The 117028-nt window shown below is 41.6% G+C and overlaps 3 protein-coding genes and 1 pseudogene across 4 annotated transcripts; 1 reads left to right on the top strand and 3 right to left on the bottom strand.

The window, feature by feature from the left end:
• Positions 1-11217: 11217 nt before the first annotated feature.
• Enosf1 (enolase superfamily member 1) lies at positions 11218-49989 on the top strand. Of its 2 annotated transcripts, XM_052749264.1 has the most exons (16): positions 11218-11446; positions 18534-18642; positions 23222-23337; positions 25723-25809; positions 26141-26167; positions 28714-28786; positions 28877-28915; positions 29330-29412; positions 31048-31082; positions 33304-33391; positions 35710-35844; positions 43834-43875; positions 44667-44796; positions 45111-45210; positions 48336-48417; positions 49719-49989. In XM_052749264.1, the coding sequence occupies exons 1-16, from the start codon at positions 11363-11365 to the stop codon at positions 49830-49832; spliced, it is 1344 nt and encodes a 447-aa protein (XP_052605224.1). In that variant the 5' UTR covers positions 11218-11362; the 3' UTR covers positions 49833-49989. The 2 variants fall into 2 exon arrangements, with proteins under 2 accessions (XP_052605224.1, XP_052605225.1); XM_052749265.1 differs by lacking the exons at positions 11218-11446; positions 23222-23337 and having other exon boundaries at positions 18580-18642.
• Positions 21641-22498, bottom strand: LOC128117353 (nucleophosmin-like; annotated as a pseudogene).
• A 1922-nt stretch (positions 49990-51911) lies between the features above and the next one.
• Tyms (thymidylate synthetase) lies at positions 51912-63826 on the bottom strand. Its single transcript, XM_052749263.1, has 7 exons — positions 63596-63826; positions 62048-62121; positions 59562-59736; positions 54871-54972; positions 54011-54186; positions 53493-53564; positions 51912-52472 (listed from the first exon to the last, which is right to left on the bottom strand). Exons 1-7 carry the CDS (start codon positions 63780-63782, stop codon positions 52335-52337), a joined length of 924 nt encoding a protein of 307 aa, XP_052605223.1. The 5' UTR covers positions 63783-63826; the 3' UTR covers positions 51912-52334.
• Positions 63827-76180: 12354 nt separating this feature from the next.
• On the bottom strand, positions 76181-111036 carry Clul1 (clusterin like 1). The gene is made up of 8 exons (XM_052750605.1): positions 110928-111036; positions 109716-109833; positions 108518-108666; positions 103142-103309; positions 99398-99824; positions 90656-90793; positions 80665-80879; positions 76181-76366 (listed from the first exon to the last, which is right to left on the bottom strand). Exons 1-8 carry the CDS (start codon positions 110961-110963, stop codon positions 76181-76183), a joined length of 1437 nt encoding a protein of 478 aa, XP_052606565.1. The 5' UTR covers positions 110964-111036.
• Positions 111037-117028: the final 5992 nt, after the last annotated feature.

Genomic DNA, 117028 nt, shown 5'->3' with positions numbered 1-117028 from the left:
CTACATGGTAATACATAGACTAATAGAAATGAGTTAATTTAAATGTAAGAGCTAGCTAATTATAAGTCTGAGGCATCGACCAAGCATTTATAAATAATATTAAGCCTCTGGTTATTTGGGAACTGGCAGGTGGAAGAGAAACTTCCGATTTCACAGTCCAGCCAGGGCTACACAGTAAGACCTTGTCTCAAAAAAACATTTTTTTTCCTAGTTTGATGTAATGTTACATGTGCTTGATTGACATTTAAGTTTTACATTTGTATTTTGCCAAGTATATTCCTTTTTATGCTTAGAAAGCATTTATATGCCCCAATATTAAAAATTCATGTCACCTCTTTTATAGTTTATGCTTTTTATTTTTGTTTTGATTTCATTTAGAAGCTATTGGAATATAAAACATGACTTTATAGTGTGTTATCTCTTATTTTGCTGTAGGTTTCCAACTGTATGAGTAAGTTTCTGTTCTACTAGCCACTCCCAAATACCCACAGAAGCTTATATTAATTATAAATGCTCAGCCGGTAGCTCAGGCTTATTACTAACTCTCTCACACTTAAATTAACCCATTATTCTTATCTATGTTTTGCCACATGGCTTGGTCCCTTTTCTCAGTATGGCATTCTCATCTTGCTTCCTCTGCTTCTACCTGGCAATTCCTAACTCCACACTTCCTCTTCCCAGTATTCTTAGTTTGGTCACCCTACCTATACTTCCTGCCTTGCTAATAGCCTATCAGCATTGTATTAAACCATTTGAGTAGCAAATCTTTACAGTGCACAAGAGGATTATTCCACAGCATTTCCCCTTTTTTTAATTAAAAAGGAAGATTTTAACTTTAACATAATAAGATTACATACAACAAAACAGTTATCAAATAAGAATTATAGTTATAATATCTAGTCTATTTGTGTTTGACAAAATTCAAGAAAACACTCAATTATCTTATCTTGGTGAGTCTAAAGTTTTATATCTAATTTATCTTTTATCATAACCAAGGAAAACTATAATTATAATTATCTAGTACTCAACTTCATCAAAGACTCCAAAAGGATGTAATGTTACATAATGATAGGGACATCAGGCTGCCTGGACAGTCACCCAAATCTTTCTATAATGTTGGGGCATCCATCTTTGGCCTACAGTCTTAGCATATCTGACAGATCTTTTTCAGAAACAGAAAAGTTTGAAAGGCTGTTTATCTTGTCTTGGCAAAGCTTGGCAGTCACTTTTCTTTGTGTCCTATTTGTCAAGACTGTACAGCATACTTACTGTCAGCAGTTGAGGCAAGGGCAGTTTCTTGCCTAATAGGCCAGTTTTGCCAAAAGGAAAACAAACTCCATATGGAGTGTCTTCAGTGCCCATCATCCTCTTGTGAGTAGATTGGTGCTGCTAGGAGCAGATGTATCTCATGTTCAAAAGAATTCTAAGTTCTTAAAAAATTTTAAATGCTATATTCTGTAGGTCTTTGAAGTGTTTGATGATTATCTAATTGAAATATGTTTTTGTATACCTAGAAAACCTAAATGACTGTAAGTTTGACTATTATAGATGATTATTAAATTGTATTTTTAATTATACATTACATTTTTAATTGAGCTGTATAAACATAATACCTTAAACAAGATTAGAAATATACATATAGTATAACAGAAATAACTTTAAATTTGTATCAATAAACTAAAATCCATACCAATGTAAAATATGTAAGATTAACAGTTGTTTTGGGCGTTAAAATAGATTCAACAATCTACCCTTTTTTCTTGTTATAAGAATCTGCCCTTTTTTCCCATTATTTCTATTTCATATCCCCCTTCCTTCTTTAGAAAGAAATTGACTATAACCAATAACAATTTATAACCACCACCACCCTTAAATGAAAATAAACATAAACAATATTTTGGGAATTTGGGCATAGTTTTCTTGACTACTCCCTGTTGATTGGTGCTGATAATCTTACGGGGACCCTGAGAAAATTTAGAATTATGGTCAAGTCCTGACTGGAGTATTTTGTGCAGTTGGTCCATCTCAGCCTTGAAGCTGTTTTGGGTGCAGAACTCAGGAAACTAACAGAGGTATGCTGAAGCATTGAATCATCTGGGCCATCTGTTTTTATTGGTGTCTGGTCCACTTGTTCTGAAAACAGGCATTTTTAAAGGTAACATATATCTGTATTAATAGAAATATAAACTGTTTTGTACATAAGCCAGCCAAAAATAATTTTTTGTTTTATGGTTTAGTGGGTAAAATATACGTCCCATGTCTTGTAGTTACTTTAGGATTATTTTCCCATGTCTGTGGTCAGGATTTTCAGAGGTCTTCCTCAATCAAACATGATTTATCTTAACCTAAAATGAATCCATAGCCTCTCATTTTCTGTAGAAATAAAAGCAGAATCTCTTTCCCAAAATAATATATCAAAGTAGAAGTAAATTTAGCAGCTTTTATAATCAAATGTCTCTCAGCAATTAGCTTGTTAACAGTCAAAAAATCCAATCAAGAAAACACAATAATATATGTAATCCAGACTATATTTTTCATCTTTATGTGACTTATTTTCTTTCTATTTTATTCCCCTTTTAAAGGATTTTATTATTTTAAATATATTTTTAATCTAAGGCTCTATATATTCTTCCTCTTCTCATTTTTTAAGCATACTGTAACCCATTTAGAGGTCTTTTTGTCTGAACCTGTTTTTACTGTATCTTTCTGACCCCTTTTTGTTTGTATGAGCAGAAACCCTAAATCCACCATGTAGCACATGCTGGTACTGCAGTTCATGTGAGCCTGTGGGAACCCATCATGCTGTAGCTCAAGCCCACATGCCACAGCATGTCTGTACCAAGGCCCGTATGAGAGGCAAAACTAGGAAGCTGTTTTTGGCTCCATTTTTGTGTGTGTAGAATCCTTTTTTTAAAAAAAAACTTTCTCAGGCTTTATGTGGATGTACGTGTGGCGCGTTGGAGTGCCATATGTAAGCAGAAGTTACTGTTCTGCCAGCAACACCCAAATCACCAGCAGCTGCTTTTCAAATTATCATGCATAGACTTATATTAATTATGTTTGGCCAGTAGCTTAGGCTTATTACTAACTAGGTTTTACACTTAAATTAACCCATAATTCTGATCTATGTTTAGCCACATGACTTGATACCTTTTCTCAGTACAACATTTTCATCTTCCTCTACATCTGCCTGGTGACTCCTGACTCTGTCCTTCCTTTTCCCAGCATTCTTAGTTTGGTCACCCTGCCTATATTTCCTGCCTGCCCAATCAGTGTTTTATTAAACCAATTCAAGTGACAAATCTTTATAGTGTACAAGAAGATTATTCCACAGCACCAACACAATAAAAAAAATCAAATCGGTCTTACTGCCTTGTGTGTACAAAACTTAACTTGGATATCATTGGCCTTGCTAAGTATTGGTATTAGAAGATGACCGTCCTCTAACATCTGAGATTCCACTGCTCTCAGGATGCCATTGCAGAACTCCTGAAGGCCATTGTATTAGCGTTCTCTAGAGTAGCAAAACATATAGAATGAATCTATATATGTATAGAAGGGATTTATATAGACTGGTTTACAGGCTGTAGTCCAGCTAATCCAACAATAGCTGGCTATGAATGAAAAGTTCAAGAATCTAGTAGATTGCTCAGTTCATGAGGCTGGAGGTCTCAGCTGATCTTCAGTATACCCTAGAAGCCCAAAGAAGTCAGCTCTAATACCAGTGAGGGAATGGACTTGCTAGCAAGGTGCGAACAAGCAGGCAAAAAGCATGACCCACAGTTTAAAAGCAGGGAATTAAGCCACGTAAGTTGAGTTGTTTTGATTAATTAACCTTCACATTGTTAATAGACAATGGAGTATTTGTGATTAAAACAAGCAGTATGAGGCTGACAGGATGGCCCAGTGGGTACACTGCTTGCCAGGCAAGCCTAACAACCTGAGTTTGATCCCTGGGACCCAAATAAAAGTAGAAGGTAAGAACCAGCTCCTCAGAGTTGTCCTCTGACCGCTACATGCACACGCCCATACACAGTGATAATTTTTTCTGAATGTTTCTAAGTAGCCTGTACCCAATGCTATCATTTGCTGATTGCCTTGCTCCTGCTTGAAGGCTTTTGCATGGGCTCTTCTCTTGCTCTCTGGTTCTTGTTGTATTGGGTCAAGAAGCTTTGATGGAAGAGTCAGAGTGTTTGCTTGGCTTCCTCTCTGTGAGTTTGAGCCGCAGACTCCTTCTAGCCAAAGGTTCCTCTCGGTCAGGCTTCTTGGCCTCTGTTCTGTGGGTCTGACAGTTCTGGTACTACATCTTCCGCCTCTAATGGTGACATTTTGCTGCCCCTCTACTTACTGTAATAGTTTTTGTGATTCCTCAGTTCTGCCCACCCTTTGTAAGTATGGCTTACCTGTATTTTGGTGTGCCATATGTTTTCTGTTAAGATAGTGATTGATAATTTGTCACAGTTCTATCAGTGGCAAAACAACAACAACAACAAAAAACCCTCATGTATCAAAGTGTCTGTGTTTTGGTATATCAGATCACACTGTGTAACTCTGAGACTGTGTTAATAAAATTAACCTTGGATCAGGGGGGCAGAGCCAGTGACTAGTTGACAGGAATTAGCCATAGAGAATATGGAGGAGATAGGGAGGGAGACACACAGGAAATAATAGGGTGGGATTTTGAGAATTGAAGTCTATTTTGGGCTAGGACGTGTGGAGATACGTGCCTGCTGGATCTCCACTAAAAAAGGGAAGGTCAGTTGGTTGCTATTCTGCTGTTTCTTTGATCTATCAGGTTTTCACCCCAATATCTGACTCCCAAGTCATTATTGGTAATAGAACAACTTAGATAAAAACATGTCAGCTTATATAAAAGTAAATTTGTCAGTGGAGTATATATATATATACATACACACACACACACACTATTAAGTCGAAAATTACCCCAAAATTTTATTAACTATAAAGATAACATACTAAATCTTGAGAATATTAAAAACTCCAAAACTACTGGAACATCTCTCTCTCTCTCTCTCTCTCTCTCTCTCTCTCTCTCTCTCTCTCTCTCTCTCTCCATGTATATACATTTGTGTATATACACATTATAAATTTGAGAATATGTAAATTGAGAATATATATACACATATATACATCTATACACACAGTTTGTTTAGTAGGTTTGTTGGTTTGTTTTTAATTGATGTGCCATTTATGGTAAAACACTGAGTATGACTAGCTATCAGCCTCAGGTAAAGAATGAAGTAGTCATAAGTAATAAGTAGGAATTGGGAAATGCTAAGAAGAGAAAATGAAACAAAAATATGTATCTAGAAACAATGTATGAAAACTTCCCAGTAGGAAGGCCCCCGGCCTTCAGGAAGCATCTGCCAAGTTCTTGCACAGTTACTGCAAACCTTCCTTTAAAAAGGTACACATCCATGGTCTGTGGTGGTTACAGGAGTACTGAAATAATGGCCAGGCAGGATAATAACATACAAATCAGGGCGGTGGACTTTGGTCCCTGGTTTTAAATATTAAACAGAAGAATAAGTCAACTAAGTCTTTTCAAGATGCTTGGGGGAACACTGGGCTCTGCATGTGCATGGGGAGAGTCCAGCTCCACTTAGATCTGAAAGGTCTCCAGGCTTGCTCAACAACGCCCTACCCATTGAGCTGTTTTATCTGCCATTTGTCAGTGTTTCTCACAGCTTCCAGACGAGATTGGGCGTGATTGGGGTGGTAGGGCCATAGATTTTTAAAGCTTTCAGTCACAACGCTTGCATCTTTTTTATTAAACCTTTCCTAAGTCATTTTTTTAAGAAAAGATATTTTATCTGTGTATATGTCTGTGTGAGTGAATGCCAGGTGTATGAAGATGCCCTTGGAGACCATAAGGCATCAGATTCCTTGGAACTGCAGTTGCAGGCAGTTGTGAGCTGTGCCTGACATCGTGTTGAGAACTGTACTCTGAAAAAACAGTAAGTGCTCTATCTAAACTACTAAGCCATATCTTTGCCCTATCCAGTATTTTTTTTTACAATTGTTGAAGGTTTGTCTCTTCTTTCCTTCCTTCTTTCCTTCCTTCCTTCCTTCCTTCTTTCCTTCCTTCCTTCCTTCCTTCCTTCCTTCCTTCCTTCCTTCCTTCCTTCCTTCCTTCCATTTTTGAAAGAAAGTCTTGTGACTCCCTACCTGTCCTCAAAATCCTGGGCTCAAGGCGTCCTCTTGGCCTGTCTTTTGAGTAGCTGAAACTGCATGTGTGTCTCACTGCAACTACACCTGGGGTATTGTTTTCTCATTCTGTTCCAATGTTTCATTACTAGCACGTTGAATATAATTGAGGCAGGCCCCAGAGTCTGAGTGTTGTCTTTGGTGGGGCCTGCTTCCATGGTACACATTTGTAGGTCAAAAAAAAGGACAGTTTGTGGGGGTGACAGTTAGGTTTTCTCTTCCCATGATTTGGGTTCCAAGAATCAAATTCAGGTTGTCACATTTGGTAGTAGGTACCTTCTTTATTCGATGAACCATCTCCCTGGCCTAGACCACAGGTTTTACTCTCCCCAAACAGAGTTACCTTGTGTTCTGCAAACTTGTTAGTGTTGGTTCTGATAACTTGGATGAGAAGGGAGTAAATTCCACAGCGTTCTACAAAGATTGTTACTCATAACATTCAAGGAGGAAAAAAAAGAGGGCTACCTCTTCCTTTTCAATCTTATTTCTTACCTTGCGTATTAGTGTTCAGTATAAGTGAGAAAAGCAAACACCATGTCCTTGTCCCCAGTTTTAAGGGAAAATGAATTTTAACCATGAAGTCAGTCGATTGCTATTAACATTTTCTCTAGATACCTATTATTAGGTTGAAGTTATTCTCATTGCTACTTTGCTAAGTATTTTAAATCATGAATTAATACTGAATTTTATCAGATAACTTACTGCTTTCTCTCAACATCAATGTAGTATGTTTTGTCTGCCTTTCTCAGCCTATTTGTGCTGCTGTAAGTAATTTATAAGGACCATAAGTTTACTTCCTAACAATTCCAGAAGTTAAGCACCCAGATCAAGCACTAGATAGGACTCTAGTCCCAAGACCATTCCTTGAATACCATGGTTTCACATAGGATAAGGGAGGAGATGACTGCTCCAGTCCTTTTATAGAATCACTGATTCCATTAATGAGGGTAGAACCCTCATGATTTAATCATCTCAATACTATTACACTGGCAACTAAGTTTCAGTGTAGGAATTTTGGACACATGTTCAGATTCTAGCATCATCCACTGACTTTCAGTCTGTCCATATCTACTCATGGGTTCCCTACATGCAACATAGCTTCTGACAGTGTTGTGGCATTCATATCCACTGAGAGAACTGGAAGGCGTAGGCTCAATTCAAATTTAGATTAATTTATTCTTACTTCTAGCAGAAGGACAGCAGCCTTAGAGCCAAACAGCATGCCCCGTGGAAGCAGGGTGTAAGGAACACATGTAAGGCCTAGGGTGAACAACCCTGGTCAGGAGTGATAAGCAATAGAATTATGTAAGTAAACCACAAATGGAGTAGTGATAAGCTATAAGCTATGTGTGGAAGTAGGGATAAGACTAGAAACCTAGCCAGGAAAGAATATAAAAGATGAAGCCTCAGACCTGACCAACAGAGCTCATCAGGCCCTCGCGCGCGAGAGATGACTCTCCGTGAGATCCTGTCCCCAGTGCAGACGTGGCTGACCTGAGGAAGGCTGACCCAAGATCCAGAGGAACAGACGTGGCGAGTCCGGACCTGTACACCCGGAGACGTACTCCTGCTTCCATTTGGAAGACAGGATGAATATTGCTTGTAATCTTACTGTGTGAATAAATGAGTGTTATACCAAGTCTGAATCAAGAGTGACTATTCCTCCCCCGTAACTGGGGTATGTGCTCACTACACAGGGTTAAGGTGGGGTTTTAAAGTAGACTTTAGAAAGCTTGTATTACAACTATCTATGGAATCAACAACTGGGCAAGAAGACTGTTTTACTTCCCCCAGTTGTTTCTTACTTTCCTGCTCTACAGTAATAAAAAGACCACTTCATCCCTCTCCCATGTGGTGATATTTTAATTATACTGAAATGTGATTTTATTTGTATGTTAATAAATAAATTTTGCCTGGAGATCAGAGGTCATTAGCGAGCCAGGAATAGAAGTCAAGTGGTGGTAGCCCATGCCCTTAATCCAATCACATGGCAGGCAGAGTCTCTGTGTGGTCAAGGACACAGCCACACATTGTGACCTTTGAGTCTTTAATCCCAGTACCAACCATAGAGATCAGGAGGTCTGTATAGACAGGCAGTGACGAGGAAGTCATGTGGCTGGGCTTAGAGCCAATGAGAAGGCAGAACAGCGAGTGTAAGATAAGGTAGTCTTGGTTCTTTGCTAGTGCTCGGATCTCTTGGGTTTTTAACTCTGTATTTGGCTCTGTGTTTCTTCCTTAAGACCATTTGGAATTTCATCCACACTCCCATAGCAATAAGCAAATGTTCCAGAAGCAAAGGTAGCTGTTAAAGCCTCACAGCCCCTTATTCTATTCTTACTTCACCTGCAGGCCACTAGGATCTCCCAACCATTCCAGAGCAAAAGGTCAGCAGCCCTGAATCGACGCCTGGTTCCTTCCATTAAGTTTCTTTAGTCATCTCAGGACCTGTGTAAATCATCACTCAGGTCTGAGCACTCTAATGACTGAGACAGACTAGTTCATCTTCGGGCAGGCAAAAACACAACGCCACCAGGTTAGGGCTGGCTGCCCCACGCTCACAACCACTCCTGATTGATGCCTAAGGATTAATATAGACCATATCCATTTCCCTTGCTCTTTGTTCCTATTTTTGTCTTCCATGTGGTTTTTTTTTTTTTTTTTAGGATTTTATGTAACTGTATTTCACTTCTTTCGTAGCTTTCCAGTTACACTTGTCTTTGCATTTCCAATGGTTGCCCTAGAATTACATTGTACATTAGTTCTAATGCCCTACTAATTGATCTCATCCTTCTAGATCTTCCCTTTATTAGCTTTAATGTGGAATAGGTAATCCCTGCTTACCTCATAAGAGTTTGCTGGGAGTTTTATAAATGATACACAGCCATCCTTTTACACTGTGCTACCCAAATTATTTATTCTCAGACAACCTTTAGGTTCTTCCCTTGGGTCATCAATTAAAATCAGATTTTAGCAATTAACTTCCAAATCCTGAGTCAAATAGGACTGATTAACACTTAAGAGGTTGGTTCTCCAAGAGAAAGACAAAGATCCAGCCACAAGCCCTAAGTCCATGGAACTCTTTTCCTGACCAGCACACACCATTTTAGGAGAAAGAAATGAAGCTAGAGGGTAATGTTTAGACAACAATATTGTTTAAAAAAAAAAAAAAAAAGGTGCCTCCAGCTGTGCCCACAACCACCTGGGACCTCATTCCTTTTCCTTCCTGTTTCTGCCAAGGCTGTTCATTGCCAAAAGGATTCATCTAATATGGATCATGCCCATCTTTGAGCAGCATAAATGACATGAGCACTCTTAAAAATATCCGTGCCCTCCCTACAGGAACACACCGGAAGGACAGAATACCTATAGCATTAATTTCTAGCATTTCATTTACTATCCACTCGAGAGGCAGAGACAGGCGGATCTCTGTGAGTTCGAGGCCAGCCTGGTTTCCAAAGCGAGTTCCAGGAAAGGCGCAAAGCTACACAGAGAAATCCTGTCTCGAAAAACCAAAAAAAAAAAAAAAAAAAAGAAAGAAAGAAAAAGCATTTCCCCAGACGTACGAACTGCACGGCACATCACATGTCAGAAAATCTGTTTTATTTGAGGTGTGTGTGTGTGTATGTGTGTGTTTGTGTGTGTGTATGTGTGTGTATGTGTGTGTTTGTGTGTGTGTGTGTATGTGCGCGCGCGCGCGCGCGCGCCATAGCAGGCACGTGGAAGTCAGAAGACAGTCTCAGGTGTTGCTCCTCACCTTGCACTTTTTTTGACACAGGGTCTCTTGTTTATACATTGCTCAGTGTGCTTGGCCCATGAGCTTCATTCCCATATCTGCCTCCAGTCTCCCTATAGCGGCATAGACCCATGCTACTGCCACTAACTTTACAAGGGCTTTTGGGACTGCAACTCACAACTTCACACTTGTTTGGCAAGAGCTTTAACCACTGAACTATCTTCGCAGCATCAGTGAGCCTCTGATGGGATATGAAAATACATGTTCGTGCAAAGTTTGAGTCGAGGAGTGTGGAACGTGGCAGTAGAGAGGGTCTATATCTCCACCATCTTCTCAGCACTCTGTTCTCAGATGGATCTTTCCTGGAACACACTTTGTAGACCAGGTTGGCCTCGAACTCACAGAGATCCTCCTGCCTCTGCCTCCTGAATGCTGGGATTAAAGGCGCACGCCACCACCTCCTGGCCTCAGATGGATTTTATAGTCCCAAAATAAGCCTCTGCTTTTCATGCTAAGGCATTGCCACTTAATGGACTGTGTGGCCTTGGGTAAGTCACTTAACATCTCTGAATTCACATTCTTGCCGGCTCCCCTCACCCCCACAATAAAATGTAAATGGCTTTCCTCCCTACCTATCTTGCACAGTTGGGCAGATAAGAGATCATTTAAAGCAATTTGCATCATAGAAGGGTGTGCCAATTTATCAGATGATAAAGACTGGGGTCGCCTTTAAATTTTTGTTTATTTGTCGTGTGTGTGTGTGTGTGTGTGTGTGTGTGTGTGTGTGTGTGTGTGTGTGTGTGTGTGTGTGTGTGTGTGTGTGTGTGTGTGTGTGTGTGTGTGTGTGTTACCGGGAGTGGGCAGAGGACAACCTGCAGGAGTCGGTTCTTGCCTTCAACTATGTAGATCTTAGAGATTGAACTCAGGTCACGCTTGGTTGCAGGCGTGCTCGCTGAGCCGTCTGGCCTCGAGGGCAGGTTTGACTTGGCAACGAGACGATGTTTTCGAAGTTTGCGCCCGAGAGAACCAGAGTTACATAAACTTTTTAAGTGAACGAGTTTGTGCTGGGCGGCATCCACAACTCTGAGCGGCCACACGCTTGACCGGCCTGGCTTCCCACTGCGGTCTTCCCTGGAAGAACCTAGCTGGCTCCTAGCTCTCCGCCTCGCCCAAACTCTGGCCTGAAGCAGGGCTGGCTAGAAATCCGGGACAGGTGTGCAGCCACGGCCCCAGAGGACGGACCAATCCTCGCCCGCCGACCGCGCCCTCCCGCGGGGTTGCAGGAACCACCCAGCCTGGCCGGGGGCTCTGCAGATCTGCTTCCTAAACCGGCCTCTCCACCATCTAGGGCTCCAGCGGCGCGGCAACCCGGTGGGCGCGGCAACCCGGTGGGCGAGCGAAATGGTTCGCGGCAGGATCTCCCAGCTCTCGGTGCAGGACGTGCGCTTTCCTACATCGCTAAGTGGCCACGGCTCCGACGCCATGGTAAGCGCGCAGACCCCAGGGTTCGAGAGTGCGAGGTGAAGAAGGGCTTCTAGGACGTGGAGGCAGACAGGCGTGGGCCAGGGCAGAGGCCTTCTGAGGGGCAGGAGTAGCCAGCACTTGCCACTCTCTGGGGAAGGTAGGAGGCGAGGTTCTTTTCTCTTTGTTTCTCTTTGTTGTCTTTTCTTTGCCTTGGTTTTACAACTTAGGTTTTCCTGGAAAGGGTAGAATGCAGAGGACCAAGAGCAAAAGGGTTTGGTTGAGCCCCCACTAGCGAAGCAGAACTCAGCACTGGCTGTGTCCATACGCGGTACATTATGGAGCTTGCAGTGATGGAAACCAGGAACCCCGAGCTGGGAATGTAGGGTGGTGATCCTCCCCCTCTGTCACAACTCACTGAGTGACTTTGAGAAGACCCCGGCCTCTCTGCCACCCTTTGCTCATGAGTGGAATGAAAGTGTCACAGTCGGGCTGTGAAACCAAGAGTCGAGTGACCGTGGGTCGCTTGAGAGGGCACTCCTGTGAAATCTCTGTACCTCCAAAAGTGATTAGAAAAGATTAACATAAAGAGTTCTACCTGTGACCTTCTTAAGAGAGGAAGTAAAGGAAGGGCATAAATTTGGGCTCCCACATCAGTCCTGAAGGACATTTCTTGCTAGCTGAGACTGTTAGACTGTTTAGCTCGTCTTATCCAACTGGTTGATGGCTTAACCTAAATACGTGCGTGGATTCCATCACTGCTCTTCACAGCTCTGAGTGCCTTCTAATTCACCAGGGAGATACCACTCTAGAATACCAAGAGTTGCATCCATGCAGAGTGAATGTATGGAAGCATGCCTGAGATGGAGAAGCATCAGTGTTAGGGATATGGTTACCTGTCCCCAAGGAAGAGAAAATATGGTCAGGAAGTCACCCCCAGGAACTTTAATTTACAGTGTAATGTTTTATTTCCTAAAAACCTGAAATGTTTAATTAAAAACAGGCTTCTTAAAACTATAATGAATATATTAAGTGCAGAAGAATGTTCTCTGTTCTGAGATATTACAAAAAATCCCTGTGTCCTTATATATGATATTATGGTAAATGATACAAAAATCTAGTCACAGTCCTTTGTGGACTTACAAATAAATATTCATAATTTTAGCAACTTGTAAAATCCAGACGCCTCATTGAATGTGACTTTGCCTCTGTGAGGTTTAGCAGCTGAGGATAAATTATATAATCTCTTCAAGCCTAGATCTTCTCATCTGTAAAATAGGTCCAACAGTATTTACTTTGTGCATGTAGATAGATACCTGAAAAGGGCTTTATATAGAGAAAGCTCCCAACAGGAGTTTACTTTAATTATCACTTATTGATGAGGAAACGTGTAGCAGGAATCTTAGAAGATCTTATTAATAAAATCAAACCTGAGGCCAGATATTGGGGTGAATGCTGGAAGATCAGAGAAGCAGAGCAAGCCACAGCCTCACCTCGCCAGTTCCTCAGCTGATCCTGTTTCCTCAGACTGGAAGCCTCTGTGTCCTCATCCAGAATGAATCTCAGCTGAACTGATGCTCAAAAGCCTAAAAGCTTAAAAGGGCCCTAGTTCTCAACTCTCAGCAGTTAGAGATGTGCCGTTGCATCACTCAGTAGATGGAAGACAAAAATACCCGTGGTCCCTTCTCTGTCTCCAAGCTGACCCTCTAATTCTGCTCTTTGTTCTCTGCCGTGTCCTGCTCCAAAACTAAAATAGTCCCCTGTCCGAATTCCTCCCCCTCTAAACTCCTGAGGCTCTCTTTCTATGCCCTCAACCACCTAAGCCTTCCCACTTTCAAGTTTCTCACTAGTTTATTTTTAGAAATATGATTTTTTAAATTTAGACTTATTTATGTATATGAGTGTTTTGCCTGTCCATATGTATATGAACCTCGGGCATGCTTGGTGTCCATGGAGGTCAGAGGAGGACATTGGATTCCTTAGAAATGGAGTTACACATTGATGTGAGCCCAATGTGGGTGCTGAGAATTGAATCTAGGTCCTCTGGAAAAACAGCCAGTGCTCTTAACCTCTGAGACATCTCTCTAGCCTCTTCAACTCTTTTCTTTTCCAATGGTTATCCACTTTTTAGAAGAGTCTGAACTTGACCAAATTCATATTTGGCTCCCTTTGGTTTCTGCCCCTGGACAGTCTTAGGTGTTTTGCCTGTTCCCTTGTTTTATATCTACTTATTTCCTCCCTAATTTGAAATCCATTGTTTCCCCAATATTGGGATTGCCTTTGTTATCTCTGCTTCCAGTCCCCTGTACCCCCGGCCACTTCTCAAGCTATCTGCTGTTTCATCTCCTGAACCTGTCTCCCTACCCATTCCTGTCTCTGACTCTTCCTTCTTTCTGTGCTGGCCCCTCCTTCTTCCTGTGCTGACCCCTTCTTTCCTCTTCAAGGTTTTCTCATCTTACTCCATACTCCTATGACACCACTCCATGTTTTCAACTTCTAAACCTATCTTTATGCCAAAGTCTTCCTGATTCCGTTTCTGGATCTGCCTTCTCACCTCAGGTCCAGTTGCTGTGTAGACATTTTCTGTTCAGCTTCATTTTCTGTTTGCCTTCGTGCTTAATACCATCTAAATGATAAACCATCACCTTCTAGCTCCCAATCCCAGCTCCCTATATATACACTTCTGATCCCCTATGATCTTGCTGTTAGTCACAAAGACTCAGAAGCTTCCAAGTTATATTTGGCTCATCTTGTCCTTTTGATTCTCTCTAAGCCTTTAATGGAGGATTTCTTTTTCTTTTTCTTTTTTTAATTTAAATTTTTTTTTCTTTTTTTGAGACAGGGTTTCTCCGTGTAGTTTTGGTGCCTGTCCTGGATCTCACTCTGTAGACCAGGCTGGCCTCAAACTCACAGAGATCCACCTGGCTCTGCCTCCTGAGTGCTGGGATTAAAGGCGTGCACCACCACAGCCCGGCAGATTTCTTTTTCTTACTACTTGAAAAAGCAATGCAATCCTGTAACCCAAGAAGACTTTAATTCTTGTAATTTCCCTTTTAGCATCATGTCTTTAATTTCCACTTGAGGAATCCAATGGTTGTTCTAAACCAGGATGGATACTGTCTTGGTTACTGTTCCATCACTATGAAGAGACACCATGATCAAGGTAGCTTATAAAGAAAGCATTTAATTGGAGGCTTGCTTACAGTTTCAGATTAGTCCATGACCATTATGGCAAGGAGCATGAAGTCAGGCAGGCATGTCACTAGGATGGTAACTGAGAGCTCACATGTAACACAAAAGTTACAAGCAGAGAGAGAGAGAGAGAGAGAGAGAGAGAGAGAGAGAGAGAGAGAGAGAGAGAGAGAGAGAGAGAGAGAGAGAAGAGACGAGAGATGAGAGACTTGGCTTGCCGTGGGCTTTTGAAACCTTAAAGCTCACCTCCAGTGACCCACTGACACACCTCCTCCAATAATAACACACTTAATCCTAAACAGTTTACCAACTGGTAACCAATCAAATATATGAGCCTATGGGGCTCATTCTTATTCAAACTACCACAGGAACAAACTTGAATACATGCCAGCCTTTGCATTAACTACCCCCTTTATTGCCTTCACCACCACTGTTACAGTCTTACTCTGTTTTATGTTCCTGTAACAAGATCCCGGAGATCTTGTATAATTTATGAAGAAAATAGATCCACGTAATTTACAGGTCTGGAGGTCAAAGAACGTGGTGTCCAGCTCTGCTCAACTTCTGGTGAGGACCTGGTGCAGAATTGTTATCATGATAGAGATGAAGAAAGAGGAAACAGCAGATATGCAAGGAGCATATGTATGAGAGAAGCCAAGAGATAGCTAGTTTTCTGACAACCCAGTCTCATGAAACCAATCAAGGCTTGTTTTGTTTTGTTTTTGAGAGCGTCTCATGTAATCCTTTGCCATATATCTGAGGATTACCTTACACTCCTGATCCTTCTGCCTCTACCTTCCAAATACTGGAATTTCAGGCATTCACTACCATACCCAGCTGCTAATCCAGTCTTAAAAGACCTCATGTAGTCTCTTCAGAGAGACATTAATCCATTCGTCAGTGTACAAATAACTAATTGTTCTCTAAAGTCCAAACCGTCCAGCATTGAGATTTCATGGGTGTAGCTTCCCAGACATTTCTAGGAGATGTAATCTTCTTACAGCAGACATCCTTTTCCTCTGGCTCTTACACTATTTCCATCTCCTTTTGAGATGTTCCCTGAGCTTTAAATGGAGGAGTTGTGTTGTAGATGGATCACTTGTGCTGGGCACCACACTATCGATGGTTTTCTGCATTTTTTAAAAATCAGTTATGGTTTTCTGTAACCGTTTCTATGTATCTCAAAGAGACATTTCTTGTGGAGGTCATAGACTGAATAGATGTGTTTATGTGTTTAGGAGAAACAGAAAAAGAGACCAGAGACACTGAATTTGAGAGAAAACAAGTAGGGTTGAGGTCCATGAAAGAAGCCTGAGGAAGGAAAGGGAACAGAGACAATAATGTGATTATATTTTAATTTCAAGAAATGACAAATAAAAATTTATAAAACGTTCAAACACATCTAAACACCTCTAAATACCTTCCATTCGGGATCCAGCTTCAGTATGAGTTCTAGTGTGGTTAAACTGTATTCAAACCCATAGCGGTTATCTCCCCTACAGTACTCTTCCTTCCCAGGTCCTTCTTCAGTGCTGGAAAGCTTTAGTCCTCTACAAACTGCCTTAGAGTCCAGCCTCTTCCAACCTGTTCCACCTCTGAGTACATCCGTCTGATAATACCCTCTGCCTGTCTTTCATTGTTTGCATCTTTCCCAGGGATTTACTATGTTCTGCCTGATATTATTAGAGTTTTGGTAACTATGTCTTCTTGACTGTAACTCCCTCAAGAACAGACATGTGTGTCCCCTCAGCAACCTCTGATACACAGGCTGCACTGAGCATCACATCACCTTGCACTAGACTTTGATGCCAACTCAGACCTCCCATCTATCATACACACCTCCTACCCTACCTCCCATCCCTGCACTGAATATATGAGAGCTTTCAGTCTGCCTCCATAAGTTACTCATACTATGACCTTGGACAGGTTACTAAACCTCTTTAAAACTCACATTGTTCGTCTCTAAAACAAGAATAATAGCACCTACTTTATACTATCACTGTGAAGATCAAATGGATAACATAAAGCTTTTAGAATGTGCTTGTGGCAATAATATAGCATGAATAGTTATATAGCATGAATAATGATGACAGTAATAAATTGTCTTAGCCTTATGCAAAACTCTTCTTCAATCATTGTTAGGACCTACACTCCTTATTAACATATTCAGACCTTCTACCTGGCTTTTTCAGTATCTGTATCTGACATGTCAGGGAACCCTAATTCACTTCCAAAACAATGCCCTTGTAGATCTTTTTCTTCTCTGTTGAAAATAAAAAAGCCTCTGGGATTTGTATTGCTTTTTTCTGCCCATTTGCACATCCTTGTGGGCTCTGCCCCATTCAAGAAATTCCCTCAAGTTCTAGTTTTTCCTTGCCCGTGAACTAACTGCTGTGCTAGCTATAACTGATCATAGTCATCACTTAAACATCTTCTCATCTGGTCCTAGGTTTTGGCTCCCCCTCCCCACTATATGAAAATTTTCTGATAGACAAGAATAAAAGAAATCTGCTTCTTCCATATCAACAAGCCACACTAAGTTTCATAGTAGTTGAACAGTAAAAATTTAGCAAAATTACTGTTTGAAGACTGGTCCTTTCAGTATTCAGTCATGTATTGGGGGTACTCGTGACTTTCTGGTCCTTCCACAGTTGATGGCTGCTTGGAGGGGGAGTCAATCTCTTCAAGTGGTATAGCCATTGATAAATTACCTATGCTTTAATTGATAGTGGACATGGATAGCTCCATACCAATGCCCACTCATGCATGACTCTAGCTAAACTCAATGGTTCATAAAACAAAAAGAAATGATAGTATAAAAGGGACTTGTTAGAAGAAGTGGGGAGTTGATGGGGGATGGCAGGAAGAAGGGGACAGGAGGGTGAATGTGACTAGAGTATGCTATATACATACATGAAAATTGTCAAAGGTGAGTTAATAAAACATTGTTTAGCAGTAGAAAATTAATGCAACATAGGGCAACATGAATAAATGAGTTAACTTGTCTTAAAGTTTTATTTCTTTATTTTCTCCCAATGGTTTCTGAATGTGAACTATTGCATTGTCAGTCTGCTTAAGATGCTACAATTGAGAGCTGTGCAATTTTTTATATGAGTTTTCTAAAAAAATTTGATTCATTATATTTTAAATTGCTTATGAAGGTACATCTTTTTTAGAGAAATGTGATCCAAGACTCCTGTGTTTAAAAATAAACTCAAAACCAAATTTTGATATCGTTGCAAACTGGTTTAAGAATATATGCATGTGGGGCTAAGTATGGAGCTTAGTAGGAAAGTATGTGCTAAGCATGTACAAGCCTTGGGTTCCACTTCCACTCATCCCCCAAAACTGGGTCCATTGCATTTCTGCACTAGTGTGAATCCTTAAGAGTACTTTTTCTCAGTTTATTCAGATCTCTTGTATGCTCTCTGAAGTACATCAAGTATTCTATCCGATTGGAGCTCTGTATATCTCTCATAGCATTTCTATTCTTTTTTTTTTTTTTTTTTTTTTTGGTTTTTCGAGACAGGGTTTCTCTGTGTAGCTTTGTGCCTTTTCCTGGAACTCACTTGGTAGCCCAGGCTGGCCTCGAACTCACAGAGATCCGCCTGGCTCTGCCTCCCAAGTGCTGGGATTAAAGGCGTGCGCCACCACTGCCCGGCACATTTCTATTCTTTTTCTTCCTTTCTCTGTCTCTCTGTCTCTCTCTCAAGACAGGGTTGCTCTGCATAGCCTTGGCTGTCTTGGAATTTACTCTGTAGACTAGTCTGGCCTTGAATTCACAGAGATCCACCTGCCTCTGCCTCCCAAGTGCTGGGATTAAAGGTGTGCATCATCAGTATCTGGAAGCATTTCTATTTTTATGTCCTTTGTGGGGAAGTTTCTCATGTTTGCATTTTGGGGACCCCTTTTCCTACAGCACACAGACCCTGACTACTCGGCTGCCTATGTTGTCATAGAGACTGATGCAGAAGATGGACTCAAGGGCTATGGCATTACTTTCACTCTGGGGAAGGGCACTGAAGTTGGTGAGTTTGAGGACTCAAGTCTTGAGTTTCCAGAATGCTTCATTTTTCACATAGATTCCATTTTTACTCTATTTTTCTCTGTAATCATGCTGCTCAAATGGAGAGAGGGCTCTGTGGTTAAGAGCACTGGCTGCTCTTCCAGAGGACCAGGGTTTAATTTCCAGCACCCACATGGCAACTCATTGCTGCCTGTGACTTCAGTTTCAGGAGATCCAACACTTTCACACAGACATACATGCAGGCAAGACATGAATGTACATGAAATAAAAATAAATAAAATAAAAAAGAAAGCAGAGTTGTTGGTGAATATTATTTTAAGGTGTGTTACTTTTGTTTATGTTGCATTTGTTTAACTCTGTGAAGCTGTGTTACTGTGCTTGTCTAAAACACCTGATGGTCTAATAAAGAGCTGAATGGCCAATAACAAGGCAGGAGAAAGGATAGGTGGGCTGGCAGGCAGAGAGAATATATAGAAGGAGAAATCTGGGAGGAGAGGAAAAGAGATGGAGAAGAAGAAGTATCAAGGAAGGCAGGGGATCCAGGGGCCAGCCACAGAGTAAGAGCAAGATTCACAGAAGGAAGAGAATGAGAAAAGCCCAGAGGAAAAAGACAGATGGGTTAAATTAAGGAAAGCTGGCAAGCAACGAGCCAAAATTAAGGCCAGGCATTTATAATTAAGAATAAGCCTCTGTGTGTGATTTATTTGGGAGCTGTGTGGTGGGCCTCCCAAAAAGAGCCAAAACAAAACAAAACAAAAAAAACAGAGTCCCATATGAGGAGAATGCATTAACTTACTGAGGAATCAGACATAAAAGGTATATTTATAATATAGCATGAAAAGTACTGTTTTTAAAAAATGTATCTGAACAGCATGGAGAAGAGTTCTTTCCCTCACCCAAAGGCTTGGGGAAGGTTTCAGAATAGAGGCGAGACCCAAGAGTAATAGACTCTATCTTCTGGGTAAAAGAGGGGACCAGACAAAGATTCAGCAACTCATTCCCACATCCCACTTTCCCCATTAGGCTAAGGATCACCTGTAAAAGTTTCCCACAAGGTAGTGACTGCTGACCAAGATAGATTTGTGAGCTGTTTCTGCCTTTCTGCAGCTTTAATTGTTCCTGCCTACATGCTGAGCATTCTATGAAGTTGCTGTCTTTGTCCACACTTCATACCATACAGCACAACCCTGACACATTTCATAATCTACACAGTGGACTTATAAAACCTGGGGCAGACCACTGAAACCACTCTATTAAAAGCTAAATCTTTGAACTTCACTGCTTTTGGAACACAGTGGAGGGACCTTGAGCACTAAGATGAGATACTGTTCTTCAGTTGTATTAAGATGACTTTACCTGCCTCACCCACATTCCTGATGGAGGTCTTGGGGCAGGGGTAAATCAACTCCCATCTCTTTTTTACTTTAATGCATGTTTCTTTTGTGCTAATGTTATTGGCTTCCACATTTTCCAGAGTACGTCCAGATAGAATCCATTTAAATTTTGATCTTCCTCTGTATTTCCTGAGACTCACTGCATCTCAGTGTTACTTAAGCTTGCACCAAAAATGAAATTTTTCATTAGCTCAGTATGATTCTTCCTGCAACCTTTGTCAACTCATTTACCAAGTTATTATTTTAAGTTCACCACCATCACCCAAAATGAGAAAAAAAAATAGCGTGCTTCTCATTATTGAAGAGTATGAGTATGTATGTGTGACCAAGATATAGGGAGAGCAGGTTGTATATTAATGTATAGAATAGAACAAAGGTTTCTTTTTGTTGAGTGGATTTTTCCACCAACTCATCTTGCAGGAGAAAACTTGGGTTTCGTCAGCAAGAAGCTGCCTTTAAGGCTAATTTTTGCCATATGAATCTCCCCATCCTAGAACCAAAACACCACAGCCCAAATTTCTATTGAATACAGAAATTTTTAGTTAACCTTCTGCAGCATCTTCATGTCAAAGCAAGGAAAATCCACATACTATAGATAAATTTTTCACTGTGGCTTGTTCCCCTCTTAGAGTCATAGAAGTTGAGATCATTCACAGCTTTTGTTAGATGCATTTGCTATTGTGGTAGAGACCATAGGCTGCTTTACCCAGTGATTTATAGCAACAATCAAAGCCACGAGGCCAGAGTTTGATGTAGATAATAATATACCTCACTCTAGATTTTTGTTTTAATCCAAGAACATCAACCATCAAGGAATGAGGAGGATATTGTCTTCTTGCAGTTTTGTGGCATAAATATCCCAACTAGAATGATTGTGTATTCCATTAACAAAAGCCCTAGAGAACCCAGAGTGGTTGGTTCAGCCCTAAATGCTGCATCCATCAGCAAGTGTTCGTCACTGGAAAGCTGTTTCACTCAGACATGGTGCTGCTTTAAAAATGTCTTTATCTAGCATACAGTAAAACTGTATCCCTATAACTACCTTATTAAATGACCTAAAAGTTTACTATGGAATCAATACAACACCAAACAAATTTACCAAAATGTTTTGTAATAAATTAATTGCTTTGGGGCACATTAATGACTTGTTTATTTTGGTCTTTGACACATGGACTAAATGTGTCCTAAAAGGAACAAAGTCTGGAAGGACTTTCACTTGCACATATGAGACAAGTGTCCTACCATGGGCTCCCTCCAAGGGCCTCTTCAAATAATACAATGAAGCACTTTTTAAAAAACTTTATTAAAACACTGAGTTTATTTCACATGTCTATTTGTCTCCCTACCATTTCCACATCTGACCACACTCTTACTATGTCCTATCATAACATTCCATATATACTTAAGACCAAGTAAAGGGTGGAGTTCCATCCTTGAAAACTAAACAGGCATTTTAGAGAACACATTCTTGGCTATGGAACCTGGACAACATTTATCAAACACAGTAGGGAGAGTTCTCATTTTGCATTATAAAAAGGACAGCCAGATATCAACTGTTACAGAAATGAAATAAGATGAATATTTCAAACTGTTTAAACCATTTTCTTAAAGAGACTTCCTCTACTGCCAGAGATCTTGAATAGCCTCCTGGTCAGTCATCCAGAAGCAATTCTTCACATAATGAACTTGGCTTCCACTTTTGGAAGAGAACCACCTTTATTTATACTTGCTTGCATTTTTGGCTTAATGTCTTCTATAGAACTAGGTCCTTTAGGTGTTTTAGGAGTTTTTTCCTGTTTTGTTTTGTTTTTTTTAAAGACTCTTGACCTTTTGATCTGGGTGCTGATGGTTTTCAGTCTTTTCCATTTTGGTTCAATTTTTGTACCTTTTTGATTGGGTATTTTGTACAGATTTTTTCACTGGAACTTTTTCTTCAGTTTCCTCATTATCAAAATCATCATCATCATCACCATCATCATCATCTTTGTCGAATTTTTCTTTTTTCTGTGGAACTTTGCTTATTACCACTTCCGGTAGCAGTCTCTATTCAGACATACTTAAGAATTTCACATCCTCCTCATCTTCATCTTCTGACTCTGCGTCTTTCTCTACGGCTACTAGGTGCTGTCCACTAATGTGCACAGGCTCTGAACCACCCTTCAGCCTTAAGGACCACAGGTGGTATAACTTCAAAGGCCCCCAAGGGAAACTGTTAGTTGTACAGACATTTTCAAAGTTTTCAGTGTTTCTTTAATTGGACTGCCTTCATAGTTCACTGCTTCTGCCTCTATGATGTGTGATTCTTCTTTTGCTCTTGCCTGTAAATCATTCTTAGTGATAATTGGTACTCATTCTCATCATTATCCACCTTACAGTGATAATCTTTGTCAGTCTTTATTCACAACCGAAAAGGTCGTTCTGAGGCATAAGAGGGCTCATGTCCATGTCCGTCGAGTCTTCCATGAGTGGAAGCATGCACTTCAGTGTGAGAGAAGTCACGCCAGGCACAATGAACCCTTTTAAAGCACCAAAAATAAATAGTTAATGGTGATGTTAACCCAAATTATGCTTAACTTTAACTGCATACTGAAAATGTAGTATAAGTCACTGGGAAGAAGTTTAATGCTATAATGGTATTTTCATGTACATAAAGTGTTCTTTATGCAAGTATGCTACATGCAAATAAATTCATCTTCGGCAGTATATGATGTTGTGAATCAAGTATCTTTATTTGCCACCATTTAAAAATAAGTTCAAATTAAAAACAAAGTAAAATAAAAATAAAAGTAAGTTCATAGTTCTGTAAGTCAGAGTGTTCTTATCCTTTTAGAGCAATGAATTAGCAAGGTTTGGCTTTGAACCTCCTTGCCTAACACATTACCCAGTGAATAGGAAAACACTTTGGGAATAGTAACAAACTTACAAGTCTATGATTTTGCTTTTCACATGAAAACCAATCAATATATTTGCTCCACTCAGTATGTGGACTTCTAGCTGTTGTAGTTGTGTCTAGCTCTTAGTTACAGTAGGCACAGACACATTTTGGAAGAATATTAAAGTATATGAGGTTTTTTGTATTTTAATTATTTTCATAAATGTCCATATCCATCTGTTTGTGGTATTTAATGTCTTAATTTCCTGACTGCATATTAAAACATGAACAAGAATGCAATCCTATTTTGATAGTTGTCTGTGCTGTGAATGCTCTTGCCCACCACGTGCTTCACAAGGATCTCAGGGACATTGTTGGTGACTTCAGAGGCTTCTACAGACAGCTCACAAGTGATGGGCAGCTCAGATGGGTAAGGAATGTATTTTGTTTTGTTTTAAAAAATTGTGTGTGTGTGTGTGTGTGTGTGTGTACCCATGTAGGCCAGAAGAGGGTATAAGATTCCCTGGAGCTGGGGTTACACAAGTTTGTGAGTCACCTGATGTGGTATTGGGAATCGAACTCCAATTCCCTGAAAGATCAGCAAGTCCCCTTACCCTCTGAACTGTCTCTTCAGCTCCAGGGAGCTGTTTTATAAAAAGCTTTTATAAATAATGTTTCTACAGTCTATGATGGCCTTTGGTTGTAACAAATATAAAAATAGAGAAGGATTTTCAATTTTTTTCATAAACAGTTTCATTCAGTTAAATTAAGGCTTGAACCGTTTAGATCATCAGCATTTTGAGACAGTTCCTTTCTATAAGACTTGAATCTGAATGCATTTGGATCTCAAGAAATCCAACTATTATATACTACACTGCCTACTGTCTGGATCGGACAGAGTCCAGCCAGGCCTGTGATTGTGGTTTATGCCTATAATCCCAGCACTAAGATTGTGATCACCATGGGCTTGAGGCCAACTTGGGCTACAGAGTAAGAACCTGTTTCAAAAGGACAAATAAAGAGGTCTAGAAGATAAAAGTCCAAATGGGCAGCCCTTTGGGTGAGGATGTGAATAGTAATGGCATTGCAGAAGTAGCTAGTAAGGTAGAGAATGTAAGAGGAAAACTACGAACGTAGAGGAGAATTGTGCTTTTGTCCATATAGGTCGGTATCTGAACCATAAAGCCAAAGCATGAAAAAATAGTTCTAAAGAAAGGACTCTAGGCCAGGTTGTGGTGGCGCATTCCTTTAATCCCAGCACTCGGGAGGCAGAGCCAGGCGGATCTCTGAGTTCAAGGCCAGCCTGGACTACAGAGTGAGTTCCAGGACAGGCACTAAAACTACACAGAGAAACCCTGTCTCAAAAAACCAAAAAAAAAAAAAAAAAAAAAAAAAAGAAAGAAAAAGAAAAGAAAGGACTCTAACACAGCAAGATAACTCCAGTAATCTAGACTTTTTCCTGTCTTCTGATACCAAGTTTCTCTTTTCTAAGTCTGTTCAGTTTCCTTTCAATGCAGAGACAGGCACAAGAAACTTTTTCTGTTTCCTTGGCTTGTATTTTTAACTTTATATAAAGTTAGTTAAACATGCCTTGAAAAGTCACACCTTGAAGGAGCTCCCATTAGCCAAATCTTGAATAATTTCAACATGAGAATAGATAGGATAATAATGGCTTATAACCGTTATAATGTAAGAACCCATGAGTCCGTTCAGGCAGTAAATAAAGGAAAGTTCATCATCAATAGAATTCAACCTAATGAGTATGAGGCCAATAGTGACATCATAGTTGTAGTTAATCTGGGGCAGTAATATACTTCCTTAGAAAAGGAAAACGGGCCGGGCGGTGGTGGCGCACGCCTTTAATCCCAGCACTCGGGAGGCAGAGCCAGGCGGATCTCTGTGAGTTCGAGGCCAGCCTGGGCTACCAAGTGAGTTCCAGGAAAGGCGCAAAGCTACACAGAGAAACCCTGTCTCGAAAAACCAAAAAAAAAAAAAAACCAAAAAAACAGAAAAGGAAAACGGTAACTCCATAGTAAAGAAAATAAATGAATACTAACTTACTAAAGCAGTATAATTTAATAATCCCGATAATAAGGCAGGACGTCATCATCAATTATATAATGTTATGTTAATCAGCCCATATTGAGGGATACTAGACAAGTCAAGGCCCACGCTCTAAAAATGGCACTCTCATTCAAAGAAGTATAAATGAATTTTACATAAAAGAGACAGAAGACACATGCCAGCTAAATGCAACATGTGGTCCTGAGTCAGATATGAGTCAGGACAAAATGAAGCACATTATTGGGAAATTGGTAAGATTTGATTATGGGCCATCTTTCAGATAACATTCCATCAACATATTTCTTGAATGTGATAATTGTATTATGAGGACACATGTAGGAGAATGTCCTAGTTTTTAGGAACTGCAAACAGAGGTATTTATGATTACAAAAAAAAAAGGATGATATTTGCAACTTTGCTTTTAGATGGTTGGGAAAATTAAATGTGTTCACAGACAGAGAAGAGAAGGTTTTTTATTTCTACTTTTGCAACTTTTCTGTGAGTCAGAAACTGAATTTCCACTGCTGCCATTTTTTTATTTGTTTGTTTTTGAGCCAGGGTCTTTCTGTGTAAAACAGGCTGGCCTTGAACTCATGATCCTCTCTCCTCAGCTTCCTGAGTTCTGTGAGTGTAGCTGTTTGCTACCACACCTGGTTTGTCTTTAAATCTCCCCCCCCAAAATGTCCCTGGAGAAAGCCCAGGTATCTTTTCTGAACTAAGACAACACTGTTGTGCTTTGTTTCCCAACCAGATTGGTCCAGAGAAAGGTGTAGTGCATCTGGCCACGGCAGCCGTTCTGAATGCTGTGTGGGACCTGTGGGCAAAGCAGGAAGGGAAGGTAATGATTTCAGAGGCACACCTGTGGCTCCCCAACTCAAGGGGGTACATGACTGTAGTCCGAAATTTGTCGGGGCAGGACCAAGGGAAAGGGGGAAGGGACAACAAAGGTAAAGAAGCAGTTAGAGGTAGCAAGACTCATGGGAGCATTGGGGATGGGGCGGGAAATGAACCACATGTCTGGAGGCAGTACCATTGGTGCATTCACATCAGACAAAAAACGATTGTTTTACATGTCCTTTCTTTCTTTCTCTTTCTTTCTTTCTTTCTTTCTTTCTTTCTTTCTTTCTTTCTTTCTTTCTTTCCTTTCTTTTCTTTCTTTTTCATTCAAGCCTTTATGGAAGCTGCTTGTGGACATGGTAAGTAGAGTCTTTAATATTATAGCTATTTCTAAAGGAAATACTTTGTAGATTACATGGTATTTTTGATAATCAGTAAGAATATTCAGGACTAGTCTGTTGATCACTGATTATAAAATGAATCATGGGCATGAACCTAGGGCCTTGCATGCTAGGTAAGCACTCTACCACAAACTCATATTCCCAGCTCATTTCTGACTATTTGAAATAGCAGATAGCTGTGCTCGTGCAGGCAAGCAAGGATGGGAGGCAGTGAGGTCAAGTCCTCCTTTCTTCTGAAGGGTCCTTACAAATGTCATACAAGTTCTGAGCTCCTACTGCTTGAGAAAACCACCTGAACCATTAGGAGCCTCAGAATCAGTTTAAATATCAAATGAAAATACAACTCCATCAATTTTGAAAAGCCACATACTATTACTAAGACATCTTATGGCCACTTTAAAAACATGATGAGGTCATGGCAGTTTCCACCATAAAGTTCCATCAGGGCAACAGTGTAATACTGAATTCCAAAGACATACAGTTGGCTGTTTTCTTTCTCAGATAACTATTTGTAGCACGGATGAGTGCCTTATTGCTAAGGAGGGTAAAAAAATTCTTTGTGCTAGTTAATGAGGAGGGACCTTCAGACCCAAGTAGACCTGACTTCCAGCACAGGCTTCATTAATAAGTAGCAGAACATCCTTGAGCATGTTGCTTATCACTGAATGGTAGGTGACTCAGGTGATTTCTGAGGGCCTACAAATAAAGACCCTGTCTTGGGGTTTCTCTTGCTGTGAAGAGACACCATGACCACAACAACTCATTTAATTGAGGTGGCGGCTTACAGTTCAGAGGTTCAGTCCATTATCATCATGGTGGGGAAGCATGGTGGCGTCCAGGCAGACATGGCGCTGGAGAAGAAGCTAAGAGTCCTTCATCTTGCAGACAACAGGAAGTTAACTGAGACCCTGGACAGTATCCTGAGCATAGGAAACCTCAAAGCCTGCCCCCACAGTGACATACTTCCTCTAACAAGGCCCTACCCACCCAACGAAGCCACATCTCCTAATAGTGCCACTCCCTATTAACTTATGGGGACCAATTACATTCAAACTACCACAGGATACCATTTTTATTTGATAGCAAAGTGAAGGAAAAGCAATGAACATGAGCTTTGGAGATTGTTGGGCTAGAAGACTTTGCTCCTCCTCTAGGGGCAGATGGAGCCTAGATGCTCACACAGCTTCTTTCCGACAGGCTGAGGGTAGCATGGGGCCATCTGAAGGGAAGGGTACAGGAAAGCTCAGCCTTTTACAGGGCTATAACCGACAGTTATGAAAAGAATTTAAAGTCCAGTTAGGCATAGTGGTGCACGTTTTTAATCCAAGCACTCTGGAGGCAGAGACAGGTGGATCTTGAGGCTAGTCTGGTCTATATAGTGAGTTCCAAGATAGCCAAAGCTATATAGTGAGACACACTCTTTAGAAAGCAAGCAAACGAACACAATGAAAAAGAATTTGAAGTTCAGCAGAGTAGTGCCTGAGGTCTCACCTGAAGACTTTCCATCATTTATTTATATTTTATGGAATTGGGTGTTTGCCTGCACGTATGTCTGTACCACATGTATACAGTATCTACAGAGACCAGAAGAGGGTATTAGATTCCCTGAAACGAGTTATAGATGTTTGTGGGCAGCAGTGTGGGTGCTAGGAATTGAATGTGGGTTTTCTAGAAAGCTGCCAGTGCTGTTAACCATGGCACTGAGTCATTTCTCTAGTCTGCTTCCCATTTTTTAGATTTTAGTTGTCCTGGTCATCTTCTAAAAGATGCAGGGTCTCCAGGTTGAAAGAGCTTTTGAGATTTTCTGTTCTAATGACATATTACTAGTCAAATGGATGTTAATGGGAACAGAGTTGTGATTAACTTCCTCATGACTGTTATGTGGGGGTGAGGATATCAGGCCCAGGCATCCTGGGCAAAGTGGTGAGTGAGCATGAAGGAACAGGACTAACACAGGGCCAGCATCCTCCTGGAGGATTAGTGCATCACTCGCCTCCTGTCAGGAAATCAGTCTTTGGAGAGATGGCCACAGTCACACTATGGTCCACACTTGTGGACCCAGGGCTGACACGAGTGGTCGACTCTGAACATAGCCTTCCATCCACTCTGCTGTGCTGCTCCAGGACTACCTTAGTCATCTCATAGTTCAGTGAAATCAGTATGACAGGTAGACCAGACTCAGAGAGGCACTCAAGGCACCAACTGCTCCTTCACTTGGTGCTGAATGTTCACTGGGTACCAGGCCCTCTGGCCAAAAATCCATGTTAATTGGAAAGAACAGGGCAGTGAGAGGAAGTAAAAGTTAAGACAGGAGGGTTGAGGGTCTGAGAGCTCCTTAGGGGCAGCAATGAATCTCTAAAATGTTCAATACTAAAGAATGACAGAACCAGACACACAAATCCAAAGATCCCTTCCTGGAAAGAATAAGCCCATGGGATCAGTTTAAGTATAGATAAATTATCTGCCTATGGATTGATCTGGGCCTTTCTCTTCCTGTGCACCAGGATCCACAGGTGCTGTTGTCCTGCATTGATTTCAGGTACATCACTGACGTCTTGACAGAAGAGGAGGCCTATGGTGAGTTATGTGTAAGGAGTGAACACAGCATATACAGACTTTATCATCTAAATGAATGAGTGATACTATTCTCCTCCTCCTCCTCCCCAGAAATACTGAAGAAAGGTCAGCTTGGTAAAAAAGAAAGAGGTATGTTGTGAGAAATGTCCTTCTCTGTTTGTGCTATCAATGTCTACTTGTGAACATCCATGTCTTCTGGGGTGCACATGATGCTCCCAGATACCCTGTACTAAGCATTAGACATACATGCAAATCTGGGTGAAGAGGCCACTGGTGGTGTGACTTGGCTGCAGGGCTCAGTTCAGCAATAGTTCAAGGAGGTTTAGCTTCCATGTTGCACTGTGGGATAGGGAACTTTGAGGAGCAGGGCATTCAGTGAATATCCTTATTATTTGAGTTGGACACAACCAGAGGTGGGCTAATGGTAGTGAGTGTAAAAAGGACACCCAAGAGAACAATTGGACTCCCTGTGGACAACAACTTAGCTCTCAACAATTCTAATTCTGAAGTTTCCTAGAAAGTGCCAAATGTTGTGTTTTCCAGAAGAACAAATGCTGAGACACGGCTACCCTGCCTACACCACATCATGTGCCTGGTTGGGGTATTCAGACAGTACACTGAAGCAGGTAAACTTTTAAACCTGTTTTTACAGACAGGCCAAAGCAGGAGAAGCAAGCTAGTTCGTATATATCCACACCACTGTCATCATACCTGACTCTGATAACCAGATAAGTGGGAACACACCCACACACCCCAGTCTCCTTGGACACACACACACACACACACACACACACACACACACACACACACACCAGTCTCTTTGGACAACAACTGGGTATCCTGTTGTGTAACTCAATCTCCAAGGACTAATCTGTTTGACTTGCCAATTGTGCAAGTCCAGATTGTCACCTAAGTCGCTGACCTACAGCAGCTAGAACATCGGTTTCTATAGTCTAATACCTTGAGTTTTATTATTCACGAGACTAGCTCAGAGAACCTTTGACTTACGTTTACAAGTGTATTACAAAGGATGTAACTTAGGAAGATCCAGGTAGAGTGGATTCACAGAGCAAAGTGTGTAGGGGAGGCAGTATAGAGCTTCCATGTCCTCTTGGTGTGCTTCCAGATACTACCACATGTTCACTAACCCTGAAATTCCCTGGACTCTGTCCTTCCGGACTTTTACAGAGGGTCCATTAATAAGCATATTGACTACATCATGGGCTTTGGGTAAGAACTTCAACCATCAATCTTTCTTTCTCTGGTGGTTTCAGGGTAGGACAAAAAGTTCTAACCCTTCAGTCCATAGCTTGGTCTAAAGGTAACCAATGATGAAGGGACTGATTTTAGGGTCAATTTATTGATACTGTCACTAAGGAGATTCTGTGTTTTAGGAACTGCATGCTAGGAAATGATATGGGAAGGTAGAGTGCAGAAGGGGACCAATGCCAGATGTATGTTCCTTATGTCACACTGGCTTTCTGAGAGAATTTTACTGTTTCTCATTAGCCTTCTTACATGAGAGAAAGAAAAGCCATTCACTCTGGCTTAGTAAGGCTCGTGTTGGGTTCTGGGAGATGATAGCCTAGTTTTCATTCTATGCATATGTAGCCATGTAACACTGTCAAGTCACTTAGCCACACTGAGCCTCTGTTTTCTTTCTGTGAAGTAGAAAAACAATACCCCATCTCTTATGGGACAGTTTTGAAGATTCAGATAAAGCTCTAAGTATTCCTATCACAGCTAGTACGTGGTCATTTATTATTCTTTCTTACCGTATTATGTATGTTTTTAGACCCAGGGCCTCATATGTGCTAGGCAGGCACTTGAAAACTGATTTGCACCCCCCAGCCCTACTTCCTCACCATGTTGTGTTCACATAGGGCCAAGAAAGAGGAGAGAGGGAGAAGCTGGCTTCTGGTTTTTACTCTTACATGTGATAGTTTTGTGGATGCCACAAAGAATGCTAGCTTTAGAAAGAAGGACATCCATACTGCATCCACCTTTCAGAAATGTTTATGACAAAGAAAGGAATTGTTCCCACAGAGATAAGGAAAGGAAGCCACTTCACAACTAGAGTGATGCTGTTGGCCAAACTGCTTCTACCTCTAATTTAAATAACACATGCTCATTCCTTGAGTTTCTACTACAACCATAATGTCTGTGAAACCAAGATCAGAAACTACTGCAGTACCATCAGGCCAGGGAAACCTGGTGCATTATACCAATATGTAATGAGAGATGTACCCCTTTCCTCACAGCTCTGTGCAGCGGCACTGAAGGACGGCTGGACCAGGTAAGTTATCTATGCAATGGTGGACTTGACATTCCCAGTTAGCAACACTAAGAGGCTGAAGATGTGAAGAGGAGCCAAAGATTAAATGTCACTAATAATGCCTGAAGAAACTAGACTAGTGTGTCAGCACACAGACATTTCAACCTGGGCCAGACACAGTCTCTTTAAAGACTAGGTGTGAATCTACTTAGAATCCTTGAACATCACACATGGAAGAGTGATATTCTTTGGAAAATAACAGCTTCAAGCACCTATCCAGTATACAAATCCATTCTATCTTTTTCTTTTTTGTAGTGCAAGAGATAGAACCCAGAGCCTCATACACATTAGGCAATGACTCCATTGCTGAACTCCAACTCTAACCAGGACCCTCATTTTAACAAGACCCCCTCAGTTATTCCTCATTTGTATACCCAAATTTAAGAGGGACTGGACCCTTGTTAATGCCTTAGCTAAACAGAGTGATAGCATGAAGAAGGCAAGGGAAGGGCTTTAGCATCTGTAGACAGATGTTTGGCATCTAATAGAATTAAAAAACTCTTGCCTTTTCCCACCATCCCTTTTCAAGGACTCAGTGTGTGATCCTAGGCAGATTTCTCAGCCTCTGAAACACAGGTCTTCCCTCTCTCCTGTTCCTTCTAAGAGTTGCCATATTTGGTGAGAATTAGCACAAGGTGAATTTGTACCATGAGGACCAGCCTCTCCCTACCCATGACAGGGCTGAGTCAACTCTAGTCAGGAGGACTCCAGAAAGATTTATGGGCCTCAGCACAAAATGTGTACGGAGGCGATGGCCAGCTGTCTCCAGTATTCTCCAGTATTACAAATCATATAGCTGAAACTTCTATCTCTGGGTGTTCGTTCTGAGTAAGAGAAAACAATACAGTGGACACCTGAATATGTTCAGGTTTTTAAAAAATATATTTCTAATTGAAATAAAATTACATCACTTTCCCTCCCTCCCTTTCCTACCAGCTACCCTCCCCCAAACCCCCACTCTTAAATTGACAGCCTGTTTTTCTTTGATTATCATTGTTACATACGTGTGTGTGAGTGTGAGTGAGTGTGTGTGTGTGTGTGTGTGTGTGTGTGTGTGTGTGTGTGTGTGTGTATATACTATTAGATATAATTACAACCTGCTGAGTCCATTTTTGCTGGTAGTGGTATATATAATTTCAAGGCTGACCACTCTGTATTGGATAAGACTAAGGGGAGAGGCTGATTCTCCTCTTAGTAGTCATCTGTTGCTTGTAGTTCCTTGTCTAGGGGTGGGACCCTGCAAGATTTTCCTCCTTCCATGTTAAAATGTCTATTGATATTGCCATTGTTCTGGTCTTATTTAGGCAGTCATTTCAAGAAGAGACTTTCAGAATAAACTTGCTGGTATTCTGCCTCTTGCAATCTTTGTTCCCTGAGCCATTGATGCAGGAGCTTTGATGTATATTATCCTTTAGGGTTGGGGTCCCGATGATCTGTTGATCTCTGTGTTGTGTCCAGTTGTGATTTTCTGTGATGGCCTCCATTTAATGTAAAGAGAGTCTCCTTTGAAGGGGGTTAGTAGCTACAATTATCCAGGAAAGGTGACTCCTGTACCTATGTGAAGCTTTTATGAGCCTAATGGGCCTCTTAGCAGACAGACATATTGGGTACATTGAAGAGTAGAAGACCTAGGCTCTGTCTGCTGTGGCAGCCTAAAGCCACTGTGGCTCTCAAGCACAGCCTTGGTGCTCACTAAACAGATGGTTGTGAGTGAAAAATATCACCTTGGGGTGATATTCTCTCCTCCACTAACAGTGACCACACTGGACCAACCATATTCCAGCAGAGCCATAAAGAACATACATAGATGCTTTTGTCTCAAGACAAAACTTTCTGTACAAATAGCTAGCACATGTATGGGCCTTGTCCTCCGTTTGGACCAGGGTGTGTTTGTTCTTATCTGTTTGGCATTGAGAATTTTTGAGAAGCTGTATTAGAGATGTAACTTCTCTTTCTGGTTCCTTAACTGTGAGTCAGCAGATAATTGAGAGTCATTGCCCTGAAAGTAAATAACAAGATGCAGTTTGCAGTGTTATTATTAAGTGACTTGTCTAAAGTTTGACTGAAGAGCAGAGGTTACTAGTAAATGTGGTCTGTGAATGATTCACAGAGAGTCACTTCTATAAAAAATCCAGATGTTCTTGCCGAGTTAAAGACCTACCTTAACTAAGTGTATTTGTAGGTTTAAAGTAAAAGTTGGGGCTGATCTCCAGGATGACATACGAAGATGCCGCCTCATCAGGGACATGATCGGACCAGAGAAGACTTTGGTAAATGTCTTCTCATGCTAATAAGACATGGAAGCCTGATGGATTTGTGTGTGTGCGTGTGCGCGTGCGTGTGCGCGTGCGTGTGCGTGTGTGTGTGTGTGTGTGTGAGATATTGGGTGTCTAACTCAGGGATGTGTCCATGTTAGATAAACACTTTACCACTGAGCTATAATACTCACTTCTAGCCTGAAGTCTTTTGTTTCAAGCAAGGATTAGGAACACGGAAGTGTTCAGGCTGGTGGTGGTCTTGTGATAGGTGAACTCTTTTTTAAAGAGCTGTGGGATCTGATCGGTTTAAGTTTTCTAATTCTACAGAGCCAATGAAGTCTGATCAGAGCAAGAACCATCCTTCTTGCTAATTTTGAGTGAGCCTGAACAAGTAGTCTTCCATTGGCACTACGCTAGTGTGTCAACCGTTGACCTCCCTTAAGCAGCTTATCAGGAGATAGGTTCCAAGCAGTCAAAGAAGTGTTGAGATTTTAGCTGAGATAAATATAATTTTTATAAATATATAAAAATAATTTATCAATCTGCTGGGCGGTGGTGGCGCACGCCTTTAATCCCAGCACTCGGGAGGCAGAGCCAGGCGGATCTCTGTGAGTTCGAGGCCAGCCTGGGCTACCAAGAGAGTTCCAGGAGAGGCGCAAAGCTACACAGAGAAACCCTGTCTCGAAAAACCAAAAAAAAAAAAAAAATAAAATAATTTATCAATCCTATGTATTTTATAATTTTTATTATATGTAAAATATTTTTGTAAAAGAAAGTTACAATCAGATTTTTATGAATTTTAACAAATAAGGCTTGTTTTGTGAGTTAAAATTAACTCTGGAGTATTTGATGTAAGATCAGAAGTCTCATTATTTATACATGAAATGGCACTGCTCTTGTTCCATGAAGTCATCCTCATCCAAATAATTTATGACAAAATTGATCTTGAGCCTGCCATACTGTGGTTCTCAGAGTATCCTGTGAGAGAGCTCTTACCACTTAGAGGATTTATAGAATCTCATGTCCTTGTCCGTCTTCTCCGATTGTAATGAGGTTGATGGCAGAGGGGTGGGTCCTGTCTCAAGCTCTGCACAACAATCACCCGGCTTCCAGGTAAGATGATAATGAGGAGAAAGCCAGAGCCTAGAAGGCAAGGCCTGGACTTGAACTTATCACCAATTTAGATTACTAGTCTTGAGAGACTTACTTAACTTCTCTATAGGCCAATAATTTTCTTATTTGTAAAACAGAGTAATATACGCTGCCTTGTGGGGTTATAGTAGAAATTAAATGGAACAAAACTCATTAAGTATCTAGTGGAAGAGGAGCTTCATTAGTGGTTATTTATTAATATGTCAGATGCCTGGTGGGCAATCGTCAATAAAGGACCATTGAACAAACTCAGTGTTGACTGTGCTTATGATTCAAAGGATGACCAAAGGGGAGCTGGTGAGATGGCTCAGCAGCTAAAGGTATCTGCTGTCCAGTTTGAGAACCTCAGTCCAATCTCCAGGATCCACATTGTAGAAGGAAAGAATTGACCCCTCACAAGTTGTCCTCTGATTTCCACACGTGGGTATATCACACACACACACACACACACACACACACACACACACACACACACACACACACACACGCGCACACCCACACACACACACACATCACACACACACACACACACCCACACCCACACCCACACACACACACACGCGCACACACACACACACACACACATACACACACACATCACACACACACACACACACACAGGCACACACACACACACACACACACACACACACACACACACTGCATAAGTAAAATAAGGAGCTAGTTCAGTGATTAAGAGCATTTTTTTCTGCTCTTGCCAAGGACTCAGATTCTGTTCCCAGCACCCAAATGGCAGCTCATAACCAGCTGCAACTCCAGTTTCAGTGGATCTGATGCTCTCTTCTGGCTTCCGCTGGCCCTAGACACATAATGTACATCATGTGCATTATGGCAAAACACTCATACACTTAAAAAAATAAAGCACTCAGTGGATCTAACTCAAAGGTCAGTGAACACATCTCATAACCCAGCCCAGGGCACTTGTAGACATCACAGCAGTTCTGTGAACAATTCACATCTCCTACCTCATATACGGCTCACTCAGATCTGAAGCCAGATCTCTAATCCCACTTTGGATCCCTTTTTGAGGACTCTGGGCTAGACTTTAGCAGAAAAAACACCAGAGGAGTCTTCCTAAGCAGTAGGTTGCATTAAATGATGGCATCTCCTCTCTGGAGCCCCAGCCCTACAGAGAAGTGAGAGGTCTGTCCTTGCAGATGATGGATGCCAACCAGCGTTGGGATGTGCCTGAGGCAGTGGAGTGGATGTCAAAACTGGCTGAGTTCAAGCCATTGTGGATTGAGGAGCCCACATCCCCTGATGACATCCTGGGCCATGCAGCTATTTCCAAGGTAATAAAGCTGCTGCTTCTGCCATCTCAGTCATTTACTGTTTTGTTTAGCATTCTCCAGGGATCATGACATTTCTCATGCCACAGTCTCTCGTGCAAATAAAAGACGATGTTTTCATCAACATAGGATAGGACAATTCATCTTGCAAGTGAGGAGCTATGTTTGCGCTAATCACAGGCCTTCTTCTGGGCCGTAAGGGAAGTGTTCCCTTTTTATCTTTGATAAAAATGGCTTCAGGACCATCTCGTTCATCAAGGTTTATGTCACTTAGACTGTTGCCTTCTAAGGCTGGTGCAGGCTGTATGGAATATATCTTCAGCCATGCTTATAGTGGTCCTATCAAGCTGCTAGTGTGTCTTCAAAATGATTTTCCACAATGCCCAGAATGCTAGCTGTTTAGCTAGCCAGAGTACCAGGGAAGTGTTTAAATGCTGTCAAATAGGGAGTCAGATTGCCTCACCCCCCAACAGCTTAGCCTATTTAAAGGAAAAATAGAGTCAAAGAGACATGTGTCCAATAAAGGTTTATCATTAACATTAGTAGTGATTTAATAGTATTCTAATAATTAACTCCCGTCTCAGTGTTCCAGGAACAGGTGGGTCTCTAATCTGCCTTAATATTTGGTAGACTAGGTAGGTTGAATACATTTTCTGCTGATGATCTTTCCACTTACAATGCATTCATGAGGATCCTATCAAGCTAAGGAGCACCTGTATTTTATTTGCCCAAAGTGAAACAAAAAGTGTAGATTTCCTCCAGAGGACTCAAAAGATCAGGCCTCCAAACAAGAGATTGCCTGACTGTTTTCTACGAGCCCTCAATACAAATTTGCAGTAATTGGGGGCCATGTGCATTGCCTCGAGGATTCAAATAGATCCTGATATGTCAGAACATCTTAGAAACTATGTCAGCGTGGGTGGCTACAGAGGCTCAGGTCCTTAGTGGTGATCTTTAGAACCAGAATACCAGTTGGCTCATTTGTAAACTGAACTTCCATCCTCAGACCCAAGCATGCTCTGTAAGAAACTGTGCTCATCAAAGGCTGTAGGATAAGTGGAAAACTGGGGCAGGACTGGTTATAAAATTTGAATATTCGATGACGTCAGACCTCAGTGACCCATCATGGCCCACTCAAAGCTCTGGCACTAAAACCTGGAACCTTAAGCCTGTCCCTCTCTTGGGCACAGGTTTGGCCAGCATCTGCCTATAGTATCTCACATGCCTGTACATTGTACTATTAGTATATTACTTTGACTCCTAGCTAACTCCTGCCCTTTAAGGAACATTTTCTTCTCTCTGGGATGAGTTTGTGTCTTAGTTACTTTTCTATTTGAAGACAACTTATAGAAGGAAGGGTTTATTTGGGATTATGGTTCTGGAGGGATAAAGAGTCTATCATGGCAGGGAAGCGTGGCAACAAGCAGTTGACATGGCAGCTAGAGCAGACGCTGAGGGCTCATATCTCAAACCATGAAAGGCATGTAGCTTTGAAACCTCAAAACATGCCCCCAGGGACATACTTCCTCCAGCAAGGCCACACCTCGTAAGCCTACCCAAACAATACTACCAACTGGGGACCAAGTATTCAAGCATCTAATTTTATGGGGGACATCGAAACCACCACACTTTGCAGATCTGTATTTTCCTCATTTTGTGCTTTTATCTTTAAAGTGTATCTGGGAGCTAAAGAGATGCCTCAACAGGAGGTGGTTGCCACCAAATCTGAAAACCTGAGTTCAGTTATCAGGCCCCCCGTGGTGGAAGAAGAGAACTGACTCCCAAATTTTTGCTTTGACTTCCACATATACTCTGTGACACACGTGCACACACACGCACACAATTAACTAAATTAATTGAATCCCTCCCTTCTCTTCTCTTCTCTTCTCTTCTCTTCTCTTCTCTTCTCTTCTCTTTTCTCCTCCTCCCCCTCCTCTTCTTCTCTTCTCTTCTCTCTCTCTCTCTCTCTCTCTCTCTCTCTCTCTCTCTCTCTCTCTCTGAGACAGGATTTCTCTACGTAACAGCTCTGGATGTCCTGGAACTCACTCTGTAGACCAGGCTGGCCTCAAATCCACCTGCTTCTGCCTCCCGAGTGCTGGGATTAAAAGCATGCACCACTCCACCTAGCCCTGGGAGGAATCTTGTTTTAAGTTCTGGAAGGGACTGTAATGCTCCAGGCTCCTATTAGGGTGTGAGGTTGGAGACTCAGGGCCATCCTCTATTTCTCTCAGTAAATTACCAATAGTGTCTATTTAGACCAGATAACCTCTAGAAGCCTGTGTTTAGGGAATGCCCCCTTTACTTAAAGGAAAAATAAACACTTGAAGCCTCATCCGAGAGGAAATATTGCGATACATAAAATGAAAGTGCAGAGTGTTGAGTCTGAATTCTGAGTGTCCAATGTGGTAGAAAGAAGCTCATTAAAGAGATAATGGGAGTAGGCTAGGACAGTCAGAGATGAGGGGGTGGCCTCACAGAGAGATCAGAGTTAATGCTAAGGAGTGTCACACTGAGAACCAGTTGAGAGATCCTTGGAGTGATCACAGGCTTCTTTGTGTGCATACACTTGGAGGCCAGAAGCCAGCCTTGAGTATCATTCCTCAAGAGCCATCTACCTAATTTATTTTGAGGCAGAGTCTCTCATTAGGACCCAGAGCTTGCCAGTTAGGTTGGGTGGGTGGCCAATGAGCTCCAGGGATTCACTTGTTACGGCTTTCCTAGTGCTGTGATTATAACTCATGTATTTCCCAGGAATTCCTAAATATATAAATACAACCTGCTCACCTCATATGTTACACACACACACACACACACACACACACACACACACACACACTTGGTATTGGATAAGCAACTCAGAGGCTCTTCCCTTGGGAAGACTGTTTTTCCTACTCTCAGCATTCCTCAGTTGCCCATAGTTCTTTGTCTAGTGTTCAGGCCCCGAAAACTTTCCCTCTTCTATGTTTATTAGTGTCTTTTCTGCCATTTCTAGGAGACACAATCTCACAGAAAATTTTCTGTTCCCTCTGGCTCTTAGACTCTTTCTGCCGCCTCCGTTATCCCCCAAGGAATTGTGTTGTAGGTCTGTCCGTTGGGTCTGGGTACCACGTGATCACTTGTTCTCTGCATTTTGGTTGACTGTGGTGGACTGAAACTATCTGCGAGAATAAGGATAAGTCACAAGGTAGTAAAGAATTGTGCTGGCTTAGGAAAGTGGCGGTTGCGGGTTCTCCTCCAAGGTCCTTGACTTCACTAGTATCAGGCACAGTTTCCTTTTTGTTGGATGGGCCTTAAGTTCAATTAGAGAGATGTCCATGACTACCAAGGTCTACATGCCACTGTTGTACACTTAGGGATGTAGTGCCCTGCTGGCTGTTGTGGTTCACAGTCATCCCAGCTGGGTAGGACTGTTGGGTGCCTTCCTTCCTGGGAAGCTTGCATGGTGCTCTCTGGTCCTGGAAAAGCTAGTTCTCAGGGAGGAGATTTCCATGTCAGACCCAGCTCACGTCCTCCAGGTCCTGTGTATGAAGTGGTTGGTTTGGTATCTTCAGCAAGAGAGGCAACCAAAGGCAATAGCAATAGTCTATAATGTTTTGGGAGTCTTTTTGACAACCTGACCAATAAGGGTTTATCATGTTTGGTGTTTGGGTTGTGTTTTTTGTTTGTTTGTTTGTTTTTTGTTTTTTTGTCTTTTGGATAGTCTACCGCTCTAGGGTGGAGCATTGTCAACCCAGATGGGGAATTTTCATTTGAACCATGTATGTATGTCTATAGAGACTTATATGTATTATATTTCATTTTAGGTAGATAGATACTAATGATTCCCTAAGACTTTTCCAGATACCCTTATTGTTTGCCCTCCTTCTGTTCATCTCCCTCCCCTTTCCTAATTAAAGCCCCCTTTCCCCCTTCAAATAATGTATACATCACTCTTCCCTTCTCTGTTGCTCCTCTCCCCACCTCCACAGTCCCCTTTTACTTTCCTAGTTTCTGTAGTCCCTCCAGGTTATTACTCACATCTGAAAATTTGGAGCTAGGAACCACAGATGAGAGAGTGTGTGACGACATTTGTCTTTCTGGGTCTGAGTTACCTTACGCAATATGTTCCTTTCTAATTCCATCTATTTACCTTCAAATTCAGGATTTTATTTTTCTTTACAGCTGCATTCTATGGTTTGTATGTACCACACTTTTATTATCCATTCATCAGTTGAAGGATGTTTAGGTTGTTCCCATCTCCTAGCTACCATGAACAGAGCAGCAATGAACATGGATGAGCAAGTGTCTGTAGAGGGGAAATTGGGTCTTTGGGGAACATGCTGAGGAGTGCCCTAGCTGGGTCATGTGGTAGATTCATTTTTAGCTTTCTGACAGTTCTCCACACTGATTTCTAGAGCGTCTGGACCAGTTTGCAATTCTACCAACAATGAGTGAGGAGGCCCTATTCCCCCACAGCCTCTCCAGCTCCTGTCAGGTGTTTGGTTGAGTTTTGCCATTCTGACTGGGAAACTATGAAATCTCAACATTATTTTTATTTACATCTCTAATTGGTAGGAACAATGAACATTTTTTTTTGAAAATTTTTTTTTTTTGGCCATTTTTATTTTGAGAACTCTTCTGTTCAGAATCCAAGCCCATTTTTTTTTTTTTTTTTTTTTTTTTTTTGGTTTTTCGAGACAGGGTTTCTCTGTGCAGCTTTGCGCCTTTCCTGGGACTCACTTGGTAGCCCAGGCTGGCCTCGAACTCACAGAGATCCGCCTGGCTCTGCCTCCCGAGTGCTGGGATTACAGGCGGGCGCCACCACCGCCCGGCCCAAGCCCATTTTTTTAAATGGGCTATTTGATTTTATTAACTCTTTGTTTTTGAGTTCTTTATATATTCTGGATATTGATCCTCTGTCAGACTGATTGTTTCTTTAGCTATGCAGTTTTTTAGTTTTGTAAAGTCCACTTGTCAATTGTTGGTCTCAGTTCCCAGGCAAATGGGGTCCTATTCAGAAAGTTCTTGCTTGTACCTGTATCCTGTAGGGTACTGCTGATGTTTGCTTCTAGCAGTTTCAATGTTTTAGCTTTCACATTTAGCCTTTGATCCATTTGGAGGTACTTTTTGTGTAAGATAATAGATATGGGTCTGACTTCATTCTTCTGTGTATGGACATCCACTTCTCCCAGGACCGTTTGCTGTCTTTCCTCCATTGGATGTTTGGACGTCTTTGTTGAATGTTAGGTAGCTATAGCTGTAAGGGCCTATGTTCAGCCCTTCAGTTTCTCCCATTGGTCTGTATGTCTGTTTTTGCACCAGAACAATATTCTTCCTATTATTATGGCTCTGTCGTGTATTGTGACGTATGGAATGGAAATCCCTTCAGCATTGCTCTTTTTACTCAGGACTGTTACAGCTATCTGAGGTATTTTGTGATTCCATATGAATTTTAGGATTTTTTTCTATTTCTGTGAAGAATAAGATGGGGATTTTGATTGGGATTGAAACTCTTACTTTAGAGACAGGCTCTCACTTTGTAGCCAGGCTGATCTCAAACTTTTGGTCCTCCCACTTTAATCTCCATAGTGATGGGATAACAGCTGTTTACCACTATGCCTGGCTTCTTAGGATTCTTTTTGCTGTTGTTACATTTACTCATTCATTTTGTGTGTGTGTGTGTGTGTGTGTGTGTGTGTGTGTGTGTGTGTGTGTGTAAGTCAGAGGGCAGTTTGTGGGAGTTGATTCTCTCTCTCATCTTAGGGATCACTGGGATTGAACTCAGGTTGTCACTGCTGCCACCTAGAGTATTCTTGGATACTTTTCTGAGCTTTGATTCATGTACCAGGCTTCTTCTTTTGGGCCACCAACCAGCTCCCAGATCATGACATGCAGATTTAATATTAGTTATGAATTCTCAGCCTAGCTTAGGCTCGTTTCTGCTAGCTCTTTTAACTTAAGCTAGCCTGTTTCTCTTTATCTACCTTTGGCCTTGTGGCTTTTTACTTTTCTTTCCTTCTGTATAGCTTACTTTCACTGCCCCATGTCTGTCTGGCTGGGGGCGGCCTGGCTTCTTGCCCTGGGCATGTCCCTCTCTTTCTCCCTCCTTCTCTCGTCCTCCTTCTCTCATTTTTCTTCTTTCTTGAGCCTAGATTTCTCCTCCTACTTATTCTCTCTGCCTGCCAGCCCCGCCTATCCTTTCTCTGCCCAGCTATTGGCCATTCTGCTCTTTATTAGACCAATGAGGTGCCTTAGGCAGGCAAGGTGAGACAAGTGCAACACATCTTTCCATAATTAAACAAATACAGCATAAACAAATGTAACACATCTTTACACAGTTAAAATAATATTCTGCAGCATAAATAAATGTAACACATCTTTGCCCAGTTAAAATAATATCCCACAACAGACTCACCAAGATTTTCCTTAAACAGTGGAGGCCTTCCCCTCAGCAGGGAGTAAATGAGCTGAGACAGAGCAGCTATGTGAATGGCAGGTCCACATAGAGACCAGGAGAGATGCCAAGGGAATGCTGCCTGCCAGGAAGTATCAGAGGCCAGTGCTTGGAGCCAGATGATAGACTCCATTGTTTAGAGGGTACAATTGATCAGAAGGCATCACTGTGGGTTCATAAAGGAGAGAATGACACTGTGAAAGACAAGAGAAAAAGGAGTTGACTGGAGGCCACATGTAGAGTGGATTGAGATAGGTATGTGGGCGGTAAGAAATGGGCCGAAGGAGGCAGTCAGGGATGGGAGGTATGGAATTTTGTTATTATCCGGGAAAGATGAAGGGAAAGGGCACCTGGGAGAACAGATTCAGAAGATTATGAGGAGGGAACAAAACTTGGCTCCTAGTTAGTGCTAGGAGCACCCTCTCACAGTGATGACGTGACTAAGTCAAATGGCTTTCATCTCTTTCTCCCTCCCTCTCTTTTTTTGTCCTTTTTCTCTTGAGATAAAGAGCTAAGTATAATTCACTGCGAAATTTCAGGAAGTGGGAATTATGAGCATGAGAAGATACTTTAGAAACGATGTTGAAACCGAGACCTTCTACAATGAGGAAACCTGCTGCGTATGGTTCTTGGTGGTCTTACCCAAGTCAACACATCCAGTTAAACACAGCACAAGAGTAGTGATGTTGGGGATGACTGGTTTCTGAATTAAGGGCTGTTTCTGCTAAGCTGCTTCATCTAATGATTCAGATGTCTCCTCTGATTCCAACTCTAGAATCATCCTAAAGCTCAAATCCTACTCTACACTTTCCATTTGTGATCTGGGTATGAGTTCATACCTGTATGCCTGTTTCTTCATCTGCAAAGCAGGGCTACTGATAGCTCCTCTTTGTCATGGTGGGTTGTAACCAAGAATCATTTATACTAAGATGCCTGGGGAAGGGAACTGTTGGGAAATGTCCTGTAGCCCAGGTGGTAGGTGGGGAAGCTGTTCAGGGCCAGGCAAGAAAAATAGAGAGAATGCAATGCCATATGCAAGAGAAGACTCCAGTACTTTACTAAATGACAGAGGGGTTCACCACTAAGCAGTGGTCTTAGTCTGTAAAGGAAAGCCACCAACAGAGCTGGATGGAAGGGTTTGGGAATTAACAGAGGCAAGAGAGTTTAAACTCATCACTTCTCATGGTTATTAGAGATACAATAAGAAAATAAACGGAACCGTGATCCACAGGAAGCAGAGGCCACAAGAACACATTACCTCGTGGCTCCATCCTCTCCTCAGGCCCTGGAGCATGTAGAGACATGGTTTTGTGGAGGGAAGTCTACAGAGCCACATCCAGGAAGGGAGCAGTGGCTATATATGAGCAGCCCTGTTTTTCCCCTCTGTGGACACACAACTCTCCCACGCACACACATTTCTGTGGACATCCTTCTGCCGGGCTTTAAAGTTCGCATGGCTCAACAGCAGGGATGCTTCCTTCAGCTCTAAAAATATTTTTAAACATTCAGAGTTGCAGTTCAAACATTGGAAAATAACACCAGGCTGCCTTATTTTGCAGGCATTGGCCCCATTAGGAATTGGCGTTGCCACAGGAGAACAGGTGAGTGGTATGTCCTTGGTTTCACCTCACTGACCACCGACAGAGGATACTGTCATGTTGCACTATAAGTTGGGAATTTTTTTTATCATTATAAAAAATGGTGGTTCATTAGAATTCAATGTTTTGTGAATTTTTCCAGAATTCATGGACTCAGGTCACTATTTTTTTTTTCTTGAAGCAATTACTCAGAATTAACGAGAAACAACTTATTACTGTCAGGGCATACAGTGACTTTAAGAAAGTCAGCTTCCAAATAGAGTAAGGGTGACATCATTCTCTTCTTGTGCTTATGTACTAAGCATAGTGCCTGTCTGCACCTGCTGGAGTCGGCCCAAAGGCAGGCAGAGCAGAGTGAGGAACAGATTTTCAGTCTCCCAGCGAAATGAACAATACCACCCCGCCACCGTTCCGTTTTGTCATTGTGCCATCTGCTTGTAGCTGTCGCCGTATTCCATCCTGATGCTTCACTCCGTTTCTCGCTTGCCAGGTGCTAGAACAGTCATCTCTTTATAAATGGAGAGCCGGTGTGATTTGTACCTGACTCAGTTACATCTTCAGATTTGTCCCTCTCTACCGTTAGGGTCACCTCAGGCCAAGTGAGCGGGGGGGGGGGGGGGGGGGGGGGGGGGGGGGGGGGGGGAAAGAAAAGAGAAATATAGTCCAGGCTTCCTGAAGTCTAGTAATGAGTAACAGCTGGTGTGGAATCGTGGTACTGCCAAGCTTAGGGATCATGCAAACGAAGGCCAATTCTTCTGTTGGTGCTATGTTGAAATGTTTAATTCTATTTCCAGTGCCAGAACCGAGTGATATTTAAGCAACTCTTACAAGCGAACGCCCTACAGTTTCTCCAGATTGACAGCTGCAGACTGGGGAGTGTCAATGAAAACCTCTCAGTGTTACTGATGGCCAAAAAGTTTGGAAGTAAGGGTGCTGTGGAGGCTGTGGGCCACACCTCCACTCAGTTCCCACCAAAGGCCATGCATGCATGCTCCCTTTGCTGGCCTTTGCAACTCATGGATCTGTAGTTTGCCTTTTCTCTAAATCTTCTTTATCCCTTATCAGTGAGTCTTGGCTGATTTCCATCCTAGAATTTTGGGCTAAATATTAAAAAATGATCGAATTGCCCGTAGACACCAAAAAAAAAAAAAAAAAAAAAAAAGCACCACCATGGAATCTCCCTCCGTCTTCCTCTCTCTGCATTACTTTTGCGTTAAATTGAAATACCTTTCTTCTAGTCCCTGTTTGCCCCCATGCCGGTGGAGTTGGACTTTGTGAACTGGTACAGCACTTGATTATATTTGACTATATCTCAGTCTCCGCCAGCCTTCAAAACAGGTCAGTAACATGGCATTAGCTTCTCTCACTGTGGTAACATCCCTAATATTCCTTGATACAGAACAGTTCTTTGAAAATTCTTTCAGGGTCAGAGATACTCAGAACCCTGTGCACCATTGCATGCACCTAGAATAGATTTAAAATACCAATTCCAAATTGATATTGTTCACTTTTTGTTTTAATTTTTTCCCTTTACTTTTATGTATATGGGTGCTTTGCCTGTACATGCCTCTGTACGTGTATGCAGTGCCCAAGGAGGTCAGAAGAGGGCGCTGGATCCCTTGGACCTATAATGACAGCTAGTTGTGAGCTGCCCTGTGAGTTCTGGGAATTAAATTTGGGCCCTCTAGAAGAGCAGCCAGTGCTCTTTACAGCCAAACAATTTCTCTAGCCCCAACAGGATTTTAAATCGGAGGAGTCTCCTTCCTGTCATTTGCACATATATGGATTTGCTTATTATACTTCGTCTGCTGAAGCTAAACATATCACAGGAACCTCACTAAAGTGAAATTATGAGAACAAATGTGAGAGTCTACAAGGGAAAGGCAAACACCCAATTCAGGACTGTAGGAAAGAAAAGGATGCCAAGGCACATGGAAGCAGGGTGCGGGGCGTGGGGGGGATGTTCAATTAGAATTGAAATGGTTTTCTTTATTCAGCTGGCTAGTGAGTGAAAAACACTTCCTTTTAAATCTGCCTAAACTAGTTTATGCTGGAAAGAACAATCAGTTTAAAGGGAGGAAACCGGACTTCCTCACCCTAGAGCTGCTCATACCTAACCTCACAGGAATCTTGACAATGAAGGTCTAGGTCCTTAGTCTTTTCTTAGTACTGTCCAAACTGATTCCAGGTTGAAAGTACCCTTCCTACATTGCTCTGTATTTACTTTCTCATTTCAGTTCTTGTCTTCATGAGAGCCCTGCAGGTCCCAGGGGATGAAAGAGTCACCTAAGCACCCTGGTGCAGTGTCCCTGGTGTGAGAGACCCTGCCAGGCAGAGCTGGTGCTTCATATAGGCTTTGCAATTCAGAAATGCTTGTATAAAACTGCCCCCAGATAACCAACAGCAGGGGGTGACATCTTAAGCTCTCAGATTTGTCATTGTCTCTGCGCTTTTTTGAGACCCAACTGTCTCTCTCACGTAGCTGGCTCTCTATCTGCACCCTGTTCCTTACATGGGACACAGGCGCCATGAGCTTCTCTTGACAGCTTATTTGTGCATTCCTGGTTGTTGTGTGACATTATTCCTGGGGAGATGGGAACAAACTTCGATCACCCTATATCCGGAACCGATGGCAGACTCAAGTACAGATACCACCAAAGTCCAACTTGGTGAACTACTGAGTTTTATTGATGTTACTTATAGGAATATGGGTCAGGGGTCACTTACAGGAGCAGAAATGACTCAAAGACGGCTGCCTGACCAAAGCCCATCCAGCATGGGTGACAGCTCACGAAGCTGGAACTGGGAACACACTGCACAGCCTGCAGGCAGCACCACAGATTGAAGAGTCCCTTAGAGGTGACTCAGTTCTGAGACTCTTCCAGGCAGCTCATCTGGGTCTTTGCTTCTTCTAGGCAGTTTGGCTGGGGCTTATCTGTTTCTTCTGGGTGGCTGGGCTTGTCCGAGAGTGACTCTCACTACCCTTTAATGTTTACTCGGGAAAGAGGGGCCTCGTAAATGTGGTCAGTTTCAGGAAATTCCTGAAGCTACTTTGAGTTGTTTACTTCATCTCCTAGTGAGCACATCTCATTCCTGTGGTGATATATTGTGTCCCCCAATATATTGTGCATCCTAATAAACTTATCTGGGGTCAGAGAACAGAACATCCACTAGATACAGAGGCCAGAAAATGGTGGCACACACACCTTTAATCTTAGCATTCCAAAGGCAGAGGTCCATCTGGATCTCTGTGAGTTCAAAGCCACACTGGAAACAGCCAGACATGGTGACTCACGCCTTTAATCGCAGGAAGTGATGGCAGGAAGCAGAAAGGTACATGAGACATGAAAACCAGGAACTGGAGCCTGGTTAAGCTTTTAGACTTTTGAGCAGCAGTTCAGCTGAGATCCATTTGGATGAGGACACAGAAGCTTCCAGTCTGAGGAAACAGGATCAGCTGAGAAGTTGGTGAGGCGGGTTAGCTGTGGCCTGTTGTGCTTCTCTGATCTTTCACCCCAATACCTGGCTCCGGGTTTGTTTTTATTAATAAGACCTTTAAGATTCCTATTACAGCTTCCCTGCAGTGTTTTCCACCCTGTTGGTTCACTTCACTAAAACATTCTGACTTAATAAGTTTCACTCCAAAATGGGAGCCTTTAATCTCCTAAGATCTGCCACACAACAGTGGTACATCCTGGTGCACATCTTATTATGTGTCATCACGTTATCAGGAGACTAAGGAAATACCCACCCTTTAGTGTATGGCACCTGCCCACAGGACCGGACACTGGCATACAGAATTTGAACAGACTGACCCAATTCCAAAACCTGTGCTTTTCACCTAATCATCGGTATAAATGGAAGGAACCTCATTTGGCAGTTTAATCGAGTTAACTGACATTTGGCCTTAGCCACCACAATAATCCGAGGTGTCTGGAATCTGAAGTGCTGTCGGGGTACTACAAAACCTTCAGGGTCACTTCACAGTATATCTCAGCTCTTACATATGTCTGGGAGATGGAAGTACCTCACAGAATGACTCACAAGAAATATATATTAACAGCTAAGCCTTGGGGACTGAACCTAGGATCTTATCCAAGCCAAGAGCTCTACTAACGTGGAGCTGCAACCCCAGGTCCTGCCGCACCTGTTGCAAAAAGGTTGTGTGTGTGTGTGTGTGTGTGTGTGTGTGTGTGTGTGTGTGTGTGTGTGTGTGCGTGTGTGAGAGAGAGAGAGAGAGAGTGTGAGATATTGAATGCAGGCACAGTTGTGGTCAAAGGATAACCTCAGATGCTAGTCTTTACCTCCCAACCTTGTCTAAAACAGAGGTCAAACCCAGGTCTTCATTTTTGTAAAGCCCAGTGAGCCATCTCCTCCACCTACCATTTAAGGACACTTCTGCTTTCACAGTTACTAGCTCATTGAGTTACCTAACTTCAGGCACTAACGCTCCAATGTCCTAGGATGTGCGAATATGTGGACCATCTGCATGAACATTTCAAGTATCCCGTGGTCATCAAGCATGCTTCCTATCTGCCTCCCAAGGTAAGTTGTGACCTAGGACATGACGCAGACGTTCTACCATCAGCCATTGTGCCGCTGAACAGGGACCACAAAGCCTTGACAATTCTTTAAGAGTTGATTTTTCAACATCTAGAAACAAATGGCTTTCTAGTGATGAGTATCAAATCTTTAAGTTTTTGGTCAGTGGGAAGCTAGTTTTATGACAACCTGACATAAGCTAGAGTCATTTTGGAAGAGGGAACCTCAATTGAGAAAAAAATCAAGAAGACTGGTCTTCGGGCAAGACTGATATGGGTGAGTGCAGCTTACTAGGGACAGTGCCACCCCTGGACAGGTGTAGTACTAGATGATATAAGAAGGCAGACTGAGCTGGGCGTTGGCGGCGCAGCCTTTAATCCCCACACTCGGGAGGCAGAGTCAGGCAGATCTCTGTGAGTTCGAGGCCAGCCTGGTCTATAGAGCAAGATCTAGGACAGGCACTGAAAGTACACAGAGAAACCCTGTCTCAACCCCTCCCACCCCCACCCCCCCAAAAAGAAGGCAGACTGGCAAGCCATGAGGAATAAGGCAGTAAGTAGCATTCCGCAGTGGTTTCTACTTCAGTTCCTTCCTTAGGTCCTCCCCTCTTGAGCTCCTGTCTTGATTTCCCTTGGTGATGGAGTGTGACCTGAGAGATGTAAGCTGAAATAAATCATTTTGTCCCCAAGGTGCTTTGTGGTCAGTTTTATCAGGACAATAGAAATCCTAAGACACAGAGCTATGGTCATATTTCAGCAGTTGCTGAGCCCTCAAAACACATTCCTTCTGCCCCAAAGCCAGCACCATCTGCACCCTAGTGACCGAAAGGTTTTGACTACAGTTTTGTGACCTGGACCATTTATCCTGATTTTGTCCAGATTATGGCTCATTTTCACCAACAGATTTAAGGTATCAAAGTTTTAGTTTCACTAGCAATCCAGGTAAGTAGCCAATAGTGTGGCCCTCTGTCCTCTTTAAAAAACAAAAACCCTTTGATTTGAAAGCTTTATTTTTAATTATATGTATGTGTGTGGGTATGTGCACATGAGTATAGCACCCTGGTAGGCCAAAGGAGGGAATCCCCTGGAACTGGGATCAGAGGTTGTGAGTTGCCTGAGGTAGGTGCTGGGAACCGCACTGGGCTTTTTGAAGAGCAGCAAGCACTCTCGACTGCTGAGCCATCTCTCCAGCCCCTCAACTTAATTTCTTAAATACAGAACTACCTCTGGATTAGATTTAGAAGCATTTCTAGCAGCAGCAGAAACCAGTGTTAACATGTCTCAACCTGTTGTTGTCTTTGCTAGGATGCAGGCTACTCAACAGAAATGAAGGAGGAATCCGTAAAGAAACACCAATACCCAGATGGAGAAGTCTGGAAGAAACTCCTCGTTGCTCAGGATTCATGTAGTCAGCCTTAACACTTTTTTTTTTCTGAAGTGGAAATGCTTAAAATTCTGGCGCTTTATAAAAATAGAAGAAAAATCAAGTCTAGCTGCAGGTCATACTCACCTCAGGAATCAGCTGTCATCATGGTGGATGGTCAACAAGTCAATATTCTTTTTTTTTTTTTTTTTTTTAATTCTAAAGCAAATGTACCTAACCCAAAGCCCAGGAAGATGGTAAATCTCTATCAAGTGCTAGATATTAAATTATAATTTGAAAATAAGCAATGTTTCATAATAATTCCTCATTCTAACACTTGTCATAAATCAGAATAAAACTGGTTCTGCATCACTGTAAGGAATCTGGGAAAGCAGAAAAAAAAAAAAAAAAAAAAAAAAAAAAAAAAGATTCACTCATTTGTCCTGAAATAGCATCCCTTCTGTTATCAGTCCAAGCATTTTAGGGAATCCACACCTCACTGAAATTAACGGGGACAAATGGTATTTCTTCACGCTTTCATAACTCTTAAAAAACTATCTTAGCCAGGCATGGGAACTCCAACTTGTAATCTCAGCATGCAGGAAGCTGAAACTGGAGTAGTACCGTAAGTCTGAGGCTAGCCTAAGGTACATACTAGCTCCAGACCAGCTGGGCCAAAGTGTGAGACATGTCCCCGTACCACCACAACCACCAAGAAACAAAACCTTAAAATGTGATTTAAAACCTTCTGATGGTTAACATTACATTTAAGGTTTAATTACTATGGTTAAGATAGGTGTATATATAACAACAAAAAATGCCTCTGGCATGTAAAGCCCCCCCCCCCATCATTTTTTTTTTTTTTTTTTTTTTTTTTACCGGATGTTGAAGATTCTTAAATTGACTGATCTTGTAAAAACTGCTGTTCTAACAAGATAATAGGTCGTAAGACTAACTGCTATTTTGGCTTTTGTAATCAAACCTGCTTGCTCTGCTCAAAAAGATGACTGGGGCAACTGCAAGACATGTATGTTAAGAATTAGACCCTGCCTACTGGTAGGCAGAATACATGTAATCTTGTGGTTTTTGCCTTAATGAGCTCTGGGCTGATACGGCTAGAATGCTGCATCTTGGGAGCACTCTCAGGTGCAGACCGGGTCCCAATCATTCCAGGTGCCAGAAATTAAAAGCATCCTATTGAAATTTACTCACGGTCATTGTAGTGGTTTGAAAGAAAATGGCCCCCAAAGGGAGTGGCACTATTAGGTGTGGCCTGTTGGAGGAAGCGTGTCACTGTAGGGGCGGGCTTTGAGGTCTCCTATGCTCAAAGTCTCACTGTCGCAGACTACTTCCTGTTGCCTACAAGATGTAGGACTCTCAGCTACCAGTACAGCACCATGTCTGCCTGCACTCTGCCATGTCCCACCATAGTGATAATGGACTGAACCTCTAAACCATAAGCAAGCCACCCCTTTTTCTTTATAAGAGTTGCCATGGTCATGGTGTCTCTTCACAGCCATAGAAACCCTAACTAAGACAGTCATGGCAAATCTCTGAGTGACCCACAGACCCCTAACCATCTTAAGTGGTCATTATATTTTCAAATAAAATGTGACTATACTGAAGTACACTGTGGGAAAATAGGAGGAAAAAAGTTTAGTCGACCTTACTAAATATAATTTAACTATCAGGCCTAGGCTACACAGTGAGTTCCAGGCCAGCCTGGGTAGATAAGATGCTGCCAAACAGACAGACAGACAAAACCAAGAGGGCTGGGGATGTGGCTAACTTGGTAGAGTACTTGCCTAGCACACAGGAAATTCTGGGTTCAATCTCCAATACATGCCTACAATCCCAGCCACTAGGAAGAGTCAGGAGGATGAGGAATAAAGTCATCCTCAGCTACAGAGTGTGTTTGAGGCCAGCCTGGGATACATGAGACCCTGTCTCAACAACAAGCTAATGAAGGCTTAGGGTTTTTAGGTCAATCTATTTCAGTCAGAAACTTGAGCCTGTCACCAAGCCTAACCAAACTCCCTCAAATTTGTGCTCTGACCTATACACACACATACACAAACACACACACACTAATAAAAACTAATTTGAAAATTTTAAACCGACAAATTTGCAAAACAGTTTATTACTACAGCATATAAAACATTTATAAGTAAACATAACATAGTTCAAGTTTAGAGGAATAACAATCTGAAATTTCACCAGCCGTCTTCATATAGATATATATAAATGCCTGGTTGGTTTTTTTTACACTTTTTTTTTTCCAGAGCTGAGGACCAAACCCAGGGCCTCTAGCAAGCGCTCTACCACTGAGCTAAATCCCCAACCCCTGCCTGGTTGTTTTTGCTGAGTATATAATCTCAGCTTTTTTATGTACCTCAGTGAATACTAAAGGAAAGGCAGTTCTAAATGCCAGTGATGATAGTTATAAATAGTTAGATCACCGTCAGAGTTTTAAGTTTATTTTCCTTTAGAGAAAAACTTATCTTACCCTGGCATCAGGCTCAAACTCTGGTAATATTCACACCATCTTTGAAAGAACTCTAAACAGCCATTTCCATTTTAATCGTTGGATGTGGATTATAACCTTCAATCTGAAAGTCTTCAACTTTGAAATCATCAATTGTCTCAACTTTTCGAAGGATTTTGAGCTTTGGGAAAGGTCTTGGCTCTCGCTGAAGCTAAAAATAAAATCATGGTATTATTTTACGTTTGTTCCCAACACAGTATTTTATTTTATCACAAAGTACTATTTCACAGGAGTGCATTACTGTACTGTCTTTTTTTTTTCTGCAACATTAGGGATTGCACCTAGGGCCTCATGAGAGCTACATAAGTAATCTGCCATCAAGCTATAGCCCAGCTTTGTTTACTTTTTATTCTGAGACAGGGTCTTGGCTAGTTATCTAGGCTTATGTTCAACCCACTCTGTAGCCCAGGCAAGCCTTGAACTTGGAATGCTCCTGCTGTAGCCTCTTAAGTAGCTGTGATTACAGGCTGAAGCCACCAGATAACTCCTGATAAATATATTAGACATAGGGACACAGTTGTTTACTTTTCTGAGTCTAAATTTTCTCTCTAGTGTTCACAAAACATGGACACTCATATTCTTACTACCATTTCAATTCATTTGTTGGCTGCTATATTATAGGAATTTGAAAAGAATTTAAAAAACAGGCTTTTTTTTTTTGCCGGGCGGTGGTGGCGCACGCCTTTAATCCCAGCACTCGGGAGGCAGAGCCAGGCGGATCTCTGTGAGTTCGAGGCCAGCCTGGGCTACCAAGTGAGTTCCAGGACAGGCGCAAAGCTACACAGAGAAACCCTGTCTCGAAAAACCAAAAAAAAAAAAAAAAAAACAGGCTTTTTAAAGTTTAGACCTAAGTACTGTACTTAAGCATCAAACTAAAGTCAAACATTTATTTTCAGCTCTTCAAGGAAAAATATGACTTAAAATGCCATATCTCCTGACTCTTCTCTCTGATACTGGGGTTTATTACCTTACCATGCTCTGTGCTTGTGGTTGCTAAGGCTGATAATGGCCTCATCCCTGCTCATCTCCCTTTGTAAAAGCCCTGCAGTTGGAGCACTTCAATAAGACAGCATCAACTAGAGTGCCTGTGATACAAAGGATGCCCCGCCGTCCAATCTTTTGTCAAGAGAAGACACCAAGCTCAAAAAGAAATGTAACGGGTCTGTCTTACCTGAATTTTCAGTGGCTCGATGTGATTCAGGTAAATATGTGCATCTCCCAAAGTATGGACAAAATCACCTGGCTAAAAATGTCCCACAGGAGAGAACACAACAGTCAATATTTTAGTTTAAATTCTTTTAAAACACATTTTAAAACAGATTAGGGGCCAGTGAGAAAGCTCAGTGGGTAGAGGCACAAGCCTGACAAACTGAGCTTGATCCCTGGGACCCACATGGAGGAAGAGAAATGACTCATGCAATTGTGCTCTCATCGCTATGTACACACTGGGGAACATGTGGGCCCCCCACATACACATACACAGCAACTTATATGAATGTTCGTTTCCATAGGCAAACAAGGTGCCAGAAAGCTCCAAGGAGGGTTATAAGGTGACCGCCAGTACATGTCTTATTTACATAAATTTTTCATAACATTTGCATGAAATTTTAATACTAATCAGACTGAATTCCCTGCTATGAGCTCGGTACATTACATTGGCTACAACCATGCCTTCTGAAAGCTGCTCACCTTCAGGCCTGTGATGTGTGCAATCATGTAGGTGAGCAGGGCATAGCTGGCAATGTTGAAGGGTACGCCCAGGCCCATATCTCCCGACCGCTGGTAAAGCTGGCAAGACAGCTCCCCATTCACCACATAGAATTGACAGAGGGCATGGCAGGGAGGCAGTGCCATCAGGGGAAGATCTGAGGAGTCAATGGTAAAACAAGCAGGGGTTTTAGAGAGCAGAGCTATTAAAAAGGTGAAACAGAAAACAGAAGCCCACCATGAAAAAAAGCTACTAACTTACAGACACCCACAGCTCACACCTTCCCACTATGTCAAAGTCAGACCATTTCCCCAACCCTGCAGCAGCGGTAATGGAAGGTAATGGAAGCTTGTCCATTAGCTTAAGGTATCTGCAAGTTTACATTTATGCTGAAGCCATGCTCTTTCATCCGAGCTAAAATTAAGGATCTGGGCTACTGTTGATGGCACCAAATAAAAGGAAAATTACTTCATTTGCAAAGGCCATACGAAACTGGCCTTTTAAGTCTCCATTAGAAATACGAAATGTCCTTTCCTGAGTACTCACTACACCCTGGCAGAGTTTAATTTTATAATTTGGTTTCAAGTTAGCACTTGAAACTTCATCTTCATTTAAACCATAGGTGTGTTTTTACAGGCCATTTAGCACCTTTCATATAAATGGATAAAAATCATGCGGGTCTACCCAAAGTGGAGCAGAGTGTGATTAGGTTGCCCAAGGGTACACGATCAACCACATGACTGGAGATGGTTCCGGTGCCCTATAGTGCCTCAAGCCACCTTGCTTCCCTTTGGCTAACTGGCCAGTTTATCCAAAGGAAGATGATGAGGCTGCTGTCCACCTTTTGGGTTCCAGGCACACATGATGATTCTTCTGTCATCAGGGTTGGTTTTGATGGTGTCAATCACTTTTTGCAGCTGGTCGACTCCTTGACCCGAGTAATCTGTGGGATTGTCAGGAGAGGACATGCACACTTAAGTTCACATCAGCCATAGCCTCTCATGTGATGACCCTGACAGCTTTCACTCAGTGCCCCTCCCTGACCCATGGTTCTAAGATACGCAGCACATTCTGAGTATTTCTCAGATCTTGCTGGATTTAAGTTCAAGGTCTTTATGGAGCTATAACAAACTGAGTTCTTTCCTACACAAGTCTTTTAAATATTTAGTCTGTGACAATGTCATTTCCTCCCCTTAATACTGCCCCAGTTGCTAACTGCTGTTTGGATATGGTTTGAATGTGTCGCTCAAGGATTTGTGAGTTGAAATGTAATTCTCATTTTGGGGTAGAAATTTAATCCAATTACGTAGTCTTGAAGAGGTGATTAGGATTAGAAAGTCATGAGGGTGGAGTTCCATGAGTGAATCTGGTGGCTTCATAAGAAACCAAAGGAGACACACTTCTCATCTTTCATCACCTAATACTGTGTCACCTTGTGTGACTATCATCAAAATGGAGGCATGTGAACCACCAGCGCTGAGATCTAACCACAGCTTCCTTAACTGTGAGTTTAGGGTTAGAAAAAGGGGGGGGGGGCTCAGTAAATGAATGTGGGGGCTCTGAAAAACTAAACATGCAACATCCAAAAACGAATTCAAAATCAGATGCATGAGGAACCTGAGGTGACTCTGACAGAGCTCCCCAGTATTGCATGCGGCACTTCACCTCAGTCATGGATGCAGTCTGAATACACGTACACGCTTTGCACTGCACATGTTGGTGCAACATGAAGCACCAACACATGCTGCCTGGAACACTTCAGCTCGGATTCATGACAACAGACTATTATAAACTGTGGCATTTTCCTGTACATACAGCTTGCTGCTTTTCTAGATTCGTAATGATCTAATTATGAAAAACTAAGGCTGTTAATATTTCCTAACTCATTCCTTGGTATGTATTCGAATTAGTATATCTTTGGTTTTGTTGGATGGGAGAGTTGGTCTTGATGTTTAAATGTATTTAATATTATTTTGTGTATGTGTCTGATGTGTGTGCAAGTAGGAATGCATGTGTCAGTGGACAACTTTCAGGAAAATTTTCTCTTTCCACTTGGAGCTCTAGAAAGCGAACTCAAGTTGTTAAGGCTTGTGTTGTGCTTTTACCCACTGAACCATCTTGCCAACCCAAATTAGTGTATCTCTGAATTGTAATATGGTAGAATCTTTGGTTTTAAAAATTGACTTGGGTTTCATAAAAACATCATTCAATGAATTGTATATTGAGATTAGAACAGAAATGCCAAGAGCTTCTGAAATCGCAAACATATTTCCGCCATTTTGTACTCCATATTTCTGTGGTGCGGAGTTCTCATCATTGACAAGTATGAAATCATGAAATCAAACTATCAATAAACTCTGGCAGTGGTGGCGCACGCCTTTAATCCCAGCACTTGGGAGGCAGAGGCAGGTGGATCTCTGTGAGTTTGAGGCTAGCCTGGGCTATAGAGCGAGTTCCAGGATAGGCTCCAAAAACTATATAGAGAAACCCTGTCTCAAGAAACTTAAAAACAAAAAAAAACAAAAACAAAAACTTTTTTAAAAAAATAAATAAATAAAAGTAAACTCTGAAAATTCCCTACAACCTATTTTCAGCCAAGATTTCTTTATGTGAAAATTAACAAGCACACCCCATCTCATTAATGTGTAAAATCTGCTACCATCTTTAATACATAATACGTTTATTATTTATTAATAAATGCTGAAATTACATGTATATCAAAGAATTGTTGTAAGGTAAATTTTTAATGATTTATTATCAATAAATATTTGGTTTGTGTATTATTTTATGTACCTATACACCTGGGGCTACAAAAAAAATTTCTTGGGCAAAGAGAGTCACAGTGGAAAAAGTTTAAGAAACCTTTGCTCTAAATAAACCTCTTTTCTTCAAAGTTATTTAGCTTTAAATATTCTGGTATAGAAACAAAAAAATAGACCAATCATCTCAGCAGTTTTAGATTTTCCCAGTGTCCCTATGTGATGTAGTCTCTATATCTACCAATTACCCTTGTCACACTTCACCAACACAATCTATTATTGTCCCATAGAACACTGGATCTTAAATAGAAGATAGCATTTCACATATATTTCAAGTAACAGAACTATAGAGTCCTTTCTAGGGCTTAGGCACTGTCCTACCCATACTTCCACCTAAAATAACACTAAAGTTTAGTCACTAACCACATCACTGACTTACAACTACCAGGAAAAACTGTAATTAATTTAATGATCTTGTACTTTTTCCAGTCTCATCTATGGACTTTAATTCCCGGCCTCCTGTTGAGGTGTGGAAGCGGAGCAGTGATTTGTTAATGAAGACCAGAAACACTTCATATATTCTCCTCTGGATACACTTTTACCAAGGTGTGTCAGTCAATTTTCTAGCACAGTTGGTACTTGGAGGGAAGGGACTCCCAAAAAGACAGCCCCAAGAAGGCAATATTGAAGACTTGAGGAAATATTCTATAGCTTGATTGTGGTGGTGATTCTGTAATCTATAAGTGTTAAAAAATCTGATAAAGTACAGAACAGTTTGTAATTATTCCCTGTAAGGGGAAAAGGGGTAAAGTATAGGGAAATTGTCTACGTTCAAAAACATTTAAAAAATAAGACAATCAGTTGGAGTGGTGGCACACGCCTTTAATCCCAGCACTCAGGAGACATGAAGGTGGATCTCTGTGAGTTCAAGGCCAGCCTGGTCTACAGAGGGAGTTCTAGGACCATCAGGGCTACACAGAGAAACACTGTAAAACAAACACACAAACAAAAACCCAACCAAAACCAACCAACCAAAAAAATGGTGGTAAGGGGAACATTATGGCACACCCCTATAATTCCACCAGTTGAGAGATAGAGATAGGAGTTGAAGGCCAGCTACAGTTTCATAAGACCTTTCCTCTGCCACACACACACACACACACACACACACACACACACACACACACACATACACAACACACACAAAATAAGATGTAGGCTGTTCAAGGCCAGCCTTGTGTATTATAATTATTTCCAGACTAGCCAAAGCTATTATAGTAAGACTCTGACTCTAAGTAAATAAATAAGACAAAGTATACACAAACATTAAATTTACCATTAAAGCTGTGTTTACATTTATATTATATTCATTTGTTTTGTTATGTGTGGCATATGCTATGGCATGTGTAGTCAAAGAACCTGTGAGAATAGATTCTCTCCTTCTACCGCATGGGCTACTGAGGAGCAAACTCAGGTCTCCAGGCTTGGAAGCAATCACCTTTAGCTCATTCACACTATATGTAACCATCACACTATTCACTTCTAGAACTTGTCAAATAACTCTATGCCCACTTATGCTAACTATCATGTGACACCCCAAGCCCAGCAATCTCTTCTCTTCTTTCTACCTTTACCAATTTGCCCATTCCTAGTCCACAAAGAATTCCACAGACAAATACAACTTCAGGCTTTACTGAAGAATTTGGATACTAGACCCATCTTAGTCAGTGTTCTATTGCTGTGAAGAGACTCCATGACTCCATGACAACTATTATAAAAGAAAGGATTTATTTGGGGCTTGCTTATAGTTTCTGAGGTTTAGTCTATTATCAGCATGGCGAGAAACTTAGCAGTATGCAGGCAGACATGGTGCTGGAAAAGCAGCTGAGAGCTCACATCCACATCTGCAGGCAGCAGGATGAGACACTGGGCTTGGCATTGGCTTCCAAAACCTCACACTTCCTCCAACAAGGCCATACCTCTTAATCCTTTCAAATAACACCACTCCCTGGTGACCAAGCATTCAAATACATGGGCCTATGTGGGGGCCATTCTTATTCAAACCACTCCAAGGCCCAAATTCTTCCCATTGGCTAGAAGGAGCTGAGAAGAAAAGCATACTGTCCAGGTTGCTGGTGCCTGCCCAGCCAGTGATCTACTACTTCCTGCACACATGAGCATATACACACATACACTAGTGGGACATTAACTTTGGAACCTGTCCTAGGGAGAGATGAGCCAGACAGTGGCAGAGGCTGGTCTCGTGACACTCAAAACAGTACCAGGAAAGAGGAAGATGCCAGTCACAAAATGAGATGTTTTCTTCACCCTCTGTCCCCACAGAGCAGGAAGGAAAGGAAGGGTAAGTCAGAAACTATACAGAGACACCAGACACACCATGCCACATACAAGCTTGCTAGTGCCTCAGCCCTGCAAAGGGAAATGGTCATCACAGGTAACTCCTGCACCTCGTCCCAGATGGACCCCTTTCTACCCTAAACCCTCACACTGACAAACCAAATCTGCCACTATTGGTCAATGACAAAGGTATAGAAAGTTCCAAGCATCCAATCATGGCCAATAAAGGCTAGCCACCAAAAGTATGATTCGGCCTTTGTGAGACTTTCTTGTAGCTTCTCCGCCATAACCCAGCACAGCTTCTCACAAAGTCAGTTACTTATCAACTCCCACGATATGGACTTATCCCCCATACTCTAAAGTGGATCTTTGAGGAAGAACACCCGGAAAACCTGAGGCATTATTATCGCCTCACCTGAATCCATGTCTTTGTAGTCTGCTCCAAAATGTCTCCACTGGAAACCATAAACTGGGCCCAGGTCCCCTTCCTGCCGTGCAGAGAATCCCAGGCTGTCCAGAAAATCTCGGGACCCATTGGCATCCCAGATTCTCACTCCCTTGGAGGACAGTTCTTTAGCATTTGTGGATCCCTGGAAAATACGAGAGTAGAACAGGCATAAAGAGGATTCTGGGCCACACATTTCCGACCCATGGTACACTCTCCATATGCAGCCTGTCTTCAAGCAGCCTGCTCCTGGCCAGGCTTCTGAGTGATTATAAAATGGCCTTACCCCTTATCAGAAATTTCCTCAAGGCACTTCTTCTATTCCCTTCAACTTTTTTTTTTGTTTGTTTGTTTTTCGAGACAGGGTTTCTCTGTGTGGTTTTGGTGCCTGACCTGGATCTTGCTCTGTAGACAAGGCTGGCCTTGAACTCACAGAGATCCGCCTGGCTCTGCCTCCCGAGTGCTGGGATTAAAGGCGTGCGCCACTGCCACCCAGCTCCCTTCAACTTTTAAAAATCTTTGTGTATGTATACATGGATATGTAAGCATGCCAGGGTGCATGTATGGAGGAGCTAGTTCTCACCTTCTACCTTATTTGAGGTGGGCGTGTCTCTCTCTCTCTCTCTCTCTTTCTGTTGCTACATCATCCACCCCAGGCTAGCTATCCTGTGAACTTCCAGTAGATTCCCGTCTCCTTCTCCCCTAGAAGTACTGGGATTAGATGGCACTACCAAATAGGGCTTTTTTTTTTTTTATTTGTTTTTTGTTTTTCAAGACAGGGTTTCTCTGTGTAATATTCCTGGCTGTTCTGGAACTTGCTTTGTAGACCAGGCTGGCCTCAAACTCACTGAACTCTGCCTGTCTCTGCTCCCTAAGTGCTGGGATTAAAGGCGTGGGGTACCACCACCGCCCTACCCATATAGGGCTTTTTTTTTTATGAGGATTCCAGAGGTCCAAACTCAGGCTATCAGATTTGTGTGGCCTTTACCCACTGAGCCATCTCCCCAGCCTTCCCTTTAATTTTCTAAATACCTCCAGGTTCCTAAAATATTCCTATCTCATCTGACAGTTTTGAATTGCTTAATCAAACATGCCCCATGTCTAAGCATCATACTGCAAGTGGACTTGTGTAGTGTTCCATGTGCAGTCTGTTCATGTATCATCTATCTGGCTAAAGGATTTGTGGTGGTAATCAGTAGCTAGCTTTTCTGGAAAATGTATGTGCATGGGTACCCGAGCCCATGGAAGCCAGTGAGGATATTGGCTGTTCTACTCTATTACTTCCTACCTTTTCCCTTGAGACAGGGTCTCCAACTAAACCTAGAACTTATTTGGGCTAGACTAGCGGCCAGCAATCACCGAAGATCCTCTTGTGTCCACCTTCCCATTACAGCACTCGGGTTACAAACACATACAATCACACCCAGCATGTTTTTCAAGTTTTATTTTTAATGTTATGTGTATGGGTGTTTTGCCTGCATGTGTCTGTACACCAAGCACATACAGTACCCAAGGAGAGTAGAAGAGGGAGTTGGATATCTTGAACTGGAGTTACAGATGGCTAGCCACTAAATGGATGTTAGGAACTAAACCCCAGCCCCTCAACCCCCCAACCCCCAACAAGAGAAACAAATGCTCCTAACCACTGAGCCATCTCTCCATTCCATACCCAGAATTTTTATGGGATAGCTGGGGAGGGATTGAACTCAGGTCTTGATGCTAATATAAAAATCCCTCTACCTACTGAGCCATCATCCCAAGTACTCTAAAGAAGGGGCTGAACTTGTAGTATGGCCCAGAATTCATCTTATCTCCTGGAGTACTCTAAACTAGCATCAGACAGAACCTCACTTCTTCTGGACCAGGATACAGAGGAGGAACTTGGGGCTACTGCCCCCTGTCATCACACTACTCCAATATAATTAAGGTACCCTACTTGACTCTTTGGTATCTACCAATTCAGCAATCAGTGTATGCTGAGTACCTACCATGTGGCTGGCTATATTTTAGTCCTGAGATACAACAGGAAATAGGAGAAATAGATTTTCTACCTTTGGGGAACTCACAGGACATTGTACTTACTTATCTCCCATCCAGAAGAGGGAGAGCTGATTTATAGGTCAGCGGATAATGCTTCCCTATGAAGAGAAACAAAGAGGTGACTAGAAGAAGGTCAAGGTTGTCTGAGTGGGACTGGAAGGAGGGGAGAGAACCATACTCCATTTGGAAGGAAAAGGTACTAGGTAATGGGAATGGCAAGTGCCAGAGGCCTGGGCTGGATTATCCCAGTGTGCTCAGCTTGGTCAAGAAAGCAGGATGGGTGGGAGAGAGAAGAGCATCTAAAGCCCAAGCTAGAAAATGAGCCAGTGACGTGGGAATGGCGAACAGCTGCAGGATTGACTTCTCAGGCTCATGGTGTGAAGACAGGCAGCTTCCAACAGCAGCACCACCCTTACCTTGATAAACCACAGCAACTCCTCCAAAACACCCTTCCAGAACACTCGTTTGGTTGTGAGCAGAGGAAATTCATCTGAAAAACAGTTTGTAACACAGTTAAAATGTGGTAAACATACAGCAAGCCATCATCCAGCTTTCTCTGTAGAGGGAAACTACCAGGGAAACAAAACCCTGGAGTGGCTTCAGGAAAACTGGAAACTACCACCACCCAGCTGCGGGGTAAGTCAGCGAAACCCCAGTTCTGCATTGACACAGGGGGTAACCATCTGGCACAAAGAAAGACCACTCACCCACTACTGAGCCATTATGAATGTTGGTGTGTAACAACACCCAAAATGTGGCCTAGGATACAACCTAAAGGCTCCCATGCCCAAGTCCACCAGGCTCCAGGCAGAGAGATGATATCACACTGGTTAAAAAACGAAAAACAGTTTTAAGATATTTGGGAAGCAAACTGACCTAGTATATAAAAACAGAACTGCTTACACTTCGGAATGGTTGCCAGGGAACCCAAAGGCAACACAGAACGGACAAGGTCAAGAGGAAAGGCTCAGGCTAGGGATGCAGCCTGAGTATATGTTTCGTAAGAGAGCAATACTTCCATCTTTAACATCTACATGGGAAGGCTGAATGAAGACGAGAGAACTGAAAAAAAAAAACCAAAAAACAAACAAACAAACAAAAAAACCTTGTCTACAGTAGAAGCAGAGGAAGTGAACTACAAACTGGGTATGTGGTTCGTCAAGAGTCCACTGTTCCAGGAGGCCCTGCACGCACGCTGGATTAATCTGTGCAGTCGCTGCTTAAGTTTCCAGCTCCAGAACAAGTTTCCAACTAAGTCTAAACTCACTACACGCTACTCTCCAGTGTACAACCAGTCAGTGTCAGGTTGCTCTCCATTCATCCTAAAGGACACCTTAACCCATCCAGCCCCAGCACCTAGGAGGTCCTGTCCCCTACCCAGCCCTGTGCTTAATGCCTGAGGCCAGCAACCCCCAAAGAGCACTTCTTCCCTGGGGCCACTCTACACGCTTACACATCCTCTCGGTTCCTCTTTAAAAGCCCGGGCTGTTGGGGGAAACCCCACGGTTTCCGCCTCAGGGCTGGGTTCTCCATTTTCCGCGCCTCTTTAGCACCGCCCAAGTCATTTTCGCTCCAATTTTTAAACAGTTGCTAAGGAGAACGAGCGATATGGAGAAGGAGGAGGAGCAAAAGTCGGGACCTCAGGGCAAGGTTTAGACAAGCCCGGACAGGTTTCTTCTACTCCATCCCTCCGGGACCCATGACCAGTTGAAGCTGGCTTTGGGAGAGGTGGCCTAACGGGGGGATGGGGGTGAGGTGGGGGTGTGTTAAGGACAAGAGGCCTTTAGGACCTGGTTTGCCTGCAGAAGCTATCACCCAGAGGCCCTAGGGTGGGAACTCGGAGCTTAGGATTCATAGAGCCGGGGTTAGGACTAACCGTGGCCGCCAGCCCCGCGCCTCCGCAACCCAACCCGCCGAGCGTCCTCCCGCAGTCCCTCCGGTTAGTGGGGACCAGCCGCGGTCACCTCTCAGGCTGTATCGCGCCTGCATGCCGAACACGGACAAGGTGCCAGTGCCCGTGCGGTCCTCCTTCTTGAAACCGCAGCGCATAATGTGCTCCACCTGCCCCAGGTACTGCAGCTCCCCGTGCGGCGGTGCCTCCGCGCCCTGCTGCTGAGCGGCGGACTGCATCTGGGAGCCCGCAGCCGGCATAGCGGAGAGCTGGCGACGGCGGCGGGGGCGGTGCGGTGGGCGCCAAAGCCGGGACCTTCCGCGCGCTCTTTTTTTGCCTTACACTTGGCGGGCCCCGCCTCTTCCTGCTGGGAAGCTTCTTGCCGGCCGGAATTGTCAGACCCCGCGTCCACGTGGCGGAATTCCTGGAGAGTGCAGGGCAAACACCTGCCAGCATTCCCAATTCTCTTGATTTACCCTATCTTGGCATTAAGAGTCTATAGGATCAAGGCGTGGTGACGCAACGCCAGTAATCCCAGATCGCGGGAGATCGAGGCTCGAGGATCAGGAATTCAAGGCAATCCTTTGCTTCATAGCAAGTTCAGGGCCAGCCTGGGTATATGAGACCCTAGCTCAAGAAGAGCCTTTAGCTTAGACTAAGACACACCCAGATCCTGCCTCTTGTTGCACTGACCATAAGGATTTCGTTTTCCAAACCAGGGAAAGGCTTCGTTCCTTGTTCGTGCAAATTTAAAAACAAACCCTGTTATCTGAGTTCTGTTGCCTGCCTCTAAAAGGACAGAGCAACAAAGGACTAGCATTTGCATGACTATTCCCCAAGCCTTGCTGAAGGCTATCAGCTGGAACAAGTGGAAGATGCACATTGTAAAAATTAATGATGGCCTTTCAAGCATCCTTTAAAGTGTGTACATTTAGTGTGTGTGGTGTGTGTGTGCCCGCGTGCCCCATAGGTTTCTGCTTACACATTGGAGGTGTGGGGACAATTCAGGCCATCAAGCTTGGTGGCAAGCCCTTTACCGACTAAGCCGTCTCTACCACTCAGCTCAACTTTTCAAATTTTAATGCCACATTTTTCAATTTTAAGGAAGATTTAAAAGGTAGACATTGATGAGTAGAACCATTTGATGAGTTTAAAATGTACTAACACACATGTACATGCAACAAGGGATCTGTATCTACCACTTTATTGAGTACATTGTAGGTACTCAACAAACTTAGAATTTTGGTTATGTCTGGGGATCTGAAGAATAGGATTGGGGTTCTACTGAAACCTACTAAGCACTATCAACTTTTTCTTCCTCTAAGAATTGAACCCAAGACTTCCCACATGTTTTCACCACCACTGAGGGATAAACCCAGCCCAAGCCTGTGTTTGTTTGTTTGTTTTCCTGCATCTCATGTTTGCCGTTTTTGCCTATGGTATGAGTTGGGTAAGAATCCCCTCTGTGTTAAAAGGCTTGCTGGCCAGCCTGTGGTGTTCTTGGCAGGTGGCGTAAGCTTTAGCAAGTGGGGTCTAGTGACCAGAAGTAGTCATTCTTGAAGGCAACATTGGGATCCTGGCTGCTTCCTGTTTTACTTTGCTTCCTCCCAGCTATGAGGTAAGCAGGGTCTAAAGTCACTCCATGCAAACATGATAACGTGCTGTGTCTGATAGAGTAAGGTGCTGTTCCCCCACAGACAAGCAGGCAACTAAAACCAGCAACCATGTTCTGAAACCTTTAGCCAAAATAAACCATCATAAGTTGATGGTCACAGTGGAAAGAAGCTGACAGCACGATTCTCCTATTTTCCTGCTAAAGCTCAACCTCAGACGCTCAAGTTCAAAATGTGTGTGTTGTTGGACTGGAGAGACAGCTCAGCGGTTGAGAGCACTGACTGCTCTTCCAGGGGACCCAGGTTCAATTTCCAGCACCTACACAGCAGCTCACAACCATCTGTTTAATTCCTCTTCTGGCCTCTGTGGGCACCAGGCACACACATAGTACAAAGACATACATGCAAGCAAAACACTATATGCATAAAACAAAATAATTTTAATACAAATAGAATTTTGTGATGGAAGGGGTTCTATAAGAGATTAGATAATCCACTTTTATCTGCACTTCTGCTTATTCAGTTAGCTAAGATAATGTCCAGTGTTTCTATGCGGTTTCGTTTCATAAAACAACCCAAATTTCAAAAGAAATTTGTAAATATGGTTGGCCATTTTGGTTTAATTAGAAGTATTACAGGAAACACTTCACAAACTTGGTAGTAGAAAATTGGTATTCTTGCCGGGCGGTGGTGGCACACACCTTTAATCCCAGCACTCCGAGGCAGAGCCAGGCAGATCTCTGTGAGTTCAAGGCCAGCTTGGGCTACAGAGCAAGATCCAGGACAGGCACCAAAACTACACAGAGAAGCCCTGTCTCAAAAAAACCAAAAAAAAAAAAAAAAAAAAGAAAAAGAAAATTGGTATTCTTGCTATATAATTGTGTGAGTGCTCACTAAAGTCGTACTGAGCTGAAATGCATTGAGTTTCAGGATAGCAGTAAGTTGAAAGTCTATTTAATTAAACACAATGTTAATTTGGCTTTTCCTAGATCAACCTAGACTCTTCACCCCACTGCTTCTCTACCCAAACTCTTATTAGTGTAATGCAGTTCTTCCAAATCATCAGTGTCTCCTTTGGGAAGTTAGATCCTCCTTAATGAAGGAGAGAAATAAAGTAATACCTTTTCATTCCCTTTCATGAGGTCATGGCTAATTCTGTATAACAAAGACAGGTTAATATAAGTTTATTAATATGTTTATATGATACAGGAGACTTCAGACCAAAGGCTAAGAATATCTTCAGGTAGTACCTAATGCCTATAGGGGAGACTTCCTTGCTTTACTATAATATTCCTACCTGATGTTTCTACTGATGTGTTTGGAAAATGCCTTGATTTATGACTTTCTTGGTGCTGTTCCCAGAAAAACTTCATGAAACGGACACCACATGGGAGCATAGTGTTTTTTGGTACCTGAATCTATGTTCTTGGATCCAGTTACTTGTATTTGGCTCCAGAATAAACTACTTTTATTTTCTTTGAGGTGAGAGCTGTGTAACCTGATTTTGGGGTCTTGGGGGGCAGGGGTTGGGGTGCAGTTGTGTAGAGAATGATTGAGGATAAGAGTCTGCTCTCATGGCAGTAGGGAAAAGGATAGGATTTGGCAACACCTGTCTGTTCAGATTTGTTGGCTCTTAATGGGGTAGGGCTTTCTGGGAGAGTCTATTTTTAGGAAAGATAGGTCAAAGAATTCTTGTAAGACCGGCTTTATGGGAGAAAAGTAGGACATAATGAGAGTAATCTCCTTACTCCCTTCAGCTTAAAATACACAACATGTCAAGGCATATTTGGAATACCATAGGCTGAATCCTTCTGTATGTTGTGCTGTGAGCTTTCTGAGGGTTGTTTGGGAAGACATGGGTGCACTGTCAGAAATGTGGGTTCAGAAAACAGTAGATGGGCTGGGACTCATTTGAACTCCTAGGTGTTCAGTGATGATTGACCGAGTGGGTTGAGGTTCTGGGTGTCAGGGAGCTGCAGGACTTCCAAAGAGAACTTTCTCTGGTGCTTTGGAAGGGACTCAGTGTGACTGTCCATCATAATGCAGGATGCTGGTATGCCTTCAGAAAGCCAGCCAAATAGATACATTCTCTCCAGCTCTGTACCAACCAAAAGGAGCCCACATACTTTTTAGCCACTAGCAGAATCCTAGGCAGAAAATATTCCAGACTATCCAGCTCCTCCAGGAACATGTTATTTTTGTGTTAATTTTCTCTATGTTAAGTCTGATCTTATTTTTCTATCCAAGATCAGCTGATCAAGGTGAACCAAGACCCAAAAGTGGGGTCTCCCACTCTCATGAAAAAACCCTTTATCATGACCTTCACTGAAGACCTTGTTTTGATGAAAAGGGTCATTTCAAAGTGGCTACTGAATATAAGTTAGCCAGAATAAATGATCCTCAAAAAAGCATCATTTTTATTCACTCATTAATTCATTCAACAAACATTTCTATTGCAATACCTTGCTTGTGTCAACAAGAAACATGACAGGCAAGGACCTGGTCTTCATGGAACCGATTTTTCAGCAGAGACAAATGATTGGAAAGGTCCCAAGCAAGTTTTCTGTAGATGGGCCAGGATGTGACACTTAGCAGAACCCAGATTCGTTCCCTAGTGTTGAGGGCTAGACCAACCCAAGGCTTTCCCTGAGGCCCTGATGTATGGAGAAGGAACATACATCCTCCTCCAAAACCAGGAACATGTTTGGCAGAGCTGGCTATGGCCTTGGGGAGCTTCAGCTCCATATCCTGAGAACCCAACTCTTCCCACCCTTAGGGGCTACAATGATCAGTCCCAAGGCTGCAGTGTGCTTGGTCCGTAAGGTTCTTGAGATACCCTGTGTGCCCCTTGTGCAGCATCGCCTGATAAGCTTCCTGCTGATTTCCTCCCATTGTATGATAGCTTCTGCTGACTCCATCCCAAGTCTCCCCTAGAAGTAGTACATAAGACGCTAAACTTCTTTTTTTTTTTTTTTTTTTTTTTTGGTTTTTCGAGACAGGGTTTCTTTGTGTAGCTTTGCGCCTTTCCTGGAACTCACTTGGTAGTCCAGGCTGGCCTCGAACTCACAGAGATCCGCCTGGCTCTGCCTCCCGAGTGCTGGGATTAAAGGCGTGCGCCACCACTGCCCGGCCTAAACTTCTTAATAAGCTTGCTTGGCACAAGGCATAGCTTATGCAGCACCTTCCAATCCCAAACATGTCTATCTCCTTATCTTCTGATCTCCTGGTGCTCTCTCTCTCTCAGGACCTGTCATTGAAGAATGACCTGCTGGCCCAGGTCACCATAGAGCCACAAATAACTTTCAGTTCATAGTTATAGCAATTTGTAATATGTATTATTTGATCAATGGTGTAGCACAAATCCTACTTGGTTTTAATAAAAACCCAGAGCCAGATATCAGGGTAAATGCTGAAAGATCAGAGAGATAAAGGAACAAGCCACAGTCACCTCTCACCTCATCATCTCCTCAGCCTGAAGGACTGAGCTCTTGTCTCTTCCCGCCTTATATTCCTTTCTCTGTCCAGCCATATCACTTCCTGTCTCCACCTCCCTAGCACTGGGATTAAAGGCGTGTGTGCCTCCCAAGTACTGGGAGCAAAGCCATGAGGTCCCAAGTCCTGGGATTAAAGGTCTGTGCCACCACTGCCTCGCCTCTATGGCTGACTGGTGGTTGGCTTTGCCCTCTGATCTTCAGGCAAGTTTTATTTGTTAGAGCATACACAAAATATCACCATACAATAGTGCACAAATAATAATTACAATGGTAGCAATCCAGAATGGATATTTCATACCTATTGATTTGTTGTTACAGATTTATTTTAAAATTTTAAATCTTAATTTTAGATGTTTAGTTTTACTGATCAACAAGGGATATTTAGGTCTAAAAATATACTGTAGATAATATTTCTAGCAGAAAGTAGAATGAAAATAAGAGTTTAGGGAGAAATGTAAGGAAATTAAAATGCCTTTCCATGAAAGAATAGAAGTAGCAATGCAGTGTTCTGAAAATATCTCTTAAAGTCTAAAAGACTAGAACTTTTGCTGGATCTCACAGTCAGAGTTAATAATACACCTCAAAGTCACTTAAGACTCAAGACTGCTAGCCTACTATACTCAGCCTGCTTGTTTAACCGACTTTTAAGAGAACAATGTAAACGCGCGTGCACGCGTTTGTGTGTGTGTGTGTGTGTGTGTGTGTGTGTGTGTGTGTGTGTGTTCAAAGTAGCATTTTGCACTCATGTGGGAAGAGGGATGAATTCATCCACCTATTGACCCATGTAGTGGGTAATAGATATTAAAGCAAAATTTGATCTATACATGTGATGGAATATTATGCTTAAGCAGGAAATACCAACCAGAGATACAAGACAGACGCTTTGAAGACACTGAGCTAGACGATACTTGTCAGTCACAAAAGGACAGGTAGTGTATGACTCCACATACATGACAAACTAAGAGTAGTTAGTTTCATGAAGACAGAAACTAGAATAGTGGTTGCCAGGGCTAGGGTTTAAGAAGAAGGGGAACCTAATGTTTAATGGGTATAGAGTTTAGTTTGAGAAGATGAAAAAATGTCTGGAGATTTGATAGTGGTGATGGTTGCACAGTATAAATGTACTCAATGCCTCAGAAATCTACACTTAAAATGGCAAGTTTCATGCTATGTGTATTTTACCACAGTAAAAATAACTTTGCAGAAACCATTACTCTTTATTAAATCAAAGATTGACTAATATTTAAAAGGAGGTTTGGGACAAGATACTTTAAATTGAGCTAGGCATGGTGGCGCACGCTTTTAATCCCAGGACTCAGGAGGCAGAGGCAGGCAGGTCTCTGTGAGTTCAAGACAGGGAGGAATAGGAGCAGGAGAATAACTGTAATTAGGACTGATCAGACAAATAGAGGGGTTTGATATTGTGTTATGGCTAGTGATTTTATATTAATAATAGCAGTGATAAAATTGATTGCTCCCAAGATGGAGGATACACTGGCTAAGTGCAGAGAAAAAATGGTTAGGTCTACTGATGCCCCGGCATGTGCTAGATTATCCCAGTTAGTGGTGGATAAACAGTTCCTGCTCCTGCTTCTACTATTGATGATGCTAATAATAGTAGAAATGATGGTGGTAGAAGTCAGAAGCTTGTGTTATTTGTATGTGGGAATGCAATGTCTAGAACCCCAATTATTAAAGGAACTAACCAGTTCCCCCAAACACCAATTATTATTAGTGTAACTATAAAGAAAATTATGACGAATGCATGAGTGGTTACAATTACATTGTAAATTTGGTGAGCTGGAGAGATGGCTCAATGGTTAAGAGAGCACACTACTCTTGCAGAAGAACTGAGTTCAGTTCCCAGTACCCTTGATTTGGGCTAACAACAGCCTGGAATTCCAGCTCTAGGACATTCAATGCTCTCTTCCGGCCTCCATGGGCACCTGCACTTACACAAGCACAGGCATACACACACACAGTTAAAATAAATTTTTAAAAAAGAAAAAAAAAAAAAGAAAGCAGGCCATGGTGTTGGATGCCTTTAATTCCAGCACTTGGGAGGCAGAGGTTGGTGGATATATGTGAGTTTGAGGCCAGCCACTTGGGTCTACATATTGAGTTCCAGGACACCCAGGGCTACATGATAGAGAGATCCTGTCTCAAAAAAAAGAAAGAAAGAAAGAAAGAAGGAAAGAAAGAATGAATGAAAGCAATACATTTGTAGAAATGACAGAATATAAACACCCAGGTGATTTAATGTTTATTTTAATATACAGACTGCTAATCTATCATTCAATATAGTACATAGTTGCACTTTTATTTTTAAAAAGGACTTTCAACATAAGTATATTAACAGCCCTTCATAACACAGGGCTAACATATTTTCCTGTAATGTTTACTGTAATTAGTCTGAATTGTATCTTAGGATTTGCAGGTCTCAGCTAAAGAGGTAAATCTTGTTGGATCCAGGATATCTTACCTTTAAACAAAAGTATCAATACTCAAAACAGTAATTTTTTTTAGCTATAGTCTTAGCATATTTTTTTTTTGCTGGAGTAAGAATTCAGAATAGGTAATCTAGTAAATGTTCTTGGCTTTCAGAAAAAATAATGTATTGCAAAGTAATGGTAAACCTACATATGTGGATATTGTTAGTGCATATTAATTGTATAAAATAATGAGCTTCACTTTTAAATACATATGTAACACACTTTGGTTATCTTCACTCCCTATTACCCTTTCCTCTCCTCTACCCTGGCATCCTTCCTCTTCTCTAATTGTCCCCTGACTAGTTTCATGTTTTCCCTCCACTCCTTTTTCTAGATTCAAGTGTGGATAGTCTCCCCCTTTCAGACCTTTTGGCTCTTTGAGATAGGATCTCATATAGCCCAAGCTGTCTGAAATTCTCTATGTAGCTGAGGATGATCTTTGACTCCTGAGCTTCCTGCCTTTACCATGCCCAGCTCTCTCATACATAGGGATATTCTTAACTTCATCATTTGAAGAAATGATCACAGTTCCCATGGCTTGCTGAACCTGAATGTTTATGGTGTAGCTCAGTGGCAGGGTATGTGCTTGACACGGTCAATACCCTATGTTCCATCCTCAGCACTAAACAAATAAAAATAAGATGGCCCCTTCCTCTTATGTGAGACTAAATTCTACATACACTCAGCCCTTGTCTAGTACACTTCTGTTATTCACGTCCCACTCTCCTCTTTTAAAAAAAATGCAAGTGTATTTTTCACAACAGTGATGGTAAGAGCCCATCAATAAATGCTTATTAAATACTCAAGATATATAAGACATTGTGTTACAGCCTGTAATTGTGGAGCCTGTGATAGTGTGGTGTGGGGAAATAAATACATCACTGTAAAGGGCAAAAAGGCCTTGTGCACACAGATAAGCACTGGAGAAGCCAGGGAAATTAAACACACAACTTACCTCTCCAATGTAGTTTTACAACCTGGTGAGCCTTTGCTGTCTGAGGAGATATGCTTCACCTGTATCTCCCAGAATTTATGATTTTACTTATCCCAGACCTTTTCTCCCTAAATCTTGAGCATTGCTTTTAGACCATAAAATCCATCCTTATGAGAGTTGTCTTTTGTACTTTACTATAGCATAAGTGATTTCTTTGTTATCTTAGGATCTTAGGGCCAGGCCAATCTTGACTCCCATAGGCATTACGTTTACCTCAGTCATTCTTCCTAGACCCTTATTTCAAGCATTGTTTCTAAGTCAACAAGAAACCATCTTACAGATGAAGTCGTATGTACTTTGCTAAGAATGTAAGCATGTCTTAAGCTTTGTTGTACTCACTGGATTGAATTAATTGTTACCTGAATATGCTTTTCCAAAATTGTGCTATGCTTAAATATGGTTAAAGTAAAATGATCTGGGCCAGACACTAGAAGTCCTGGTCCGGCACCAGTTATAACAAAATCGGGCTGAACCGAGTTTCATTCTTACCACACCCTGATCTTTTTTCGCTGACTGCTGTAAAGCCTTCAGGATAATCACTGGATATTAAAAACTGATAAGAAGTATCCAGAACCTGGGATGCTGGTGAGCATTCCAGAAGAATGTTCTAAATATATATTTTTTACTCAATAAATTTCAAATTTATGTCCTAGCAATCTATATACCTGTATTTAGAACACTTAACAAATGTTCATGTAATTGAAAAATGCCAGGGGGATATCATATTTCCTGTTTGTTTCTTTAGTTTCTTTCTTGGACCTTAGACAGGCATGAGATCCCAATGTACTAAGCTTGTCAGAACACTGACAAATGTACCTACCATGCTTATTGGATGCAAAAAGCAGAAATTCAGTTAAGTAAGCAAGCTCAGGAGAGTGTTCATTTTTCTTCCTTTCTTTCTTTCTCTTTCTTTCTTTCTTTCTTTCTTTCTTTCTTTCTTTCTTTCTTTCTTTCTTCCTTCCTTCCTTCCTTCCTTCCTCCCTTCTTCCTTCCTTCCTTCCCTCCCTCCTTCCTTCCTTTCTTTCTTCTTCTTTTTTTTTTTTTTGTGTGTGTATTTTCGAGACAGGGTTTCTCTGTGTAGTTTGGATGCCTGTCCTGGATCTCACTCTGTAGATCAGGCTGGCCTCGAACTCACAGAGATCCACCTGTGTTCCATTCACCTGTACTTATTGCTTTATTTGTGCCATCTCCAAAGAAGTGACAGTTTGGACTCAGATCTACTGATGTTTCAGCTCCTAAGCAGAGGTAGTACATTGAGCCTGTCAGGAAACCCTCTGTCCCTATTCTAGAGACAGAGACAGACACTAGGGATCAGATGGGCTACTTCAGCTCCTCAGTGCAAGTCAAACGTTGAACAGATGGTGGTGTTGAAAACAGGAAATACATGAAAGTACTTCACCTGACCACCATGCCCCAAACAATGGTTCCCTAGCTCCTGCCTCCCTGATCACTTGGTCCCTGCTCAGCCCATTCAGGATCATTTACCTTTGCACAGGATTCTCCCATTTCTTTAGCTGAGTTGGTCTTTGCTTGTAACTAAAGAAAAAACCCAAACTCCCGTAGGTTGGAGGGTTCCTGCTGTAGGAGAGGATGAGTAGGACTTCTCAACATCCTCCTGGTACCGTGGCACTCTGTTCTCACCACCTGGGGCATAACAGTCTCCTCTGCCACCTCCTTCATTTGATTACGTGAATATATTGTTAACTTATGTTTTTAATAAATGAAGGAAGAAGAAAGGATGGGAAGAGAAAAGGGGTAAGGAGAGACGGGAAGGAAGAGAGAACGGAAATATATGTAGGTCAGAACTTTCTCCCTCTTGGAAAGGGAACAACTCTCTCCCAAATTTTCCAGATGCCACTTATATGAACTCAGTAATTCCAGCCTTTCATTACTTGTGTGTGTGTGTGTGTGTGTGTGTGTGTGTGTGTTTTCTCATGTGCTTGTGTTGTTCTTTCTGCTGGAAAGAGCTATTCTGGAACAATATCTTGTTGAATTCTTCATTTTCTCCTCCCCAGTACATGGGTCATAACCTAATATATATGGAGAAGATGTCAATTGGCTGACAAGAAGGGCCTCCAAATCTCAGAAGACCTGATTTGATCCCTCATGGATTCACTTGATGGAAGGAGATAATCAATTCCTACATGTTTTCCTATGGTCTCTACACCTACTACACATGTACACACAAAAACACAAATTGATTAAAAAAACTTGGAGACAAAGACATGAAAGGCAGTTTATCTGGTATTATTGACTTTAATTATACATTGATAGTGGCATACTAAAAAAGATTCCTTTTAAATGGTAATTTAGAATTAAAATTTGATAATTATTTAAGATTAGCCATATTCCCAAGATCTTTGTGTCTTGTTTGTTTGGACCAAATGCCATAATGGTCATTGTGTGATGTGGAGCAGTGAGTTCCACTTCTCCTGTAAACTGATTTACATCAGTTTGAGATCATTTGGTCTTGGACTATGCCTCAGGTTCTTTTACCATAAAATAAGGGAAAAAATACCTCAAAAATGGTTCATAATAGACCTGGCCACAGTAGTTGGCAGGTCCTTATTCAAATTCTATAAGTAATGTTTTAAGTTTCATAAAGTATACTGAATGGATTTGGGCAATATCTGCCTAACCATGCTCTTATTTTTAGATACTGATTAGTGTAGCTGGAAGATTTCATGTGTCTTGGCCTGCTGGTGGTCGGGACAAATCTCTCCCACTTGCATCCCCCAAGTAAACAAACAGAGGCTTATATTAATTATTAAGCGCATGGCTATGGCTCAAGGTTTTTGCTAGCTAGTTCTTAAGTCTTAAATTAGTCCATAACTACTAATCTATGTATTGCCACATGTTCCTTGGCTTTACCTGCGTCCCATTACATGTTGCCCTTGGCTCGCTGGTGGCTCTTACAGCCTTCTTCCTGTCTCTTACTTTGAATTTCCTGCCTGCCTCTAAGCTGCCTTTGCCATAGGCCAAACAGCTTTATTTATCAACGAATCAGAGCAACACATATTTGCAGCATACAGAAAGATATTCACCCATCAGATTAGGTTCATTATTTTACTGTTCAAGTATAAATCTTGAAGGGGACTTTTCATTATATTTAGACTTATTCTTTACATTGATTCTTTCAGCAAATTTAGATTTATTCCTTATATTGATTCCAGAAGTAGAATGATGTGAAAAAGAAATTATATGACTCTGGATGCATAGTTAAATACCTTTCCAAAAGGCAAAGCCAGGCTGGATATGATGGATCATGCTTGGAGGTCAGTCAGCCTGGGTTATTCAACAAGGGTCTGTCTCAAAAACCTTGGGAAAAATAATAAAGGAAAACCCAGCTTATATCCCTACTGATAATATAAGTTTTCAAGTCATCATGTCCCCATAGGTGCTGTGGAATAATGCTTTTGTACACTGGTTTAATAAAACTCTGATTGGCCAGTAGCCAGGCAAGAAGTATAGGCAAGATAAGCAGACAAGAAGAATTCTGGGAAGAGGAAGGCTGAGTCAGGAGATGCCATCCCACCGTCTAGGGAGCAGCATGTAGTAGCACACAGGTAAAGCAACAGAACACATGGTGACATATAGAGTAACAGAAATGGGCTGAGTTTAAGTGTAAGAGCTAGTCAGTAGTAAGCCTGAGCTAATAGCCGAGCAGTTTTAATTAATATAAGCTTCTGTGTGTTTAGTTGGGTCTGAGCTCCTGCAGACCTGGTGGGACACAGAAAACCTTCTGACTACATATGGGTTTCACTATATAGCCCTGGCTGGCCTGGAACTGGCTATGTAGATCAAACTAGCCTTGAACTCACAGAGATTTGACAACTTCTTCTTCCCAAGTGCTAGGATTAAAGGTGTGTGTGTGTGTGTGTGTGTGTGTGTGTGTGTGTGTGTGTGTATGTTTGTGTGTGTGTGTGTGTGACTTTCTAAGAACATTTTACACAGCTTTTTAACATTGGCAAATTTGATAGTTCCTAGCTAATTCTTATATTTCTGTTATTTCTTTTAATGAGTCACCTACCCTGTCAACAAAGGTTTTCTAATCAGCTCTTCTGCTTACCAAGTTTTAAAAGGTCCCTTAAAATACTGCAGAACTTTTGCTACCACATAGTCAATGACATTTGTGCTCTCAGCACTTTCTTCAGAACTCTGGAGTGAGAAGTTAGAGGAAGATAGAATGCTTGAGTCTACCATAATTTCATCCTGTTTGGAAGAATTTCCTCCATGAATGCTTGGAATTGCCTGAAGAAGAAGAAGAAGAAGAAGAAGGATTATAGAGTAAAAAGTTTTCCATATCCTACTACACATTCAAAATTAATAACCCAGGCCAACAAAATGGACCAGTGGAGAAGAGTGCTTGCTGCTGAACAATTTGAGTTAGGTCCCTAGGACTCACATGATGGAAGGAACGGACCCACTCCCACAAGTTGTCCTTTGACCTCCATGCACGTAAGGGCACCACTTATCTCCAAGAGGAATCAGAAAATCCAAGTGAGCTGATGAAATGTTTAAAGAATGCTTTTGTTTATCCTACTGACATTAATGTAGAATGCTAAATTTTGTAATTTTCCTAAGAAATTTACAGTTGATGGTTTTATGTGTGATTTTGGCAAGAACTAATCAAGTAGCATGTACATTGTATTCTCTCTCTCTCTCTCTCTCTCTCTTTCTCTCTCTCTCTCTCTCTCTCTGGTTTTTGTCTGGTTTGATTTAGTTTTGAAAAAGAGTCTCACATATTTTGGGTGACCTCAAACTCACAGTCCCGCCTGATCTCTGAGTGTCACACTTACAGGAATGTGCTGCCGTACCTGGCTTAATTAGTCTCTTAATAAATTCCCAAGTGCATATAATGTATTTTAAAAACCATTTTGATGGAACTAAACTTTAAATTCAATTTGATGTAATCTTAACAGAACTATTTAAGAAATGCTTTTCAATAAATTCCTCTACCAAAAATATAAAGGACAAATTAAAATAACAAATTTAATAGTTCTATTTTTTGTTTGTTTGTTTGTTGTTGTTTGAAACAGGGTCTTGTATAGTTCTGGCTGGCCTTGGGCTTGCTATATAGCTAAGGATGACCTTGAACTCCTGATCCTCCTACTACCATTTCCCAAATGCTAGGATTATAAGTGCATGCCACCATACCTGGCTGTAATTCTAGTTTATAAGGGAATAGTCTGAGTAACTTGTTCACTTACTTGCCTTTTAGTAAATATAATGCGTATAGGAAACTCTATAAAACATTTGTGCCTAGTCTAATACATAATTGTATAGTAAACTGTAAATAAGAAGGGGCCATAACATTCTTATTTGTTAGAATTTGTGAAGTACACAAAGGCTTCTTTTCAACACTTGCAGGTCTATGATTTGCACTTTGATTTCCATGATGAAATAAGAGCTGCTTTGAGAAGAACGGCTTTTACAGGCAATTCTTTAGTTTAGCAAAGTGGCTGAGCCCACTGATTCTGGAGCAAAACCCACTCTGCTTCCCATAATGCTCACCCTGTGTGAGCTGATACAATCTGTCTTCCGTGCCTCATCTGAAAATTGGGGAACACAGTATCATTACCTGCTGTGGTTTGGGTGGGATTTATGACTTTGAAAACTCGTGTTGGAATTTGATTGTCAATGGAATGTTACTGAGAGATATCGGAGCCATTAGGAGGTGATGAGATCTCACTGAAGTGAGCTACATCTAGAAGCACCATGTCAGTTATTATAAGCACAGGCTGTAGGTTGTTATGAGGCAAATCTGGCACCTCCCCTCTTACCAGTCCTCAGTCTCTCTCACACAAGTTCGACTTCCACACTGCTGGCTTCTCCTTCCTAGCATGCACAGAGCCACACATGACTCACTCCAGAAGCTAAGAAGATCGATGATCTTGGACTCCCCACTCTTCAGAATTGTAAAGTACATAAGCCTCGTTTCTTTGAAAATTGCTCAGTCTTCCATTTTTTCCCTCCCTCCCTTTTCATCCCATCTGCCTCATGACCTATGGTGCTAGGGATGGAGCCCAGATATTCACACACAGAGATGGGGTGGAACGGAGTCTTGTTATGTAGCCCTAGCTAGCCTGGTACCTGTTATATAGCCCAGCCTGGCCTTGAACTCTCTGAAATTCTTCTGCCTTGGCTTCTAACTGCTGAGATTACAGGTGTGCACCACCATACTGGGCTTGTTTTGATTTCTTGAGACAGAGTCTTCCGTGAGTGAGTCCAGTCTTGAACTCCTGATCTTCTTGCTTCTACCTCTTAAGTGCTGAGAAGATTACATATAGGCATTTGCCACATCACTTTTAACGTGTTTGTTATGAGTAGCTAAACTTAGCTTTCAAACTATGCTACAACTTGCAGGTTGACAAAGAGCAAAATATCAGATTCCCTAAAACTAGGCTGAGGTCCCAATGCGAGTTGATTACTAAAGGGATCCTCTCAGGTACAACTTTTAGGAGGATTAGGAAAGCAACCTGGAAAAGAGGGGGATGCTGAATAAAAACATTGCCACAATCCACCTCTAGCTGTACCTGGATCCAACAGAGTTCTAAAACAGTGGGTAGACCAGGAGCTGGTAACAGGAACCTAAGATGATTAGCCTTGGTGCCAACTTTATTGGGGCTGGAATCAATTAAAAGATATGCCTCTTGATGGTTCTATGATAATATTTCCTGGATAGATTAATTGTAGTGGGAAAGACCCTCCCTTTGAGTGGGTGGCATCTTCCTGCAGCTGCCCTCATATGATGAGATCTGAGGGGAAGACTGTTCCCTTTCGCCTGCCTGCCTTCACTCCCTTCTGGTGAATGCATCTGCCCTACTGCTGCTGCTGCTGCTGCCACCACTGCAGCTGCCACAACCACTGCTATCCTCTGCTGATATCAAAACCCAGCTGCTTTAGCTTCCTGTGTGGAAATCCAGGAGTCCTCCATGCCTTCAACACTAGAAAGATGTTGCTGAGGTGTCTATCCTAGTGGACTGAGTAGCTACTGGTTCTCAGCCTCTTGAATATGCAGACCACCATTTTTAAACTACCTACAGCATATCATGTAAGTCAGTATAATAAATCTACTTTGTAATATTTATTTGCTCTATCACACTACACAGAGTATTGCATATTTAGTTGCTATGCCCTGTGCTTCTTGTACCCTTCTATCTCAGTGCTAACCCCGCAGGAATCAATGTAGCACTTTTGAATAACTAAGGCAATTTGTGTATGGTCATAGACATGTATGGCTCAGAATGAAAAGCCAGCTGTTACTTTTTGCAGCAAAGAGTTAATGATCAAATGTGGGAGTCACAGCTTAGGTGCAGTTTAAGATGACGGTATGTTTTTAGATGGTATTTAATTTTAAAACCCTTTTTAGGTCTATTTTATGTGTATGGATGCTTTGCCTACATTATGTCTGTGTACCAAGTGCATGTGCATGCCTGATGCCCGGGGAGGTCAGAAGAGGGTGTCAGATCCCCAGGAACTGGAGTTATAGATGGTTGTGAGTCACCATGTGCTTCCTCAAAATCAAACCTGGATCCTCTGTAAGAACAAGTGCTTTTAACCACTGAGCCACAACTATTTAATTCTCCAGCCCTGATATTTAATTTTTAAGGTGTCTTAGTTTATTGCATGAAAAATTAGTAAGTGCTATAATTAACTTTTTTAAAAACTATGAAACTCACTGGCTTTACAGACAAACATTTTAAGGTGGCTTCCAGTGTTCCCATCTTACTGGAAAAACTGAGGCCTAGAAAGGTTAAAGACCTTTTCCAATCTTTCTCAGCTGTTAAGTTTTAGAGACTAATTTTAATTTTTTATTTAATTTACAAATATGGGTGTTTTGCCTGAATTTATGTCTGTACCTCACATGCATGCCTGGTTCCTAAGGAGGTCAGGAGAGAGTATCAGATCCCCAGGAGCAGTAGATAAGGAAGGTTGTAAACCTCCTTATGGTGCTGGCAATCAAATCTGGTGCCTCTGCAATAACAGAAACGCACTTAGCTGCTGAGCTATTTCTCCAGCCCCTGATGTCTAATTTTGAACTCTACTTTACCTACAAGTCTTCTTTCTTAAGTCTATATTAGCCAGTTCAAGGTGTCACTATCATCTACAACCCTATAACTATGGGAAGAATTAGTCATTTTAGATTAAAATACTTTCATATTCTATGACCTCATCCCCCTCAGTATAGGACCCAGAAATGCTAGGCAAATCCACCACTAAGACACATTTCTAGCCCTTTATAAGTTTTTGTTTTGTCATATTCTGAGACAGGGTCTCACTAAGTTGTCTAGGCTGGCACAGAGCTCATTTTGTAGCCCATTCAGGCCTTGAACCAAAGATCTTCCTACCTCAATCTTATGGGTGGCTGATGTAAAAGATTGAGCCATCTTTCTAGACCATGAACTGCATTAAGTTAAGCAGGCTTGGATGCAATCACAATGGAGTAATGCGTATTCCTCTGGAACTTGTTTTCAAATTCAGCTGTAGTCAGTAAGTAACTAGCAGAATGGAGGTAGCACGTGTTATTTCTGCTCCGGGGTCCTTACCTTTGTTGAATTAAAGATGTCCTCAGTCACTGGGTTATGGCTTGCTAGTTGAGACACCCATCCAAACTGCTCTCGCATCTTTTCCATCAGATATGTGGTGTCTTCCAGATGATACTGGGCCATCCAAACTATCTGATCATATTGCTGATTGGATACATTGACTAATTTCAGGGCCTCAAGGAATTCTATGTGTAGTTCAGGTACATCAGGGCAGTCTATAAAGGAGGTAAAGAAATAGTGGAGAATCGGTCCAGGAAACTTGAAAGTGGATGGTGTGGGCTTAAGACCCAGAGCTCTTAGTTAATGCTTGTTGTTTGTAGTAAGTAATGTCGCCAGATCACTTTTAAAATGAGACCTGGCTTAATTAATTGTTAATTATGTGGTTTTATAGAGCAGAAGTGGGTGAATAAAGAAAAGACATTCTAGTTAAAAATCTCACATGCCGGCCAGGTGGTAGTGGTGCATGCCTTTAATCCCAACACTCGGGAGGCAGAGGCAGGTGGATCTTTGTGAGTTCGAGGCCAGCCTGGTCTACAGAGCGAGATCCAGGGCAGGCGTAAAGCTACACAGAGAAACCCTGTTTCAAAAAACCAAAAAACAAAAAAACCAAAAAAAACCCCCCAAAATCTCACATGCCTACTGCCTATATTTTAAGGGGACAGTGTTTGGGGTGTGGCTCAGGACTAGACTGGACAGTGCAAAGCCCTGTTGACCATTAGCCCTTCTCTCCCCACAAAACAACTTGACTAAAGCAGAAGCCTCTGCTTTGTCCCTTCCACAGCATTCTCTCCAACCCATTTAAGGGGGAAACTGAAACACATAAGCACAATACAAGTGGATGTGTGAGTAAAAAGAAATCTTTACAGTAAATTTACTTAAGATTGGGACAAAATGAATAGTAAAACAGTGAAAAATCATAACCAGTGATGTTTGGAAAAACCTTTTGTCTTACATGTATCAAGTATGATATTATAATTATAGCTATGGGATTACTCATAGAATAATTAATTGATAAAATGTATGACAGTTGCCTTTGTTTTGTTTTTGGTAAGGGGGATGGGTTCTCACTTGATAACCCAGGTTGGCCTGGAACTTGGCTATGCCAATCAGATTGGTCTTGGTCTTGAACTTTCTGTCCTCTTAACTCTGTCTCTCAAGTTCTGGGACTACAGGCATATGAGCTACTATGCCCTCTTCAAATAGTTTTCTGTTTCTATGTTTTGTAATAGCAGAACTTTGAAGAAAACAAAACAAAACTTAAGGCACTGTCTTGGTTAGGGTTATTATTGTTATTAAACACCATGACCAAAAGCAACTTAGGGAGGAAAGGCTTTGTTTGGCTTACAATTCCACATCACTGTTCATCACTGAAGTCAGGATAGGAACTCACATTGGGTAGGAACCTGGAGGCAAGAGCTGATGCAGAGATCATGGATGCTTTCTGGCTTGCTCCCTATTGCTTGCTCAGCCTGCTTTCTTATAGAACCCAGGACCACCAGCCCAGAAGTGGCCCCAGTGGGTTGGGTGCTCCCGTCTCAATCACTAATTAAGAAAATTCCCTGTAGGCTTGACTACAGCCTCTTCATATGGAGGTAATTTCTCAATTAAGGCTCCCTCTTCCTTGATGACTCTAGCTTGTATCAAGTTGACATAAATTAGCCAGTACAGGCATTCAGCTAGAGAATGGATAAATTGTGATATTCCAACAGACCAATATACAATGAATGAATTAATGAATGGGAGTAAAATATTTTTCACTTGGATAAATCTTACAAACTAGACTGAATGAAGATAAGAATAAATAATCACTAACATATTAAGACAAATTATACAGGGCTGTGGGTAATAATCCCATATAATCCCAGCATTTAGGAGACAAAGGCATCCAGCTCTCTTTGAGTTTGAAGCCAGCCTGGTCTACATAGTGAGTTCTAGGCCAGCCAGGACTACAGAGTGAAGCTCTGTCTCAAAATAAAGAGAGGATATTCACAATTTGGAAATACAGCAAAATAACGCTGCATGCTTTTCCAATGTTGTTGTTTAAGACTCCCTCTTTATTTCTCTAGGAAAATGATCCTTTGTTGGGTTTATAGTATTGAGTAATGCCAGACTCTATGACACTAGATAGATGAAAATTATGGATTGAAGAGTTTTAAATTGTTTTATCTAGCTAAGATGTGAATTGTTTTTCTAATAATAATTATAATTACAAAGATTATACTGTTACTGTCCTCTTGTATACAAACTAGCTATACGCCTACTTTTGCATTCTTATTTCAGCATTCTATCCTTGGTTACAAGTACCTAGCTCTTTGATTTTGGTGGGGCTGGGGAGGTTGTTGGTTTGTTCATTTGTTTTGAGACAGGGTTTCACTCTGTAGTCCAGGCTGGCCTGAAACTCTGGCTGGACTAGAAGTAGTGGGCTCAGTTTATTTATGTGACTGTTTTGTTTTTTTTTTTTTAATTTTCATTTGCTTTTTCTGAGACAGGGCTGGGTTCAAACTCATGATTTTCTAGCCTCAGCCTCCTAAGTGCTGGAATTGTAGGTGTGTGCCACCACACCTGGTTCATCAGTAATATTTTAAATTTAAAATTATAATTTGCAGATGTAAAAATTTTAAACATTAAAACACTGTTAAGTATGGTGTATATATGTGTGTAATGTGTATGCATACATGCATATAGTATATAAGTAAATATGTAAAAATAAAGACACAAATACTAAACCTAAATTAGTCATTTGCATCTACTTTTTTTGAGACAGTGTTTCACTATGTAGATGAGGCTGGCCTTGAACTCACAGAAAGCCACCAGCTCAAGCCTCCAGAGTGCTGGGATTAAAGGCCTGAGTCACCACACCTGGCTGTGGACCTTGAGCTCTTGCTCCTCCTGTGTTGATGGGATTATAGGTGTGTGCCAGCACACCAGTTATGTAATTCTGGGGAATGAAACCTAGGCTTTTGTGCATGCAAGTGAAGTGCTCTACTGAGTTGCATCTCCAGCCACCCCCCCCACCCCCGTTTCCTTTATTTACTTATTTTTTTGTCTTGGAGCAGGATTTTATTAACTGTCTCTATAAAGCAGTCCAGCCTTCACATGCAGCTGCTGGGACTCTGTTATGCTAGCCGGCTCTACCTGGGGCACTGCACGTGACTCTGGTCCCCTCCATTTCCTTTTGGGGGGATAAAAGGAATGTGACCTGGAGGAGTGACACAGTTAGGTTTCGTCTGCTTTAGTAATGTTCAATCCTTAATGTAGGTGGTGGGTACATGGAGTTTCGTTATTCCTTTCTTTATAATTTTAAAATGAATTGCTTTTTTAAAAATAAGTTTTAACAGTATGGGGATCACATTGGGACATCTGTTACCTTCTATTTTACCTCTGTGACAGACAATTTATCTTGCACTTATGCTGCATGACCTGATATATGCCACATCTATTCATTCCTATAGTTAGGATCTGGAATATTTTCCAAAGACCTAAGACTTAAAGGCTTGATCCCTAGCCTAGAGGTGATGGAAACTGTAGGAGGTGGAGCCTAGTGGAAGGTCTTTAGGCCATTGGGCCTAAAGGGCTCTTTCTTTCTCCTTTTCTCTCCTTATACACAAGGAAAGAGGCTTTGCTCTTCCACCGTGTTGGGCTGCCTCATCACAGGCTCAGAGCAATGGGCCCAACCAATCACAGACTGAAAATCCCAATCATATGAACCAAAGTAATCTTTTTTTCTCTGTAAGATAATTTATGTGGTTATTTTTAATGTTAATGTGTTGTGGAATATTATTTTACCTAGGCAAAGATATGTGACATTTGTTTATGCTGAAGAATATTACTTTAACTGTGTAAAGGTGTGTTACTTTTGTTTATGCTGCATTTGTTGAATTATGTAAAGATGTGTTGCATCTGTTTCACCTTGCCTGCCTAAGGCACCTGATTGGTCTAATAAAGAGCTGAACGGCCAATAGCTAGGCAGAGAAAGGATAGGCGGGGCTGGCAGGCAGAGAGAGAATACATAGGAGGAGAAATCTAGGCTCAAGAGGAGGAAGAAGAATGAGAGAAGAAAAGAGAGAATAAGGGAGACCCCAGGGCCAGCCAGGCAGCTGCCAGCCAGCAGACATGAGAAGCAATGAAAGTAAGATATATAGCAAGAAGGTAAAAAGCCCCAAGGCAAAAGGTAGATAAAGAGAAACAGGTTAATTTAAGCTAAAGAGCTAGCAAGAAATGTGCCTAAGGTAGGGCAATCATTCAAAACTAATAGTCTCTGTGTCGTGATTTGGGAGCTGGTTGGTAGCCCAAAAGAAAAAGCCTGGTACAGTAATGTGAAGCTAGCACATTGATAGAGAGTAGTTATCAGATACATTTATACTATGTGACTTACTTTATCTGTGACAATTGGGGAGAAATTAATAGGTGGAAGGAAATACATGTAAAAAGAATATAGATGGGGTGCTTGAGTGGGATGGCTTTTGAAAGTTATCAGTTTATTAGTTCATACTGTGTATATATGGGGGTGGGTGGGAGTTGTATTCACACGTTTGTGAATCACGAGAAGGCCAGAGGTCAATCTCAAGGATCATCCTCAGGAGCCGTCTACTTTCTTTTGTTGTTACTTTGTTTTGAGACAGGGTCTTCCACTAGAACCTGGGGCTGGCCAATCAGGCTAGGCTGGTTAGTGAGCCCCAGGGCTCTGCCTGTCTGTGTTTCACAGTGTTAGGATTAGCACCATGCCCAGCCTTTTACATAGGTGCTGGAGATTAACCTTGGGTCTTGCTTGCACAACAACCATCCTGCCAACTGAGCTATCCTTTCTTCTGTACACAATCCTGCAAGTGGCTTTTAAAATGTTTGAATAGTAAAAGTCACTGATACTTCAGACAATAGCTTAATGCACAAAAGACCTTATGAAGTGGATCTGTTACCCCTATTTTTAAATGATAAAACAGCATCTCATTCACCAACAGTCAACAGTTCAGGGGGAGTAAACTTCACCAGCTTTAGGTAACCAAAGTTTCGGGGATGTGGGACACAGTAGTTTATAATCAAAACTATGAAAATTACTATCTCCCGAAAGTTATCCTATCAAGACAAATTCTAGATGTCAAAATTTTCTGACACAAATTCTAAGGTGGGGTAGGCATTGGTTGAAGGGGGATGTGCAGAAATAGGTAAACACATTTAGTTAGTGAATATTTCTTTTCCTAAAAGAGGGGCTGTGCTCCTGTGAAGTTCATTGAAGAGGAAAGGGAATGAGAAAGAGAAACAAAAAGTATTCTCATTCTTGTCAGTAGCCCAGGGAACCTGCCCTTGACAAATTCGGTGTACCTGAGAACTGAGAAATAAGAGCCCAGGCTGGTAATACTAAGCAAAAGGGGGAAGGGAACATTATTGATGTTTAAGATACTTAGTAACTACCCAAACACTGCACTGGTTTAGTTCAGCAAGCTATTGAAACCATCTTTTGCCTATTAGTTGAGCATAGTATTAGAATAAAAGCCTCATTCTTCTTGAATTTCAGAGCATGCAAAGACTTAAGATATCTATGATGCATTAAGTCACAGGATGCAAAGATCTGTTTCCTTAACAGAGAACATTAATATGTAAACATAATTACCTTGAGCATGGTGTTTGGGTTTGTTTTTGCTTGGGGTGTGTGTGTGTGTGTGTGTGTGTGTGTGTGTGTGTGTGTGTGTGTGCGCGCTTGTTAAGACAGTGTCTCATGTAGTCCAGTCTGACTTTGAACTCATTATAGAGTCACAGCCAGTCTTGAACTCCTAATCCTTCTACTTTTACTTCCTTGATACTCAGATTATAAACATATGACACTGTGGTAGGCTTTAGCAGGGTGAGAAATAGTTTGCTTTTGATTCTTTTGTTTTTGTTTTTGTTGTATGACTCTGGCCCAGGACCTCCTGCTTGCCCTTAACCGTATCCCCAGTCTAACCAGTATGATTAAATCAAACAAATACTACATTGAAAAGTTAAATAAATTTGAGAAATACTTTATAACTTTCAATATTATTCAAGGTATGTGTACATGTTTGTTTATAGTAAAAAAAAATTTAAAAATACAGAGAAAGGTATGTAACTCATCCTTAACATTACAACTCAGTGGTAACCTTGATTCATATTATGGTATATCTAATGGCATCTTATTTCTAAACATTACTTTTTATTTCTAATTATGTGGGGTGTTGGGGGTGTTTATGTGCACATGTGTGTAGATGCCCATGAAGACTGGAGATACAAGTGTTGTGAGTCACTGGATTTGAATACTGAGAACCAAACAGACCTTCTATAAGAGCAGTTGGCACTCTTGACCACTGGACCATCTCTCCAGCCTCTCTAATGATATTTTAAAAGTCAGTGTGTATTTTACATTACCTTGGTCAAGAGCAGAATTCTGTTCTTCCTCATTTCTAAAGAGCTACGTTTGCTGAGATTTACTCACTGATGAAGGCAGAGGAGAGGCTGCAGACAGGTGGGTAAAGAGTTTCTATCAATCGTGCTGTGGATCTTCCGATGGGTAGAAATATTTCTGTGGTCTTTGTTTTGGAGGAAGTTGAGGGTACAAGAGCTTTTGAACTTTGCAGTTAAAGAATCTGGTCTTTCCTGAACTTTGATTTTGTTAACTTGCCCTATTTAGATTTAATTGTAAGCAAAGCTTAGACTCACCTGAGATAATTACCTACATTAGATTGACCTTTGGCCATGTCTGTGGGGGACTATACTGATTATTAATTGACGGAGGAGGGCCCAGCTCACTTGGGTGGCACTGCAGCAGACCCCCAGACTTTAGCACAACTGATTCCATGATGGAAGTACCATTCAGGCTGTAAACTCTATTGTAGACAGCACCACCTGCCAAAATGAAAACAAAGACCTAATCCATCCAAGTCGTTCTGGGAAACTCTCTAAATGTACTAACCTTGATTTTTAGCTTCTGTAGTTCTGCTTCTGGCTAACTGTTTTTGTTAACTGAAGTATGACAACCCAGAACATGGTTTTTGTGGTTAAAAGCTCACCCCAGCTACATGGTGAGGAAAAAAAAAGCTCACTCCAAGAAAAGCTCAATGGTACACCAGGATCCCAAATGCCTAGTGTAGTTGCCAGCCAGCTAGCAAAGACTTTCTATTTACTTAAACCCATGTCAGAGCAGTCTTCTCTGGTGGATACCTCACAATAGTATCATCATCTGGGTAGGTGGTCCTGGGCTGTATGACAAAAGCTAATTAAGGACCCGGAGAGATGGTTAAGAGCACTGGCTGCTCTTCCAGAGGACCTGGGTTTGATTCCCAGCATCCACATGATAGCTTACAACTGTCTAGAACTCTAATCTCAGAGAATCCAGCACTCTTTTCTGGCCTCTGCAGGTACCAGGCATGTATGTGGTACACAGATATACATGCAGGCAAAACACTCATACATATAAAATTAATTTTTTAAAAACTGAAAAAGGAAACTAGTTAAGCATGAGGCTGGGGCTGATTATAATAGTGCATGCCTTTAATCGCAACAGAGGTAGAAAGATCTCTGTGAGTTCGAGGCCAGCCTGGTCTATATAGAGAGAGTTCCAGGACAGCCATGGCCACATAGCAAGCCAATGTCTCAAACAAACAAAACAACAACAACAACAACAACAACAACAAAAAGACACGAGGCTGTGAGCAAGGAATCAGTATTCCTCCATGGTTTTTGCTTCAAGTTCTCTTTTGAGGTACTGCTCTAACTTCACTCAGTGATGGTGTCTTAGTTACTTTTCTATTGTTTCGACAGGAAGACATCATGACCAAGGCAACTTATAGAAGAGTTTATTGGAGGTTTGTAGTTTCAGAGGGTTAGAGTCCATGGCCATCATGGTGGGAAGCAGCAGGTGGCATGTTGCTGGAACAGTAGCTGAGACTTTATATCTTGGTCCACAAACAAGAGGCAGGGAGAAAGCTAACTGGAAATCACATGGGCTTTTAAAACCTCAAAGCTCATCCTCCAGTGACATCACCTTCTCCAACAAGGCCAGGCCTCCTAATCCTTCTCAAACAGTTCCACCAACTGGGAACCAACCAATCAAATACATGAGCCTGTGGGAGCCATGCTTATTCAAACCACCACAGATCTGCAGACTGTAATCTGCAATAAGCAATAAACTCTTTTCCTCCCTTAAATTGGTTTTGGTCAGAGTGTTTTATCACAGCCACAGAATGAAACTAGAACAAAAATTGATACTGAGAGTAGGAGTGCTGCTGGGATGACTTCATGATGTAGCTTTTTATATCTTCGAACTATTTTGTTGGAGGATTGTGGAAGATTTTGGAACTTTGGGTTAGAAAAGTGGTTGAGGTTGGGCTGTGGTGGTGCACACCTTTAATCCCAGCACCCAGGAGGCAGAGCCAGGCAGATCCCTGTGAGTTAGAGGCTAGCCTGGTCTACAGAGCAAGATCCAGGACAGGCACCAAAACTACACAGAGAAACCCTGTCTTGAAAAACAAACAAAAAAAACAAACCAAACCAAAACAGCAACAAAATAAAAACAAACAAACAAAAAAAAAAAAAAAGAGAAGAAAAGTGGTTGAGTGCTCAGAACTTAATGGGCTGTTCTAGGAGGAGCCTGGAAAACAGTAATGCTGAGAGAGACGTTGTCTGTGAAGGCCTATCTTGAGACGTTTCAGAGGGAAGTAAAGACTATATCAAGACCTGGGATAGGGGCCATTCATGTAATATTTTGGCTAAGAACCTGTGTATGCTGATCTGCTGGGGCTAAAGAATCAGCTTTGATTATTTATCTGGACAATAAAAAAAAAGTATTTCCTCAGAGTTAGTACATAGAGTTGGTCCAACAGGAGTAGGCAATATTTTGAGTTGCCTGGATGGTATTTATTTTGAGGCTATGAAGGGGTCACAGAGAGCTTCAGAAGTTTGGCACCATATGGAAGGGTCAGAGGCTCTGTACAGAGGCAGGAAGAGGTCACTGGTAAAGGTTCAGCCTTCTTTACAGGGTAAACCCCTAGGTTATTGGAGATGCCAGGACCATGAGACATTTGCCAAGGACAGCAGTGTGTGTGGAGAGGAGCCCACCTAAGGCTACAATATGAATTGTGTGTGCTGCCCATAGGCCTGTTGGAGTCAGAAGAGGGAGTGAGTGTCAGATGCTGGACATTGAGCTAAAGGATTTGGATTCATGATGCTGGACTCTCATTTTGCATTGACCTGATTTTTCCTATTCCATTGCTCTTCTCTTTTGGAATAAGAAAGTATGCAACTTTTTACAACCAAGCCCGCAGTTTAGAGACTTTGGAATTTTAAAGGGACATAGAGTTTTTAAAGACTGTAGCTCTTTTAAAAGTTAGGCTGTGTATTATATTATGATATTAACATGTGATCCTGGGGACAAGAAAGGAAAGGTTAAAGTTAGGTTACCTTTCACTTCCATGAAAAGTTTTCCTTCATCAGTGGATTTTCCTTTTCTTTGCAGCAAAAGGAAGTTGACCTAATTGGCTTATTGTCTTTCTCTTCTGTATATATTTGTGTTTCTTTAGTCTTTAATCATACATACAAAACAATTCACAGTGGATGGAATTGATGAAAGTAAAAGGATTAGTTCACATACACTGAGTAATTATTTGTGAACCTTTATAAGGAACACCTTTAGATAGAACCAAGAGTACAAAAACAGGGCTGGGATCTGGCTCAGTTGGTAAAGTGCTTGCTAAGCAAGCGTGAAGGAAGGCCTGTGTCAATTTCAGGAACCCCATTTTAAAGAGCCAGACATGGGGAGGATATGACAGGTATATACCTGCAGCTCACTGGCTGGCCAGCCCAGGGTTCCAAGTTAGTGAGAAAGCATGTCTCAAACAAAATGAAACTACAGATAGAACCTGAGAAATAACACCTAAGGCTCTGATCTCAGCATGCACAGGCTTTCTGTGTGCACATGGACCCACACATATGAACACAGCAATGCACATACATGAAAGACATGATAAAAACAATAATTATTTACCTTCAGATAGGTAATTGTGACATTTTTGGCATCTTTCGTGAAATGTGAAACATCCGGATACATTCTGGCCCAATTCCTCACACATTCCTCCATTTTGCTCAGGTAACATCTCTGAAGGCAGGTCTCTCTGGTCCAGCTCTGTAGGGAATACAACATTCGCACGTAAACACTACTGGAGTTTCACCATACAGGGCTGGGAGATGGTTGAGTCAGTAAATTGCCAACTACGAAAGCACAAGGACCAAAGTTTGATCCCTAGAACCCTCGGGAAAAAACAAGTGTGGCAGCATGTGCTTTTAACGCCAGTGCTGGGAAGTGGAGACGGGTGGACCAGCGGGCTTATCGGCCCGGTTAGCTTAGCCTTCTTGATGAGTTCCAGGCCAATGAGAAGGTTAATTCCAGCACGTGGGAGGCGGCAGAGGCAGGCAATCTTTGAATTGGAGGCCAATCAGGACTACATAGGGAGAGCTTGTCTCAAACCAACAAAAACCAAAAAACCAAATGAAAGGAAAACTAAAAATGAAACAGAAAAACTAATGAACAAAAACAAGCAGGTGCCTCCTGATGAGCGACACCTAAAGATACTCACGCATATCTGTATGGATATTAAGTAATTTATTGGATAAATAAATCAAAATTAGATAAAGTTTTAAAACCTTAGAAGCTAGGCATGGTAGCCTATATCTGTGATTCAAGCACTTGGGAGGTAGAGGAAAAGGATCATGAATTCAATGCCAGCTGTAGTGTTGGTGATACAGTAGTCAGAAAAGTAGCGGGATACAAAATTAACACAGAAAAATCCTTAGCCTTTCTATATGTCAACCAAATGTACCAAGAAAGAAATCAAGGAAACAATTCCACACCACAGCCTTAAAATCAGCCCACACCATAACATTAAAAATTAATCAATCTTGGGATAAATTTCACCAAAGAAGTGAAAGGTTTACAGTGAAAACCTTAAGACACTAAATAAAGAAATTGAAAGAGATGCCAGAAGATGGGAAGACCTCCCATACTCATAGGCTGGTAGGATTAACATTGTGAACATGGCCGTGCTACAAAATCTGTCTACAGATCCAAAGCAATTCCCCCACCAAAATTCTAGTGTAACTCTCCACAGTAGTTAATAAAATAATTTCAAAATTCATTGGAAAACACAAAAGACTCAGGACATCAAAAAATATCCTGAATAACAAAAAAAATTATTGGAAATTTCACCATTCCTGATTTCAAATTATACAACAGAACTATAGTAATAAAAGTAGTATGGTATTGGCATTAAAAACAGAAATTGACTGTGGTTGGTATGTAGAATAAGTGGAATTTTTTCTTAAAAACAACAACAACAGAAATTGAAGCCAGGTAGTGGAGCATGATTTTAAACCTAGCACTCAGGAGGCAGAGGCAGGTGGGTCTCTGAGTTCAAGGCCAGCCTGGTCTACAGAGTAAGTTCCAGGACAGCCAGGGCTACACAGAGAAACTCTGTCTCAACAGCCCCCCTCCTGCTGTGGGATGGTCTGTATGTCAAATGTGTTGCTGATTGGTCAATAAATAAATCACTGATTGGCCAGTGGCCAGGCAGGAAGTATAGGCGGGACTAACAGAGAGGAGAATTGAGAGAACAGGAAGCTGAGTGAGGGAGACACTGCCAGCCGCCATCAGGACAAGGAAGATGTAAAGTACCGGTAAGCCACAAGCCACGTGGCAAGGTATAGATTAAAAGAAATGGATTAATTTAAGCTGTAAAAACAGTTAGCAAGAAGCCTGCCACGGCCATACAGTTTGAAACCAATATAAGTGTCTGTGTTTACTTGATCGGGTTTGAGCGGCTTGGGACTGGCGGGTGAGAGAGATTTGTCCTGACTGTGGGCCAGGCAGGAAAACTCTAGCTACACCCGCCCCCTGTCACCCAAATCAGAAATTCAAGAAGGGTTTTGTGGCATACATCTTTAATTCCAGTACTTGGGAAGCAAGACTTGGAATTTCTGTGAGTTTGAGGCCAGCCTGATCAACATTGTGAATTCCAGGACAGCCAAGGCTATGTAGAGCGACACTACTTCAAAACAAACAAACAAACAATATAAATAATAAAATAAAACCAGACATTGACCAATTAATAGAGTAGAGGGCCCAGATATAAGCTCACACTTCTAAAGACACTTGATTTTTGACAAAGAAACCAAAAAGTACACATTGGAGAAAAGACAGGATCTTCAACAGATGTTCTGGTCAAACTGAATAGCTACATGTAGAATGAAACTAGATCCTTGTCTTCTATCCTCTATTCTATATGGATTAAGGACTTTAACATAAAACCCGATGCCCTAAATCTGAAAGATGGGAAAATAGGGAATATGCTTTAACTTATAGACACAGGAAAGATCTTTCTGAACAGGACCTCAGTGCACAGGCATAAGACAAATAAATTGACAAATAAGACCTCATGAAACTAAAAAGTTTCTGTACAGCACCATCATTCAGAAGAAGAGGCAGCCTCTAGAATCTTTACTAGCTGTACATTTGACAGAGGGTTGGTATCTAGAATATGAAAAATCTAAACAACACAAACAACCCAGTTAAAGTTTTGGACATGGAGGCTGGGCGGTGGTGCCATATACCTTAATCCCAGCACTGGAGGGTGGGGGTGGGGCACAGAGGCAAGCGGATTTTTGTGAGTTCTAGGTCAGCCTGGTGTACAGGGCAAGTTTCCAGGACACCCAAGACTGCACAGAGAGATAGACATTTCTCGAAAGAAGAAATACAAATGGCAGGAAAGTATTTTTTTTTAATGTTCAATATCCTTGGTCATCAGGAAAATACAAAATAAAACTCTACTTTGAGTGATGGAGAGATGGCTCAGGGGTTAAAAGCACTTGCTATTCTTGCAGAGGACCCAGAGTTCAATTCCCAGCACAACAAACTCCAGTTCTAGAGGATCACCCTTCTGTCCTTCATGAGCACCAGAAATGCACATGGTGCACAGACATACATGTAGACAAAATACCCATACACGTAAAATAAGTAAAATAAAATGACTTCCAGATTTCATCTTACCCTAGTCAAAATGCCTAAGATTAAAAAAAAAAGACAACAAATGCTGGCATTGATGTTGGAAAGGGTAACATTCACTGTTGGTGGAAGTGCAAACTGGTACAACCACTATGGAAATCAATGTTGAGGTTCCTTTAAAAGCTGGAAATACAGCCACCATATGATCCAGCCATGTAACTGCTGGGCATATTCCCCAAAGACTTTATATCCTACTATAGAGAAACTGGCTGATCTATATTAATTGCTGCTCTATTCACAAGAGGAAAGAGGCTAGATGCCCTCCAAATGGTAAATGGATAATGAAAATATGGTTTAAATACATAGTGGGATATTATTCAACTATAAATAATATTATGGAATTCACAGGCAAATGGATAGAGCTGGAAATAATTATCCTGAGTCAAATAACCCCAGATGCAGAGAAATGAATGCTACATGGCACTCTCATATGTGTATACTGCTTTTGAATCTTATATGTGTTTACAAGGGGCCATGAGGGGAGGGAGGTATTTCAGGGAAGGGCAGTAGAATACCCTCTACCCTCTAAGTTCTTGTCTTTATACCTGTAAATTAGTGTACCTTTCAACCTTCATCAGAGAATCTTCTTTTTTGCAATAGATGGCTATTAATACAGAGACCCACAACATTCTAAGAATGAGACCATACAATGTTTACTTCTAAATGGGACATTTATATTACTCCTCCTTCATCCAAGACTTAGGGATTATCTCAGAAGAGGGGTCAGAAGGATTTTGAGAGCCAGAGTGAGTAGATATCTGCAGTGAGTATTTGCTGGGAACATGACAGCACCATAGCACACGTGAACTCATAGTGTCTGGGACTGCATGTGTAAGAGCTATGCAAGAGCAAGCCAGACAAAAATCCCAGCAGAGATGGGAGAGGGAATCATGAAATCCTACTCTTATCTGAGGAATTATTGGAAGCTGATGGCTACTGAGAGAGAGAGATTTTTCTTCAGGGATGCTCTTCCTGAGAGGTTGCTCATATTTCAGTCTTGCATTTATAGGTAGCACTGAGTAAACTTAATGGTTTTTTTTTTTAAAGAGTAAATTAAGTTGGAAGGGAAAATTGGATAGGATAGTAGAGGAATTATAGGGGAGGGGATAGGGTGTATTTGATCAAAATTCATTATATACGTATATGAAATTCTCCAATAACAAAAGAAAAATTTTGTAAAGTTTAAGGCCAGCTTCTTTGGCTACACAGAAAGTTTGAGGCTAGCCAGGGTTATAACATTTAAAGCTATAACTGGAAGTATATGGGAATTCCAAAGAAATTAGAAATGTCTTAATTCAGATGGTATTTATTAGAGCCCCATTCGTTTTTGCATTTTATAGATACATATATTGTTATGAATAGTAGGTTAATAAACTGGGTGTGGTGGCTCATGCCTGTAACACCAGCACTTGGAAGGTGAAGTCAGGAGGATCAGAAGTTCAAGGTCATTCTTAGCTACATCAAAAGTTCAAGTTCACCTGGGTTTCATGAGACCCTGTCTCAAAAAATAATCAGTGGGTTAAAATTTAGGAAAATATCTAAAGCAGATCAAATTTTGAGACCCTCCAAGAAGAATTACAAATACATACAAAATCAACAAAATTTAAAATAGCATTGAATGTTAAGGTGGCTTAGTTTTTGTTTTTGTTTTTTTTTTTTTTAAGATTCCTTCTTTCCTTTTTATTGAGTTCACTTTTAAGTTTTAGCCATTTTTCTAATTTCAGCTTTTAGGGTGATTGTGATCATTAAGTTCCATCCATGATAGCTTCCTGACACACAACACTAGCTCACCCTTAACCACTGGAATTGACAAGAGCTATGTATTAGATTCCTATTCCTGCTGTGTCAGAGTACCACAAATTGGCTTGAAACAGTGAAAACTCATTATCCTGCAGGGGTTTTTTTTTGTTTTTTGTTTTTTGTTTTTTTGAGACAGGGTTTCTCTGTGTATCTTTGCACCTTTCCTGGATCTCGCTCTGTAGACCAGGCTGGCCTTGAACTCACAGAGATCCACCTGGCTCTGCCTCCCGAGTGCTGGGATTAAAGGTGTGTGCCACCACTACCCGGCTATCCTGCAGTTTTTGTATGTCAGAAGTTTGGTATGGGTCTCACTGGGTTAGCATCAAGTTATCAGCAGGGCTGATTATGTGACAATTCTTGGAGAGAAGCCTAGTGTGCATTATGTCTAGCTCCTAGAGGCAACCTGCACTGGGACACAAGGCATCCTTCCTCCATCTTCAACATTAGCAAAGTTGGACAACAGCCTTTTCATGATGCTATTTCTGTTCTCTCCTGCCTCTTTGCTCTACTTTTGAGGATATCAGGTTTTTGTTTCGTGTGCTTTTGCAGTCAGACTCAGGCCTCCTGGGTGCTAGGCAGACAATCTACCACTGAGCTACATTCTTAGTCCCTTCTACTTTAAGGACCCTGTGACTACATTGAACGCCTCCATAATCCAGAATAGTCTCTGGGGTTTGAAGTCAGCATGCTCACAACCTTAGTTCTGTTTTATGCACTTACTCTCCTTTTACCTAGTAACATGGAGATCCCAGGTCCTGGGAATAAAGGGGATGGATGACTTTAGGTAATTGTTAATTCTGCCCACCACAAGGGGCAGAGCTCAAGTTTTTTCCACACAGCTGGGCAGTGGTGGTGTACATTTTTAATCCCAGTACTCAGGAGAGACAAAGGCAAAAGGGTTTCTGAGTTCAAGTCCAGCCTGCTCTACAGATCGAGTTCTAGGACAGCCAGGGCTACACAGAGAAATCCTGTCTCAATAAATTTTTTTTCCCCACACCAGGCAGATTTTCTAGGGATGGTTGGCCTATTCCTTACTAACCGCCTGTACAGAAAAGTGATGGAGGCCACATTAAATGCCCTGTGGCCTCTGCCCGACAGATCAATAGTTCGCCTTTGTCCATCTGGGAAATGACCATTTCTCTTTTGTTGAGCTTACTGTGTGATATCTAGAGGAGGGGTGTTGGTAATAGTGTAACCCAGGTCTTTATCTTTATGTGTGTAGCTCCTGTTTTAAGAAGGTTTGTTTGGTGGTTTCGAAAGGACTGAACTCAGCAGGGTCTTATACATGGTAACTAGATAAGTGTTCTGCCACTGAGCTACATTCCAAAGCTGTGTTCTACTTAATTTATTTTTGAGACAGTCTTACTGTGTAGCCATAGTTGGCTTGGAACTCACTATGTAGACCAGGCTAGCCTGGAACTAATAGAAATCTGCCTGCCTTTCCTTCCTGAGTGCCAGGGTCTATTATCACCACGCCTGGCCTTTATTTTCCATGTTTATATTTACAGGGACCCTAGATATCCAGTTATCATAGAGATGGGATAGAACAGAAGGGCAGGGATGGCCACCAGATGTGTGACTTGGCAAGAACCTTGGGCATGTTCTTAGAGCAGGAGGGAGTTGCAGTGGATAGGAAGTTCTTTAGATTTTGATGTATCTGAAATGCTCCAAATCCTGTGCTTCACATTTAAACGTAGCAGCAGCTGTGCAAGGCTGCTGTACAGTATGAAAAGGGGAGCACCATTTTGTTCTAATGAATATATTTTGGACATTAGTCCAAGATAATTGATATCTACCTAAAAAGCCAGGCAAGAATTATTTAATTCCATTCCAGTGTCAAAATATGTAGTATTACTACCTGATACTGGTCCTGAGTATTGCTTAGACCAGAGAAAACATTCGACTTACCAAACCAATCTGCCAGACCTTGAAATAGAACCCAGCAATTCCAGTAATGATGGCTGTTCTCTGCTCATGGAACAATGGGACAGGAAGGGTTTGTTTCCTGACTTCCATTTCCAAAATGTGTGAGGTAAACCCTTCCTAGATGGAAGCCAACTGTGTGGTCTTGTGGTATCTTTGAGAATCTGGTTCACATGCTGCCAGATACAGCTAACAGAAATGAAGAACAGCTGGCACTAGCCTATTACTATTTCAACAACAATAAAAAAAGAGCAGCTTTTTAACTTGACCTTGTGATCACTAAAAGGTTGAGGCTGTGTAAGGGGACGAACCTGTAATCTCAGCATTTGGGAGGTAGATGCAGAAGGACCTGGAGCAGTCTCAGGCCAGCCTGGGCTGCAGTGAGACCCCGTTAGAAAACAACAAAAAAAAGGTAAGTTGAGGAATTTGAATTCTCCCCTTAGCACATACAACCACTCTCACTTCTGAAATGCCGTCCTTTGTGTAACTTGGAGGATCTTTGTAAGCATTTTCTACGGTTCCTGTGCATCCATTTTGTGATTCACATGAAGAGATGACTCAGAGATGTCACAGGACATTCAACTGGACCTGTAAATAGTAATACTTTTCACAAAGTAGGTGAGGACCTAGACTGACTTAAAAAAAAAAAACAACTGAGCTGAGTCTGTGTACACATATGTTAGAGTTTAAATCTTTCAGCTTTAAATTTTTCTCTAAGAATAGTAAACAGCCCTAGAACTCTCAAGCATGATGGGGGTGAGATGGTACTTGGTGAACTTTAAAGCTCATTGTAAGGAGCTCTGAATACGTTCTACGAATTATCACTTTAAGAAACACTGTATATGCCGGGCGGTGGTGGCGCACGCCTTTAATCCCAGCACTCGGGAGGCAGAGCCAGGCGGATCTCTGTGAGTTCGAGGACAGCCTGGACTACCAAGTGAGTTCCAGGAAAGGCGCAAAGTTACACAGAGAAACCCTGTCTCGAAAAACCAAAAAAAAAAAAAAAAAAAGAAACACTGTATAATAACTCAGAAATGTCTGCCATTTCTTAAAATAATTATTAAATTTATTTTGGGTGGGGTAGTGGGTGCTGGGGATTGAACTCAGGTTCTCAAGTTTGGTGGTAAGTATCTTTACTTACTTGCCATCTCACTGGCCTATATGTACCATTTCTGAAGTCAAACTTAATTTTAGTATAGATCCCTAAGTTAAAGTAGTTTTTTTTTTTTTTAAGACAGGCTTTGTACTATATGAATCTAAGCCCTGGGGAGACTAAGGTAGGAAGATTGTGAGTTCCAGACCAGCCTAGATTCTGCCTCTAAATGAAAGAAGGAGCTGGGTGTGTTAGTGCATGCTTTTACTCCAAGTGGAGCTGAACAGATCTCCAACTTGTAAGCAAGCCTGGATTACAAAGCAAGTTCCAAGACCGCCAGGGATACAGAGAAAGACACTGTCTTGGGGGAACAAAAAGGAAGAAAGAAAGGTTGACAAAGGTAGTGGGCAAGAGAAAAAGGGTCTTGAAAGACACTTTAGTCAGTAAAGTACTTAACACGCAAGCATAAGGATCTGAGTTCAATCCCCAGCATCCCATAAAAAGCTGGACATGGTGACATATGCTCATACCAGTCCTGGGGAGGCAGAGATGAGGTGATCCCTGAGACTTGCTGGTCAGCCAATCTAGCCAAATCTGTGAGCCCTGGGTCTCAGTGAGAGACTCCATCTCAAGACAAGATAGATGGCTCCTAAGGAATAACATTTAAGGTTGACCTCTGGCTTCTGCTAGGATGTGCACATACACATAGGCCCACACCCCCACATGTTCACCAGCAAATTCATGAACATGTAGGCACACCAGCATATACCACAAAAAATAAAGCAAAAGGAAAAAAAAAAAGAGGGAGCAAGAGGAAAGAGAAGAAAGAGAAGGAAGAGGGGTCTTCAGTAACTGGCCTTTGTGTGGTTCCCACGAATCCTCAAATGCGTCCAGTATCTTCGTAATTATTTCTCGGGCTCTCCCATAAATAGAGAGACTGAAATTATGAAACAGCTGGAAGACATTGGCAATGTCCCACCTTTGCCCAAGGTCTTCTTTTTTGGTTAGCTCTTTGGATAAAGCTGGGGAAAAGTATGGCTCCATTAAGTCTACATTGGACAAGAAGTATGACTGGAAAGCCTGGTCGAATTCCTGCTGCATCTGTCTGAAAATGTAAAAGCTCATGTTGAAGAGAGATTTCACATCCACAGCCAGCTGGCTGAAGAGGTTCTCCATTTGTGTCACTTGTAAGTCTTCCTCTGTCAGTTTGGCGGCAGGGGGATCCTCCACATCTTCACTGAGGGGAAACAGAAATCGGTACATCTTCCTGAGAAATTGCTCCATCTGTGGGGCAGAGTGGGGCATGGAATGAAAATAAGGAAGTTAAGGACTGCAAAATTTAAAGTCATCTTATGATAGGCATTCTAAATTAAGTTCTGTACAAACTAGGAAAAGGTGGTTGACTTTGAGATGAGATATTACCATTCTTTTTTTTCAGTTAGTTCTTTATTATTTTACCTAATAATAACCATCATTTTATTTTTATAACAAATGCTTTTCTAGATCAAGGAAAATGTGTATGTTCCAAAATTTTTATATAAAGTTTTTTAAATAAAACCCTAGTTAGAAGCAGAATATTTTAGCAACTTTTGGCAAAAATCTTAAATTTGAACGGTCATGAAACAATGTACAACAAATATGTGTGTGTGTGTGTGTGTGTGTGTGTGTGTGTGTGTTGGTATTGTGTTCCCCAAAATATTGTGCACCCTAATAAACTTATCTGGGGTCAGAGACAGAACAGCCACTAGATACAAAGGCTAGAAAATGGTGGCACTCACACCTTTAATCCTAGCATTCCAGAGGTAGAAATCCCTCTGGATCTCTGTGAGTTCAAGGCCACATTGGAAACAGCCAGGTGTGGTGACTCACACCTTTAATCCCAGAAAGTGAGCCTTTAATCCCAGGGAGTGATGGCAGAAAGCAGAAAGATATATAAGGCGTGAGGACCAGAAACTAGAAGCATTTGGCTGGTTAAGCTTTTAGGTTTTGAGCAGCACAGTTCAGCTGAGATCCATTTGGATATGAGGACACAGAGGCTTCCAGTCTGAGGAAAAAAGACTAACTGAGGAGCTGCCGCGGTGAGGTAGCTGTGGCTTGTTCTGATCTCTGATCCAGCATTCACCCCAATAACTGGCCTCAGGTTTGATTTTATTAATAAGACTCTCTAAGATTCCTGCTACATATATATATATGTATGTATATATATATGTGTGTGTGTATACATATATATATATATATAAACTGTTGCAACAAACAAAGAAGCTCTCCATACACAAACACATATGCACACTCAGACATACACACATATATCATACTCACACATAGCATACATTCACACATATACCACTCACATAAACTCATACTATCACATATACATACACCCAAACTCATACTCTCACATATATACACACAACACATATTCACACATATACACACATACATACATATATACACATGCCCAACACACACACACAAACACACACATACAGAATTCCTATCCTACAATTCTTATAGTAGGCCTTAACTTTAACTACGGAAATGGGACCTGAAATTCCTCCTGGCTTAGGTTTTCTCACTGAGGGCTAAAAAGATCAAATTATAGTAGACAGACGATAACCTGATCTTCTGGCAGCAGCTGGCAGGCCATGACTATAGGCTACTGTGAAGTTTGCCTTAGAACTATAAAGAATGCTGTTACCTTTTGACTCCTAACTGTTATTGTTGTTGTTTATGATTATTTAATAGCATGCTACTATCTTGATACTTTGTCTCTTGTTATCACTAGATTAATTCATGGAAAGAAAAAAAAGTGAACACATCTACACTGAGCCATAGACGCCAGCATCGGGATGGTTATATATTAGGTTGCTTTAGTGACAACCGTAAATTAACATCAAGAATGCCCAGCTTGTTGTAGTCAAAGGAATGAATGAAACCCGAGTCACAGAAATTTGAGTACCATTCAATGGAAGAAGCTGTCATACTATGTGACATTTAAGTCTGGCCAGACCACAGTTGTCTTTACATCACAGTGCTAGAATATGTTGAGTGTCACTAGCTATGGAATATTACTTCTGGAGCATCAGCTTCTTACTGTCCAAACAATTATCCAGGAATCTGTATAAGACCTATGCCTTTCCAAGAAAACAATCTGGATAGATTGCCTGCCTCTCCTCTGCCTGCTTTTGGTTGCTGATTCCATCCGTAGAAACAAAACTTTAAAGCTGGACAAGGTGGCACATGACTATAGTTCTACCTCCACCAGGGACTGAGGGGGAGGGGGCATTACTAAAGCCAAGGGGTTGAGATATATAGCCCTGTGTAACATAGCAAGACCCAGTCTCAGAAAACAACAACTACAATAAACAAGCCCCAACAAAAGTTCATAAAGTTGTATGTCTGGCCCGAATGAGAATGACCTCCAAATCTCCTGTCTCCAGCAGCACTCATCATTATAATTCTGGAACATCAGAGAATGGCCATAGCGGTAAAAGTGGAGCAGATGCAATCAACAGTGTCACCAAATTAACTTGGCATACTCCTTATCCTAGTGGCTGCTCTTTTGTAATTGAGTGTGGCACTGTCAAGCCAGAGGCAGAGTATAGTTACTATATATACACTAATACAAAGAGTAAAATTCCATTCCACTTCATACATGGCTCACTTCTCAAAGCGGGGAGGAAAATCCAGGCCAATCAAAGAATTTACTGGGGCAGAGCTCATTCTATGTGGGTCGCCACCCTCTGTGAATTCCTCTGCCTAGAAGATAGCCAAAGGGCATGAAAAGAAAACATGCCAGTCCTGCAAGCCACACACACGGAGAGGGCAAAAGGAGACCTGGAGCTATTCACATTTGCATACAAATACATAAGAGGAAAAGCACATTGAAATAAAGGTGATGAGGTGTCGCACATCTGTAATCCTAGCACTTGGGGGACTAAGGTAGAGGAATCATGGACTCAAGGTCAATCTAGGAGACATCTCAGAGGAGACTTTGTACCATAAATCAAGGGAGGGAGGGAAGGAAGGAGGGAGGGAACAATAAACCTAAGTGTTACGGCACACATTTGTATCCCAGAACGTAGGGAGTGGAATCATGAGACTCAGGAGTTCAAGGTCATATGTGGCTACATACTGAGTTTAAGGACATGTAGAATTGAAAGAGGGAGGGAGGGAGGAAGGGAAGGAAAGATTCAAATACATGCTTGAAGATTGAAAGAAAAGACTGTAATACTATAATTGAAAATGCAGCTAGACATGTTTATTGGCAGCCCCCTCAAAGGAAGATACATAAAATATGACCCTTGCCATCAAAGAGTTTTCTATCTACTTGGAACCTGTCCACAGACAGTGAATACAATGCAAAGTCAGGGCACTTCTACAGGAGTTAGAGTGTAATTATAAGGGGAATAAACACTGAGAGTTATTCTAAACTATAAATTGTGCACACACAGGTGGTGATATGTAACTTTGGTGTTAGGTTCTAGATCATAAAAGGACAACATCAATCATTTCCGCTTTTAAAAATAACATAATTTAAAAATCAAGATGGCTTGGATGTCTTAAGAATCCTAAAATGATGAGCTTTTTTTCCCTCTTACCGTATTTTTCACAGAGGACCAACCAGGTTGGCAAGCTGTGTAAAATCTCATGCAGTTACTTTCCAGACATGGCCTGCATCCATCCCAGGAATCCACTGAAGATGCCTGGCATAACTTTTCTTCTTCCTCCAAATGCTCTTGAACTTCATTCATGAGTTTCAGGGCCTCCTGGTTAAAAGGTACAAGCACGGGTCTCATTTTCATTTCCTGAGTCTATACTTTAGTTGGTTTCCCCCTTTTAAGTGTATATTGGCACTAGGGGTTGCCAAATTAGCTCGATTGATAGAGTGCTTGCCTTACATTTGAAACGCCCTGGATTCAATCCCCGGTACCACCTAAACAGGCATGGTGGCACAAACTTTTAATCTCAGCTCTCAGAAAGTGGAAGAAGGAGGATCAGAAGTTAAGGTTATTCTTGGCTACCTGGTAATTTCAAGACCATCCTTTAATACATATGACCTGGCTTCAACAGAAATTAAGTTTAAGACCCTCTAAACTGTTAGAATTCTGCCCTTACTCCAGCTGTGTGACCGCACACGCACAGTCCAGGAGTTAAGCAAAAGGTCTTGCGTCTTATGTCATGGGTGTGCGCTGACAGCTACATGTGTGCAGTAGTGTAAGGCTGAATGGGGAGCCCTTAAAAGCCAGACGCAGACCCCACCCTCTCTCTCTGCTCTGCTCTGCTCCCTCTCCCCCCACCCCACCAGCTTTCTCTCTCTTCCTCAGGCCTGGTCCTTTTATCCCTTCTCCCCTTCCCCCTAATAAAGCTCTCCGCTACTAAGTAACCAGGTTCTCTGGTGACTGTGACCTTCCCGCCAACAACCAGCACCGCCAACAGCGCTGCTCATCATTCATTTCATAAACAGCTTCAGTTTTTCATCTTCCCCGTCCTCACTGCAGCCTCAGAGATCTGCCTCAGTGATTTCTGTTTGGTAAAGACTTCTGAAAGAGCCTTTATTGAAGGCCATGGAAATCTCATTGTCTTTTCATTTTTCACCAAGTGTTTATTGACTAGTTAGTGTACGATGAACGTTGCACTAAATGTGGATGAGCCAATAGCAAAGACATTATCCCTATGGGAAACCACGGTGATTATCTGCACGGCTAGCCTATGGGGGATACGGAAGGTGGGCTTTAAGGCTTTGAAAACCGATATTTTAATTCTTTAATTTAGGCTTCCTTAAATCATGGTATGTGTTTAGATACTGGAAGAAAGCACGATTCTTGTATACAACCATTGATTTACAGTGATTCTTGTCCATATTCCAAATGCGCCCCCTTGTGGTTCTGGCTGTACTTAGCTAGGGCCTGTTAGCGCTGGTAAGGAGCCAGCGGCAATGGTAAACTCACAAAACTCCGTGTTTGACAGCTGCAATGTCTCAGTTCTGCCCTGGAGGTCCCCACAGCTCTACAGCAAAAATAAATGAATGAATGGATAGATAGATAGATAGATAGATAGATGGATGGATGGATGGATGGATGGATGGATGGATGGATGGATGGATGGATGGATGGGTGGGTGGATACATAGATAGATAGAGAGATAAATAAATAATAAATAATAAACAAATGAAAAAAGTACTTTTTTTCTTGTATCCCTGACTTGACCCCTGGCCCCACTGCACACGTGAACTTCTTGCCTGAGATGCAGTTCAGGAGAATGAGGGCGGTACCAGGCCTCAGAGCCAAGGCAGCTCCCAAGTGAAAAACAGAAAGGGAGAAGTTTTTGTTCTTGAAACCATTTTATTATAGACCCTTGTTTGCTTGTTTTCTGAAACAGGGAGTCAATATGTAGTCCAGGCTGACTCTGGTCCTCCTGCCTCAGCCTCCTACGTGCTAGCATTACTGGTATTATCACAGATCTCCTGTGTGTGTGTGTGTGTGTGTGTGTGTGTGTGTGTGTGTGTGTGTGTGTGTATGGTGTGTACAAGTTTATGTGTCTGTATGTGTGCATATGTATGTGTGGAGGCTAGAGGTTGAAGCTGGGTGTCTTCCGCTATTGCTCTTTTGATACAGGGTTTGTTCACTAAACTCACAGAGATCCGCCTGCCTCTGCCTCCCGAGTGCTGGGATTAAAGATGTGCCCCCCCACCACCCAAATTTAAGATTTCTATTTTTTTCCCCAGTTAATTGTTTGAGTACCCAAATTTAGAATCTAATGCAATGAATAAAATTTTAGGAATAAAATTTCTGCTAGTTGCTGGGATTTTTCAGGACCAGCTCTGAAACCCACATTTGCTTCCATTTGTCCTCACGGGAATATTATTTTCCTAGGATTGCAGCCTTAGCTTGTAGGCAGCTTAAGAAAATGAGAACAATAGTAAATCAGCGGGTCTCACATGCTCATCTGCTGGCTTCCTCCAGGTTCATTCATGCTAGTGTTGGAGAAACATGTTAATTAACAGCTCCAACCTCAGCTTTCTTAGCTGCAAAAATCAAAGTGTGGTTGACCCAGACGTTTGAAGGATTCCATGAGGTGATGTTTTGTATTAATGACATTTGGTGTCACTCTTCCCAGATGGCCAGACTATAAGCCCACCAAGGAAGAACCAGCATGGGGCCTTCCACGTTGTCCTAATGAGGAGCTATTTTAGATTTCCTCACCATCTTGATCGCTGCCAAAAGAGGGGAGGGCTAGCAGCTGCCGGCTGGGTCATCTCCTTCCTGCCTGGTAAGTGACCATTACACAGCTTTGGGGTCAGCTTGGCAGATTCCACCCTCACTGCCTTATGGACTCCCAGAGGTCCAGGCTCAAGAATGATAAGATTCTAGAAACTGTCCGGAATCCATTGGCTCCAACTTTATAAGAACGTAGGTAAAGATAACAGTTGTGCGTTGGAACTCCACTGGTATTTTTTCTTAATTAATGTGTATAGAGTCCAGAAGTCAATGTCAAAGGTCTTCCTCCAGTGCTAGAGTTTCAGTTGAATACTGCTATACTCTCAGGTAGGTGCTCTGAACTCAGATCTCCGTGTGTGAGCGTCAGGCACTTTACCAACTGAGCTCTCTCTCCAGCCCCCCATCTGTACCTTTTAGTAAATAATTAAACACAGGGGAGGTTGGATGGAGGAGAAATAAGGTGTTGTTTGCTGGCACGGATTTCAGCATTTGCAAAACGAGGACGAGTCTGGCAGCGATGCAAAGTGTTCTGAGTGTAGTTAACACTACTAAACTGTACCCTCAGCAATGAAAAGATGGAGGTGGGAGCGAGCTCCGTTATAATGTGTGAGGCCCTAAATTTTATCCTCAGCACCCCCAAAAGATTAAAAAAAGAAAAAAAGTAAGATGTAATTATCAACATTAACATTTAAAATATTTTTCTAATTTTATTTATTTATTTACTTATTTAGCCCAAACTGGCCTGGAACTGAATATGTAGTCGGCCTTAAACTTGTGGCAATCCTCCTGCCTCAGACTCTGAATACTGGGTTTACAGGCCTAAACCACCTACCCAGATTTTCCAAATTATTCTGTTATAGTTTTTATTTCTGTGTTGATTAAAGGTAGCATTGAAATATAACCTCTGGAAAGTATTTGTTTTGAGTGTTGTATTATTTGTTAATATTATTAAACTATGAAGTATGTAGTGTCTATAGTCCTATACAAGAGTTTAGGAATAACTTTCACATCTTCCAAGGACATTTGAATATAACATTTATTCTCTATTAGAAACATACATATTTGGACCATAACCATATTTGAAGTTGTTTGATTTTTAAAAATAGATTAGGGAGTGTAGCTTGGGGTGGAGCCCAGCATGTATTCTATCCCTAGCATCTCAAAAACTGAAACTAGAAAAATAAAACGGGGCTGGGATGTAGCTCAGTAGTAGAGGCCCCTGTTACAATCACTGACAATGCTGAAAATAAATGTAACAAAATGGGCTAGGCCGGTATGTTATTTCATATTCTCTGGTGTCTGCTAGAATGCCGTCAGACATTCCACCTGCCAACTGCATGAGGCCCCCGAGGAAGGGGTCCCTTCATTTTATAGGTATTGGCCAGCCCCCTCCTCCCCTGCAGTTCTTGGTTTACTTGCCTTCTGATTGTAATAATGAGGTACCTTCTCAGAGGACTCAAGTGGACTAGTGAATTTTTATATAGTTGCAACTAAACTGATTCACCATTTTTTCACATTTATTTATTTACTTGTGTGTGTGTGTGTGTGTGTGTGTGTGTGTGTGCGCGCATTTGTGTGTATGTGTGGTACAGGTTGCCATGGCGTGCATGTGGAAGTTAAAGGATTGCTTGTGAACGTCCATTCTCTTTCCACTGGGTGGGTTCCAAGGATTAAACTCAGGTCATCAGGCTTGGTGGCAAGTGCTTTTATCCACTGAGCCATCTTGCTGACCTGCAGTTAAACTAACTCTTTAAAAAAGAAAGGCTAGGGGGCTTTGAAAGATTTTGGAGGGGAGAAAGTAATCTAGCGAGGTAAAGTCCATGGGTGATTTAAGTGCGGTAGTCAAGAAGTAGGGCAGACTGTCAGTCCTTCATTGTAAGCTCATTATTGGCCATGTGACAGGGTAAGACTAGAGATCTAATCAGATGTGGCAAATCCGATGATATTTTCAAACAGCCAGAAGACTACTTAAAATGTAGAGTTCGAAGCTGGGTATGATGATACAAACACATAATTCTAGCACTTAGGAAGTGGAAAGGTCAGGAGTTCAAGGCCAGCCTCAGTTACAGCCTGTGTTACATGAGACCCCGACTCAAAATAAATAAATAAAATTTATAAATAATATTTAATAAATAATAAAATTTATAAATAATAAAATAAAGAAAAGAAATATGAAATTCTTTTGTGTGTGTGTGTGTGTGTTTGTTTTTTTTTTTAAGACAGGGTTTCCCTGTGTAGTTTTGGTGACTATCCTGGATCTCATTCTGTAGACCAGGCTGGCCTTGAATTCACAGAGATTCACCTGGCTCTGCCTCCCAAGTGCTGGGATTAAAGGCATGCACCACCACTGCCCGGTGAAATATGGAATTCTTAACCATTCTTACCCTAAATTTATTTAGGAGTAGAGTTTAACTATTTATTTATTTATTTTTAGTAACAGGGACTAGAAACCACTGATCTAGTCAAAACCTCTCCAGACACTTTTGACTCAATTATCTTAAATGAGACTAAAAGTGAAGCATTTTGAGAAAGCAGCCTTCTTAACTAAGTTTCAACCCCCAAATCTTTGTGTTCAAGGTCCTGTGAAAGATGATTAGACAAGAAAAATGTAAAGCTTCCTCCCACTTCTCCAATTTAAAATGCTCTCCAGAAAATGTGACATACTGAAGGAAGTCACTCATTAATTGCACATATTTATTGTTGCAATTTTTATAGCCCAGATGTGCTTAAAAAACAGACAGTTTTCAGTGACGGTACCTGCTTTTCTTCTTTGCATTTCCTCAAGGTTTTCATCAGTTTTGCGTGCTCCTCCTCTCTCTTTTCCATCATGACTTTCATCTGTTTAATGCCAATCAAAGCCTTCTTCACCTCTCCTCCTATATCTGTTTCCCCCACCTCCAAAGGACCTAGAAGACATGTTTGGCGTTTCTTTTAACTTGATTAGAAAACAGTAACTTCACCAGTGTTTGGTGCCCTCTAAATAGCAGCTTGGTCGTTCTTGCACAACCTTTCAGTCTAAAGCACTTCATGATGAATTAGCTATCGACTGCCGCTTTGACCTGCCTTCTGTTTCTTACATGGGAGCTCCTGGACAAATCTGAGCTTATTGATCTTAGTCTTGTCATTTTCCACAAGCCCTGTTTTCCTTTATCCACTTTTTTTTTCTATCACTGGAGACTCAGGTATGGTTGTGTTAGAGAAAAATCTGAATTTTTTTTTTTACAGTTTATATGAAGCACTCAGCAGAAGACTTCAAACACAGTGAACAGTTCCCCTTTTTCAGTTTTAATTACCTGCCATCAGACTAAGAATGTATGTCATATAACACATACATAGTAACTTGGTAGAAATCTCTTTTGCACCATTAACTGTCCCTTTGTGGGTATAAATTCACTGTCATTCTATCTTCTCTTTAGCCAGTGTGGCATCCTGATGATGCTATTCTTACCTCTGAATTTAATTGCAGACTCCAAATGAGCTCCATTTTAGCTAGTTTATTTTACTAAATGTTAAATGCCCCAAATCTGTATCACCAAACAAAGTTAATGGGCACAGAACAATGAGATTCACTGTCATGACAGCCTACCCTTTGACTAATATAAAAATAATTACAGAGATTATTCTAGTAGTTTAAATTTTTTAAGAGCTAGGAAAACATTTTGCTGTTCATTGAACATATGTGAAGAGGACATCAAACATTTGGATAATACAAAAGAAAATGTAGGCAAAAATTTGGCAAGCTTTATCTGCATGATTGCAAACATCTGGATATGTGAATGTTGGCTCATGGAGACTTATTGGAATTTTCTATTTTTATCCAAATTTTTGACATCATGAGACTTGGTTTAAGTGCCTGGAAAACACTTCACTATAAAATGTAATGGATACAGTTATCTCTGAACTGCAAATCCCTGTAAACACCAGCAGGACGGGCGAACAAGCAAACAGGGCATACTATTCAGGTTTCCATCCGTAGCAGCTACGTCCTTCCAAGTAGGTGCACTGTGACAATATTTCAACCACAGCAGATATACAGAAAGCACCAAGAGTGGTGACTTCATGGTCCAGTGTTCCTATGAAGGGAAAATCAAGCTGCTTTAATGCCTTCCTTGAAGCTACCCTCTTGCATAGCAATTGAAAACACATGGTGCTCCTAAGCACTTCTCTGTCAGTTTCTCTTTATGACTTTAGATCATTCATGTTAAAATGTCTGGCATATTAAGAAGCATAAACTATGAGTTCAAAAGCCAAACCAACTCTATTCAGTCTATTTTTGTTTACATTCTTCTTGACAGTTAACTGTGTACTACCATGTCCAGCTTGATGAACATAGACACGGGGGCAATATGGTTGAAAGTTCCATGTCCACCTGGACTACATAGCAAGACCCTGCCTCAATAAGCACATCAATGGTAATGTCATCTGCTGCAGTACTTGAAAGCCAAGCCAATGAATAATATCGATCATAGAGCTATAGAGTCAAAACTTCATTCGATTTTCTTATCAACAGTAAACGTGTCCAAAGGCAATCTTACAGTATGCCAGGAAGACTTTCTATGTCCAAAATTCTCAGCCTTCCTGCCTCCATTTCTAGTATGCTGGGATTGCAGACATGCTGGATTATTCTCATACTTCTTACAAAACCTATTACCATATATGATATGCAGTTAAATTTTTTCTGAGATTAATGACTCTCTTTTTAATGTAATTTGATTTACATTAGTTATAAATATCCTAAAAATAATTTAAACTTTATCAAGACAGGGTTCCTCTGTGTAGCCCTGGATGTCCTGGAATTCCCTCTGTAGCCTAGGCTGGCCTCAAGCTCATAGAGACCTACCTGCCTCTGCCTCCCAAGTGCTAGGATTAAAGGCATGCGCACCACCACTGCCTGGCACAACTGCATATTTTAATGAAATTAAACCTGTAAAATATGGCACATTATCTTAATTTCCCTCAAAAGGGATCAAAAGGGATGTTTATCTACTTTATGCATATCTGTTACATTAAAACTTCACTAATCCACATTTGAATCTTTTTCACATACTAATAAAACAACAGCTACATCAGTAATAACATAGTGGCCACATTTTATATGACATTTGAACTGTTTTCTTTCTGCTTATGCCCCACTTAACAAACAAAACTTGGAATACTGTATATTTACCATTGATATTGTAGCTCTCTCCAGAGAAATTGCCATTAACTTCTGGAAGGGCCTCCACTTTTCTCTGATGTGGCTTTCATCTGTGTCAGAGATTTAGCCTTGTTCTGTTCGTCAGAGGACACAGTTCTTAATCCTATTAAACAGATCTTTTGAGATTAAGGCTGTTTAAAATGTGGTAGTACCTAAAATGCAACACTAGAGGGCAGGCTAAGCACATCATCAGCAACAATGACCTTCCCTACTTCACACAAATGTGGATGAGTTCGTGTTTTGTTTTTTGAGATAGTCTCACTAGGTAGCCTTGGCTGTCCTGGAACTCCCATTGTGAACTAGGCTGGCCTCAGACTCATAGAGACTGACCAGCTTCTGTCTCTACAGTGCTGGGATTAAATGCATTGTACCGTCACGACAGACAACAAATATGGTTTTATTGTTTGACATTTTTTGAGCCAGAGTCTCCATGAAATCATAAGTAGCCAGAGATGACCTTGAATTCTGATTCCTCTCAACTCTCCAGCTTCCATCTCCCAAGTGCAGGGATTACAGGCCTGAGCCACTGTGTGGTCTGGTTGCTTACCTTGTTTGTTATTTGGACTATAAAGTGGTATAAATTCTCAAGACTAAAGAAAAAATATGTTTTATTCTTTTTAAAGTACCATAGTTCAATAGCAACGTAACTAACACTACAGACACATTTAGACACATGTACATATGGTATATGTGTTTTTGTGTGAATGTGGAGGTTAGACAGGAGGTCAGTGTTTTTTCTCAATTACTCTCCACTTTATTTTTGAGTCCGGGTCTTTCACTGAGGAAATTATCTCCCAGGTAACTTTTATGAGGTTCATCATGAAGCTGAACCTAACCTGCTTAGGCCAGTATGACATTAATGTAATTATTCAGAAGCATATCAATATATCAAAATATTTTTCAAAATTTCCACTGCGCTCAGCAGAGCCTCTAACCAATTCAGCTCTTGTTATAGGTTGTTCAGCAAACTTCTGTTAGGTTCCAATATTAGGATAAGATGGATTCTGCTTTTACATGCCCATGCTGTGGTGATATTGCATCCCTCAATATATTGTGCACCCTAATAAACTTATCTGGGGTCAGAGAACAGAACAGCCACTAGAAAGACGTAGAGGCCAGAAAATGGTGGCACACACGCCTTTAATCCTATCACTTGCCAAGCAGAGATCCATCCAGATTTCTGTGAGTTCAAGGCCACATTGGAAACAGCCAGGCATGGTGACACACACCTTTAATCCCAGGAAGTGATGTCATGAAGCAGAAAGGTATTTAAGGTGTGAGGACAAGGAACTAGAGGCTTTTAAGCTTTTAGGCTTTTAGCAGCAGTTCAGCTGAGATCCATTTGGATGAGGACTCAGAGGCTTCCAGTTTGAGGAAACAGGATCGGCTGAGAAGTTGGTGAGGTGAGATTAGCTGTGGCCTGTTTTTCTTCTCTGATCTTTCAGAATTCACCCCAATATCTGACTAGGTTCTTTATTTAATAAGACTTTTAAGATTCATGTTACATTTGACATCCCATGTTGGGTGCCAATTGTAGACAAATTTCTAAATGGTCTTATTAAATAAAAAACACGGAGCCAGATATAGGGGTGAAAGCCTAAGAGAGATCAGGGAAATAGGGAAAGCCACAGCTAACCTTACCTCACCAACTCTGTAGCTTCCAAATGCGAGATACTTTCTGTCTACCCACGCCTATATACCTTGCTGTTCTGTCATCTGATTTGCTCTCTCTGTCCAGCTACATCACTTCCTTTTCCTGCCCAGCTCTGTCATTTCCTGTCTGTACAGACCTCCAGACCTCTATGGTTAACTAGTGTTGGAATTTAAGGCATGTGCCACCACACCTGGCTTTGTTTCCAGTGTGGCCTTGAACTCACAGAGATCCAGACAGATTCCTGCCTGCCAAGTGATAGGATTAAAGGCATATGCTACCATTGCCTGACTTCTTTGTTTACTTATAATGGCTGTTCCTATTCCTCTGATCTCCAGGCAAGATTTATTTATTAGAGCACAAATAAAATATCACCACATTTAAACACCAATAAAATATCACCACACCATGCTTTATCAAGGAATTTGATAGCAGGTAATTTACCATGTGGGGCTTGCGTTGGGAGAGACCAGGGAATGACTCTCTGATGGATTCCTAATAATGATCACTGAATGCTGATCCAGCCACATAATTTGAATGTCCCAGAACAAAATGACAATGAGGCCCCAGTGTCTAAAAAATACTAAGAATTTCAAGATGGCAATAGCAGAGCATTGAGGGAAGGATGCAAGTGGCAGGTGCCTGAAGCTGGCCCTGCTTGAGAGGCAGTGAGTGCGTCTTCCAAGGCCGAGGAACAACATCACTTTTAGAAAGAAGACTGATAAGAAATGTGGGAATAAAGTTTAGAAACAAATCCAGGACACAAATTGGGCCAATGTTCAGAGTTTAGTGAAAGAAGGGTGTTATTCGGTGAAGAGACAGACAGATGCATATGGAATGGCAGTTCAGGGTGAGAAGGAGCACTCGATCACAGAGCATGGAGCCAACCCTGAGCTCTTCCCCGGACATATGACCTAATGCAGCATCAGTGGCTGCATGTTCCGTTCCACTTGAATCCCGGGGTGCGGTTAGTCTGGGACATCAAAGTGGGGTTCACCCTGCTGCCTGTGCATTTTGCTTTTGTTCAGTTTCATTGCTTATTTCACTTCATTTTTTGTTCATAGAATGGGAGCCAAGGCAGTGGGGGAGGAGTTATCTGACAGGGGAGTGTGCAACTGGAATGATCATCTGGTTAGGGGTTAGGAGTTAGGGTTAGGCCTAGACCACCATGAAAATGTAGCTAGCCTTCTTTATTGGTAAGGAGTAAAACTGAGTAATCTGAATTATCCCATACCCGGCAGCCTTCTGCTTTTCCAGTCACATTGGGCTCCTCTTTGTTTTGTCTGCCGGCTGCCCTCGGTTTCACTCATGTCCACACTTCCTCTCACCAGTCCTCAATCCGTTCTTCATACTACTACACAGTGTCACAACAGCCAGCAGCTCTGAGCGCTTTCCTTTTCCAGCAATACACACCAGAAGACCCCACCCATCTGAAATACTTTCATTGCTGGCTTTTAAATATTCCTGAGGCTTTCCAGGGATAATTGCTAGTGGTCACATGTTACCTGGCTCTGCCTCTTTCTCACTCACCCTTACATTTCCACCTCTTATTCTGTGAGTCAATCCAAAAATGATTTTCTTTTTGTTCTGGACTCTTCTTAAAAGTAACAGACACAACCCATGAAATATGTCTTAGTGGTAAACCCGATTTAGTAAAATTATTTTTTTTTTCTGAGAGCTGAGGAAATAGCACATACCATAAAAGGAAGTAGCAAGTTAATGTGGTTTTACTAATAACCAGATGACTCATATGTTAAAATGTCATGTGAAGAGAATACACACAGGGCTATAAATAGTTAAGAGCCAGTACCTTTTAGGGAGGACTCAAATTCAGTTCCCAGCTCACAACCTCCTATAACTCCAGCCACAGGGGATCTGATACCTCTGGCCTCCAGGCACCTACACACACACATTAAATAAAATCCTTTAAAAAAAAAACTATAAAAGCATGTATATGAACTCTCTATCAGAAAGAACCCACAAGCACTTCCTAGAGTTCAGACATGACAGTAATCATCTAAGAGATCTTCAAGGGTAATGTGAGAAAAAGAACGGTCTTTATTACATACTCGGGCTATTTGGTTCCTTTTTCTGTTCAAACAGCCAGTTCTATACACATGTACACTCACATGTGCATGTATAAATATAGCGTCTTTATCTCAAGTGTCTTTAACATGGTAGGTATTGACATGTATTCATTGAAACTCAGTTCAGTAGCAGTGAGTGGAAATCAGTTGTGTTAAATTTACATCATGATTTTTATGTCAGAATTCCGTTCAGCTGCAACTGACTTCTCTCCCCACAGGCTATATGCAAGAGCTCTCCACTTACGGGCTGCTTTCTCTGCAGCCTGCCACTAGGTGTCATCAGCATCATGTGCCATGGAATCTACACAGCTGACACAGAGGGAGGGTATGTAGAAGAGCGGCATGAAGTACCCAAAAGGGAGAGGGAAAACCAGGACCAGATAGAAGAGAGCAAAGAGCAGGAGTCCATCCATGGAGGATCTCGAGTGCCTGCTGTGCAAGAGCCCAAGGATGTATTAGACAAGAAGAAAGACGGAGACTTCACAGGTAAGAAATATTTGAGAGGATTTCAGATTATTAAAGAGTATTTATTGAATTTAGAGATTTAATCATGATCTATTTACAGAAGAGAACATGTCATTTGTATTTTGCTAGTAACAACTGCATGAATTCAAGTAAACTTTCCGTAAGTGGGAAGATGCTTGGTGCAAAGAAATGAAGAGTTGTCTAAAACCAAGCCAAATCATTGTATCAGTTTACCTTACAGATGCCCATTTTGTGCACACTCCTCTGTGTGCATGTTCTAGGACAAAGTTAAAAACTTGGACAAAATATTAGCTCAACCATTGGAATGGAAGATGTGTGGTTTTGTAGAGAGAAATAGTACTTTCACCTAATATATTAATTCTCCTATATTTTGGATAAAATTTATACAAACAAATTAAGTTTTTAAAATTTAGACATTTTAAGAGAAATTAGTAACTTTTCCCATGTATCGAATTTCAGATTCTGAGTTTAAAAATAGAGTGTTTTTTTATATAGCATAGTAATTTTATTTTACTATTGGTTTTTAAAGAGAAATGTTACTTTTTTACTTACACTCAGTTGCATTATTATGATATTGGCTTATGGTCTCATGAAGTGGGGGAAGAATCTTGTAATTGAGCTTTACAAAATGACCAGGGTATGGGGAGTGGTGACTTCAGCACCTACCCTGTGCTGTTCAGCAGGGCACACTGCCCATCACTGTAGGAAGGAGAGGCCTTCTTAGTACACCTTGCCCTTAGACAAGCAGCCCAGTATTTTGCTCTGTTTTATTTTTATTTTATAGCTTGACATTACTTCTAAAATTTCTATTAATTAAGAATGTTTTCAGAAGTAATATAAACCATTTTTATGACATACAAACTAATAACTTAAAATTTACTGTCATGCTACTATTGTGGGAGGCCATGACTTGTCAGTGATATAATCAGCATGTTAAACTCAGATGTCATGAACAAATGGTGAGATCCACATTCCCTTCTCTAGCCTCTCAGCTTTGCCTCCATGATGGTCGTGACCTCTCATCATTCATCAGAATGTAGTCATGTCTAAGAGTGGGTATTTTGTGATAACATGTTTACTACACATTAATTTGTTAATTTTGAGGCCTTTATTTCAGCTAATTCCAGAATAGCAGATAAAGGGATCTAGAAGGGAAAGAAGATACCCAGCGTACAAAACTTCACTGAACATTCCTTTAAAATGGTTTATGTTGGATTGGAAACACAGCTCAGTGGTACAGTGTTGGGAGGCCTTGCTGGTTAAAGATTGCAGCCCACCATGTCAGGACAGCCCTCTCTGAGCTCAGGGCAAGAGACGCAGCATGGGTTTCCTGCTCTCTGCCTGACCTTATTTGGAGACTGTCCCTGAGACTGGATGCCTGACAACTTAATGGAGACCTTTGACACAGTTCCCTGCAAATGCTCTCTCTCTCCCTGCTACCACATATGGTAACTATACAATAGGGCTGTGCTGCCACATAGGATTAACTAGACATCCTTATGATAGGAGCATGCTGCCAAATGCAAATTAGGTGATGCCCCAGTCACTGTTCTCATCCTTCATATCTCCTCTCACTCTGGAGTAAAGTTGAGCTGGAACACTGAAGCTGTCTCCCGGAAGGCTATTTCTGTTGTGCTCACAGGCCAGACAAAGCCTCACTCGCTGCCTCTGCTCCCTTTGTCCTCGTGGCCTGGTGGGCAACAGACCACAAGGAAGAGGGAGACTCCACAGATCATTTCTTGCATAATATTTATTAATCCCTGGGTTACACCTCCAGTCCTCTAAAAATAATTACTAAAATAATAAAGTGTTTTGTATTGATTTTTACATTTTATAGCCAGATCTTT

This window comes from Peromyscus californicus, unplaced genomic scaffold (genome assembly GCF_007827085.1).
Source record: "Peromyscus californicus insignis strain IS unplaced genomic scaffold, ASM782708v3 Scaffold_21__1_contigs__length_65335640, whole genome shotgun sequence".
NCBI lineage: Eukaryota > Metazoa > Chordata > Mammalia > Rodentia > Cricetidae > Peromyscus > Peromyscus californicus.
This window is presented reverse-complemented; position numbering and strand designations above follow the sequence as displayed.

Excerpts from the sequence above, each read along its gene's own strand:
- Enosf1 (XM_052749264.1), top strand. The coding sequence starts at position 11,363 with ATGGTTCGCGGCAGGATCTCCCAGCTCTCGGTGCAGGACGTGCGCTTT. Across the intron at positions 23,338-25,722 it reads GTGATGGGCAGCTCAGATGG|ATTGGTCCAGAGAAAGGTGT; the intron begins GTAAGGAATGTA and ends TTTCCCAACCAG. Across the intron at positions 28,916-29,329 it reads GCTTGGTAAAAAAGAAAGAG|AAGAACAAATGCTGAGACAC; the intron begins GTATGTTGTGAG and ends TGTGTTTTCCAG.
- Tyms (XM_052749263.1), bottom strand. The coding sequence starts at position 63,782 with ATGCCGGCTGCGGGCTCCCAGATGCAGTCCGCCGCTCAGCAGCAGGGC. Across the intron at positions 62,122-63,595 it reads GGCGCGATACAGCCTGAGAG|ATGAATTTCCTCTGCTCACA; the intron begins GTGACCGCGGCT and ends ACTGTTTTTCAG. Across the intron at positions 54,187-54,870 it reads GTGTGCCTGGAACCCAAAAG|ATCTTCCCCTGATGGCACTG; the intron begins GTGGACAGCAGC and ends TTGACTCCTCAG.
- Clul1 (XM_052750605.1), bottom strand. The coding sequence starts at position 110,963 with ATGGCAATTTCTCTGGAGAGAGCTACAATATCAATG. Across the intron at positions 108,667-109,715 it reads TACGGATGGAAACCTGAATA|GTCCTTTGGAGGTGGGGGAA; the intron begins GTATGCCCTGTT and ends CATGTCTTCTAG. Across the intron at positions 80,880-90,655 it reads TCACAATTACCTATCTGAAG|ACTGCCCTGATGTACCTGAA; the intron begins GTAAATAATTAT and ends CCTCCTTTATAG.